Source organism: Populus nigra, chromosome 17, assembly GCF_951802175.1.
Source record: "Populus nigra chromosome 17, ddPopNigr1.1, whole genome shotgun sequence".
Classification (NCBI taxonomy): domain Eukaryota; kingdom Viridiplantae; phylum Streptophyta; class Magnoliopsida; order Malpighiales; family Salicaceae; genus Populus; species Populus nigra.
Window position 1 is genome coordinate 858845 of NC_084868.1, and position 144179 is coordinate 1003023.

General features: G+C 32.4%; 8 protein-coding genes and 1 pseudogene across 8 annotated transcripts; 2 read left to right on the forward strand and 7 right to left on the reverse strand.

Annotated features, from left to right (window-relative positions):
* The first annotated feature begins 15402 nt into the window (after nt 1–15402).
* LOC133676711 (uncharacterized) lies at nt 15403–20110 on the forward strand. Its single transcript, XM_062098435.1, has 4 exons — nt 15403–15617; nt 15798–17442; nt 18133–19205; nt 19979–20110. The coding sequence occupies exons 2-4, from the start codon at nt 15949–15951 to the stop codon at nt 20088–20090; spliced, it is 2679 nt and encodes an 892-aa protein (XP_061954419.1). The 5' UTR covers nt 15403–15617; nt 15798–15948; the 3' UTR covers nt 20091–20110.
* A 1651-nt stretch (nt 20111–21761) lies between these two features.
* LOC133676712 (CBL-interacting protein kinase 2-like) lies at nt 21762–24753 on the reverse strand. Its single transcript, XM_062098436.1, has 2 exons — nt 24571–24753; nt 21762–23839 (listed from the first exon to the last, which is right to left on the reverse strand). The coding sequence occupies exon 2, from the start codon at nt 23392–23394 to the stop codon at nt 21982–21984; it is 1413 nt and encodes a 470-aa protein (XP_061954420.1). The 5' UTR covers nt 23395–23839; nt 24571–24753; the 3' UTR covers nt 21762–21981.
* A 9572-nt stretch (nt 24754–34325) lies between these two features.
* Nucleotides 34326–39181, reverse strand: LOC133677532 (uncharacterized). Its single transcript, XM_062099611.1, has 6 exons — nt 39022–39181; nt 37980–38106; nt 36948–37144; nt 36010–36207; nt 35310–35369; nt 34326–34686 (listed from the first exon to the last, which is right to left on the reverse strand). Exons 2-6 carry the CDS (start codon nt 38098–38100, stop codon nt 34534–34536), a joined length of 729 nt encoding a protein of 242 aa, XP_061955595.1. The 5' UTR covers nt 38101–38106; nt 39022–39181; the 3' UTR covers nt 34326–34533.
* A 1704-nt stretch (nt 39182–40885) lies between these two features.
* LOC133677447 (WEB family protein At2g38370-like) lies at nt 40886–43888 on the reverse strand. Its single transcript, XM_062099508.1, has 2 exons — nt 43520–43888; nt 40886–42737 (listed from the first exon to the last, which is right to left on the reverse strand). Exons 1-2 carry the CDS (start codon nt 43697–43699, stop codon nt 41100–41102), a joined length of 1818 nt encoding a protein of 605 aa, XP_061955492.1. The 5' UTR covers nt 43700–43888; the 3' UTR covers nt 40886–41099.
* A 10254-nt stretch (nt 43889–54142) lies between these two features.
* Nucleotides 54143–55100, forward strand: LOC133676815 (uncharacterized). The gene has a single exon (XM_062098562.1). It carries the CDS (start codon nt 54253–54255, stop codon nt 54859–54861), a length of 609 nt encoding a protein of 202 aa, XP_061954546.1. The 5' UTR covers nt 54143–54252; the 3' UTR covers nt 54862–55100.
* A 1535-nt stretch (nt 55101–56635) lies between these two features.
* LOC133677497 (aspartate aminotransferase, mitochondrial-like) lies at nt 56636–59934 on the reverse strand (annotated as a pseudogene).
* Nucleotides 59935–62451: 2517 nt separating this feature from the next.
* On the reverse strand, nt 62452–63771 carry LOC133677664 (peroxidase 2-like). The gene is made up of 3 exons (XM_062099780.1): nt 63507–63771; nt 63200–63394; nt 62452–63083 (listed from the first exon to the last, which is right to left on the reverse strand). The coding sequence occupies exons 1-3, from the start codon at nt 63726–63728 to the stop codon at nt 62535–62537; spliced, it is 966 nt and encodes a 321-aa protein (XP_061955764.1). The 5' UTR covers nt 63729–63771; the 3' UTR covers nt 62452–62534.
* Nucleotides 63772–73765: 9994 nt separating this feature from the next.
* LOC133676474 (peroxidase RIP1-like) lies at nt 73766–75375 on the reverse strand. Its single transcript, XM_062098139.1, has 3 exons — nt 75108–75375; nt 74798–74992; nt 73766–74605 (listed from the first exon to the last, which is right to left on the reverse strand). The coding sequence occupies exons 1-3, from the start codon at nt 75324–75326 to the stop codon at nt 74057–74059; spliced, it is 963 nt and encodes a 320-aa protein (XP_061954123.1). The 5' UTR covers nt 75327–75375; the 3' UTR covers nt 73766–74056.
* Nucleotides 75376–80884: 5509 nt separating this feature from the next.
* LOC133676775 (cationic peroxidase 1-like) lies at nt 80885–82893 on the reverse strand. Its single transcript, XM_062098510.1, has 4 exons — nt 82602–82893; nt 81910–82086; nt 81644–81812; nt 80885–81530 (listed from the first exon to the last, which is right to left on the reverse strand). Exons 1-4 carry the CDS (start codon nt 82830–82832, stop codon nt 81154–81156), a joined length of 954 nt encoding a protein of 317 aa, XP_061954494.1. The 5' UTR covers nt 82833–82893; the 3' UTR covers nt 80885–81153.
* Between the last annotated feature and the right edge of the window lie 61286 nt (nt 82894–144179).

Here is a 144179-nt window from a genome sequence, read left to right on the forward strand (position 1 = left end):
TTCAAAGCTAAAGCATGGTTGTCTGCCATTATTTGGTTTGCAATTTTTTTATATGATAAACTCTCCTTTTTTTTTTCAAATAAAAAATGAGGGGCTTGGCAATTTGGAGGAACTATTGATGAAAAAGAGAAGTCGAAGCGACATGGAATTTTGTCTTTTTACTGTTTTTTTCCTTTGTCGATATGATAAAAATTGTCTATTTACTGTTTAGTTTCATGTAAGCATAATTCCTTCCTCCTTTCCATTTTGATTTGATGAATCTTTCAAAGCAATTATATACACAGCTTTAAAACTCAACTTGGGTCAAGGTTGAAGAGAGTATCAATTCTAAAAAAAATATATTTATTTAAATTTTTTTAAAAAAAATAAATTTAAAATAACTAAGTTTTGATTGGATCAAACCTAAATTTTTTATTGGTTTAACCGTGTTTTTTTTTTCAATCCGAATCAATTCAGACTCTAGATCAACTCGTCATGACAGTTCGAGTTTTAAAATAATAATTATTAGAAATAACCATTTTTCTTTTTATTTTATCTCTGGAAAAAAAATAAAAATAAAAAAGGTATGGTTTTCTTTCTAATTTGTATTGTTAAAAAAAATGCTTTTGGGGGAAGGAAGCAAGCAAAGGGAAGCACTCCCAAGGGCGAAGTCAAGAATTTTTCCTACCCTGCGCTATTAAATAAATATATAAATATTTTTTAAGATCAATTATTAACTCATGGACATTAATTTTTGAAGTTAATAGTAAAGTTTTAATTAAAATACACAACTCAAAATATTAAAAAATAAATTTAAAAGTACATAAAATTGAAGTGAAAGTAAAAATAAACTCACTATTAAAGTTACATCCTTCAATATTTTATAGAATATAATTCATCTATAATCGAATCTGAATCGATATTGTAACAACTCCTCAACCAGGATAAAATAACAATCTCATGTCAACTGGAAAACAAAGTAATTAATTTTTTTTCCTTTTTCAATTCCTCCTTCCTACACTTGATTCTTCATTAGGGCTCTGTTTGTTTGCAGGAAAGTTGTTTTCTTTTGGAAAGTGAATTTCGGGGAAAATGAATTCTTGAAAAGTGAATTCCGGAAAAGTATTTTTCGATGTTTGGTAGTGTTATGAAAAATGAACTGGAAAACACTTTCCAGTGTTTGATTATGTTATAGAAAATGAACTGGAAAATAATTTATTAATGAATTAATTTTTTTTTCAAATTTATCTAATATATAAAATATTTAATATAAATATTTAATCACTTACAATAAAAGAATGAAATCTAAAAAGTATAATGATGAAATTTTTTATATATTTTATATTCATCCATAGCTTATTTTATAAAATATAAGCTTGTGAAATATTTTTTAAGTTAAACCTATTAATATATATTTTTTCAATTTTAAAAGCTTAAAATAAGTTTTTTTTTTCATATGAAGAAAGCCAAATTAGTTTATAGTAAGAGTTATATATTTGGGTTTTTTTTTTGTATGAAGAATTCTTTAAAAGATAAATTGATACAAAAATATTTTGATGGGTTTTTTGGATAAATATTTTTTTTACAGGTAAAGGCAATTATCCCTTTAATATCCCTTTAATATATATCAAATAAGCATCAAGAAATAAATATAAATATCTAACATCAAACATCAAACATAGTCATGCATAAATATTAAGTTTCGATGTCATATACATACATATTAGTTCAAATTACGAACATAAATATGCTAGACAGAATTAAACAAGTATACATACTCGTCAAATAACAAACATAGTCTAAACCCAAATTTTAAACATAGTCAAACCATCTTAGCAAGCAGGCCTGTAGTAGTGTTGATTCACAAAATTCTGAATCCAAATTTTCCTCAAATTAGCATTTTTTGCCATAAATGCTTTTGCCAACATTTCATTTTGGACCAAATGATCAAATGCCTCCCCAAGAGTGATATCATCAAAGCCTTCAATTTTTATCACTTCCGTATACAGCGCATTAACATCAAGTTGATTTTTGCTGAGGCATAATTTCTGGTTGCCATGTCTTTTCCAACAACAATTGTCATTACCTCGTAAATATCAAGTTTTTTGTTGAGATACTTGTCATGATTGGGATGTGCATGTTCATAAAGTTTAGAATATGCATTTTTTTAGTTCATTATATAACATTTTAGAAACAAAAGTAAATATAAAAATTACAAAGAGTCTAATATTTATCATACCTTTACTTCTTCATCATATATATCTTTCGAAACTGTAATCATCTTTAAACAATCATCCCAGCCAAAGCCACTTTTATTTTTAAGTCTGGTTATTATTCCTCATTCTTTTTTTACAGTCTTGAGATGATTGTCCACATGCTTAGGCTCGCATTGCACGTTGAACTTTTGACTGATTTCTGTAGCCACCTTAACAAAAGATTCTGCTTTAAATGTGGAAGAAGGTTTGCTTCCTTTAAGTGCCTCCTCAGCTAATATCTCAAGTAACATGTGAGACATAAGCTTAGATCATGTGAAGTGTTTGTCCTTGCATTTTTCATTCTATTGGAACTCATTTCTACAAAAAAGAAATTACAAATTTATACAAAATAAAATCATATAATATATAGATTTAATAAATTTCATATAAAAACTACAATTAATATTTAAAAGAGAATACATAAAATACATAAGAACTTATAATAAAGTCAACATCTACTCCAAATACATAACAAAGATAATACAAACTCAAGCAAGACACAATACAAACAAACACATATAATTAACACTCAATTACTAGTTTCCTTGAGTGTTATAATCATTCCACATAGTTGATGCAATCATTTCACTTTTTGTTATCCACTCCCTATTCTCTTCCCTTTCCTCTCGTTGACTTAAGTTGATTGTTTGTCTAATTGGTTCACTTTCCGAACATTTGCAGAAACATGGGTACCATCAATTGCTCCCACACAATCCTATATAAACATGAAAAAATAATTTATAACTTTTTCTTCTGAATGTAATTAATTAATTCATAAAAATATTGGTATTGTTTTCATACCTTAAAATAAGGATAAAAGCTTTTATTATTCATTATCTCTGCTGGAACTGTATCCTCTAGATCTTTAATAAAGTGTTTGTATAACTTAAGAATTGCTTTTAAAAAAATTCTAAAATAATGATGGATAGTTTCAACAGACTTATAGTATATACCACTAATAACCCGAAATCTTTGGTTTTGGCCTATAATTTGTAAGAACACAATTACTTGCTCCCTAATAGACACATTTTGAGTTGATCGTAATAGGTCACGACTTGTGAGAACATCACACAATCTATATAAGATAGCAGGTTTCATACGAATTTGTTCAACGCAATGTCTATCACCTCGATTCAAAATGTTGTCAATATAGAATTCTCGTTGAGCAACTGCATTTATACGTGGTTCTCTTGGTATATAAATTCTATTTCTTTCTTGTTCAATAATAGCTACCCCTGTAGCTATCACAGTTACAGTTGCTCTCATGCATGCTGTATGAATTATCTTACTATCTATAACATGAAAGTGAAGTTTTCTGATAACAAAACCTAAAAATGTAGGGAAATAAATATTAAAAAAAGCATATAAAATACTTACACAATCAATACAATAAATTATACTCAAAGAAGCTGACAATATACAATTCATAAGTTCACAACGATCAATAAGATCAATCATTTTAATTCTTAAAAATAATGTGATTATCGAATAATTACATAAATATAAGTTTCGAAAATCACCTCACATGCAGCAACACAACACACGATCGAGTTCACGGCTAGGTTCAATTCTATTCAATTTTGATTTGTTAGTTGTAACTATGGAGATTGTTGAGTTTAGGCACTAATAGGTAGGCAAGGCTAGTCCATAATATTTGTATGATAAACAACCTAATCAACCCAATCATCAGTTACAAATTAAAGAGATTTTATTGTTAATCTCTATTTTTAGGGGAACAATACCTACTTAAAGTTGTATTACATTATATTTCATTATGTTACTAAACACATAATTTATAACTAAAATTACAAGTATAGTATAATTGGTTCTCATGATCTGTGTCGCGTTCTACTACAACCACATGAACAAACTACAGCAGCCTATACCTTTGCTTTATAAAAAAAACCCCATTGTTCCCCAGCTCTTGCATTGCAAATCTCTAACTCTCTCCCATAACTTAATTAAGACATCATCATTCGATTTCTCACAAATTCCACTCATTCCCCAGTTCATTTGGTTTCTCAAATTCCCCTTCATTCCCCTCTCATTTGGTTTCTCTCATTCCACTGTCATTCCCCTCATTCCCCTCATTCGGTTTCCCCTCATTTCCCCTCTCATTCCCAAGTTCATTCAATTTCCCCTCATTCCCCTCTCATTCCATTGTCATTTGGTTTCCCCTCATTCCCCTGTCATTCTCCTTATTCGGTTTCTCAAATTCCCCTGTCATTCCCCTCATTCCCCTGGGTTTCCCCTCATTCAGTTTCCTCTCTTGCATACCCAGTTCTCTCTTAGCTGTTCTCTCGTGGATGTTCTCTCTCGGCTCTCTTTCTCTTCCCATGTTCTCTCTCGGTTCTCTCTCGCCATTCCCCTGTTCTCTGAAAAAGCATGACAACATCACAGATTTAAGGGGCAAGGGGCAGGAGAGCTAGACCTTAAGGATCTGCTCCTCATTCCCAGTTCTCATCCCTCTCTCCCCCGGCAGTTTCCCCTCCTATTTGCGTCTCTCTCTTTGTTCTGGATCGGGTGACGGGGAAACAGGGTAGGGACTGGTTGGGGAGGCTGCCGAATGTGCAAGAAAAATTATGTTTTTTATGGCTTGCTTGTGATGAATTTGGTTGGGTTTTTCTGTGAGCTTGTTTGAATGTGACGAGGAGATGAAGAAGAAAACTGGGTATGAGAAAAAAATTGATAGGCAGCTTCCCCAACCATGATGGATTGTTTGCACAACAAATACAAATACAGAGAAATAGTTTTTTTAGAACAGACAACAAATTAAACAAGATCAAGGATTTTTTGCTATAATTCTTACATATTTAAAAAATACGAAGAAGATAAAAACATAAAGAGAAATAATAGAGAAATTTGAGGGAAAAAATACTTGAAATGCAAGTGTGATTCTCCAGATCTTCTTTGCTTTTCAACTGTTTTTGGAAAGAGACACAAAGAGGGGAAAGATGTGTTTTATCAATAAAGGAAAGTGTTTTTCTTTTGACAAGAAAAGGAAAACACTTTCCTACGGGTAAAGGCAGTCTTTTTTGTTGACCAGAATTAACTTTCCTTTGACTAACTTTCCGGATAGTTGCCAAACATGGGAAAATGAGGAAAATGAATTCCTGGAATTTGGTTTCCTTGAAACAAACAAGGCATAAATTAGTATTTTATAAGTTGGACTTTGTAAATTTACAAGGTTATTCTCTCACTTTTCTTATTTTTTTTATGTTTTCCCCTTACTGTTCTCTATTTCTCTCTTGCTTTTTCTTTTCTTTCTTTTCCTCTTCTGCTTCTGCTCAATCAGCAATACATAAAAGGAAGGAAGAGCTTATTTGTTTTATTTTTTAATGGCAAATAACCATTTTATTTTTAATGAGTCGTTTTGCTTTTATTTGACATTTTTTTTTTCGTTAGCACTACCAAGCTCCGTTCATCCTAAAATTTTAACCAAATTTTATTTAATATATTTTAAGATCCCTTGTAAAATTTCAGCTCAATCTGATGGTCAGATTAAAAATTAAGCCCAATAACGTAAAACTGGTCAAATTATGATTTTTCATCAAATTTTTGAATTTCTCCAAAAATTCTGAAATTTTAACCCAAGCTAAAGCATCATATTAGAAGACTCCACGTAAATTTTCAGAATATTTTAATAACTCAATTGAGAATTACTAAATTATTTTACATAAAACTAGTTAAAAAAATATTATTAAAATCTTGACCTAGATTATAGCCCACCTAAACCTTTAACGTGCATATGCTAATGAGCACTACATATATCATGCAACGGTTTAAATAATGGAAAATCTCATATTAGTATCCCGATTATCCAACAATTCTTAACATACTTTTTTCCAAAAGTTTTTTTTTAATCAATTAGGTTTCCGTCAAAATATTTATTAATGGATATCATAGAAATCGTTTATCAAACATTTTACACCAAATAGTAGTCACTTGATAGATTTCTAGGTTTCCGTCAAAATATTTATTAATGGATATCATAGAAATGGTTTGAGACATAAATTTTAGTCACTTAAATATTAAGGAAGTATCGGTTGTGCCAACCGATACTTTTGGTGATAAGTGGTCTTTCGACAAATTCTATGAGGTATCATTAATAATGAAGGATTTGGTTGGTAATATATTGGGAAATTAATTTAAAATTTTCAATAACGAATACTAACAAAAGGTCTTGATTGAGGGATTTTTAATTCTTTTTGGGAACACTATTGAGAAAAAAGTTGTTCTTTGGGGATACGTGAAGAATTTGTGGATAATTTATTGGGAAATTAATTTAGAAATTTTCCAATTTAATTTTTTACATTCTAATTAGATTAAAGGTTTAAGGATTGAACTTTTATACTTTTAGAGTAATATATTTGAAGTTTTTACTAATTAGATTAAAGGTTTAAGGTTTAAGAGTAATATACTTTTTACATTTGATCGTACACATTTATCTATAAATTCAATTATATTTTTAGTTATGTGTTATATATGTCTTTGATTCAGTTTATATCTTGGTCTTTTACAGATTAAATTGACTAATTTATCATTCATTTATATTAATATAATCTCAACCTATATAATCTTGGAGTCAGGGTTCCTTGAGATAAATCGCAGGAGTACTACCACGAAGTTTTCATTCCTTAATAATCGCAAAAGATTCTATAAACCAATCTTATAAATTGTTTTTTTAAAAAAAAATTATTTTAAATATTGAAGGCTGGAATCGGAAAAAAAATATTAATTTAAAAAATTAGACAAAAAAACCCTACAAAGAATAATAAATAAAAAGACTCAAGATAGCCAAGTCATTTTCAATATCAATAAAAGATCTCATAGAAAGCAAATTAAGAAAAAAATAGAACTCAATTTTTAATTTAATAAATATTGAAGAATAAAATAAAAAAAATAGCTTAGATAAAGAAAAATAAAAAAACCACTCAAACTCGAGCAAACCTCCTATATCTTGTCAGATCTTTAAAACACACAACTTGTGAAACTCTGAAGCCAAGTTTAATCAAGAAGTTGTATTACCAACCAATTTAAAAAACTTTCCTAAAAAAATAGAGACTAAATTTAAAAGATAAAAAAATTAAAAGGAGATGAAATTAATTTTTTTTTTAATTTTATAAATTATTCGTGATAAAAAAAATTATATAAAAAAAGAATCAAAATCAAATTTGAAGAATTAACAAATTAAAAGAATGTTCTAAAGATTTTAAGTTGCGAGGAAAAAATAGTTATTGGAGCCAAACCGGCGTGAATCTTGGAGCACACGCCACCCCATCGCGGAGGGGGTATGGTGAGGATTCCAACACCGCCAGTGAAGGTGGCTTTCGGTGGCCAAGCAACCCCCACGCACCACCTAAAAGGCGAGGGGATCGCTCACTTGTTAGTACATGCAATAAGTTTTTTTTTAATATTTAATATTTATTAAAATTTAAAAATGCCTTTGAACTAACCTGAATATATTGCAAAAGAACCATGGTATAAAGACCAAAAAACACATGGAAGAGAGTTTATTTGATTTTATCTTAAAGAACACTAAAGTATTTACATTATTTTGACTTAGGGTTAAATTAATAATTTTACTATAAAGAGCAAAACGCCTCTGGGTGAAAGATAATATTTTTTTTATTTTAGGGTTAAATTAATGGTTTTACCATGCAATAAAAAATGAAATGGTTAATATTATCATAATCCAATTTTTAACTATTTTTTTTTTGTATTTTTCAAAAAAAAATCTAAAATATTATGTATTTTTAGTAAATTTAGTTATTTTTGTTGTTTTCATCATTTTTATGTGCTTAAAAGTAATAATTATAAAACAATTAAGATAATTAATGGCAATGACAAAGATAAATTTAGAAGAAAATACATATTAAAAATAATATTTTGTAAGAAAAGATGTTGCAAAGATGACGTCGTTATTCTCTTAAATATAACTAGCTCCTTACTTGAATCTTTGAAACTAGTGTTAATTTTTAAGATTTCTAGTTGTCTTTAATTATTTGGCGGTGATTTAATTTCCCTTAATTTCAGGGAGTCTCGACCGACGTCATGGTGTGACAAATATAACCCTATAAATTTGAAAAGACAATTATTTTATAGTAAAAAGATCACATTACTTCCAATAACTAGTTCAAATATTTTATGATTCGGGATAATTTTATTATTACACTATTAAAATGAATATCATTCTAAGTTTTAGTGAACAATAAGAGTATGTTAGAGATTATGGTAGTTGTAGTAATTTTAAGTACTTTTCACTTAAAAATAGATCAAGACAATTTTTTTTATTTTAAAAAAAATATTTTTAACATCTCCATATTAAAATAATATAAAAATATAAAAAAAATTTATTTTAAATAAAAAAATTTGATTTACACTGCGTTTCCGAATTCACTGTAATAAAGACCACCTTCAGCTGCAATTCTGTGTCACACACGACACATTCGAAGACTACCCATAAGAGGCTGTCAAAAATGCCCTTGGGTTGTCTACCACCCCATCCAACAGGCTTACAGGAAATGTAAATTTCTGTCCTGAGAACAAATACCGTATATATACCAACATTGATATATACAGAATAAAGCAGCAACAATTCTTGCTTCCACAAAGTGACTGATGTCTAATTAAAATATATATATATATATATATATATATATATATATATATATATATATATATATATATATATATATATATATATATATATATAGACACACACACACACCAGCTTTTGTGTCTTAGCTTGGCAGGTGGAGACCCACGCTTATTTTCTTTTTTAGATAAAAGAGAGTGCATGGATTAGAAGCTGGAAGACTCTTTAATTTACAAGTTACAGTGTATTATTGAGATAATACTATGGTACTAATTTTGGTGCCTTATTAATTTACAAGTAAATTGCACGAACCCAAACATGTCATATCAGTAGTGGAATTGGTGGTCCTTAACTTTTCAAGTTGTAGGACCCTCTTAATGGGTTATAGAACCATGCAACACTCGAGAGGTTCATCTGAATGAGAAAAGATTGATCCATGATTTATTAATTTGAGATTTGATTTAGGTCGGGTTTGATTTTGAATTGATTAGAGAATTGATCCAGTTAAACTTTAATAACTCGATAAAAAATAATAATTTTTATTTAATTTATAACTCGAGTATTGAATCAAGTTATGATCAGGTCAAGTCTTATAACTTTGATGTTTTTAAATACATGTTAAAAGATTATTTCTAGGTATGATAATTGCAACACGAATGCCCAACTTAATATGGAAAAAAAGTTGGCACAAACATGGCATTAATTGGTGACTACACATGCTAGTTTCTTTAATCCAACCCATTAGGAATCATTTACATGCATGCAAGTTCTTTCAATTTGAATTAAAACTCCACAAGTTAAGGCTAATGTTATGGATATGTGCCCCTCCCACTTTCGTTTCGTAGATATGCAGTCAAGGATTCTATTTTATTTTATTTTTTTGAGAGAAAATTAAAGCTGTAATCAACAGCTTGAACCTCCACGTTTGGTAATGGGCTTCACGGTGGTCTCATCACCAAAAAGTTCAAAATTAAAGTCAATAAAAAATATATTTCATTTCTGGGTCGGCAGAAAGCAATTTTGACTTCGTGAATAAATCCAACATAGTAGGTTTAATCTGACTAATTAATTAGTTAAAGTAGTAATACTCCAAATTAATCTATATTCTTATCTTTGTTTGGTTTGCTAGCTATTGATCATTTATCCCTTTTGTGGCAGACAGAGAGTTGGGTTTTTTTTTTCAATGGGACAAAACACACTTGCATACAGCAGCATAAATTCACCCAGGCCATTATATATCCTTCCATGCGTTTGAAAATTGAGGTAACAATTATTCATAACTTTGTCATTTCTCTCTTGGGATTATTATTACCAGTTCCTTTGTCACATGCAATGATAATTCTACTTCATGACATTTCATAGATTACATGCATTCCCATTCTACCAATTAGACCATTGATCAGCAACAATTCTGATACTTCAAGCATTTATTATAATTTAAATGGAGAAAGAGGTGGTTGGATTAATATGCCTATTCTTCAAATATAAAAATAGTAATGGACATTCGTGGGTTAGGTTTTGTATTATTTTTACTCGAACACGAGTTTAAAATAATTATTTAAACTTAAATTAAACCCGATCGGATATGAAGTTTTGATATCCAATCTGATTGGGTTTTGGATATTCATAGTTTTAAATCAAATAATGTAATTTACAACTATTTATTTATTTTAGGTCAGAAGATAATATATATACCCCGTCAAAACTTGATTTTTTAGGTCCAAAAATTTTATACACCTTCAGGTCGGTTTGGACCCTGGGATGAATTTGCCATCCCAATTCAAATGTTAGGGTTTCAAGTTGAGGACCTTGGACTTGAAATGGCAAATAGAAAAAAATGGGCTTTAATAAGCCCATGAAAATTGATGATAAATATTGTATAACCATACCAAGTTGGGCTTTATAATATTCGAGAACGAGCACTGCTCATAATTTGATCTGTTTTTATTATTATTATTATTTTTCTCTATGGAGCAGGCATAGTTTGACCCTTTCTTTCTTAGATAATTTCTTAGTTTGACCTTGTTTCTCTCACTCTGTGGTCATTGATTGAAAATATATAATCCCACTAGCAAGTGCCACGCACACTCCAACATGCGGGTTGTCTTTGTACTCTTTGGACGGCACGTGAGATATTGCACGGTAGCCATAGCCAAATGGTGGTGCCTAGGGCGGCTTTCAAACAATTTTAGCTTCCCTTTCATCTCGATACGGTGCGTTTGTCAAACGATCTTACGGGTTGGCGCGTGTAACTTTTTTTTTTGTTTTTTTCTTCCTTAATTTCAACGTTGACCCTTTAAAACTTAAAAGCAGTCATTTAATTTATTTTTTTATATTTAATTTTTTTTGTTATTTTTTTTATTTGAGGTAATTTATAAAATTATATTTATTTTTTAATTTCATTCCTTTAATTTGTTTTATCTTTCAAATTTGATCCTCATTCATTTAATTAATATTCATTTTATTTGATATGATTTTTAAATGTTTATTTTTTTATGATTTCATCTTCCTTGAGTTTTTTTCATACTAATTTAATCCTTATTATTTTAATTGCTATGTTTTTTGTCTTAGCAATTTTTTCAAATTGATTTTTTTTTTCAATTTAATACTTCAACATTGAATTTATTGGAAATTGAACTTCTTAATTAAGCTCAGGTCTAGGATTTTATGGGTTGCAAGTTTGAAAGATTAATTAAAGTTTAAAAAATCCACTCAGGGTTGCTCTTTTTTAAAAAAATTATGTTTTTCGGTTTCATTCCTCAATATTTATTTAATGGGAGATGGGCTCCGTTATTTCTTTTTATTTTTTTTATATGATTTTTCACTAATTTTGATAATAATTCCGGTTATCCCAAGTTTTCTTATTTGTTGTTCTATGTTAAATTTAGCTTTTTTTATAGAAATTTTGTTTTTGAATTGAGCTAAATTGATTAATTAAATATAAATATAAGATGTTCATCTCATGATATTTTGTTTAATTTACTTTATGAATCGTTGCTTTGACAACAGGTACAACCTCTTTTAGTGTCATCATGGAGCCTTTAGCAATGATATTTTAAACTGTTTTGATAAGTTTCTTTTGATGGTGGAGTAGTGTCCATAGTGAAGCAACGGTAGGTCTCTAATAGATTTTTTATTTTATTTTAGGTATAATATTGACAACTTATTTTTATGGTTAGTTATTATTTTTTATATATATTATTAAATTAACAAGGTTTATTGAACCTGGAAGTCAATCATCTAAACATTATATTTTTCTTGCACTAACGTAATCTTAATATTTTTTTAATGTTTGAAAAAGATTTAAATCAATGCGTATCTTGTACAAACTAAAATACTGGTGGTTGATAGTGATAATAATAATTTAAAAAAAATAAAAAATATTGACTCAATTTTATATTTCCTCAACATTGATGAATTTAGATCTACTTTTCTTCACTGTCACCATGTTTTGACGAAAGAAAGAGCAAAGTAATAGAAAATTATTCATCTATCTATTTATATATACATAAGGGCGTGAGTGAACAAAAAAAAAACATAATGAAAAATTGGTTTATAGTTCAATGAACCCTAAACTATGTAATTAAGAATACATGAAAATAGATAATGTTTTTTAATATTCGAAGAATTAGACATATTCTAAATCCTAGATCTTAAAGATGTATTGTCCTCATACTTTATAAACATGAAAAACATACCTTACAGTTTTAAACTTCAAATTTCATAGATACAAGATTAATGATCCACTCTGATCCAATTCTGTTTTTTTAAAAAAAAAAAACTGGTAAAAACTATCGATTTTTAGCATGTTATTTTTGGGCCTTTATTCTTCAAATTAAGTCGATTTTTATACAATATAGGACAAAGCCAAAATAAATTCATAAAATAGAACAAATAAATACCCAACAAGATATATAAATATTTTTCATAAATCTTAAACTAAAACGAAACCAGATTGAGTATTTTTTGTTTATTCAGTTTGATTTTTTTAAATATTTTTTTTTTGTTTTCTCAATACAATTGGTTTTTTTATTTTTTTCTCACCCTGTTTTGACGAGTTAATCTAAAATCTGTATTGATTTAAATTGAAAAAAAATATAAAAAAATAAAATATTTATCTAATCCGACAAAAAACTCATGTTGACTTATTAATCCAATCAATTCAAAGCTGGCTGAAACAAAACCGATCCTCAATCCTATTGATTTTTTTAAAAACCAAAATACTCAATACAACATTATCTTAATCATTTTTTAAAAAAAAACAATCCAGTTTTACCCTTTCAACTTGTAACCCCAATTATTCCCTGAGTTATATTTTACAACAATGGTGATCTCTCTCTCTCTCTCTCTCTCTCTCTCTCTCTCTCTCTCTGTGTGTGTGTGTCTGTGTGAGAGAGAGAGAGAGAGAGATGAGAGAGAGAGAGAGAGAGAGAGAGAGAGAGAGAGAGAGAGAACTCCTATCTTATACTTGTATATTCACTAGTTGTTGTTGTAGGACTTTACTTCACCATGTCAAAGCTACAACTCTGATCTTGGCATCCATAACTTATCAAAAAAACTTCAACACGCTACCCATTTTATTTGTACACAAAATTGCTATATTAGGTAATAAAATTTAATTTGTTATTAAATTCGATTTACAAGTGAGATGAAGAGGTATCCAAGCCATCAAATCCAAATTAAATGTTTTTTTTAGCTTTAAAATATCTAAGATTATGTATGTGTATGTTCGTTAAACTGCACCATGTTTTTTTTTAATTTTTAAATTGGTTTTGTTTTTTAAATAAAATAAGCATTTTTAATGTTATTGCTTTCCATATTTTTGGAAGTATAAGGTAATATACTTTTAATATAATTTTATAAAAAATATATTCCACTCTCAAAAGTTAAGTATGCCATTTTAAAATCTTTTCCAAATATTTTTATAGTATTTACAATTGCTTCTCTTTGAAATAAAATAATAATAAAAGTTTGAAAAATAAAAGGATAAAGAAGCTGCTTTTATCGAACTAAAGTGCTGAACATCCATCATCATGATCAAGATTTGGAAGGAAAAAAAAAAAAATTATCTAGGTAGTGGTCAAGTGGTAAAAGTTTGGGACCAAGAGGTTTGCTCCCTCTATGATTTCAGGTTCAAGCCCTGTGATTGCTCATATGATGGCTACTAAAAACTTACATGATCATTAACTTCAGGGCCCGTGGAATTAGTCGAGGTGAGCGCAAACTGGCCCGGACACTCACGTTAAACTAAAAAAAAAATATGTGGAAAAAAATATTTAATTAGAGGATAAGACACTTAATTTCAATTAAAAAAATCACAAAATTAATAAATTGGAATCCTGACCTAATAAAGTAAAAATTTATACATCTAGATTTATTTTACAAGCCTAATCAACCTTGAATAATTAGTAATGAAAGTCATTAATCAGCTTCACACCACAATCTCTATAATGAAATCTTGGTATAATTAATATTTAAAATAAAAATATAATTATCTCCCATGGCCCCACTCAATCAAATCCTTAATTAACTGGCTTAATCCTTTTATTTACACTATTTAAAGGACCAAAGAGTATTTATCATAATTACACAAAATGAGGTGAATTATTCAATGCCTTTGAATTTGACCTAAGAGTATTGATTTTGATTGGTCTAAGTCTTTCTTGACCAATGATGAAATACATATTTTACGCACACATGATTCCTAGTCAAAATATAAGTTAGCAAACACTCAATCCTTAATCAACCATTGATCTTGATTAAGAGACGGTTCAATGTTATGGAAGAATAAACGAAATTATGTTTTAGCATTTGTTAAAGTAAGCTTCACTTCAGCCCTTACATTTAAATTCTTTTTTATCATCAATCCTACATCTTCTCAAAAGTTTCAATATGGTCCTTTTTTTTGTTAAGCACATAACAGAATGGATAATCCCTTATTTTTTCATTTTTTTCTCCATCCTCTCTGCATAACTCATAATTTTATATTATTCCACAAAATATTATCAAAATAAGAAGAAAACATTGAACATGTTTACCGGTTATTTTCACTATTATTAAACCTAACTTGGTTGGTTGACCTAACACCTGGTGCAGCTCAGGTTTTCAAAAAAATAAAAAGAAAGTTGATTTAATATAACTTGATCGATCTAACAGGTTAACTCGCAATCCAGTCAAAATTTAAGCTAACTTTTAATTATTATTTTTTTTAAAATATAATTTAAAAAATTATAATAATATTATTTTGATTAATTATAATAAACCTGGTCAGCTCGTGATTTTTGACCAGGATATGGGTAGGCATGAGTTTTATTATTATGGTTATTTTAGCTATATATGGCAATAGAGGATAAAATTGAAGTATGCAGAAAATTTTGAGATTTTAATGATAAACTTTTAAACTATAGAACCTTAAGTGGAACATATGAGAATCTATAGGGACTAAAATATAACTCTACCTAAAAAGATTGCTTATATCATTTGCTTTCCATAAATTCCCTTAAATTAATTTTCTTTTTTTTCTCTCTCTCTACAAAATCTCTCTTTATCTTATTTATAATAATAAAAAAAGAACTTATTTATTTTTTATATCGTTTCTTGTTCTTCCCTTTCTTTCCCATTCTCTTCCCTCTCAAGTTTTCTTCTCTGTTAAACAGAAAAACAAACACAAAAACCACAACGACGACCCGACTGCCAAAATCCGAACCCGCCGCCTAGCCCGATTACAAAATCCAGTTTTCATTCGCTGCCTCTCATTTCCATCAATCGCCATGCTCTCGCAATCTGTAAGTCTCCGAATCTCTCTCCCATTGCTTCCAGCTCCATACGTCGCCGTTTTATCAAACCCTGATCACCTAATCTAATCTTTGTTTCTTTCTTTAAATCTGTATTTATCAATCAATTAATCTTGGATGAGGTTTTTGTTCATTTTAAATTTATTTGGGATTTTATGAATTGTTTTTTAGGGTTCTTAAAGTATCAGAGAATCAGAGAAAATTAGGGTTAGGGTTTCGAAATTGAACCGTTGGTAGATTTTGAATTGGGGGTTTTGTTCTCTAGGGTTTGTTTGAATTTTTGGTTGGATCAATTTGCCAAGACGGGGAAAATAGGAGGATAATGTGTATACTGTGTGTGATTCAAAAGTGGTCGCGCCGGGTTGCAACGATGCTACCTTGGTTAGTTATTCCTTTGATAGGATTATGGGCACTGTCGCAGCTATTACCTCCGGCATTTCGATTTGAGATAACGTCTCCAAGATTGGCGTGTGTATCTGTGCTATTGGTTACTTTGTTTTGGTATGAGGTGCTGATGCCACAGCTGTCAGCGTGGAGGGTGCGTAGAAATGCATGGTTGAGGGAGAGGAAGAGGTCTGAAGCAATTGAGTTGCAGAAGCTTAGGAAGACAGCGACAAGGAAGTGTAGGAATTGTTTGACACCATATAAGGATCAGAATCCTGGTGGGGGGAAGTTTATGTGTTCGTATTGTGGGCATATTTCAAAAAGGCCTGTTTTGGATTTGCCAGGGATTGGGATTTCAAATCCAGGGATTATTAAGGATTTGGTGGGGAAAAGTGGGAAGATATTGAATGGAAAGACATGGAGTGATAATGGATGGACGTGTAGTCAGGAGTGGTTAGATAATGGTGGCTGGGCTTGTGGGTCTATTGCTGGGAAGTCTAGTTATTGGAGGAAGAATGGGAGTGGGATTTTTGGAGGAGATGAGAATTGTTTGGCTGAGAAGTCGTATTCCAGGGTTGTGATTTTTTCTTGCAAGCTGTTGACGTCTTTTTTCTTGAGCATTAGGTGGCTTTGGAGGAAGGTTTTTAGGATTAGTTCCTCTGAGGATGGTTCTTCTGATGCAGGGCATAGGGCAATGTTGGCTAAGAGGCGTGAGAATGGGGAAAATTATCATGAGAGTAGAGGAGATAAAGCACGCAGGAAAGCTGAAGAGAAGAGACAGGCTAGGTTAGAGAAGGAACTCTTAGAGGAGGAAGAGAAAAAGCAAAGGGAGGACGTTGCGAGATTGGTGGAGGAACGTAGGAGGCTGAGGGATGAGATTATGGAGGCTGAAAGAGATCAAAGTCAAACATCACCACTGTCCAGGGAGAAAAATAGTAGGAAGGAAGCAGAAAAGAAACGTCAGGAAAGAAGGAAAGAGAAAGACAAGGGGTCTAGTAAGAGCAACTCTGATGCTGAAGAGTTGGAAAAGAGAGCAGGTAAGGAAAGTGATCGAAGGCGGGATGTTGAAAAGAAGAGTGAATCTGAGCGCCGTGAACATCATAAATCTGGGATGGAAAGTGTGAGAGGTCAGAACATTGAATCAGGACATGGTATAAAGAATACACCTGGAAGCAATTTTAATCGGGGCAATGCTGGATCCAGGTATTTTGATCGAATGAAGGGTACATTTTTGTCTTCTTCTAGAGCTTTTAGTGGAGGTGGTTTCTTTGGAAAGGCTGCCTATACTCCTGCTACTGTTACTAAAGAAAATAAGCCCAACAGTTCTATAGATCCTGTTCATGCTTCTGCTTATAGGAGAGATATACATCCACCTGATCGTCTTTCTGGGAAAGCAAGTCTAAATGGAGATGACAAGAACATTTATCACCCTGTAAGTTGTCTTGTTGCATGTTTTCTCTTAATTTCTTATAGCATGTTGACAGGTTGGAAAAATTAAGGTATGCAGAATTTGTTGTTTTTAATTGTCTGATTTTCATTTTATCATCATGGCAGGCTTGCTCTTGTTGTCTATTCATTAAAAATTTTGATTGTCTAGCCCTTAATTTTGCTACTCTGAATGAACATAATGGTTAGCCAGCTTGATTGACTGTCATTATAAATTTATGCACAAATTTGAGCTAGGTTTTAAAATGCTTGTTTTAACTCTGTTAAAAAATTTCTGTTAATGCTTAGTTTCCCATGCAGCTTGTAAACTTTGTTTGACGAGCATTCTAGGGTGCTGATGAAACTGTCTCCTATTAATTTCTTTTTTATTTATGTTTACAAGCAGGCAGGATCAGCAAGTTGTGCAGAAATCGTTGTTTCCTATCATCCTATATTGAGTTTATCATTGTTAGTTTAGTCGTTTGTGCTCATGTTTGATCTAGAAATTTTAAATGCCCGTGTTTGCTTTGCAATGAGATTTGTCTCCTTCACCTGTTATTTGCCCATGCTTCATGGAAACTTTGATTGAGAAGCATGCTATGGTCTGTAGTTGAGGTTGTTGGTTTATTTTGAATGTTTGTGGATCAGCTATGCATTTATAAGAAAAACATTGTTAAGATGTTGCTATTCACAACAGGTGCTCTCTGAAACACAACCAAGGACGGCTCCTAAGAAAACATGGCAGCAATTATTTACACTCTCATCACCTGCTCATCCATCCTCAAATTCAAATGTCATCTGTAGACCAATTTCAAAACAAGCAGAATGTCAAGCACAACAGTTTCCTGCACAATCATCACCAATACAATGTTTTGATAATCCAATCAATTTTGGGCTGCCGTCACCTTTTCCGGTCTCTGCATTTCCAAATGTATCCAGTAGCACTTCTTTAGGTTTCTCACCTCCTATTGAACCTAATTTTCCCCGTGCTATGGAAGGACCCTGTGATTTTATACCCGAAGAACCAGAGCTTTTTGAAGATCCATGTTATATTCCCGATCCAATATCATTGCTGGGGCCTGTTTCAGAGTCGCTTGATAATTTTCAGTTAGACCTCGGAAATGGTTTTGCACCAGACATGGGGCCGGGATTGGAAAGACTTTATGCTATGAAGAACATGTCTGCATCTCCTGAAGTGACCAAGCCTTCTCCAATCGAGTCCCCACTGTCACGACTACGAACTGCTGATGAAAAGAATAATGGTTCTAATTGGTTCCCAACTACTCCTATATCCCAAGATTTTAACACTCTACCTATGAATGATATGCATGTGAATGAGAAGGGAACATGGCACATGTGGAACAGCTCTCCTCTTGGTCAGGATGGTTTAGGTTTAGTAGGTGGCCCTGGAAGCTGGCTTTTACCCCTGGAACAGAACAGATCAACCAAGGAAGATATTATACCGCCTCCATCTCAGAAAACTATGGCATCACTCTTTACAAAAGATGACCAAATCCTACCTGGTACTTATTCTCCTCGGAAGACTTTTCTAGGCAATGGCCAGAGTGGGGTATTCAGTCCAGTCATTGGTTCAATTGAAAATGAACCATGGTTACAGAATACGTTTTTTCCACCATTATCAGGCAGCAATAGCCATTTCTCTCTGAAATCTCCGGAGGAAAGTACTCAGAATGAAATGATCTATCAGAGTCCTACTGGAGCTGCAACCAACAATGCTTTTGGGCTGTCGCCAGGGCATAGTTGTTCCAAGTGAGTGCATCATCATTTGAACTCTTTTTATGAGATCTCAAATCTGGAACTGGATTGTGTATATGAGTCTGAAATGACAAACCATTAGTCTGACTTTTGTCATGGTTGAAACATCCGGATATCAATCTAATAACAATTAAAAGTACAATAACTGAGATGAATAGAACATTGTGTTAGATTGATGCTTGGAAATAATTCCTTTATTTCGGACAATAAATGAATGATGTGACTCAATGCTTTGCCAGCTATTATTTGGATGCCCAAGTTTTTCTCAATTTAATCATAAATGCACAAGTGGTGGTTCTTTTACCTTTGCTGGCTTCACCATTCTCTGTTGTGTCTTTAATCTCGCCCAATTTCTGAGTAACACCACCATGCGGTATCAATCACAATTTGCATGTTTATATATGATGTCTGTAGCTGCCACCCTTTTCTTTTCTTGAGCTGAACTCTGATTCCTGCCCTTCAGTTTGTTGGTGGTGGCTTAGGACCAAGAAAAACTTTTATAATGCAAGTTTCTTGCTGCAACCTTCAGTCTCTTATATCATAGTATTTGTACTCAGCTAACTGATGAACCCCCTGAATTTTTTTTTTATATATAATGGATATAATGAATTAATCATCTAATTTTGATTGTCCTCTTCCTCTTCTTTCTCCCCTCTCCCACTCCCTTTGATTTCTCCAAATTCATACTAGTTTGTCCTGTTGCTTGTTTACATTGTAGAAACAGATAGTGCTAGTCTGATTTTTATTCATTTCTTTTCCACTGGCAGGAATGAATGGGGCGGGGAAGGTTCAGGAGAAGGTTTTGGGAATTCATCTGTCACAAGACCCAATTTTGGTGGTTTGTTCCCCACCTCAGATGTACAGTGGTCATTTGATTAAAAAGAAAGGAAAGATGAGGGAGGGGGGGAGGGGGGGGGGGGGGGGGGAAGAGTGACAGTATGAGGGACCTGAACAGATCTCTCCTGTTCTGAAGAGGCAAACTGCCCCTTTCGGAGTAAAGTTTAGAATACTGGACATGATTGTATCTTCCATCGGTTCCTTAAAGGGAGATTCATCTTTACATACTTTAGCATTCATAGAAATTTAGGATTACACTTAACATGCATTCACTTGTGCATGAGGTAACAGCTAGGTTCGCCACAATTCTAAATTTTTCAGGTTTCGCCTGGGGCAGAGGGGGGGGTGCCCCCTTTTTGAAGAAAATTTGTTTGGGAATGGAGCTATTCCTCCTCCTAGTTGTATATCTCTTGATCTTCATCGGAATGAATGCCAATGAGATGATACTAACGTATGTTGTTTTTGCTTATGAAAAGCTATTTGGCCTTATTTTCATGTTAGGTTCATTTTTCCATATTCCTGGGAGACTCCCCCTCCATACCAAATGAAAAGGTTATCTGATCAAGGAAATCAAATTGCCCTCTTGCCTTTCCCTCCACAAGGAATATCATGGAGCTTTAACATTCCTGTCGTTTCATGTTTGCCCCGAGTGTTGGGATAAGAGGCAAGCAAATGGTGCTGGAATTGGTGTTTTTAGTTGGTGTTTCATTATAAAATAATGAATATAAAAAGAATTTAAATATGTTTAGTTGGAGAATGATGGAAATAGAGAAAATTAAATTTGTTTCTCGGATAGTTTTAAAAATAAAAAAGCAATGAGACATGTTTTCTCGGTCTTAATTGTTTTTTTCGCTTTTATTTCGAGACAGCAATTAAATATTATCTGTGTAAACATTGTTTTTATTTAGATAAAGACCTTCTCTGGTGATAAGAGCCTTTACTCCTCTAATGGATCATACTCACTCCTAATTTGCTTAATTGAATGGGCATGGCTTGGTTTAATGGATCAAGTTACTCCTCACTTTTGATAGATATACCCATCGAGATGGAAACAAATATTCCCACTAGTGGCCATGCTTGCCAGCTTTTCGTGGTGATGAATTTAAACCCCAGTGCCTCTCATTTGCATGATCCACACCACCACCACCAAAAAACAGGAGATTTGACAGTATTAGACCTGGCAGATGGTCTCTACATGTGGAATTTGACTGCTTCCGATGTTGACATGTTATTTTCACAAATTTGAACTGATTCTTTTGCAATTGCATCAGCTAGTATGCTGGAGGACAGCTGCATTGGTTTTTTTTATTCATTAAATTCTCCTTTGATTTGCCTTTTGGAATGGTGGCCAATGTCCCTTGTGTTGTCCCTGTTAGTTGGCAGTCATTTTCATTTTTTATGCAACAACTATATTGATTACGCGTCAAGAGGATGCAAAAGGCAGTCTCCTCTTTTGTATGACAATAACTCTAATGGGAGCAGGTACTGTTAGTGGTGGTGGCCCTGTTGGAGGTGGGAGACGCGGGTGGGTGGAGTTGCTGGGTGGGCAAATCATCTTTATATCTTGAGCTATCTTATGGATATACTCATCTGCAATTACCAGTACTTCTCTAGTTTTAAAATAAACTTGGCCAAAATGAAGTTCTCTTGAGTTTTGATGATGCAAAAACAAACAGAACTGAGGAAATAAGCACCCAAGAAGAGTAAAAGGCATGATAAACAGGCAGAAAAATATGCATTAGAGCTCATTTGTTGGCTCTGATTCTAATTACATGATGAGAACCTGAAACAGTACCTTAACAGATTGTCAATGCGTACAATTCCACGAAACATTGAAAAATAGAAAATTAGAACATAGTGCTAACCCACAAAGATGATCATCCTCAGCAAAGAGACCCGGTAGAAAGTATATTCAACAGCACGATCATTATAGTCATGATGAAATCTGAGTTGAGACAACCTGCGTTGTGGATGCATGAGAAGGCTGTAGCTCCTGCTGTTCTTGTAGTTGTAGTTGTTCCCTTTGCTGTTCTCCTTGCCAGCTCCAAACAATGTCCTTGAGTGCAGGTCGAATGTCTTGTTTCACTACCTTCTGATACTCCACGGTATCTCCACTGGACTTTTTCATCTCCACCAAATGGAAAAAAGGAGTGATCTCAAAAATTTCTGCATCGATGCCCATGACTCCTTTCCGGCCTTCCTTTGAACCTTCTATTTTCAGCAAACCTCCATCGTTTTTCTTTATTTTCAGCCTCAAACGCTTGGCGATGTCTTCGAGCTTAGAGATGATGGTGGAGGCAGGCTTGTTTGATGTAAACCTCACTTCTTTCTTCTGCTCTTTCTCCTCAAATAAGCCAGACAGGTCAAAGCCCGCAGAAAAGGAGATAATATCGAAAGCATTTAAGTTGCAAGGCTTCGCCACTTCTTGCTTTGGTTCCACAGCAGCGCAGCTAATCTCATTTATGCCAAAAACAGCCTCAGAGTCCAAAGGAGCTGGTTCTTTCACTTCGGCTTCAAGAACACAGGGTCTGGATTGCAAATCCTTCCGTACCCAAGAATTTTCCATTATTTTGGCCATTGATATCCTTGTGTTTGGGCTCGGATCCAGTATCTTTGACAGAAGCTTGCGAACTTCGGGTGCAAACCAATTGGGGCATTTAAATTCTCCCTTCGCAATCTTCCTATACATCTCCATCAGATTTGGATCGCGGAATGGGAGATAGCCGGCCAGTAGAACATATAAGATTACTCCACATGACCAAATATCAGCTTTAGCTCCATCGTAGCCTTTTCTGTTAATCACTTCTGGAGCAACATATGCAGGGGTTCCACAGGTTGTATGTAGTAAACCATCTTGCCGCTTCGATTCAGCAAGTGCACTTAATCCAAAATCAGAAACCTTTAGATTCTCATTCTCATCCAACAGCAGGTTTTCTGGTTTCAGATCACGATGAGAGACTCCTCTACTGTGACAGTAATCAACTGCACTGATCAGCTGTTGAAAATATTTCCTGGCAACATCCTCTTTGAGCTTTCCCTTGGCAACCTTGTTGAACAACTCACCACCTTTAACGTATTCCATAACAAAGTAAATCTTAGTTTTGGTGGCCATGACCTCATAAAGTTCCACCACATTGGGATGCCTAATCAGTCTCATGACAGAAATTTCTCGCTTAATCTGGTCCATCATTCCAACCTTGAATACCTTCTCCTTGTCGATCATCTTGATTGCCACACTCATGCCAGTTTTGAGATCCCTTGCATGGTGGACCTTGGCAAAAGTTCCTTGCCCCAACAATCTCCCTATCTCATATTTTTGCATCAACACATTCCCTTTGTTCTCCATTTCAAGCTGCAAGCTTCAAACAAAATAAACAAAAATACACCTTCTACGGCAATAGATGCTATATGGTAATTATGAGACAGGAGCTTTCACAAACTGGAATAGCTCAACCATCTTCACAGACATCATGCTTTAAAATGATATGCTCTCTGGTATTTCTACACACTCTGTGCATTTGAGCACAGAATAGAGATGTTCCTTGAGTTAAATGTTCAGTCTCATCAAGGATATCCAAGGGTAGCCCAAATGAAGCTACAACCATGCCAACCTCAGCGAAAGAGCTTTCGAGTTTCAAGCACATCTTTCTGCATTCCCTGATTTATTGTGATACACAAGGGGATACAGGTCAAGAAGACTTCGGAAGTGAACCCTTTCGCAGGTGAACTACAAGCAAAGCAGAAATTCAGTTGAAGTCCTCAATCCACCACCAAATGTATGGGTGATTCACCTGAAATGAAGAGGGAAAAAAAATGTTAATTATAATCAATAAAAATTGACATAAATCATGCAAAACTATCCCATCAACCAGTAGAACTAAAAACAAGAAAAAATCGGTAACAAGCCATTTATCTCATGAAAAATCTAGCATTAGACAAAGACAGGAACAGAACTCTTGAATAATTATAGCTAGTTTTACCATTACAAAAGATAGAGAGAGAGAGAAGAAAATTAAAGAACCTAATAAATTAAATGATTTAATAATTCTTACGCAACTTAGCAAGCAATAATTAAATGGGACTAGAAAGAAAAATTATATTAATACTCCAATTCTGCACAAGAAGAAAAAAACATAAACTTGAGAAATAATATAAGCATAAAACATTTTCCAAGCAACTTTCACATCTGTACATAAAGAAATGAAGATGTAAATCTTCAAGAATTTTTCATTTTTTATGTTTTATGTTTTCCCCCCATAAGCTGAAGCGCTAAGCAGCCTCAAATCTTCCATCTTCAACTTCAGGGTCAGGAAAGAAAGAACAATAAACATCACAAGAAGAAAAGACCAATCCATAAAAATTTATAAACAAGGGATTGTAAAAAATTGAAAAAAAATATTATGTAACCTTGAAATTAACGGGAAAACAAAACCCAGGCAACTAAGAATCTGAAGGGAAAAAAAGAAGACAATGCAAACCCAATAAAGATATGAAGACAAAGAAAGAAGAAAAGAGAAGCTACCTTGTATAACACAAGACTGGAAGAAGAAATCTTCACAGACAAGAACAGAGGAAGCAGTTTCAGGCAGTTGTGTCTTTGATCAGAGAGAGAGAGAGAGAGAGAGAGGTTAAGGAAAGGAAATGAAGAGGAGGATCTTTTGGTAAGAAAAAGGCTGAAAACACTGAGGCCTTACGTTTTGCTTTCTTTTATAAATCCTCAAGGCCACTTGGCTTTCAATTTGTATAGTTTTATTTTTAAAAAATAATTATTAATTTTGATGATTTAATTTAATTCTTTAAATGTCATTTCAGCTTTCGGTGTCCCAAAATTTTTCTATTTTGGCTTTAATATTTAGCAATACAGAAAGGCTCCTTGTTTTTTTTTATCCAGGTAATTATGATAGGTGTTTAGTGAAAATCTTATAAAAACATGGTTTTAAGTTAGACATAATCATAAATCTCGGTTTAATATATGACTAAGTTTAAAGTTTATGCTACAGATTTTGGGATGAATTTAAAATAATAATATTTTAAAATTTTAAAAAAATTAAAAATATATTATTTTTATTTTTTTCTTAAAATATCAGACTAAATTTTATTTTAGTTGTAACCGGTTCAATTAATTCCTATCTGATTCAATATAAGACCCGACATAAATTACGATATGGATAAATTAATTATTAGATTAATCGATAAAGTCAGGTTGAATTTAAATACAATACACTAAATTTTTTTTTGAATAAAAGAAGATATATATAAATTCGAGATTCATAAAAAATAATAAAAATAGTTTTATTTAAATTAAAATAGTTTTTTAACTTCTCTCTCCTACGCCGTGAAATATAAGCTGGGATGCCATGAAGAACATAAAATTCATCTTTCTCCTTTTCTTCTTGTTTCTTAGCGTAGAACTTTGAAAATTGACAGACACAAGCATGTGTAACATATGTAGCCGTTATTTTTACCCACTTTTTTAAAATTGGAAATTTGACAAGTTCGTGTTTGATAAAATCAAAATTAAAAATTGCTTTAACGAACTTTAAGGATATCGATGAGTTGATTTTGGCCTAATCTTCAACAATTGCTTGACGTAATTGTCATTAAAAAAGTGTTAACCTATAGTATTGATCTTATCTTATAACTCCTAATTAAGACTGGTCAATTAAACTTGGTCACATGGAGAAAAACAAAGAAAAACAAGTTGGCTTTGATTTTTGATTTCTTAGAATTGAAATGAAGCCAAGCTTAATAGAGAATTCAATTCCAACAATGTCTTTTTTAAGTTAAATATGAATTGGGAAGTTTAATGGTTCCTACCTATAAAGCATCTTGAGAAAAAAAAAGTCAATATGTTTTTATTGAGTTTTGACCGAGTTTTTCTTAACTGACAGGATTACGGGTTAATCTAGATCATATTAGACCAATGTGTTTTTATTGAGTTTTGACCGAGTTTTTCTTAACTGACAGGATTACAGGTTAATCTAGGTCATATTGGACCAATTCCCCCTATTATTATTGAAATCTAAACCCAATCTACGACTCAAATCACCTAGTTATAGATTAACTTGACAGGTCAGATTGGATCATCTAAGTCACACGTCAACCTAATTTTTAACTTGGGTCATCTAATCATCGATTAACATAACAGGTCGATTGGTTTTTAAAATAATGAAAACTAGAAAGGATTACATTGAGACTAAATTTGTAGTTTCTCCATTATGTTGTCCTTGATGTGTTATTAATTGAGTTGATTAAATCATGTGATTATATTATGGTCAAATAAGAATGATTGATCCTGTATTTGATGAGGAACATATGGGTTAGGGATCATCTACTTGATATTTGACATGGAAAGAAAAATTAATTTTATTAATTGACATGGAAGCATCTTTGATTTAGCTTTTGAATTTTAGGTTACATAATGAAAGTAGCCCTTTCTTTTATTACGTAGTAATAACTAAATAAATTAGAATCATAGATACTCAAATCTGCTTTCTTATATTTAATACGTTAATTGCATTATGTAATTATAAAATATGATGATTATATAAAAATGTATATGAATATATGAATTTATATATGAATAAAATAAAATAATTAATAAATTTTATCACTTTCGGACTTGACAATTGATAGGAATCATATCAAAACTAATTCTAATTGAATTAAAAAAAAGGGATTTATGATGGTTTTTTATAATGTACTCTTTGCAAACCAAAGACAACAACACAATGTTTTTTAAAATCGAAACTATCAACTAATGTTTTTTTAATTATTTTATTTTATTTAAAGATAGATTTATATGTATTTACATGCATTTGAATTTAGTCAATATCATATATAATATAAAAAATATATTTAATTAAAAAATATAAATATCAAGTAGATAGTTACAATCTATATGGTCAGTAACAAATCAACCCTGAACATTCAATGTCTTGTTAATTGGATCCTACTTTATAATTATTATATTGTATAATATATCCATCAATTTAACCCATGAGTTTAATTGATGTGTTGAAGATACACAAGAGAACTATGGATTTTGCCACTGCATTTATATTAAAATAAAAAGCAGACTTACTGTAGCAGATTGTCTTAATCTAATTACATGCATTAATCTACCCAATATTTTTTTCTTCTTTCTACCGTTAGTAAGTGTGGTTCTCTAAGAGACAATTAAAGAATTAAAATTTAGCTTTTACTCTTACCTATAACTATAGAGGTATTAAATCCAATTTCTAGCAAAGCTCAAGTTATAAGTTAAGTGGTTTAATTTAATTTTAAAAAATCAAAACAATATTATTTTAATTTTATTTTAAAAAAATTAATAAATTTTTTATTGGGTTTTGATTAAGTTTAAACTAAATCGTTCAGATCACAAATTAATTTGGATCAATACCCCTTTAATTTTTTTAAAATTTTAAACTAGATTAAACCTTGAGTTGATCTACCAGACTGATTTAGATTTTATAGACAAGATTATAACTAATAGTTGCTCTTAGAAGATTAACACTTACTAATATCTTACTCTACATATTTTTTTACATTATCATTTACTAGGTTTTTGAAATTCTAGAATTGAAGGTCTTACCTATGAGAAATTTGTTAGCAAAACCCTATTAATGTCACTTTCTAAATTTTTTTTATTTTATTTATGGGGGCTAGAAGAATTAGTCAGCCATTTTTGGCCATGAGTTTCTTATTTTGGCATCGCATTGCTGATTGCTTTGAGCAACTCGAAGCTTCTTACTTGTTACCTGGTCATCATTTCTAGCCAATTGGAAAGTGCCACGTTTTGAAGATAGAAATAATGCACGCAGGTGTGACCTTCCTCAGGTGCGTCGTGACGACAGTCAATCTGTGGTAGGCGTCAACTGCTTTCATCGACCATACACGTGCCCCCATCATTTTCCATGATGGCTTGCCAGGCAACTCGATAATTGCTTCTTTTCATAAATGGGGAATTTTTGGGGAGGGACCATTGCGCCATCACTAGATTACAGATTAATAACGTATGAGGTTATTGTTGCTGAGGATTGTTTTAAGTTCAATAAAAAGAGAAAATAAAAATTCATGTTATAAGGTTATCATCAAAATATTCCGACGAGTTCGACTTGTCAAAAAAAATATTTTATAATGTTCGATAAATAATAATATATAGAAAATGGTGATTGGTGAAAGATTATAACATAAAGATAAAATAGTAGTGGTGATAGTTGTTACGATCCACACACTATTGATAACAAATCCTAAAAAATCAAAATATATTTCTGTATTATTAGAATAAAAACTCTAACCATATAAATATTAATTTACAAACGAGAAGTATAAGAAAAACGTTATAGAGCCAAATAATCTTTTATAAATCAATTTAGTTCATTAGATAATAAAAAAATGAGAATCTCTCGTAGACAAGCTGAATATATTTGGTAATAATAGTATAATCAAGTCTGAATATTTTCTCCTTACAAATAGTTTATACTCTTGAAAATAAAAATCTTAATGAATTTATCTTTGTGAGTTAAATTATCATACTTACAAAACTAACCCAAAATCTATACTAATAAACATGAAAATTCGGACTCAAAAAAGTTTTGAGCCATAACTGAAAACTAATTAACAATTAAGTCTAAATAAACCTTAAGCTATAACTTAAAATAATTAATCTATTAAGTTTAAATAAACTTTAGATTTTAGCTAATTAATCAAACTCAAAAGCATAAATTAAGAATAAAAAACTAAGTTGTCATAACTTAAAAAAACAAAAAATAATAATAATAATTAAAACTAAAGTATTTATAAAACCCCTGGCTGCCACACATATCCCAGAAAAAAAAAAAGGAAAAGTTGCTGCTACTTGTATTTCCCTTTTAACCTAGGAGAATTTATTGTGGACTTTAATTAATCGATCCCTTTGTTAGAAGGAAAAGTTGTTGTCCATTTATTTTCTATTGATTGATGCTAATATTAAATGTCATTAATTAATAATTAGTAGCCAAGGAAACTACTTTATTTTGCAGCCAAATATTTTTTTATAATGGAAGGAGAAACTGCCGTCACTCTCAAATTCATGTTGTAGATAAATTAAACTCTTCTTGCAATTGAATTAAATGAAATCGAACATCCTCTCAATGCTTTAATAGATTTCTAAAATCAGCCCTATTAAAAAATCTTTGTAACATGCCAAACATTTTTATGGTGTTTGTAGACTAATTCACATTAAAAATAACGATGATAATAATAATGATGATAATAATAGTTAGGAGCGGAGCAAGAAAAAAAATTAAAAAAAACCAAATTAAAAAAATTATTTTAAAAGTATTAAAATTTCAAGTTACTTTACTACTAAAATTATAAACATTGACAAAAAAAAAATTAAAAAAATATTTTCTTACAGGGATCGAGACCTCTGCTAGCCTCCGCATCCACCACTATAATAGTAAAGATAGTTGAAGTTAACATTGTGAGTGGATTATTGTCCATCAAATATTTTAAGAAATTAATATGAAAATATCTTCAAATAAATAAACTAAGTATAAAGGCAGATTATAAAATATTTATGTTGATTAATTTTTTTAAAAATATTTTATGAAAAGTAAATAAAAAGATTAAATCTTTTTAATTTTTTTTAAAATATTTTACGCAAAACTTTATAGAAGAAAATAAAAAAAATCAAGAAAATAAAACATTTAAACATCATGGTCACCAAAATAGAGAAAGGAAAGCAAAGGAAAAGAAAAGTCCAAGTAAGGTGGGAGATCCACTTCGTTTTTTTTTTTTTTTTTTTGCTAGAGAGAGATAGAGATTTTTAATATCGCAAGTTTTCATTTGGATTCTAGAATAAATTGATAATATTAGTAGAAGAAGTGGATGCTTAATATCTAAATTCATTGAACATATATACACTACTTAATTGGTATTTTAGTATGTGTTTGATGGCAAAGCATCTTTTAGCTGAGAAATCAAATTATATAATGTTTTCTTGTACATTTTAAAGTATTTTAGGCTCAAGGAGACAACTAAGATGTGCAATTATATAATGTTCCTTGTTGACACATTGTCACGCGGCATTCTCTATTTTGTTGCTCAATAATAATAATAATAATAATAATAATAGTTGAGAATATAGGAAGAGAAAACAATTTCTGAAGATCTATCCATGGAGGTCCCAACAAGTGAAGGGTTGCCTAGCTAAGATCATGCCAAAGTTCATCAACTTAATTATAAATTAGGGTTTCTCTCCTTCCCTAGTTGAGCTTTTGGAATAGTTTTTGTGTAGTACTATGATTAACATAATTGTTTTAGATTATTCTATGGAGCACTCATTCTACCTAATACAAATTTATTTTCTCACTTTCTTGCAAGGTTATTAAACTCGGATATTTTATAACCCGGTCCAACAAGTGAAGGGCTACGTAGCTAAAACCATGCCGAAGTTCATCAACTTAATTATAAATTAGGGTTTGTCCCTTTCCCTAGTTGAGCTTTTGGAATAGTTTTTGGAGAGTAATATGATTAGCACAATTATTTTATTTTTGTATACGGAGCCACTCATGTTACCTAGCACAACCTAATCTAATTTATTTTCTTGTTTTCTTGGATAGTTAATCTCATTCTATGCTTAAATTATAGGATGGATGAGTTAACAAAAGTTAATTGTATTAATTAAATCAATAATGTTTTGAATTTTTTAAAAAAAATAAATGAGATTTTAACTATTATAAAACAATTTGTATATTAGATAAATAAATAACGAGAATTTTATCTCACGTTAAAAAGGTGAGCAATTTTGTTGTACATACATCAATTCAATAAATTTGAATGTTGGAGAGAAGATTTGAAACCAACACGCGCGCGATGACACTTGAGCATTTAGCTTTATGTAAAATAAATAATTTTATATTTTTAAAATTAATTAATTATGCATGACACCTCCTGCCAAGATATTTAGTTAACTTGTTTGTAGAGTTATTTTTTGAATTTTATAGACATATTGATATGAAAAAGGTGTGTCTTTACCAATAATTTGAAAAAAATATTATTTTCCTTTCAAATATTAATTTGATATTGACAAAAATCAATTAGAAAAACAATATTTTTTTTATCTACAAACTCTCTGATTTTGTTTATTAGAAACAAAACAATTAAAAAACTTGTAGAAGTTGTTGTTTATAAATTTAAATCTTTATTATTGCTTTAATCATGTAATAAATATAATAATAATTAATACTTTAAAAATAATAATTTTAATGTTTATTTACTATACCCACTAACATAAAATTAACTTTATTACAGCCCAACCCGAGACGGGTGGAGCTTAATTACTTAAAGCTTGCTTTCTTGACCAGACATTATCATGCATTTATAACGTGGGGACAGAACATTCTCTTACGCGTCGCACTTTTATTAGAGTGGAAATAAAGAAAGGGTTTGGAGAGAGAGAGAGAGAGAGTTGTTTTGATGGGTATATGAAGAAATCCAAAGCTTTGAAATAAAGCCTGTGTGAAATAATAACGCGTCGCACTCTTATCCGTAGTTTGAGAGGATAATTGTGGAAACTATTATCCTATTGGTATTTCTTTCCTACAATTTGGTGGGTATATGAAGAAATCCAAAGCTTTATTTCAAGATTAATTTATTTTTATTAGAGGAAACTTCACCCCTCATAAAATATATTTTATAGATTTAGATAAATAAGTAAAATATCGGCTATTCCAAGCTTTATTTTAAGATTAATGATTTCCATTTCACCAAATCTTATCCATAGTTTGAGAGGATTTATTTTTTAAAAAAAGAATATATATTAATGGCTAATTATTAGGATAAAAAAATTACTGGTAAATTGGATCGTTAATCTCTCATCCACGCAGGCTTTATGGGAGGTAAGTGCAAGAATAAAATCTCTTTTCATTTCAATTTTTTTCTCCACTCTCTCTCAAAAAGAAAAAAAAGAGAAGAAAAAAAGAAAGAAAAAGAAGTTATTTGAGAAGCAAACTTATGCTCTCACTTGTACCTAAATTAAATATTGTGAATAGCATTTGAAAAGTACTTTGAGCGAAGACCGTTGATAACACGATGCCCTAAGAATGCCTTAAATTAAGAAAAAGTAGACGGTTTTTTTTCGCATGGCGGCAAAAGACAAAGGACTTGGAGTCAAGAAAGCCGATGCCCCACGAGATGACGCGCACGCTTCTTCTTCTCTGAGGTGCTTTCCTCGCAAGGCCGAAACGTGCAAAGCAAAGACTTGGGTTAGCGTTTTCTGTGAGAGCCCAGCTCAAGCCATTAGTGCATCCATCAATCACATGCATGATGACTGATATGCGCAATGAGCAAGAACTTGGACATAAATCATGAATTCAAAACATCCTTGTATAGATATAAAACCTGACTCGTAAGCACATTATCCAACCTAAAGTCCACGTCGTGGTTTTGATTGATTGAACTAGTTAAATTCAAAATAATACATGTTGGGTTTTGATTAAATTAACTGAGTCACGAGTTAATTTATTTGATTAATTAAATCTTGAGTTGATGGGTTATCAGATTGATATGCCATACCAAATTAGGTTCAATGACACTTTGTTTTTTGCTTCATTATTGCAGGAATTCTTCCATGCCTCATTTGGGATACGACTAATTTGCTTTAAAGCTACTTTTTAAGATTGTTTTGTGCACAAGTAGCATAAAGGTAAATCATTTTGATTTAATAGTAAAAGATATCTTTAGATTAACTTATGCATCAAAGATCAAGCTTTAATTGGAATGATCTTAGAAGACATCCTTCATATTAAGTTGACGTATATATATAAATAAGTTTATTTAAATGATAATCCCAAAGTTTTAACTTTAAACTCTAGGGGGGGTGGGGGGGGGGATTTCTTGACCACAACTTCAATTCGTTGTAATTTAGTGAAGCGATATGTGATGATGATGATGAAATAAGTCAATTCGTTGATCTACAATTCTACATAATGACCTTCTTAACAGTCGTGAACTTTTTTGTCACTAGCCGAATGACCTTTCGGGCCTGACAGCGTAGGCAGTTTTGCATTTATAGCACGTTATGGGCTTGAGCAATGACAGAATTCAACAAGAGAATAAATCGTGAATTGGGTTGGATTTTATGTGTTTTTTTATTTTTTATTATTATTATTATCATCTTGGGATGCATATGGCGAACCCCCTTCACTCTAAATGACTGCTTCCGCTAGAGAAATTTGATCAACTCTCGTATGGCCATAACGTGCCCAAGAGAAAAGCAGCAGCTTGCACAAAGACGCAACAAAACTTCAAGGAGAACGAGTCAATTTTTTCCACCACCTTAGTCCAAATTCATGTCTTTATTAACGCAAAACATGCCGCACAGGTTAAACGTGCTGGTAGTAGTTCTCGCTCGTTGGAAAATTCCAGGAAGGTGTAGGCTATACTAAAGACACGCCGTTGCATGTAGCTGCACACTTGCCTAAGATCAATGACCATATTAGAAACCGTTTAGTACGGTGATAATTTCTATTCTGTCTGATCATGGAAAAAAAACTGTTCTGTTAGTGAAATTACTTCATCTTTTATACTGTAACCTTTCAAATCTTGATTTTATAAAAACTAAAATATTTTTTTTATTTATAAAAACTTTTTTTATTTTATATGCAAAAATTTATCTTGTATCAAATTTAACTTTTTATATTTTTTTTAAACCTTCCTTTTAGAATAGCAACTAAAAACATTTCTCTTAAACCTATTTTTTTAAAACTTCAACCATAAAAAAATATCATAATACCAAACACACTTATCCTTGTGTTTATTCTTACGGTCAAAAGAGGCTTTTGAAATTACTATTTTTATGCTTCAAATTAGTTTTATATATATATATATATATATATATATATATATATATATATATTATACTGATATAGTAATGTCAAGAATAAATTAAAAATATTATTTTAATATATTTTTAAATAAAAACATTTTTAAAAAAAACCACTAACATAATCTCAAATAATACCTAAGCCATCCTTGCTGTACATGCTGCCATGGTTGTTAAATTATGATTACACTTCTTATTCCAGATTGGGGAATGAAAATCTCCAGAATTGGAATCAACAAATTTAACCGGAGGTGGAGAAGCGGTACCAAAAACTAAATTGAGTACGAGACAAGGAAAAAAAACAAAATTACTAAATGGAGTAAGCACAATGTCAACGATAAAGCTAGTGTGGGTTTTCTTTTTCGTCTATCAGCAAACCTGAACTTTAAAACTGCAAAGGCCCGAAGTTCCCAAACCAAACCAATTCGATTATCCAGAAGTTGTGCTGAGTAAATAAATGAGTTTCCATATCTATGATTTTTATATTACAGGATGAAATGATTTCAATCATAAATTGAAATTACAGTGCATTATAATTACAACAGAAGCATAATAATCATACACACACACCTGGAACATGAGCATTTTGTTTCCAGTTTATCTTTTGCGCTGTGATTATGAATCAGCCTTTAGCACCGCCGAAGCCTGCTCCATGCTGTCTTCAGGCTCTTTGCAGGCATGTAACACTGTGCATAGATCTGTTGTTTCAAGAAATTGCTCTGCATTGGCAAGGATCACGGGACCATACTCAAAAACCATCCTTTTGCACTGCCAATATTTCAAACAAGATGTTAGAGAAATAAATTAAATCGAATGTTGAATTTTCATGTAACTTAACCGAGAATTTTAACAGCCAGGCAAATTGCCACTAAAATCTAAATTTAGTGTATCATTAATTTGCCTAAAAGAGTTCACTCTGTTGTTTTCTTATATATGGTGATTCTAGAACGCAAAAAATTGAGCATGAGTATAGAATGAAATTTGATCAATCAACCAAGATTGCCACAATCAAGTACTTAAGAGCGGTGACAAATCAAATAGGTGGCCATCTGTTAATGGTCATATTAACAAGATAGAAAAGCTTAATTAAACTGTGGTGCAGGTGGAGTGATCTTCTGAAATATATAATTTAACTGAAGTGTAATACTTTAATGTACGAAACCGCTTGGAAGTGCAGTAGCTTCCACTTTTAGATGCTTTTCAAAAGTGCATTTTCCTCCAAAAAGCATCAAATTGATGCTTTATTTTAGTGTTTTTTTTATTATTTTAATACACCATTGTCAAAAATCAGAAAAAAATTATTTTGATGTATTTTCAAGAGAGAAATATTTTTGAAAAGTACCCTGCACCATAATACTAAATTAGCACAAAAATTCCAATATTGTTCTCACCTTATGAGCATATTTCTCCATGGAGTTACATGCCTTCAAAAGCAACTCAATTATTTCCAGCTGAAAGAAAAAAAAGCAAGAATAAGCAATAGGTTGACTAACTGGTAAAGAGCTGCAAAACATGCATCATGCATCACACCTGATAAATATTAAATCAATAGAGATAAATTAGTTTTAAATTTATGTTGTTCAACAACAGTATATGGATGTCTTTGAGTCCATAATGCCTAATGGCATCACAGCCATCCTCACAGAACTCTTGAGAATTTCAAAATATTGATTTAGAGATGATTTGCTCTATCTATGGCTAAGACTGGCGTAATATAGATCTGTCATTGTATAAATTAATCACAACTCTATATTGCAATGAGGTGACAATTTAACAATCTCACTAAACAGTTTCCAGAAAATATAAAGAGGAAGAGGAAGAAAGTTCCATTTCCAGTTTCTATTGTTCCTCTGGACTGGACAGGTGTATCATAGGGTATGATTTTAACAACTAATCAGCTATTTATTGCTAGTCGGTCAGACAAATGGATTGCCAGAATGGTGCCTTCTGGTCTTTGGTAGGTCACTGATCCAGAAATCAAATCTAACACAGGTGATGGATCAATAACTGCATCCACATAATGCAGCAGTAATGACAAAACATCCTTTATAATCATTATTCCTTATGATTAGCCAACAGTCAAATGCAAACCTGTGTGTCAGGATCTTTCAACTTGACTAGTACTTCTGAAACAGCACGTTGGCAAATGCTACAGCTATCATCATTGCGTTTTGCAGAGAAAATTTTCATTTCTTGACAGAGATTGAATTTGCGACAGAAATCTTCAGATTGCACTGAGGAAGCGTATGAGAAGAAAATAGAAGAGTAGTAGTCCACCAAAGTGATGCACTGTGTAAACAAAACATAAAGCATTAGAATTGGTTAAGTATCATGATTAAGTATTGAACAATTTTAAGATGCACAGAATGTTTACAAGCTTCTCCAAGGCCAGAGTTCCACCGCTAATCAACCATACTGGGTGGGTTTGGTCAATTTAGACACTATCATGCATAAAAAAAAAGAAAAGAAATAGAAATTTGCAGTGCATGCATTTACACTATAATTATTCACATTGCATAACACAAACACTCCCTGCAATCATTAACTATCCAATTAGCATTTGTAGCAGTTCGTTGACCATTTAAACAAACTATCCAGTAGTACAATAACACCTTCTGAACTTATGTCGACGATAAGGTTTTCCATTTTAGGAATCCACTTCATGTAACTACAATTGGTAATCGACTACCATGGACAGAGATAGCATGCTCATTTGTATTTATAGCAAATGGAAATAACAATAGCACTCAACCTATCCACTCAGGTCTGCCTGCTTTCAAACAAAAAGTCTCCCTGATAAATTTTGCAACAGATGTTAATGAATGCAGCTACTCGCTGCCGACCACTTCCCACCATAGTGGATGCTCAGAATTATATATTATCAGATGCATAATATAGATCAACATGCAAGAATTATTCAAATGGCAAACCAGAAACAAAATATTGCCATGCTGGAAAGAGGTGAAGGGCCAAAAAATTTTCTTCCAATTCAACAACCAATAATCACCAGCCAAAAAACTAAAGGTTACCTCTTGCTCGAAAGTAGTCAACCGTGAACAGCTTCTGTGAAGCTTTTCAAGAATTTCAGTCTGTGTTTTGTTTTCAGCCAGGTAATGAAGTGCTTGCGAAGCAAACTCCTCACACAATGTGCACACCTCATCTTTCCTGGTAACATTGTTTATTGTTTGAATTTCCTTTTCTTGCTCCTGGTTTTCCATTATTTCAACTGAACAAAGAAGCAAAGCATCATTATTTCGAACATTTTTCAGAATTAAACTTCATATCAACAATCCTAGAAAAAGCAAATTTCCTTTCCATTCAGAAAGGACAGCTGATTGGAAGCCACATATTTGAAGCATGTTTAAATGGGAGAGATCATACAAGGACATGCTTTGGAAAATATCAGATTTCAAAGATGAGACAATTTTGTTTCTAGATATGATTGAGAATAAGGTCCCAAAAAGTGATCACATTTAGATAAAGTAACAGATGATTTTGTGCTTATGTTTCACGAGGGACCTGTCAGCCTCCAGCCAAAAAATGGCTATAATTACTGCCAGCACCCATCACCCCAAGTGTTTTCCCCCCACTTTGGAGACAGTGAGACAGTAACATTGATCATGTCTTTCTGAGGCAGTGCAATATACAATCTAAAACTCGCAATATACAATCTAAACCCCACCCCACTAACCCAAACATGGACAAAAAGAGAAGGAAAAAAAAAGATGAAGAAAAACACAACATAAGCAGCGAAAATGCAAGTGGATCGGTGACAGGACATCACCAAATTAAATATGTTCCATTGGCGTGCTCCGCAGAGTGTTAACATGAAGCTGCTAAAGGGCTTAACCAATAAAATTGTTACATAATAAGTTCAGATATCACTGGGCTATAATATAACATCTGATTAAACAAAACATAACTTTAATCAATTTTCCTGGGCAAGCAATACAAGAAGCCGCGCGCACCAGCATAAATTTAAAACATGCAATTGCAACGGCTCTATAGGCCTGAAATTGCAGAGACTGATAATTAGTATACGAAAAGGGTTAATAGATAACCTGATATTTCATAGGTTTCTGCGGTTGTACTAAAAATCTCAGTGGCTGCCATTTGTCTAGCCGCAATGGAGCCAGCAGCACCCAGAGCAAGAAGAAACAACAACCCGATCCTCAAGTCCATAATACCCTGAACTTACATCAAGTTAAAACCAAACAAATTCTTCCCAGCCATTTACAAACAACTATGCAAACAAAATCGATGACAACAAAACAGAAGAACATAAGTACTTAAAATCTGGATTCATGACAATTGCTGAGAAGTGAGTTTTACATGGCAAGTAAATACATCCTATCCATATACATTTACTATTCCGAACTACATCTGTCTTACAATATCCGGTTGCTTTTGCGGTTACAAGTTCCCCAGGAAAATGACATTCCTTCTTCCACAATCCAACCATCCAATTAAAACTCATAACTATCTCTATTATCATAGCCCAACATCAAGCATTACATGAACACAGCTCCACATAATCTATTAACTTAACGAAAATCCTCACAACCCCAAGCATTCTCCTTTGCAACAACTTCGAGCATTTAAAGTCACCATCAGACATCTAAACACAACACTTTGACGGAGTCAACAACAACACGACATAGCAATGCCCTAATCAATAAAGTCATTTGCCCCTCACACTGATGCGATTAACAATTAGCTAAAAATCTGTTTCTTCTTTAGTACAATTAATTAATTTGCATCTTTTGCTGGCTAATTAACTGTAGATTAGATGCTTCAAAGCTAGGGTTAGGTTGGAAATTTAATAATAATTGGCTTGTTTTAACCTGACAATAACCGATAATCAGAACTCAAACAAGAAAATTAAAACTAAAAATAAGCACAATTAAGTCAAAAATGGATTAATTCCGATTTTTCATCAAATAAATAAATAAATATTAATTGAAGAAAAAGAAATCGAAAAATATCTAATAAAAATTAAAGAAATAGACGAAAATTAAACGCAAAAAGATTGTTTGGAAACAGAAATACGGACTACCAGGAACCAAACAAGATATATAATAGAAATAGAGAGAGTTTATTTACCTTAATAAGCAGATAGGAAACTGATTCCTCCTCTTGGGATTTGATTTGAGTGTCTGTCAGGTAAGCCAAAGAGGAGGAGGAGGAGGACAATTGTTGTTGGGTTTCTCAAGCCGCCCGCACGGTTATTTAAATTCAATGTTCACCAGGAAACGTGTTGCTATGGGAATGGAGGGTTAAATGTTAATGAAGATGACGTGGCTAAATGTGAGTGGATGGTGAAGTTTTGACTTTTGGTCTATGGTTGGGAAGGGTAGTTGATGCAAGGAAGCAACGTGGAAGAATATTCCAACCTGATGGATTGCTAGTGCTAATAGGGAGGAGGAAGATATTTTTATTACTTCTTTATTTTTTTTCAGATAAGCTTGACTAGCAAACAAAACGGGATAAATAAATTTTCAATCCATTTCTTTGTCAAGGAAATAATTGTGTATAAATACTAGTTTATTTGCAATGTGTGCACACTTAGTGTTTAAGGCATGATTATAATAGCGATTTGGGGTCAGGGTATTCATGATAGCGATAATAATTTTTTTAAAATAATTTTTATTTAAAAATATATTAAAATAATAATTTTTTATTTTTAAAATTTTAATTTTTATATTAGCACATTAAAGTATAAAAAAACACAAAAAAGTTAATTTGAAAAAAAGAATTAAAATTTTTTAGAACTCTAGTTGAAACACGGGACTAAACATCTCCTTAATCTAATCTAAAAATCTGGTTGTGAGATAGCTACAATTTGTTACTTTTTAAAATACAAGAAACACAATTTAAAACATAATTTTTATCTTATTTGATATTGTGATACTGATTATTTTTCAAAGTGTTTTTCGCTTGAAAATTTATTGAAATAATATTTTTATTTTTAAAAATTTATTTTTAATATCAGCACGTTAAAATAATTTAAAAACAAATTAAATAATAAGATGTATTGTAAAAACACATATTAAAAATTAACCAACCGAGTTGTGGCAGGGAAAAAGCATAACCTCCACCAACCACAATACGAGCTAGCTTTTAAACTGCATAACCTAATTCTTTTTAAGTTTTGAAAAAAAATAAAAAAGAATATTTTAATAAAAAATAAATTTAGTTTAAAATGAAACATTATCCGAGTTGAGTTTTATAATTACAGTTTACCGACTTAGCGAATTCTTAGCCTGGGTTGTTATTGAATGTTAATCTTCAAAATTAAATTGTCAGTAAGGTTCTGAATCTCAAGAGTTCATTTAAGACGACGAGTTGATCTATAAGAACATAGTTTTAATGTAAAAATAGTTGTGAGGATACTCTTTATCATTAAAAACCAAAAAATTCAAGTCCTCGTACTGATGCCAATAAGACGTGTTGAATCCTCCTGCAATTTACCTCATCCTACATTAAACTAGGGTTCAATTCTTTTGAAAGACCAACATCAATAACAGCAATAAAAACTTTGGCAATCATGGCGGATAGTAAATCCTAGAGACACGTTGGAGCACATGGAATGGTTAGTGATTTATAGGTCAATTTCATGTGCATTTGTTTTACTTTTGCACCGACAAAGTCTTGGCAGCATCTAGGCTTTGCTTTGCTGCTAATTAAACATGATGGAGAACTGTTCAATGTGTAGTAAGTAGTTCCATAGTGATTGCAGGTCTAAAAAATGACGTGCCTTTCGTCCCAATCCATTTGTTTTCCAGCATAAACTCTCTTAGCCTTAGGTGCTCCATTTTAATCTCGAAACAGAGAAGTCATTGCTCAGAAATCAGACAGCATTCCTTGATCAAGAATATCAGATGGGAGTATGAAGATAATATGAGAGGATTTTGATCACCAGACATAGCCATTTTGAGGGGATGACATCAAATAGCAGGCAGAAACATTAAAGCATTGCAACCGGCTGGCTGCTTTAAAGAAAAGATGCATATCATAACATCTTACAGGCAAACATATTAAGGACAAATACCTAACATAAACAACTGCATGAGAACACCAGGAACACTAAGAAACAGGAGAGTGGAAGAGGGAGTAAAAGCAATAAGAGCGAAGAAATTAGAAGTTAGTGCCGATGCAAACCAAAGAAACTGACCACTGGATCACCTCAAGTTTGGAGTTGGCTTCTTCTTTTTCTTACTCTGCTTTGTCAATAGAAGCGAGAACCGAGCAAATCCAAACTTCTTCCTCTTTCCAGAAAACTGCTTCTGACAGTTCTCCTTATCAACCTTCCAGCTTGGGAGTACATCAACATTTTGTTTACCAAGCATTTGACCCAACGACACCTTTCGCTTCACAGTACCCTTTTCTGCCATTGTCCCTGTCTCAAACTCTTCAGGCAGAAGTAGTTTCCTGCTAAGTATTTGCCCTATTGATAGGGTTGGCTTCAAAACAGGTGTCGAGCCATCGCTTACTAGGTTCAGCCCATTCACATCAAGCAAGCGAGAGTCCCTCCTATGGTGAGATGGGTGGGGGTTTTTAAACTTAGCAGAGTTGTGAATGGAACGCCTTTTCTGCCCATGCTCAGATCTCCACCTGCGCAGAGCCTCTTCAACCGCCAGCTTTCCCTTATTTGCAGCTTCAACTCTGTTTAGCGCTTCTTCCAAGGCCTTTTTGCTGGTTTTGATTTCTTCTGTAGCTTCCTCCACTTTCTTCAAGACTTCCATCTTTGAAACATTTGCTTCATCAACTTGAAGCATGGCATCTACTACCTTAGTCTTGGAAAGTTCCTCAGCTTCTCTAGCTTTGCAGGTTAGAGACGAGTACTCTTCAAATGTAAGAGTTACTCCTTCAGGTTTTTGTGTGGACTTCGCAGAATTCTCATGGCTTGACAAAGCCTTGATCTCTGCAAGAGCAACAGCTTCCACTGCTCTAGCTGCTTCCTTCATTTTTCTTGCAGCAATCAACCTGATCTCTGCTGTCTGTATCCTACCTTTTGTTTGTTCAATCTCAGATAATGTTCTCAAAACTTCAGATTTCGCTGCATCGCCCATTTTCTTGAACTGCTCTGCTTCAGAACTCAGTCGCTGGAGCTCCCTTGAAATATCCACAGGATTATCAGAACCACCATTCATGTCAGCATCTTTTGCCCGTTGAAGCTTTTCTTTCGTTTGGTTCAGCTCTTCCTCAAGAGATGATATCTTAGAGGAATTCGTGGTCAACCTCTCACGAGTCTTTTCAAGTGAAATTCTTTCCTTCTCTAATTTCTTGTTAAGTAACTCAACAGAAGTTCGAGTGTCTGCAAGATCATTAGTAGTCCTAGAAAGGTTCAACTTGGCCTGTTTGAGTTCCAATAAAATTAATCCAGGGGCTGAAGAGGGCAATGGGCTCAAACCTCCCATCAAATTCTGATGATTGGGATCCTCAAGGTTATCCTTCTTTTCTTCATCAAAATTAAAAGTCTCATTTCTAGCATCTGCACTTAACTCCAGGGCCGCCTTAACTTCAGCTGCTTGTTGATGTAGCTTTAACCGAAGCTCTCCCCCCTTGGGATTTTCAAGGTTATCCTTCTCTTCTTCATCAAAATTAGAAGTCTCGTTTCTAGTATCTGCACTTGACTCCAGGGTCGCATTAACTTCAGCTGCTTGTTTCTGTAGCTTTAACTTAAGCTCTTCGACAATCCCTTTTGTAGTTTCTAGTTCTTTTAAAATATCCAGTGTTTCCCTTTCTTTCACAAACAGGTCTTTCTCCAGCAGCACTGCTTGTTCTTCCACCTTTGCAATGTCAATATTTTCCATGTCCTGCCAATATTGAACAGGAAAAAAACAAGAAGCGTGAATCTCCTTAGAAGGAAATCAAGCACCACAGAAAAAAAAAAAAAAAGAGCATCCAAACACAAAGTAAGCACACCTAATGTCTCTTGTTTGGTGTTAGTTCACGCATACACAACTAGCAGTTCCAGGCTGAATAATGTATCATAGATATCCAAAATCTAAATGCGTGAATGTATTTCTCCATTGATAGATCCCCCATCATGCATCAATGTTGAACTTAATCCCCTTTACTGAACTTCTCAATAACAACCTACAGAACATGAACACTCCTCAGATTTTCTCACCCGCAACTACTAACTACCTCCCTTAAGTATGAGTTGATCCATGACCTGGCAGATTTCATGGTAACTGTAACAACAAAGTGTCTCTAATAAAACTAAAATATAAAAATGTACAGCCTTCGGACGAAAATTCAGAATCCAGCAGATCATTTTTTGTAGCTAAAATTGCCAGTACACAGTCTTCTAAACAACACAAAACATAATAGCAACATTTAAATTTGTCCCACAAATTTTGCAACTCCAACATAGTCATCCACATTTTTCAAATAACCTCATGATTTCCTAACAACTATGACACAAATAAATGCCTAAATAATCAAAATTCAAACTTTTAACACCCAAAACACACATTTCCTTTAAAAAAAAGTTACAAAAAAGAAGACTTTTAAAAGAAATGACGCACAAATTTAGCAAGAAAAACAAAACCCCAATTTCATAGAGAGAGAGAGAGAGAGAGAGAGAGGGAACCTCTGGTTTTTGTTGAGAGGGTTTCCAGTACCCGATTCCACCAAATCGACTCACTGCTTCTTTAACTGACTCAAACGGAGCTGATGTATCAATCTCCGCCTTCATACTCCCAGAACCCGACCATTTTTCTTGGCCCAGAATTCTCGAGCCCGAACCCGATTCGCTCATTTCGGTCTCCATTACTTCAATTTCGAAAACCCACAAAAAATCGCTCACTGTTTATTTTTCAGTTCTGAAATTCAGACAGAAGCTTAGGAGAAAATGATGGTGTTTGTAAAGGGACAGTAAATGTACAGAGTTTTAAGACAGTAGAGTGAGAGGGAGAGAGACAGAGAGAGGGAAAGGAACTAAAAAGATAGCTAAGGTATACGTTAGAGTTTCTTTGGTGTTGAATTTACTTAAGAGTTTCTTTGGTGTTGAATTTACTTAAAAGCCCTTGGGAATAGTAACAGTTTTAGAATGTTTATTTATAAGGTGATCGTATTTTTTAAGATGTATTAAAATAATATTTTTTATTTTTTAAAATATTTTTTTAATATTAATATATTAAAATAATTTAAAAAAATCAAATTTTAATGAAAAAAATTCAATTTTAATATCAAATATGTTTTAATGATTAGTTAACAACACAGTTAAAATCATGTTTTTTAATAATTTAAATTTTTAAATTTGAATTTTTTATATATTTTATTATTTTGATATATTAATGTCAAAAATAATTTTTAAAAAATATGTATAAAAATATTATTTTGATGAATTTTCAAATAAAAAATACTTTAAAAACGAGCTTTCCTTGCTCATTTTGATGGTCCTGAAAATTTCTATTTTAAGTTTTTTTTATTTTGAGTTCCTGTATTTTTAGAAAATTTCATGGTTCTAAAAGCTTCTGTTTAATTTTTTTATGTTGATTCTTTGTTTGAATTCCTACAGTTTTTTTGAAGCAATCCATCAAATACAGTTGCTTTAAAAATAATTTTCTTGATTTTTAAAAATTTAGACTGATTGGTGAATGAATTTATCTTTTATATTATTATAAAAAACTTGAATACAAAGAAGAGAAATTGTTAGAAATATTTTTTTATAATATAATAATCTAAATGTCTTCGATTTACTTAATATTATATATGAAGATGAAAGTTCATTTAAGTTAGTAAAAATAGATAAAAATGTGTTTATAATTTAAAAACTAAAAGGCAAGTATCTTATTCAAAAAATTGTATATGTTTTTCAAATGGGGATTGTTTGATATTTTCAAAAATATGTGAACTTTAAATAAATTAAAAGTTGAGAAATTAAATGTTTTTTTATAAAATATAATGTGATTGAAAGTGTTTTTCCAAAATCTTTTTAAATAAAAAAATTATTAAATATATTATTATTTTATGTTTTTCAAAAGTTTCGATCGTACCATCTCATAAATGTTGTGAAATACAAAGGCCTCAGGGGTTTTTCTGTATTTTACCTCGTTGTGCAGGGAAAGGGGGGAGGGATATTCGTCTGCTATTGGTTTTGTTTTAATTTTATGATGCGGCGGTTCTTGATTTTGAAAATAGTGGGCCCATTACAATATCAACGGATTTCTGTGGCTTTGAAACTTGAACTCTCATCATAATCAATGGCTTTAGAATCTGGAGACACTCGTGTACGTTGATTATAAAATTAATCAAGTGGTATGATTAATTAGCACCAAATCCCATGAATTAGCATTATATTCATTTAGCTCTACATCAAGTAATAAGCTGCTAAAATTTTGGTTTTAAAAAATATTTTTATTTATCACGATAAAGGGTATTTTTTAAAAACAAATTATGGATGTCGAGACTAATTTTTTTTCCTAAAAGGTTTTAAATATTAATCATAACTTAATACTTTTTTAAGTGTCGATATTAATGCTTTAAATCTAAAAAATTAACGAAGGAAACATAACTTTTTAAATGTCTAACAAATCACTTTGCATTATATTATTATTTTTATCTAATTACTCTTATGTTATTAATCCAACAAAAGATAATTAAACGATTATTAGCTAATATTTCTTATCCTAAAAAAATCATTGTTTATGTAAATAATTAAGAAAGTTTCATTTTTTTTCTTTAATTTTTTTAATTTTAATTTTAGATGTTTTTACTGGTCGTCCAAGTTATTTTCAGACTAAATAAATAGATTAAATCATATAAAAGCAACTTCAATATAATTTAATTTAAAATCAGACTATTTAAGGAGTCAGAAAATAAAATTTCAAGATTAATATACTAGTTTAAATTTAATAACAATACCAAATAATTTTTTAAAACTTGAATATCTTTTGTTATTTGAATTATTATTTTTTATTTGACCCGATATATAGAATAATGCTATAGAATGGTACTAAAGAATTTTTAAATCGAAGAAGAACCCTTGCGGCTAATTCTAGGTGTTTGTTGTTGCACAAATTTCTTCTCCATGTATTGGTAGAATTCAAATTTTGACCTCCCTTATTATTTAAATTAATGAATGGCACGTCCCACCATAGCACATTTAAGTTTAGCATCGTTATTCATTTCACTAAGCTAAGCTAAGCTCCCCCGGGGCTAGAGCCAATTTATCTTATTGATTGAATATCATGCCTAGAATATATATATATATATATATTTATATTTTACACGGGATTCAAAAATTAATATTTTTGACCACTAGATCAATTGGACACACATGTTTCATCTATTTCGAAAATTAATAAATAAGATTTGAATCTAGTAAGAATTTAGTTCATCATAAGCTAAATCACTAAAAAATTTACACATTATTAAAATCATCCGTGTCATTTTTATGATTAATTTATTTCATAATTATAATTGAGCTTGAAAAGATTGGTATTCTAAATATATTTTATTAAATTGACGATTTGGATAAATTTAATGATTTATAAATTTTATTATAATAAATTGTGCTATCGTTTTCTCTCAAGAGGATGTTCTTAGGCATTACACATCCGTGTATCACTTTTCAATTGACTTGTATGTATTAAGTAGGGATTATTATTTTCGGTTCGGTTTGATTTGGTTTTTATTAAAAAAAAGTAACCAGACTAAATTTTTTTTAAAAAAACTGAAATTGGTTCAAACCGGCCGGTTTCGGTTCGGTTCGGTTCGGTTTTTTAGGACAAAACAGTTCAAACCGGTTTGACTCTGTTTTTCCAGGTTTTTTCGGTTTGGGTTCGATTCGGTTTTTTTTGTTTTGGGCTTATAAAACCGAAACCGAATCGAACCGGTCGGTTTTTTCAAAATTTTAATCGATTTTTTTTCACGGTTCAGTTTTTCAATTATTTTTTCTAGTTTTCTCGATTTAATTAATTTTTTGATTTTTTTACTCACCCCTAGTATTAGTATTAAGCATGCCACAAAAGTTCATCTTGAGCTTAAACGAGATTTCTTGTAGACACTCAAAGTAACCCTTTGAAAACATAAATAAATACATGTATTAAAGTTTTTATATAAATTTGATATGTAAATTGTGAAGCAATAAAAGACAAGTCCTAAAAACAACAATTCAGGAACCACCACGTAAGAATTTTGTGTGATTTCTTTTCTGCATAACATCATTAATTATAAAACCACATTCACATGCAAATATAATATGTGTTTTGTATATTAAATGAGTTTTTGAAAAAAATTATTTTTTTATATTTTTAATTATTTTTTAATATGTTAATATAAAAAATAAATTTTTTAAAATAAAAAAATTAATTCAATATATTTTCAAATAAAAAATATTTTAAAAAACAATTATTATTACAATATTAAATAACTATTTAATTTAGACATTTCCTTGATTAACTCAAGCAGTACATAATTGCAGCTAGGAACTTGGTTTTCACAATTCCCTTTCTTTTTCAGATTTTTTTGTAAAATTATCACCGTAAAAAATAAACCGATGAATTTACAAAATTCAAAAAAAATTCAGTAAAAGAATATAGTTAGATCATGTCACGATTCAGAATCATAATTTTTACTAAATATCGTTATTTTTAAGCATGACAAGATAATTATCACATTTTATAATAGTGACATTTAGTAAATGTTACTTTTCTAAAACGCGACATGGTTTGATAGAACAATATAATTATTGCATTACCCTTACCATTCGAATTTTTTAGCCTTAGTTTCAGGGGCTTGGTTATAATTTCACAATGATTTGATTGTTATTATTGTTTAATCCTAAGGGAATTTTAGCTTCTGTGAAAAGAAAATAAAAAAAGTTATTGATGCGTGCCTCGCAAGCATTAGCCGCTCAACTGTATTATAGTGGCGCGTGTAATTGGTTCCAGTAGTTATAATCATAATTTCGCCGTATTATTTGATTCATTCTAGCATTCTTTTTCTCTTTGAGTGGCGTGTGTATGGTGGTTCGGCATGATTTTGACCCGAAACTGTTTTTCTTTTCTTTCTTTCTTTTTTTCTTTTCCTTCTCTTTCTTTCTCGTATCGTGTGCTGGTCATGCAAAAAATCATATCAGTCCTTTAATTTAATCATGATTTTATTATTTAAAATTAAATTATATAATATTTAATTTTTTAGATTGATCCATGATTTAATAAATTTATACTTTTTTTTACTTTTTTTTAAAAATTAGCTCGTGGAAACGCGGCAACATATATAATGACATCTATTAGTAATAAAGCTCAGCCTTGCTTTCCGTTTCACCAGCAAAACACTATGAGGTGACCGTTGAAACTTAGAAAAGTAAAAGAAGGGTCATCCTAGTAACGTAAAGTTATTCACTTTATTAGCCTAATGAACATTTAAAGGAATTGAGGGTCACCATAATGATGGCATTGGTGGTTGGTTAGATCATTTATATTTAATAAAATTCTTTTTTCATTCAAATTCAATGATCTAGTATCATCTCATTGTTATTAAATTATATTTGTCAAACTCAGGTCCTAATTAAATTGAGTTTTAATATTTATCTATCTACAATTAGTTGGCTTAATAGAATTTAATCCAAAATTTGATTGGATTAAAATAGAAAATTAAAAAAAATAAAATGATATTATTTTGATAAATTAATAACTTGATAAACTATAAGTTGAGTTGATTAAAAATCTAATTATCTAATTTTTTTATTAAATTATATTTCAAATTATGATTTGATCGATATAATATTTTATACTCACTTAATAGAATTACCAATTTTATTTCTTAAAATATCACAATGTTGATAGAACTAGAAAAGTACACCCGAGTGCGATAATGCTAATTGAATCAAACGCTAGGTGACTTTCTTGCAAAAGCAAGCAACCTCCAAGCCTACCGTTTGAGAGGTGTGTTTTTTCCCTTCATGGAAGAACAATAATTTTATTGATAGATAAAAAAAAAAAAAAAACATTACGACGATGCAGGCATGAAAGCCCTAGCGAACCCATTGTGTATGGAGCCCAAATAGTAGATGTAGGTTTAGAACACTATTCTCCAAGCCCACCCATATTATTCTTCTCTCTTCGGCCCAAAACTCACAAGAACTTAGGGTTTCGATTTTTTTTTCCCTTGAAAAACAATGAGAACAACAAGTACGGCAAATGGGCAATAACGAAATCATCTTCACCAAGTCCTCAGGCATGAAACCCAACAAGTGTCACAATTGAAGTCCACAGAATGCTGTTTGATGGAAAATGCCACCATTAATGGCTGTTGAAGAGGTCATTTCAAAAGACCTTTTATTATATTATTAATTTGACATCAGAGATCTTAAATATTAAAACAAGTAGAAAGAATAGAAAATTACTCTCCTCGTCCCATACAGGTATTCTTCACCTAAGAAAATTATAATCTATTTTTTAAGTAATAAAATAATTAAAATCTTCGTTCAACTCATATAAAATTAGAAATCTTATGATCTGTGTGATGGAAGAGTATCTCTTCACTAATTATAAAAATAAAATTTAGTTTTTTATCTTCTGCAACCGAGGGAGGAATATATATAGATATATTGATTCGTACATCAAGTATATGCATGTCCCACGACTAATCTAGCACCAGCAATATATTAATTTCAAATTAAGATCGACTTGAAGATTTCAAAGATGTAAATTAAAGTCTTAATACGATAAGGACTGTGGGATTGAAAGGCTTTGACAATCCTATCAACATACGTAAACAATTAATCGTGGTATTATGCTTGTTGAATGATGTTAATTAAGGCCTGAAAATGGGCTGCAAAGATGTGGCATCATGCATGACATCCTGCAGCTAATCACTCAACCCTAACAAAAAGCCACTTTTCATGCTTTCTGGCCGCTTGTCTCCAAGCAGAGAAAACCTAATGTCCTTGTCATAGACTTCGTGATATGTGAAGCACAACGTCTCAGTTCCTCTATTGACTTGGGTTACAAGCGTCTGTGGCTAAACGGATTAAGCTTTGGCCAACTGCTGTTCCTGGTTTGATGATGTAAAAGCAACATACAATAAGCGCAAAACAGTGGTTGTGTTTCCTGCAATTTTTTTTTAAGTGAAGTAGGTTCAAGTTTTAGTCACTCTAATTTATTCTGACTCTAATTTATTCTGTTAGTATTTATAAGTCGGAGAAGACTATGGATGTTATATAGCTCAAAATCCAAGAAAACTTCCAATAGAAAAAAGAGAAGAACAAAGAAGAGGAGTGCTTTCCTCATATTTTTATATATTTCATGATAAAAATACCACATATTTTAAGTTGCTAGCTAGTGAGGTCAAGAGATGATCATGGCTGCCAGGATTGGCCTAATTATTAACGTCATGATCTAGCTCAATCAAGCTTCCAAATCTAACACGCACTTTATCGAAGGGTCACCCTTGCTAGGCCCGCTGCAATAACAGCCTTCAATCTTCAAGGAATTTTGAAGGACCACTTTCATTTCCCACATTAATTAGTTGATGTATTTTGTGTGAGACAAATGATAGTGTTTGGGTGAACATAAAAGATGAAGATATAAATTCCATATATTTTTATGTATTTCATGATAAAAATTCACTACAATTTATTGATTGTTGTGTATACAAAATTTTTTTATATTTATCTCTTTCTCTTCAATCAAACACACGTTTATGTCTCTTTTATACATATATTTTTGTTGAGATACTAATCCAGCATAGTTTATATGTTTCCTTAAGTCAGTATGGTTGTTCATTGTCAAAAAACTGTTCATTGCCAACAAAATTATTGAAGAATATTTTTTCAATTATAACTTAAAGTTATAAGCTTAATTATAATGTTCGGATTTTTTTGGGAATTTGAGGGAATTGTGTTTAGTATGTTTTTTTTTAATAATAACTTGAAGTTATAAGCTTAATTATATCTGAAATGAGTAATTTTAAGTTTATAATTTTTTTTTGTTATGAATTTAGGTTCAATTGAAATTTTGAAAGAATTATATTTAATATGTGTTTTCAATAATAACTTGAATTTATAAGTTTAATTGTGTTTAAATTGAAAGATGAATGAGTAATTTTAGGGTTAGGAATTAACTTGTTATGAATTTAGGTTTAGTTGGGATTTTAGAAGAAATGTGTTTAGTATTTTTTTTTCAATAAGAACTTGAAGTTCTAAGCTTAATTGTGTTTGAATTTATTGATAAATGAATAATCTTAGGTTTACGAGTGAATTTGTTATGAATATAAATTTTGTTGGATTTAGAGGTAAATAGGTTTAATACTTATTCTTAGAAAAGTATTAACTTTGAATGCGAATTATGGATAATATTGAAGATAAAAGTGAAGTAATTTAATTATTTAGTTCGAATATAAAGTATTTGATATCACAACTAACTCTATTGAAATTAATTATATGTTCAAATGAAGTAATTTCATGGTTTTTTTTTTTTGATAAAGTGTATAACTAGGCTGCTGGCGAGGAGCTAATGTGAGATTGAAATCACTATCAGATGAATTCTCAAAATTTAATATACTCATGAATAATGTTATTTGATGTTGAATAGTGATTAATTACATGTTTATATAAATATTTTTTTTTCATAGCCCAAAAAATATATGATTGGTGGTAAAAATCCTAATATCTATAAAATATTTTTTTTTGTAAGGTTTAAAGATCATCAAATAATGAAATTAATAACTTTTAAATAGAAGATTATAATAAATGAAAGAAAAATCTTTAAATTCTAATAATAAAGGTGTTTGTTTTTATTTTGATATGATAAATGCTTTAAAAATTAAGGTATGGATGCTTGGAGAGTAAAAAAATATGAATCTTTTATCTAGATAGTTCATTGAGTATTTATAATCCCCGAACCTTTTGTTTTTATGAAATAAAAGGGTTTAAAAGTTATTTTCTCCAGATGATATTATTGAGGAATACAAATTTCTTACACATTATTAATACAAAAAAAATATTAATTACACATCATTAATAAAATGAAAAAATGATAAGTTATCGAGAGATTTTTTATACACCTATAAATATAAAGAAATGATTATTAAATACATGAATAATTCATGTTAAAAATTTTAAGAATGAATAAACGAACCCTTATAATCTTAACATGAGTCTATAATGATCCTTAGACTAATTGAACTTGACATGTAACCAAGATCAAGGAAGGAAGATTGATTTAGCAATTTATCAAATTTATATTTATTTGAGTTTAGCATGTAACTGAATCTAATTATATTAAATCTAATAACTCATTAGAATCATACTTACTTGAGCTCAATCCAAATATATTGGATTTATGAATCTGTTAATTAGACCTGAGTTACTATCCTATTATCGAACCTTTTTAGATAAAGTTTTAGGCTTTTCCACGAAGCTTCAAAAAAAACTTGATTCATCACTACCGTTAGGACCCAGAATAGAAATTAACTACTGCAAGGTTATTTTAAGAAAACACACACATAGATCGTTTATACGGAAGAATATTTATAGGAAGAAATATAATACTAGAGTTTGTATAATGGGATCAGCTTATAATTAATGAGTATATATGGCTGGCTATTACAGTAAATTGGAAGAAGTAATATAGTATTAGTGGATTGTTTTACATATTAAAAGTGATTGTGAAAATAAATAATTAAGTGTGTTCTATATTATTCTAATTTATTCAATGCGATAAAAATTAGTAATAAAACAAAATTTTGAGATATATTTTTTACGGAAATTAATATCTTCAACAAAATTTTTTAATTTTTTATTCACATTTTGACAATTTTTTTTTTCTTTGATAGAATATATCTTAATTAAGAAACTAAAACATTACATCGAAGAAAAAGTATTTTTGGTAGAATCTTTGACAGAATATGAATATATTTTTTTTATAAAGAGAAGAAAATTCTTTCAATATTTTTTTTTTATGGAATCTTCACTATAAATGAGAGATCATCTACATGAACATCACAAGCTCTATCGATGACATCACATTCGATGGAATTTATGCATGTCATCAACAAAATATTCTATCAATAACTTTCAATTTTCTACTGTGAAGGAATTAATCTTTACAATAACTTGAAGAAGAATGCCTCTTTGGGGAAAAAAAAACATAATTTCAATTAATATATAAACTAAACGTTAAAAAACTCTTAATAAAAAAAGAAAAAAATCATCCCACGGCCGCCGGCGTACTGAGTCCACGGCAGCTCTCCATGAATGGTTATGGCTCACATTCATGAAAGATGTCCCTTCAAGGGAGCGCGCAGGGGGCAGGCCAGAACGTATATTTTAATTTATGTACCGTACGTGAAAGCAAATATTATTTTTATTGTGAAAGTATTTACAGTCCACGCTACTGGATTGTAAATGACCCTATGGAGCATTTCAAGTAGTAGTTTGACCATCATACCATCATATTATAGTGCCATTGGATCACATGACTTGCTCCTCGAAGCCATAGCTTTTTAGATTCAACATGGCCAAACGGCACTCAAATTAACGTCTAATTTGTGTTCCTACCACTTCCACAAGTAGGGCATAGACTAACCTATAGTTTTTAAATGAATGTATCATCTAGGGTTTATATTATATAAAGATGGTAAAAATAATAATTGTAAATTGGATATTGATGGGCTGCTTAAAATTTGAATAAACGAGACTTAGTTTTAGTATATATATAAAAAACTTGTTCGAAAATATTTTTATCGATGAAATTTTTTAAAAAATAGCATTTAGATGTATTTTTGAGACATTGATCTAAATTATTATAAGTAAATATATTTTTGTAGTTATTTTGAGTTTGAACCCATCATTTAAAACAATTTTTTCATAAATATTTTATTAGTTAACATATGGGATAGATGAAACTTGATTTTGATGTATGAAAATTAATACGAGAAATTAATCTTTATGGTAAAAAAGCTCTATGTGTTTAAATTATGGTTAAAATGAAAAAACACCACATTTTTAACCTCGACATTACGACGTAGATAAAATAACCTTCATGCCTTGCGCAGTCGGGAGAATCTCTATGCTGAGAAGTGCATGAGCATACCGACCTTCAAATCTGCCACTGTTAAAACAAGCACCGGGAATTATGGTAAAAAAATGGGTAGCTATGATATCCAGGGGGCTTTGTTATGCCATTAAAGCTCTGGTGTGGGACACCACGCACCTTCACTAAAATATTTTAAGTAAAAAAAACCAACATGCATGCTATATATGGAGTGCATAGGTACTTGTAAATTCTTAGGTGCTCCCTCCCTCTCTTTCATTTCTGTACCCTTCTATCTTGTCTAGTCTCTGAAAACCAACAATATTCCCATCAATCCAAGATGCTTAGGAGCGCTACTCCAGACGTGGACCATCCACAAAAAGCCCTCCAAATGAAGCAAGATGACAAGTTTTTCTCCAGGCTTATGTCCAAAGAGAACTCCATGGCTAATCCTTCTTTTAGAGTGTACTATGGTGGAGTATCTGTTGCTGTCCCGTTTGTGTGGGAGTCTCAGCCTGGTACCCCCAAGTACACATTTTGTGAAAAAACACTCCCTCCTCTAACTCCACCTCCCTCTTACTATACAAATTCTAATAAAAAACCCACCAAGAATCACTCAAGATCCAATCTTTTACGCTTCCTGTTCCCAAGGAACAATCTCAGGAAAACCAATGTGTCCTCTTCAGCAACCAATCTGTCAACATCCCCATCTTCTGCATCATGGTCATCATTGACTTCATCGAGTAATCTTCGTTCTTTGAGCACTCCAAGAAAGTACCATGAGAGGAGCGGGTTTTCTAGCCGTGGATCATCATTTGATTCATGGGTTTTTGATGATTTTGAAGAATCACACAATATGGGATCATCACCTTCTTCAAAATTGTGCTTTGGCATCAGTGGGAGAAGTACTAGTACTGGTGGGCTTCGAGGATGCTATGGTGTGTGGTAATCAATGGTTAGTCAACAGTGTTTGATCTGGCCTAGCTAGGTACTGCCCAGAAATTCTCAACATGTTTATGCTATATGTTTTTAATCTTTGTTGGTCTTAATTTTTCTATGGTTGTGTGGCATGAACAACCAAAACTAATGAGATGTATCTTGAATGTTGTCAAAAACATAGCTAGTTTATTTTGCTATTGTGATGTATCTACTTAATTCAGCATCTCAATTATTAGAACTTCATCATCATCCTCTTCTTCTTCTAAATTTAGTGAAACTATAAGAAAATGAAGTTCTTGAAAGTCTGGCTGTTTTGAGAAAAGAAGAAGATGCGATGCTCTTGTCTGCACTGTTGTTGATCTAATTTCCATTTTGAGGGGCAAGAATTACCGGAGTCATTCTTTTATCATTGTCTTGTAGTTCTATCAAGTAACCAAAATACACTTACATGTTGTGCATGAAATTATTAGCTGCCTTACTTGGTCATCTAGCATCTCTAATTGCTTATTAATTTCTACGACAAAACATTGCCTTAGTGAGCATGGATCTCTACCCCACAAGAACAGAATTGGTTGGACACTAGCATTTTTTTGGAAGATACTTCTCACATAGTAAGGCGGGGAGCAATTCGTAATTGATTGCTGAAAAACATTTTTGTTAGAGGTTTCTGTCTGTCCCTTTCTCTGCATGTGTGATTATTTAATGCAAGGAGGAAAGATTGGTGCAGTTTCCTACCAAGATATTTAATTTCACCAGAGCATCTCTTGGCTCTGAGTTGTCTCTCTGTCTCGTATAGAAATCTTGTCATGTTCTGTAAGATGATGAAATTGAGCTCCTGCCTATCTCTAAATAAGATCAATAAATGAGTTGCTTCACCTACCACGCAATTATTCAATCAAATATCGTTGCATGTCTGCGTAATCCTTGTTCATCTTGTCTAGTTTATGAATTATTGATCAACTGCTTCAGACATGATCAGATCTTGCTCATGTAATCCAAGAAGATAAGCGTAAACAAAGCAAAATCAGATGGAATACAAAGTTTAGGGAAATTTCTTTCATAACCTTGACTCATGGACAGTTCTTTCCTAGAAAAGTTCAATTAGCCAATATTACGGGTCCAAAGCATATGTGCTGTTAAGAACCTAGAGACCAAAAAGAACAAGAAAGATGTACTTAAGGTTCTCCTTTTGTTCTTTCTCGTGACCAGCAAAGATGACCACGTGAGCCCGAAGAACCTCACATAAAGAAGATTCCGAAAAGGAAATCCAACAACTAACAAATACTTATTGCTCAAGCTTTGCTTGTTTCCAACCTGTCGGCAGTTCAGCATGCTAGCATCTTGAGCGTGTTTCACAGGTCCATATTTTCTATGGCATTTGGTCTAGATTTTCCATGCTTCAAACTTTCTGATGCTTTACCCAATTACAGTAGCTAGGCTCTTTTAGTTGCTTCAGAAGCAAACCATTATTCCTTTTCTGTTGTTTCTCAATGAATGTCGGCAATATCGACAAGAAGCGAGATTCTAATAAATTAAAAGCAACTTTCAGAGTCTTTGTATGATAATTCATTGATGAAAAACTAGCAAGAAATCATCACAAGTTCTAATAAAGTAGTTCTGTTAGAACTCAGAAGCTTATATCGGGGAGAGACCTGAACAATTACATGGATAGATACTGTGTAAAAAATGTAGACTGATATTCACAAGGTCATTAGAACAATTAGAAGACAGATTCAAAGACTGAAATTTTTACTCTTTGATGGTTATCATCACTTAACTAGTCTTTAATAACACAAAAATTGAGCATCAATCAGGGCGTAAGCAAAGAGAATCAATGCTTCCCAACCAAATTTGGTTACTTCATGAATTGCATTTGCTAAATAATTCACATGACCAGTGGTAACGCCAGCCATGCTGCACAGTACAAGGACAGTCATATCAGACAGCTCATGTTATTTCTATACCTCCTGCAATTGATACAAAGAAAATGAAAAAGCAGCTCACACTCATTCAATTAATTTGATTTATGTATTTTTCAAAGAAAAATTTACCTCATACGTCCATTTCAAGTCATGTATATGTGAAATTCCCTTACCAGCCGATTAACCTGTTCAGGGGTTAAGCAAGAGAAGCAAAACATCCCAACCTGCAATTGGTAACTTGTGAGCTGAATGTTTAAAGTTAAATGCTCAAGTTTAGGTGTTCTTTTTCTTTATTTCAAGTACTCTCCACTTGAAGGAATATGAATGGAGCTACAACGAAAAGCAACCAACCTGGTTAGTTACTTGTTCCCAGTTGAGTGAAGAACCCAATTGCTCAAGGCTTTCCCGCAAAGTAGTCCGCAGACTTTGAATGCGATTTGCCATGATCTTATTCTTCAGGTAAGATCAGAAGAAATATTTACATTGCCCTGCCAATCTGCTGCAGTTGACTTTCAATTGCAACTGCTTGCTTTGCATCATTGCAGAGGACGCTGAAAGAAGCAAAAGTAGCCTATATCGTGACTCAAACCTAAAGAGAAGCAAGGATGGTTAGAGGCAAGGACTGTAAGGTTATCTGAACATCAACCAGATTGAACTATCAGACTATCATTCAAGGCAGTGAAGATAACTCGGGGATGGCTTAGGACTTTGTCAATTACATTCTCTGGTTTTGTTTGCTATTATAGGCTTCTCACTATTCATAATCCATAATAATCTCAACTAGGTGCAAAAGCTAACGTCTCAATTAGCTACCTGCTCTAATAAATCATGAATAAAACCAACTATTCCAAGCCTTCAAAATGAAAAATATGCACACAACTACGAAATATAATCCAGAACATGTACATGCTTGAGACAACCAACTCGGTGTCCATATAATCCCAGGTTCTTCACGAAGGATTGAACACAACCTACCAGGTGCCCATCTTCAACAAAAATCCGGATTGATTGGGCATCCCTGCCAAAATCCCCACTTGCAAAACCTTGATAAGCCATGTCAAAGAAGGGGGAATGATTTTTTTACCTAAAAAATAAGCAAGAGAGACTCAAGTTGACAATCAGGATATGCAGAAATGTCGGAGACTCACAGCTCTGGCATAATTAGCTTAAAGTGATATGAAATTCCTCTCCACTGTTCCTCAGTAGAGAACCCCAGTTGGGTTGTGAGCGCAAGAGCGGAGTATGAAAAATGAACAATCTGGGGCATTCTAAAGACACAATAAACGGAAAAAACTAATGACATTTGATACTTTTCCTCTCTCCACATTTTGCAAAGATTAATATGCAGCATATTTAGTATTCTTCCCAGCAAGTATACATATTTAGAAAGGAAAGAGTTGTTAGGAATGGCAAATGTCAGAGGTAAATTGATGATTAAACAAGAAGTCACGCAGAGATAGCCTGCTTATTGTTCATTGTTTCATGTGCCTCCTTGTCACTGAATGATACAGAGTGTTTCAGAATCATGACACATCTTTTGAATTACCAAAAACAGAATTATTCTAGCGACACAAATTCTAGTAGACTGCTATACCTTGACATCATCCAAAAGAGCGGCAAAGTTTAAACCCTTTGAATCGGGATGGTAGCTATTAATAAGACTATAGAAAACACCATCAATAAGTATTGGAAATAGAAAGATATACCCCTCCAAGATTGATCTTTGGGGGACTAGTGTCAGCAATAAAAGCCTCAGTGACACAAGTTCTCTCTGGAACTAAGGCATCTCTCCATATTTTATGGTAGCTATGTGATGATGCCATTATTCCACGTCAGTTAGGAGATGAGGATCTTGGTTGTTTATATGGCACTAAGAACACCCTCTCTTATTGCGAGTCGCCTTTTAAGGGACAAAACCTGAGAAATTACTGAAGATACCAAACAAACTTGCTTGGACCAAGTGGGATCAGGCAAGTACATTGGAGATTCAGGACAGCAATGCTTCTGGAACTCAGCAAAGAGACTACAATCACCGGTTCCTGACAGAGCTTGAACTCCAGCAAATCTCCCTTCTTTTATAACATCCGAATTCTTTCCATTAACCGATTTGACACTCCCCGCAACTAGTTTTGAACTCAGTGCAGAAGATACCGACTCCCTGCCAGTACCTCTAAAAAGTTGAGACCATAAAAGATTCGGTAGCAGAGAGGAGTTTTGCAAAGAAGGATAAAATTTGCTTTCAACAAATGGTTTTGGCAATTGAATGAATTTATTTGTAATATACGGGAAGCATGACTAACCATTTCTCTGTAAACTTTGTCTAATATATTTGAGCAGTAAGAATAAATCAAATCCACATTTTGTCTCTTCTTTTTACAATTAAAAGGTTACTTGTACAAACAGATTGAAATACAAAATTAGATCAATTCGATGGCACCATAATTACTATAGATAATTCCCATTTCAGAACAGCCATGATCAAGGGCATTAAAATGTTGAAATTGTCATTTTGAAGTTAGATATGTAGTGACCTTAAAATGAACTGTTCATGCTAGAAACAAGAGCAACGTTACAAAGAAACAGCAAATTATGAACTTCCAAATTACAGAGAAGCTCTGGACAAAAAGAAAATAAAGTTAAAAGCCAAGCTTTCTTCTTGCTAATTAGAGCTGGGGTTTCTAAAAGATATCATTGTAAGCAAACACATCAAACATATAGGTAGTATTCTGATGAATACCAAGAAATTACACTAAATAAGTAAATTAAGCAAATGAAACTCACTAGAAGTCACAACCAGTAATCTTGGCCCCAGCCTCTCTAACACATTGAAGGATGACAGGTTTCCCTTCATCATCCCTACTAGCTCCCTAAAAATTGGAACAAGAAGATACTATTCACAACCCACCAAATTAAGACTATAGAAAACACCATCAATAAGTATTGGAAATAGAAAGATATACCACTCCAAGATTGATCTTTGTGGGACTAGTGTCAGCAATAAAAGCCTCAGTGACACTAGTAATGGGATCTTTGGAGCAGGGCTACATGATCCCACCATTGAATGCTCTGTTGCTTGTTGATGTTGAGATGCATCTTGATGTTATTGTCAAGAAAAACCTCCACATGATGATAAAGTGATCTTCAATCTCAGCTAACCCAAGAAACACAAAATGTCCTTGTATTCACCATGCATGGAGATGGAGTGGAGCTTAAGTGGGCTTTCATATTCCTCTTCCTTCGTTCGTCTCTCAGTTACCTTGTTGAGAAGATAAGCTGAAGTTGATCTGCTATAGATAAGAAGATGTTGATCCCCTGTTGAAGTCAATCTGCTCCAATTCCAGCTGGTATAGATGAACTAATTGAGTTGGACTCAATCACTTGTAACTCCTATTTTCTAGGCACACGTTTGTATATATATACTTGATGTAAACACTTATGTGAGCATGAGAAATTAATAAAACAGTTCTTCATTCTTCTTCATCATCTAGTTTTCATACCTAGCCAATGTTTTCCTGTGGACTGATGCTAGTTGGTTCTAAAGCTAGCACCAAGGCTTTCTACTAGTTTGCTCCTAATATTTCCCACAGGGCAACAGAAGGTGCTTGACTTCGATGCCTGTCTTTATATATTTTTTTGTTATATCACAAATCAGCATTCCAAGCTCCAACTATATGTCTGTCTTCACAATTTCTTTTCAGCCCTTTTCCTTCTGCTTCTTCCAAGAGAGAGTGCCACAGTGGTGCACAGAGAAGCTGAAAGGCTTTTAAAGCTTTCTCTTGGACCTTTTGAAGTCCCATAACCTTTAATTACTAATTAATCGGATTAATGTTTTCCCCCTCCACTGACAACCATGGGATTAGTCTATGGCCAGCTTCTCTCTAACCCCTCCATTTTTTCTTGGATGGTCTCTATGTACATTGATTTAGGAAGGAAAAAAACTTGTGCAGTGAATTAAAATCAAATCCATTATGATTCACACACTTTCACCTGCTTCTTCACAAAGAAAAGTCTACATGAAAAAAGTCAATTGGATATTATTAAAAAAGCACACAGTTCCCAAGTATTTTGGTAGATAAAAAGAGTTAATTAAAGTACAAAATTGAAATGTATTGATCATATTATTCACTATTACAGACGTTTAATTTCTCTCAAAGAAGATGTAAAACCATGACTTGTTTATTAAATAACAGCACACATTGCTCAAAAAATAATCAAACAAAAATAACAAAACAACTAAACTAACATGGAAGAAAAATTCACTATGGCTATAAATATATTTTTCTATTCAATGCTATAATGAATTTTTTGCTATTCTCAAAAAATTAAATGCCTGAGTTTTGAGAGTATTTTTATCTTTTCATATAACATATTAGTCATTAAAAAATTAACTAAGATGTATATATATTTTCTAATTTTTTTAAGCACATTAATAAAATGACATAATCACTCTTCAAATAAAATTTTTAAAAATAGGACACATGGGTTTTTATATCTTTTTATTTTCTTAAATATAATAAAATAACAAATTTACCCTTTAAATAAAAAAACTTAAATTGTACATTCAGGAATCTTTCGGTCTTTTCACTCTAGTTTTTCTGTTATTACCAAGTTCACCGAGACCAAGTTCGTGGAGGGGGAGGTGTTCACGCATTTCAGGTGGCTCATGTAGTGCTTCCTAGTGGAAAAAATGTTATTTTATCGTGTCGTTAAATATGTCGATGTGTCCTCTTCCTGTTGGTATGACATGTGTCGGTGGTAGTGAGATAATTTATCATCAATGAGTTTTTTTTTTCTCTCTTATCCCTCGAAAATTATAGATTGGTCATCTGATTTGTTGTTCATATTTGAATTTCAGTATTTTTTTTATTTTTGTTCTTGATCTTTTTATAAAAATTTTATTTGTTTTTAATTTCATCATTCAATCCTAATTTGTCATATGTTATTTTTTCTAATTTGGTCCTTATTCTTTTGATTTTTATTTTTTTTGGTCCTTTTGTAAAAATTTTATTGGTTTTTAATTTCATCATTTAATCTAAATTTATGGTATATTATTTATTTTTAATTTGATCTTTATTCTTTTGATTTTTTTATATTTTTATTAAAGTTATTTCTCTTTTCAATTTCACCATCTGTTAAAAACAATTATAGTTTTCATCTAATTTATTTTTTATTTTGATTTTTATCCTCATTCTTTTAATTGCTATTTTTTTAAAATTTTTAGTCTTTTCTTATTTTAGATACTTTTGTGTGATTGTATTTCTTTTTCTGATTTCATCCTTCAACGTTTGATTTGTTGAGGATTGGGTTTCCATGATTTTTTTATATATGATGCTTCTCATTTAAGGACATTTGTTACTAGTTTGAAAAGTTAACGGGGATGACATCTTTTTTTTTCTGATTTCATTATTCGACATTAGTTATTTTAGAAAAAAATGATTTTGTAGTTTTATTTGATTTATTACTAGGTTACATATCTATTACGCTAACTTGTGTTGATTTATACTTGTTTTTTTTAATTTCATCATTTTATATTTAATTGATTAAAAATTAATTATTATTATTTTTATTTATTTTTATCATTTGATATTAAAATAAAAATAGACTATGACTCGTATTGTTAAATTTTATTTATTTATTTAAAACGCACATGGGATATTTAAACATTGTTTTTTCAAAAAAAAAAAAAAAAAAAACAAACTCGCTGTGTAGCACGAGACGACGAATACTATTTTTCTATTTAGAAATCCAAAGTAGGAACATTTTAGTTCACCTTCCTACAATTCAAACGAACTTGTCCTTGCTTTCCAGTCAGTGGGTTTATATTCCCCATCTTCATCATAGACTTAGCGAAGTCAGCCCAAAAAGCCTTGGCATCTGAGCTATAAGCCTCTACCAAGCTATCAGTGGAGCCTCCATTGAAGAGTTCTTGATCAGAGTGAAGTAACCCTCTTTTCTTCAACAATTTGTTGAAGTATTTAACATCAAAGTTTGCTTGTGTTGGGTCTAAAGCGGCAAGGTTTGAGTTACCTCCAGTGCGTGGACAGGTTAATCTGCGTTTTCGAGCAAATTCAGGGTCAATGTTAGCTTCATTGTAGATTCTGTCTCTGAAGGTAAAACACTGTGCAGACCCTATAGTGTGGGCACCAGAGAGAGCTACAAGATCTCTCTCATCTAAACCATGCTTTTTGAAGTTTTTGATTAGGTCAGTAAGGTTCATAAGCGGTGTGGGGATGTCTTTGTCTGCTGTGGTTTTGCGAGCTGTGGTCGAGTCTCTCCTCCCTAGCTGCACTGCCCATGTCGGCCCTCCTAGCTGCACATATTTTTACACACGCACGTTACTATAGGATTACTTATACTTAAAAAAAAACACATGCAATTTATCAACATTGGACATGCAAGAGTAGAAATGATAAATAAACTACATACCACAACCACGGAATCACGAGCTGCAACAGCTAAAATGTCTGCACAAGAGACCACTGGACGTCCACAGACTTTGTCCGCCTCCAACTTGATTTGGTCAATAACTTCAAATCCTCTAGTTGAGTTTTTGTTAGGACCCGCTTTCTTTTCACTATCAAAAGCGGATGTTGAGTCCAAAAGAATTGACGCATCACAACCCTATATCATATACAGCAAAAGCCAAACCCATTACTATATATAAAACTTGTAATTAAGACCTAATAATTATGTGATAATTAAGAATAAGTTAGAACACCGGTTAGTGCAATACATGGACAAAACAATCATGGAAGTGGAGACGTAATAAAGAAGCACCCATGCGTCTTTCTTTGTTAACTGCCGCCTCCACAACTCGTTTGATAGCTGGTAAGGCTTGGGGACACACATGGTCGTAATAATTTGGAGACAGTTTTGAAGAAGAAGCTGTAGTAGGAACTGCAACCAACACAAGGAACAAGGTAGAAATTAGACTGAAGATGCCTAATGAAACCATGTTTTTTCTCCAATCCTGCGGTGAAATTAACTAGTGTTGTCTATGCCCATTGGCTGATTTGAAATGGATATTTATAGACAGGAGGAGGGAAATGGTACTGCCATGTTGTTTATTGTTCAGGTCATGCATGGCGGCCAAGTTTGAGACTTCCGAGAAGCTTAGAATTGTCAAAACTGCAAATGTCATGGCCATGACTATACAAGTGATAAATGTTGTGCTAAAAAAATTGTTTGATTTATTCATTGTTTTAGTGTTAACTAACCCCCCCACTATTTTTTCAACAAAAAAAAAAAACCTACTCCCCCTATTTATTTCTTGACGTAAATATTATTCCGATTGTGATGAAATTTTCAATGCATATTTTCTCACACCTTATTTCTTGCTAGACTTGAATATATACAAAAATTTATTAATCAAATTAAAAGCCAACCTGTTATATAAAATTTTAATATAAAATTTATATTATTTTAGTAAAAATTCTTTTAACTTACACTACATTATATTTAATTTTATTAATTAAAATAAAAATGATAGAATTCAAATTCGTAATTGTTTAGTAATTAAAACTTTAATACCTTATCAAAAAATATCGCAACCTAAATATTTAATTAAGCTATCAAAGCTTTTATACTATGCCAAATGATAATTCCAATAAAAAAACTTCAATTTATTATGTAAAGTTACGAGATATAATTTACATTATTATTATCTAATGCGAGCCTATATTATATAAATAAATATAGTTTAATGATTATGTATTTAGTAATTTCTTTTAATAACATAGATTCCAACGACTACATTCTATTAGATTAGTATATATATAATAAGAAAGTGATATCACCTTTATGTAACCCAAAATCAACCGAACTTTCCATGGAAAAAAATGATGGCGTTGTTAGCAAGTCTCTTTAGAAATGTATGGTGTGAGGGTTTATCATAACGAAAATTAAAGTATTAAAGTTGCGATATTAGACCTTCTCTTAAACCAATTAGGTCCAAGATAATGCATCATTTTTCAATAAAAAGGATAGCATTAGGTAAGAAACTCTTGTCATTATTGACTGATATACGCAATGTTTGACCGGCGGGCGAGGCAAAAAATCATTAATCATTTAACGATATTTTAAATGCTTCAACCTGTATGCTTGACTAACGAAGGTTGCCAAGCTATCTGCTAATAAAAATAGTTTATATATATATATATATATATATATATATATATATATATATATATATTGCTACGTACCCCTAAGGGAAATTTTTGAAAGTTACTTTATTGAAAAGGATATTCTGTTGATTTTACCTATACGACTCACCTAATCTATGCTCTAATTGATTTGATTTTCCAAGCTTTCTCTTGGCAAATGAATCATGTTCGCAAATCATCATACTGTGTTGATTGTGTGAAAATACGAGACTAACAAATTGAAAAATTGCATAATCCATATTTCCGTTAGGGGGAGTGTTTTTCAAGTGTCAATTTACAGTTATTTTATCAATTAAATTTTTAGATGAAATTTTAAGATATGATTTATAGTATTTTTTAATATATCCATTCAAATAAAAGTTCTTTCAACTTAAAACTTGTACATGTTTATATTACTTTATATTTATTTTTTATCAAATAAAATAAGTGATGAGATTTAAACTCATGACCATTTGATCAATAATATTTTAATATTATATTAAAAAATCATTATAACCCAATAACTTAAACTTTTAAATGAGAAGGTTCTTTGACATATTTTATGTTATTTTTTTATGTATTTATGAAATGAAAGTTAAAAATATAAATGCTAAAGAAAATAAATATTCATTTGGAGATCTAAAGTTTGAGTCTCGTACAATTGAATTTTTAATTCAATTTGATTGATCTATATGAAAATATCCTAAACTCCATTATAACATATAATTAATGAATTATAACTTATAATATAAACCAAAATAGTATTATAATGATTTAAAATGTTATAAATAATAATGAATTATAACTTATAATACAAATCAAAATAATATTTAAAAATATAATTATAAAAACATTAAATATATCTTTGTGGTCTATAAAGTGAAAAAAAAAATTGGTTTAAATTATAAGAAAAGGAAATACATAAAACCCAAAAACTTTCCCATCTCATTTTTTGTATACTTCCTCCCTTCCAAGAAGCTAACGTTTTACACTTTCTTGAAACTTTCTCAGTCTCGTAATACTAAAAAAGGCTTTTAATGCTTGATAGACACTTTGAGTTTGAACTGATTGTTCTATTTTTTTAAATTAAATTATTTTAATGTTTTAAAATTATAATATTAAAAATAATTTTTTTTAAAATATTATCTTGATGAATTTTTAAGTTAAAAATATTTTAAAATATTTATTATAATTTTAAACTGGCTATTTCTATCTTCTCAGTACTCAGTATATCTCTGCATATAATCTCAATAAATTAAAACTTAATAAACTAATAACATTAATTAAATAATATTTTTATTCAATTTCAAACTTAAAATTTAAATAATATATCAATTAAATAATATCTTAATTAATTTAACTGAAGCGAAAATCACCTAAATAATAATTTGTTTGTGTTAACAACGTTAACTTTTTCTAACCATTCCCAACACGTTTTCAACAAAAAAGAACATGAACGATGACGTGGAGTTGAATAGAATGATATGTAAAGAATTCTTATCTGCCTCTGCTTTTCTTCGAGTGGTGACAGAAAATCACATCCTTGAGACCTAATTTACAAAGTAACATTGCTTTGCACTCCACCTGTTTGATAATATAACTGTGAGAACTCTCCCTGCCCCAACATCTGCCCTCTCTTTCCCCTCACAATATCAGACTTTTCCATAACATAACATTCCAGTTCTTCTTCTTCTTCTTCTTTCTCCAGTAAAGACTTCTACTCTTAATCACCTGACCTTCTTAACCTTCAATAATCATAAGAACTAAGACATATCTCTCTCAAAATCCTATCCAATACCAACAAGTAACGACCACATAACCCACTCATGGCTCTCAAATTCTATTCTGAATGATGTCCAACATGGCTGACCTACAGAGAATTAAAGAAGGAATTTAAAGAACATTGCAAGGCTGAATCAAATCTGGCTTGACACCTATAAACTTAGAGCTAATATGGTGCGATCTTCGCCTAACGTTCCAAGCCTATCATTGCTGAAAGGTCATCGGGCAGAATTACCTATGATAAATCAAACCCTGGTGCACTTTAGGGATGAGCGGACTTATGCAATTATGGTTAGAACACCAGGTTGTGCAAAAATTCCAAAGGCACGAATAGTAATATAAAAAAAACATTAAAACTGAAGTAGCCCCTCATATTTTAACATTTTGTCGTTCTTAACAAAAATTGCACATTGGTTATTATTATTTGTTTAGGGGTATTTACTCACCATTTTAATAAATAATAAAAATACCTTTAAGAGTACAAAAAAAATAAAATAAAGAGTTTCAGGAAGGGTTATTTAGGTTTTTTTATTTTTTATTTACAGTAAAGTTACGCATGTACTCTTTATCATAACATAATTTTTGAATTTTTTTAAAAATAATAAATAAATGAATGATAAATAATTTGAGAATTGAGTCAAAACAACATAAATTGAAAATTTAAGAACTAATAAGATAAAATTCTAAATTTAGGAGTTAATTTGATAAAAAATTGAAAGAATTGATAAGTTTATGAAATTAATCAAACTTTGATTTAAAATCAATGCAATCAAGGGTTTAATTGAATAAATATCAAAGTTTGGGGCTGATTTGGGTTGTAATTGCAAGCAATTAAAGCCCAAGGACCACAGTGAATAAAAGGTGATACCATAGGGGTTAATTGATTTTTACAGGGGTAATTTTGAAAGAATTAAAAGTTAAAGAGCCAATTAAGGACTGAATTGATTAAATTGGAAACAAAGGACTGTTTTGTTAATGGCGCCGAAATACAGGGGTTCAATTGAAATTGATCCCGGGGCAAAATTAAAAAAGAAAATAGATTTTCCATGAATAAGGGCCCAATTGCTAAATTGAAGAACTTCAGGGGGGCAAACTGAAAATAGCCATTTCAGTTGTAAAATGGCGCCGTTTCAAAGAAAACTATTCATCTTCTTCGTCTGCCCTGACCAGGAAGAAAAAAAAAAAATTATCTGGAGGTGACCGCATGGCATAAAGGCCACGAACGGGGGGAGAGCGAAAGGAACACAGACGCGAAGGAGGGGAAGGAACAAACACAGGGGAGAAAACCAGAGGACAAGGACTAACAACACAGAGGGACCAGGACGAGCTGACAGAGAAAATCAAAAGAAAAGAAAGAATCAAGGGGGAGAACAGAACGAGCAAACACAGGAAGGAGGGACCGGGACGAACTGACAGAGAAAAGCCATGAAAAAAAAAGGGAGAACACAGAGGAACTAACAGAGAAAACACAGGGGGAGGGACAAAAAAAAAAAAAAAAAAAACTGAGAACGAGAAACGAATTAAAAACTAACACGAAGAAAAACACAAAGAAGGAAGAACAGAGAGAATAACATAAAGCAAAAAAAAAAAAAAAAGGGGAAGAGAGAACAAAGGAGAAGTGAACGAAAAACAGAAGCAGGGGACATTGGACAGTCATCGCACCGTTGCCATCGTCTTCATCCCTTCGTCTCCAGACCAGGTAAGTTCTTCATTTTCCCGCTTTGCATCTTCGATTCATTTCACATTGTGCGAAGGTATTTATAATTACCATCGCACTGGAGTGCATGCGTGTTGCCCAACCGGATAACTGGCTTGTGCCAGTGAGTAGGTTGGGCTGGATGGATCTAGCTCAGCCCGTATATTTAAGTTACATCTAGCCTGAAAATAAAAACAAAAACCAGTTGTGGCTAGGTTGTAGAACTTGATCTATAAAATTATTTGGTAAAATGTGAGTTTAATTTAACAATAAAATCTAAAATTATGCTTGTTTTTATCATGTTGCGTTTTTGAAATGTCTAAACTTCTATGTAGTCTTTATTTTGTTTATCATCACTATTCTATCATTGTTATTATCACTACCATCATTTTTACCTCAATTATAATCCTTATTTTTATCACTACTACTATTACAAACTGTACTACCATGTCATAACCATAATATATTATCACAATCATATTATCCTTGTGTGTGTGTGTAAAATATTTTACCAAAACAAATAACTTTTTAGATGTTGACAGTGAAATTGCCTTTTATGTTATCATTCAAGCTTTAAAAAATAAAAATAAAAATCTTTTTTAAAAAAGCATATACTAATTTAGATATAGATATAGATTATTTTTTAAAAATTAAACTAAAAACATTAATGTTAAATATATGAAAGTGATTCGAAGATACTGTAATTTCAAAACCTAGTGAATTGTGATGTAATGAGTAGCTTTGACATATATCAAGAGAATATTATTTTTGATATCTTGATAATAAATAATAAATTGTGTAATTTATTTTTTAAAGATGAATTAATTCATTATCATAATTTTTAGATTTATTAATTGAATTTTTTGTCGGTATTTATACTCTCAATCTGTCAGCACTATTTTTAACTATGAGCTCACATAAAGAAATACTCTATCAATAAAACTTTCGTCGGTAATTTCTGATTTGTCGGTGATTACCAAAGGATTTTTTAATGACAAAAGGGCGCCAAAAAAATTATACCTGCTTCATTTCGTTGGTATTTTCCTCAGGGAACTGAACATATAATTGGCATAAAGACTGCATGCAATTTTGTCCGTGATTTCATAGTGATAGTGACATTTGTAGTAATTTTTTTAACTCTCTAGAATATACCGATGGACTTATTTTGTCTATAAGACCGTCAATAATTATATATATATATATAATCTATAAAAAAATAGAAAATAATTAAAATAAAATAAATTAATATAAATCAACACTCAATAATAATATTCAGGAACTAGGTTGCTTGAAAAAAGAAGAAAAAAATCAACTCAAACAAATTTGTAACAAAAAATAACACAAAAAAATAAAAAAACAACAAAAAAATAAATCAATTAAAAGTTTTTTCCACCTAACCTAAAAAACTTGTTCAAGAACCCATAATCCAGCGACAGATAAATTCATTTAATTAAAATTGCACAAAAAATTAAATAATAATAATTAAAATCAATCTCATATATTTAATTGAAATTGAACAAAAAAATTGGAAAAAAAAATTGAACTAAAATTCAAAAAAATTATTCTAATATGAAAAAAATTCCTACAATAACATTCCTACAATTATTAAGAACAAAAAAAATTAAGAAAACAAATATAATGAAAAAAATACAAAAGAAAGAGAAGAAAAAACATCTTACCTTAATTTCATTACGAGTAAAGCTGAGAAGAGAAAAAAAATAAATTCATAAAATATATTAATTAAATGAAGAGAGGAGAAGACATATTTGCACGACGAGGAGAAGAGAAGAGAAAGAGTTAAGGAGAGAAGAGAAAGGAAGAGAGGGACAATGGTGTTTTTTACAAAAAAAGGAAGAGAAAAAAAGAAAAAGAAAAAGAAGAAAAAGAAGAAGCGTTTCTATTATGAAATTAGTGATTTTAGTCTTTTAATTGAGCTTTTTTACCGGTGATTTTATTGATAGATAATTCAATATTAATATTTTAAAACATCAGTTGATGATTTCGCTTGTAATATTTAATTTAATAATTTTTTTTCATAAACCTTCTAAATATCATTGACAACTTTTCAGTCCATTACTGATTCCACTTGTAATATTTAATTTAATTTAATTTTTTAATTTAATCAAAATTTTCAAAACCCCCTAAAATATTGTTGGTGACTTTTCAGTCCGTTGATGATTCTATCTTTAAAGAACAATAATTAACAGTGCAATTAAAAAGTGAATGGTTCCAAAACTCTCAGGAAAATACTGATGGACTTAATCCATCGGTAATCCTGTATGTAATTGACAAGATGAACAATGCAATTGAGAAGTAAAAAATCTTAAAGCTATCTGTAATATACCTATGGATTAATACCGTCGGTGATACAAGTTGTATAAATGACACATTATCGTACATTTTGGTTTTATTTAATTCCTTCCTTTCCTATTGTAATCCCCTCGGTATATTTAAAGCTATTTGTAATATACCTATGGATTAATACCGTCGGTGATACTATATGTATAAATGACACATTATCATACTTTTTGGTTTTATTTAATTCCTTTCTTTCCCATTGTAATCCCCTCAGTATATACCAACATAATATTTTTGTCGATATTTATCGATGGATATAGCGAAGAAATAATCTATTGGTAAAATTCATTGCAATCTACGAACAGATATATTCCGTCGGTATTTTCATTTGTATTAACCAATTTTCTAGTAGTGATCTAGCCTGTCAAATAAGTCAACATCCAACTTCTTAAATTAAGATTAAATACAAGAATAATGGATTCAAGTCCTTTCTTTCTTCACTTTGTGCGAATGAATTATAAGAAAAGCTAAATGATGTGGGAAAAGTACTCTAGCTTTCCTCACAAAACATTGTGGATTGTTACAATGTTTCTCCATATTAGTTTTTTTTACATGTGCTTTTTTTTTCATTTTGATTTTGATTTTTTTGTTATGATTTTTTTCAAAATTATTTTTGTCGATTTCATATGTTAATATTGAGATGGTTGAGAATTTATCTTTGTAATTTTTTTTATTTTATCTTTCTATGAGGTTAGCGTAGTTTGTGAGTTTTTCGAAGTAACCCAAGTTGCCTCTGTTATGGATTTGGTGGGTTTTTTAAATTGAACTTGATTTTTTTTATAGTTTTTTTTTCTCATATTGTTAAAAAAATAGTTTTAAAGAAAAATCATGTTATTAAACTTTATAAAGTAACAAAAATTAAAGGATGTAGGGGAAATCATTGTTCATCAACACCCATTGCACTACAAATTACAATAGTAATCCACAATGTTTTGTTTTTTTTTTGTTTTTGAATTTTTGTTATGATTTTTTTTTCAAATCTATTTTTGTCGATTTCATCTTTTAAAATTGAGATTGTTAAGAATTTAGATTTGTAATTTGCTTCTTTTTATTTTTCCTTTATATAAGGTTAGCATGATTTATGGGTTTCCCAATGTAACCTAGGTTGCCCTGATTTACGAGTTTGATGGGTTATCTTTTTTTTATTTTATTTTTTTAATTGAATTTAACTTTTATTATAGTCTAATTTTTTCTTATATAGTTAAAAAAATAGTTTTAGAGAAAAATCATGTTATTAAACTTTATAAAGTAACAAAAATTAAAGGGTGTGAGGAAACCATTGGTTCACCCACACACATTGCACTGTGAATGACAATAGTAACCTATAATGTTTTGCTTTCTTTATTTTTTCTTTATGTTTTTGAATTTTTGTCATGATTTTTTTTCAAATTTGTTTTTGTTAATTTCATCTTTTAATATTGGGATAGTTGAGAATTTAGCTTCATAATTTATTTTCTTTTATTTTACCTTTTTAAAGGTTAGTATGATTTGCGGGTTGGACATGATAACCTGAGTTGCCCTAATTTACGAGTTTGCTGGGGTGTTTTTTTTAATTGAACTTGACCTTTTTATCGAATTTTTTCTTCTTATATAGTTAAAAAAATAGTTTTTAAAAAAACATTTATGTAATTAAACTTTATATAATGTTTTTTCTTTTTATTTAACCTTTTTGTAAGGTTAACATGGTTTGCAGGTTTACCAGGATAACTCGAGTTGCCCTGGTTTACGAATTTGGTGGAGTATCTTTTTTTTTTTTAATTGAACTTGACTTTTTTATCATCTATTTTTTTTCTTATATAGTTAAAAAAATAGTTTCAAAAAAAAAAGTTATGTTATTAAACTTTATAAAGTCCATGAACCTATTCACAAGTTTGGCTGGTTGACTTGGTTCACGGGTGTGACAAGTTTAACTCTTTTCAATTAGTTTTTTTTTATCATTCGTAGATACTAGATTAATTGAGAATTCAGTTTCATAATTGGTTTCGTTTTGCCTTTTATGAGGTTATCGTAATATAAAAAAACATCTCGGTATTGGGTTGGTGTTTGATTTTGCAATCATCTATTTTTGTTATTATGTAGTTAAATAAAAAACAGATTAAAAAAATTATAATCCTAGTGAAATCCATAACTCAATTCACAAGTTTGACGTACTACTTGGCTTACCCAATTCACAAGTTTGACGTACTACCTAGCTTCCCTGATTCACAAGTTTACCCACCAATATGATATGTTTTTTTTTTGTTTTTGGTCTTTTAATTGTTTTTAATTTATTCTTTTTTGATTTCATCATTTAATATTGGATTAGTTGGGAAATGGACTGCATGATTGATTTTTGGTTGCTTTTTAGGGATAATTGTCTTAAATAAATAACTATTTTTAGGTTGGTGCTCAATTTTGTGAGTATATATTTTTATCATATAATTAAATAAAAAAATATAAAAAATTTATTAAACCCAATAAAGTCCATGACGGGGGGAGGTCGATCCAATCTGTTATCGTCTCAATATTTTTTTTAAAAAAATTATCATCTTAAAGTTTTTTTAAAAGCTAAATTATGTTTTTATTGATCATTAAGGTTGTATTTGAACCTGTAAAATCGATCGATTTAAATCGAGTTAGCTCTCACACGGTTTAATTAAAAACTTGAGTTAAAAAAAGAATTAAGTTCTAAAATTAATCTACTTTGTTAGATTTAATAATACTATTAAAAAATTCTCCGTGTTCTTCATATTTTTTTTTGAAAAATTGATATTGAGCCGCGGCTGAGCACGAGCCAATATACTTATATTATAATAGAATTGAACTCAACTTTTTTCTCTCTAATAGTTCAATAAATATGTTATTTAAGATAATTAAGAAGTTTCAAAACAGATTTAATTAATTACTATAATGGGTAGAAATAGCCAGCCTGTGAATGCAGGCTTAACACAACCTATTCAAGATACAAACAAGTGAGCCGAACTTGTTTTATTTTAATTCAACAAAATAAAATAAAATAAAAACCAACATATAATGGAAAATGCAAATTGAAATTCTGGTTCCAATAAAAAAAAATAATTTCATTGGAAATTAATACAACAAAATAACCTTACATTTTTAATACAATTGAAATCAATATACTACGCAAACAATTCAATCTTCCTTGCAAGTCTAAATTCACTCACAAAGAAGAGAGATGACACAATTACAATGAATAAATTAAAACACAGAATTTACTGTAGCATTATAATTAAAGAAGACGATTCCCTGCATATTGATCAAAAGATAAAGTAAATAAAAAATTATTTTTGCAGTCCAAACAACAATTTAGTTCACCTTCCTACAATTCAAACGAACTTGGCCTTGCTTTCCAGTCAAAATGTTTATATTCCCCATCTTAACCATAGACTTAGCAAAATCAGCCCAAAAAGCCTTAGCATTTGAACTATAAGCCTTCACCAATCCATCTGTGGAGCCACCGTTGAAGAGGGCTTGATCAGAGCGAAGCAACCCTCTTTTCTTCACCAAACTGTTGAAGTATGCAACATCAAAGTGTGCAGGTGTTGGGTCTAGAGGAGCAAGGTTCGAGTCACCTCCAACGAGTGGACATGTTGATTTGCGCTGTTTAACAAATTTAAGGTCGATATTTATTTCATTGTGGATTCTGTTTCTGAACGTAAAACACTGTGCTGACCCTAAAGTGTGGCCTCCGGAGAGAGCTACAAGGTCTCTCTCATTTAAACCCTGCCTTTTGAAGTTGTTGATTAGGGCAGGAAGATCCATGAATGGTGATGGGAGGTCATTGTCGGCTTTGTCTCTGCTAGCTGTGGTTGAGTCCTTCCTTCCTAGTTGGACGGCCCATGTTGGCCCTCCTAGCTGCACATATTTTAATATGAGCAAATATGTAGATTGCAATGTTAATTAAATTTTATAGCCGGCTTGCATGCATGATAATTTATTAATAAATTCTAAATTCAAATATTTTCATTCTCATTTTCAAATATTTGAAAAAAAAAATACTGAACCACCAACTATATATACAAAACAACTCTTTAATCGATCACATACCGCAACGACGGAGTCCCGGGCTGCAACAGCTACGATATCTGCACATGAGACCACTGGACGTCCACAGATTTTGTCCACCTCCGACTTAACTTGGTCAATAACTTCAAATCCTCTAAGAGAATTGTTATTAGGCAACGCATTCTTTTCACTGTCAATGGTGGACGTTGAATCCAAAAGAATTGATGCATCACAACCCTATATCACATATATACAACCAAGACCATTAGTATAAGAACAATATGCATGTAAACCTTAATTATGTGATACTATTAAATAATTAGGAGAAATTAGAATGTGATTAGTGTAATACATTGACAAAACAATCATGGAAGTGTAGACGCAACAAAGAAGCACCCATGCGTCTTTCTTTGTAAACTGCAGCCTCCACAACTCGTTTGATAGCTGGTAAAGCTTTGGGACACACATGGTTATAGTAATGTGGAGATAGTACTTTTGAAGAAGAAGCAGAAGTAGCAAGAACCAAAAGCACAAGGAAGGCAGAAAGACAGAAGATGGTACGAGAAACCATGTTTAGTTAGCACTAGATATGTAGTGATCACTCTGGTTAAAGCTCTTGTTTTGCTTTGATGATTTACTGTGTTTTCCTTGCCTTTCGGCTTATATTTATAGGGCATGGGGGAGCTAGAGTTGAAGTTCCTCGACATTGTAGGACTTGGCCAAACCTAAGACTTTTGAGGAATTTACAAGTGTCACACAAATGTGAAGGCCATTATTAGGGAGAAAAGTTCATTAATGTGCTCTAAAAAATCTGTTTGATTTAGTCATATCACAAGCTAGCTATCTAATTCATGTTTATATATGCATGTAGACCATGTCGTGGGAATTTTTTATTTTCTATTATACACACACTGTCTCTTTCTCAAGTAACTTATTTTTCTAGCTAATCTCCCAAAATAAAATATCTAGCTATTTCGAGACCGAGTCGGGGAGGTGAACAACCAAATCTCTTAATTTGTGCATCCATGGGCCATTAATGATCAGAGCTAGAGTATTGTTTTATATATTTGATTTTATATTTTAAAAATATTTAAAAAAGATTAATTTTTTTGTTTCAAATTAATTTTTTTTATTGTTTTCAGATCATCTTAATGTGTTGATATCTAAATTATTTTTTAAAATATAAATAAATAATATTATTTTAATATATTTCTAATTAAAAAATACTTTAAAAATAATCAATACCACTCTTCCAAATATTATTTACTGACCAAGCAAGGAGTAGAATCAAACTACATAATATATAATTAAGGAAAAGGAACCTAGGAGAAAGTCTAACTATTTTTCTTAAAAACAATTGGAGATTTCAATGAATTAATAACTTTTATTTTTAATTTTTTTTATTTGCACATGCTAATTGACATGATCATAGCTCCCGCGTTAACATAAAAAAAAAAAAACTTAGCATTAGGCATGCTAACCTTTAGACTATTGTCTTTGGATTATATATGCGACTGCATGGTTCACATAAAAATAATAATAATGTCAAGTGTCAACCATATTATAAAGCAACAAATAGAAAAAAACACATGTAATATGATACAAAATCCCCGCGGTTAATTTATTCCACAAGCTAGGGTGCTCAAGCATGCTAGCTACTAATTAATTAAAATATCTTCGAAGCAATTTCTTTTTCCACAAGTATACTTGGTCAAATGAATCTCGTACGTGTTGATTTTATCAACGATTCACCTGATCACTATAATTAATTATGAAAAAGCTAGTTAGATCCTTGTCGAGAACAAGAAAAGGTCGATTCAACGTTTCTAAGCTCTCTTGCTCTGTGGTTTGCCACGTGGCATGTAATTGTTCATCTTTCTAGAATCATTTTATAATCAGTTCCGAGCTTAAAAATATGATCATGTTTTGGATAAATTTTGGGTATTTCTAAATGTATTTCTGTTATTTTTTAAAATATTTTTTATTTAAAAATATATTAAAATAATATTTTTTATATTTTAAAAATTAATTTTAGTATCATTATATCAAAATAATCTAAAAGCACCAAAAAAATATTTATTCAAAGCCTTTTTATTTCTATTAATGGGTTAATTACAAGGGTAGTCCCGTTCTTAATGGAGCCTTTCTATTTCTATTTATAATATATAGAAGTTACACTGGGTAGACCACATATGTCCCTTCACCATGTTTGGCTCAATATTTAGTCTAGAAATGGAAGAAAATGCATGAAAAAAAAATGATGAAAATACTAAATTAATTAAAAATAAATTTCCCATTTATTATAATTGGTTCTAAATTCATTTAAGTTGCAAATTAAAAGAAAATGTGTGCTAACCATATGAATGCTAAAGATGGGTTGGATGGATGGTTTAAGTTAGTAAGAAAAATTAGATAATAGAAAGGATCTAATTCATCAAATTAGAAGTAAAGGACCTAAGTAATCAAATTTCTTAAGCCAGCGATGATGGGTTTGAAGAAGCCGACAAATAATTACAGCTGTAATCAACCCAGAAACAAATCACTAATCAGTAAACAAACCCTTTCATTCATCGTAAATTAACACAGCACTAAGGCCCCTTTGAATAACTGTCTCAAAGGGCTTTCTTTAGCTCTTAATAATTACAAGAATATTTGATTAGGTCTATATTATTAAAAAAGAAAAAAAAAACTAAAGGAGAAGAGATTTTTAGTGTATATCTTCTCATATATACTATTTAAAAAAAAACATTCTTTGATTTTTTAAATTTATATTTTTTTATTTTAATTTAATCTTTTAATATTAGATTTATTAAGAATAGAGCTATATAATTTTTTTAATTTACTTTTTATAAGGTTATCCTAAATTTATGACTCGGACTACAGATTCACTCAGTTGCTTTGATTTTTCTTCGTTTTTAATTGATTATTTCTTTTTAATTTTATTATTCAATATTGAGTAAATAAAGAACTAGACTTTTTGATTTATTTTAGTTTCTTTTCTACGAGGCTATTGTCATCTCATGATTCAGGTCACGGGTTTGAAAAATTAATTCTGATTGACCCGATTTGTTTTTTATGTTTTTTTTAATTGATTTTTTATCAATACTGTGTTAATTGGAAATTGAGTTTCATGATTCTTTTTTATTTGTTTTTTATTGAGTTATATTGATTTCATGACTTAAATCATGATCTTTATCTTTTTAATATATTTATAAAATTTAATTTTTTTTCTCAATAATTCATGAATTTTTGTGTCATGGGACCATAAGATATTAATGAAAAGCTTATTTAAAATTTCTTCTTGGAATTTGTCAGAGAGATATCTTCAAGTTTCAAATTCCATTATTTCGACGAATTTCGAGCTGTTTTCAATCATATTGCAATTGAACTTTAAACCATATTGCATTTGAATCCATTATACTTATCTTCATAATCAATAATAGTGATAAGATATCAGCTCTGGAAAATCTGAACTGCATAAAGTATTACACAGCAGTCAAACTTACTCAAAATTGAATTGTTGAACGCATATTTTAAACAACAATCAATCTATGAACGCTACTTTCATTGAAACAAAAGCTTCGGCGTATAGTCAACTGGGAACGCATCCACCCTGAAGGTTTATTTATTTAACTGGGGGTAGAGGAGAATAACTAAAAAATCAACAATTGTTTGTCGTAGATGTAATATTTTTATATATTAATGTTTTGGGGGGGTTGGCTGCTATACGGCGATGGAGGTGTCAGTCACTATCCCCATGCATATAATTTCCAAAAGCACTTCCACGAGAAAAATATTTGATTGAAAGTTAAGCAAGGTTAGGTAACCTTGATGTAACAACATTTATAACGTGGACTAATCTGGGAAAGCAAACCATGTACAGCCAATAATCTTTGATTATGTCTATATTACATTTTTCAATTACAAAAAAAAGCGAAGAGGGCTCAATATTTCACTATATATATATATATTGGAGTGAATTCTCACAATAAAATTACTATTTTTTAAAAAACAAAAACTCATTTAACTTTGTTTTAGAGATAGAAAGGTCTTTTCCATGCAATTCATTAGTAATTACAGGAATAAACGAGGTCAATTAGTTTTTTATATTCTTATTACATGATATAATTACTAAATTACTAAAAACTCATTTGATTTAATTTTTTTTTGATTCAGATGTTGAAAAATTATCATGTTTAATTTCTTTGAATGAAATATTTTTTAAGAATTTATCTATCTGCTAACTCAGATAGATTTATATTAATTTTTTTTACTAAAAACACCATGCAATCCATTACTCATCCACACTCGTAACATTGTGAATTGTGACGATAATGTTTTTTATTTGCTAAGAGTTTTAAGTCTTTTTTTCCCTTTTATTTTAATTAGATTTCATCAAAATTAATTAACTAAAAATATATTAAGGATATTATTTTATTAAATGTCTTACAATCTTTACTTGGTTTTTAAATAAAACTACAATATTGTTTTTATAGTGTTCCCGAGTGTTTTTATACAATCTTTCATGGTTTTTTTAATATTTTTTATTGACTTTCTTGCACTTGCACATGTCTATTTTTATGATAATATAATTAGATAAAATTAAATTGACTCCAAGAAGCTCCTCGTGGGAACACATAAATAATTTATTAGTCTTAATTTAATATATTTACATCAAAATCATTAAAACATTATTTTTTTATTATTAAAACTTACTTTGGTGATTGTGATGAGTTTTTGTTTATAAATAATTTTGGTGCAAAAAAAGAATAAAAAAATAAAGTGAATTAAAAATATAAAGAGGTTTTAATTAAAAAAATAATTTTTTTATTGTTATTTCAAATCATCCAAATGTTTTTAATATTTAATGTAGCTACTTTTGGTTTCTATCAAATAAAGCGTATAGGAAAAACAATTGTTGAGAAAAAAAAAATTAGTAAAGGAAAAACTATGCCAGTAAATTATTTTATTTCAACCAAATATAATTTATTGCTTTCTAAAAGAAACCATTTTGACATGTAATTAAATAAAAAAAATTGAATAGCTTCTCCCAGTACAAGATTTGATATATTAATCTATATTCATCCCTTAGCTTTTAAATTTAGTCTTTAGTTAACATTAACAATATTTTTTAATATTTATTTTTATATTATTTAATTAAATACATATATAAACTTTTCAATTCACTAAAAATTTTCTATCAAGTTAAAAAAAATATGCTTTACAGCTTTGATGCCACCCGCAGTGTGGCACTAGGATATACTAATCTTGTTTAACTTGCCTGTTTTACAGCTTTTGATTGGTTCTTTGTGATTGCATCAAGTAATTTTATTTTTTTTATATAACTCGATATCTGGATTAATTTATGTAAATCATAATTAATTTTTAAATTCATTAAATATCCTGTAAATCTTAATAAACAAGTAAAACATTACAGGGATGACATGTATTCACACTAATATTTAAATCTAGGATGCAGAGATAAAAAATTCCCTTGCCAGGCTTGGCCACGAACCTGGGTGTTGCATCAAGTAATTTGAGGTTGCTAGGATGCTTACGAATGAAGTTTACAATCAAATTCCAGGCTTGCATGTCCTGTCAAATGATTGAGCTGTCAACTACAGTCCTCATACTTTAATAAAACTAATTATCCAATCTCGAAGTTTCAAAGAACTATATACAATATAACCTCAGTAAATTAATAACTTGATTAAATAATATTTTTAGTCAATTGTGATTATTAGTATTAATTTATAGAGGTTTAACTATATAATTATTTTTATTAAACCAAACTTAATATGGTTGGTTGATCAGTCAACTCACCCCTTGGATCAAACTAGGTGTAAAGAAAAAACTGAATTAAAAGTTAAATCAGCTTGAGCCAATTGATCGAGTGAATCAACTCGTAACCTTGTAAAAACCCAGAAAAAACATGTTAATTTTTAAATTATTATTTTTTAAAATAATATTATTTTTATCTTTTTAATTTTTTTAAACTTATTTGAGTTAACTTACCCGATGATCCTGAGTCATAATTATCCTTTATGGGCTGGCTCATAACTAGCCTGTAAAAAGCCCCATCGAATTCGAAGCCCTTGGGTTTCTATAATCATTCCACTTGCTGTGTGCTTTTGAAAAACAAAACTCCAATTGCATAGATTTCATAAGTCACATCTCACATCGCTTTACAAAAACAGAGTCTTACAGACTACTTGGAAACTTTTTCCCAAGTATTGTACGCTAGAAGATGGAAATAGGATCGCACAAACTTTTTCCGCGATCTTACAAGAGAGCAAAATAACATGCAGACATGTATATATATGCCCTCCTTTATTTTTAGGATCTACTCACACACATAAACAAGAGCTGCAAGCCATTTGGACCATTGGGCAGAGTATTCAATTGGCCTTCCTGCAATTGGTCCTGATCTGGCCATTTGTGCCAGTAAGTGGGCTAAGGTTTCCCATCTTTATCATTGCATTTGCAAAGTCTGTCCTGAAAGCAGCCTGATTAGAGCTATAAGCCCTAACTTGAGCATCTGTAGAGCCCCCACTAAAGAGTTGCTGGTCAGAGTGTAAAAGACCCTTCTGGTTCAGTAAGTTCCTGTAGTAAGCACTGTCGAAAGATGTTGGGCTCGTGACATCCAAAGGAACAAAATTGTTAGTATTCTGACATTGAGCTTGTGTTGATGTTTTGAACGTGGAATCTATGTTGGTTTCGTTGTTGATTCTGGTTAGGAATGTGGTACATCTTGCTTGCCCTATTGTGTGAGATCCTGCAACACAAGAAATCAAGAAAACAAAACAATGGTCAATTGCTTTTCTATGCCTAGCTAATTATTGGCTTTAACTGCCATGAAGTTCAAAAAAGACAAAAAATTAAGCATACCAGAAAGAGCCACCATTTCTTTAGCTGTGAAACCTTTGTTAGAGAAGGCAGAGATGAGGCCACTGACACTCAAGGCTGGGGAAGGGACGTTGTTATTAACATCGCTAACACTTCCTGCTGTGGCTGAATCTCTCCTGCCCAATTGAACTTGCCAACTAGGACCACCCAACTGAAACAAAACGATCCAAAATATTTTAGAAAATGTAATTATATATATATAGACACACACACACACAGGAAGCCATGAAAAATGGTATTTTTCTTACAGCAACAACAGAGTCCCGAGCAGCAACAGATAAGATGTCAGAACAGGACACAACACCAGGGCAGGAACTCTCTAATTGAGTTTTAATATTGTCAATAACTTCGAAACCTCTCAGAGAATTAGCATTTGCTGGTGCTGTCTTTTCTCCACCGTCCAAAAGCACTGATGCATCACACCCCTGCTTCACAATATTGTTCCACCAATTAAAAGCAAATTCAACAGTATGACATAGTCAGGAAAAAACTCTGCATGCCAAGTAAACATGACATGATGAATCCATGCAAAAATACAAAGGGACAAGACAAGACCAGCTAGCTTTAGCTGGAAGGTCAACAATACCGGGCTGAATTATTTCTTTTACTTTTGAAGGGAGGAATTGGAAATAAAAGTGAAGGTGCTTTTATTTTTTATTTTTTATTTTTTATTTTTTATTTTTAATCTTACTAACTAATTATGTGCATCATATAAAAATCACGAGATTTTTTTTTGTTATAATTGATCTTGGATTAAGTTCGTAAAAAAAGAAGAAGATTAATTTCTAGCAGCTAACTGGCTAGCATGTAGTTGTGTTATGTGCCATACATGAATATGCAAAATAGCAAGTGTAAGATTTCTTAAAAAAAGTTTAATAAAGTATAGAAAAATAAGATTAATAGGGAAGTGATGATTAAAAAAAAAAGGCAGACAACTTGCATTAACAAAGCAATCATGGAAATGAAGACGGAGCAAGGATGCCCCCATGCGAGCCTCATTTGACACTGCTGAGTTAACAGCTGATTTAATGACAGAAAGGACACTGGGGCATGATGTTCCATAGAAGTTTGAAGCTAATTGAGCAGAAGCAACACCAACAAGAAGCAGAAATGCCCCTAGATGGAATTTGAAGGTAGTGATGGTTGACGAGGAAGAGTTAAAAGAAGCCATCTTTACTAGAGAAACAAGAAATTCAAATAAGGTTGAGGCTTGTGCTCGGTGCTGTGTTAAGCGTCTGAAGGATGTATATATAGTAAATTGCAGTGCACGAGTCAACCTTGCTTCAATTATATTTTGCACTGGGCACAAATAATTTGAGTCAATGTTGAAAAAGAAAGGATATAAAATATATAGTAAAAATATTATCTAAGGAAGGCCGTTGGTTTTATATAATTATATTACATAGTAATATGGAAAAGTAAACAATATTATTAAACAAGCATTCTCCGTAACATCTCAGGATTTCATCCAAAAATTTAAATTCTTGAATTAATATAGTATTAGAGTTTTAATTAATAACCAAATAGTAATATAGTAGCGTTAAGAGGGATACGTTCGATTTCCCATTAACAGATTATTAATTTATAAACTCATCATGGCCTTTTCACTAATTTGTAAAGTCTTATTGTCACACGAGGAAGGAGCATTGGTGCCATATGCATAGGGTGCTGATCTCTGTAGATATTCCTTTTCCTTTTAGGCTGAAGTTGGTGACTTAGTGCTGGTCATTTTCAATGCATTATAAGCTACTGTTATTCTGTAATATTCGTTGAACATTATCTCCCAGCACTTCTATCTTTTTAGCAAAACGCGTATGGGGCGAAGAACCCAGTCTTGAACAACGAAAAGTTGAGTTTTTGTAATTCTAATTTCATGATAAAAAATAATAATTCCATTCTACATATAAATTGAAATTCATCTATTACACACACACACACACACACACACACACAAATATTCTAATAATAATGAAAAAAATTCCATTTATTCCCACCAAAGAATTGGATTTTCATTGATAATTTTCAAAGAATTATCTGAATTAAAAACGATTCTATAATAAAAAAAATTATTGAAATTTTTTGGAAATTTGTTTTACTTTTAAAACAATTACCATGAATGATCCGCGTTATTACAAAAGACTCTGTTTTCTTTCTTAAATCAGCAATGGAGTTTTTGTTCGATTATTCATGATTTTTTGTGTTATGGGGTTCATAAGATATTAATGAAAAGCTTAGTTAAAGTTTTATAATATGCTTCTTCTTGGAATTTGTCAGAGATATCTACAAATGTCATATTCCATTATTTTGACATATTCCGAGCTATTTTCAATCAAAGGAAACTATTCTAGTGCATTGATGCATGCTTGTCTTGTATATTTAATGTTTCGCATGGGGTTGATTTTTGCATATTTTGAAATTTCTGTTGTCCTAATAATTTGTTTTTATTTCAAACTAAAGCTTCTTTGATACTTAAATACTGGTGAGAGATTATTCAAAAATATTGGCTTCATAAAATTATAAATATTTCTCGTAGTTTTGCTCTATTTATTAATTTTCAGGAAAAGAAGAAATTAATATGCAACGAAATATTATCCCACTCCCAATTAATTCCCACAATAAATGATTTTTTCAATGAGACCCCCTCAAATAATTAGACATTCATGAGTTTTTTAAATTCCAAACAAATTTACCGTTATAATTAATTGGATGGTGGAATTAATTTGGGTAAAGCCTATTTTTATGAGGGTCTCAATTGGGAAAATCTTTTACCAGAGAGACTTAATTGAGGATAATATAATATCATTGATTGAACTCTGTTGATTGAAGGATTTCACTGTTAAAATATTATAGCATTGGACTCATGTTATTATGAATTACACTGCTCATTTTTAATCATATTTTTCTTTTTTAATTGTTAAACTACTGATTTTTTTAATTTATCCCCCGAAGTTAGATTATCATGGTTTTTTTGTTTGCATTTCTTTCGATTTGCATAACCTTGTATGTGTTGAGTTTTGTAAGATATAAGATGATAAATTAGAATTTTTAATTTTACAAATTAAAATTTTATTAGGGTTAGAAATAGAAATTAAAAGAACAAAAATCAAATTCTACAAAGAACAAAAAATGTCCCATTTAGATTTTGGAGTGAAAAACTTCAGTTTAACCCTCAAATTTTCAAATATTTTATCATTTTATTCCTATTATTTTAACAATTCACATTTTATTACCGAACTTTATTTTCATCACATTACAGTTTTTATGTATTGAAAAAGAATAGAGAAATTTGCTAAAAACTTTTGAGAAAAGAAAAAAATGCTAGGTTGGCCACATTGTAGCCGTAAAAGAAATCCAAGCTTTTTTTTTCTAATTGGTTCGTCTTCTTTGAAGAAGTTCAATGAACATGGGGGGGGGGGGGGGGTGGATAACGAAAACTCTTCTGCCATGAAAGACAACCTACCCTCAATTTCTTATAGGCCTGCTCTAGAAAAAAGAAAAACAATAGAGTTTGGTTCTTTTTTATCCATTTATATTAATTGTTTTAAACTGTTTGGTTCAACTTTATTTGTCAATAATAATTTACATGTTTTTTTTAGTTTTATAATACTTCAAAGAGATTAGTATAATTTATCTCAAAAATATTATCTTTTATATTTTATATAAATTAATTTTATTTGTATGATGTATTTATAAAAATAAAAGTCATTTGATGTTAGCGGTGAAAATTAATCTCTATAATAAAATAAATGAAAACATATAAAATAAAAACAATAATTGGTTTTAAAAAGTTTGCATGTGTTTTTATCTTTTGCTTTTATTTAGAAAAATAACTTTTCATACTTTAATTTATAATTAGAGATAACAATTGTTTTTTGGTTTATCAGTTTTTTTATTTTATATTATTATTAATTTATTTTATGAAGCATATGAAACAACTTTTTGTTTCTCAATCAAAAAGATATAATATATGAAAACATGTTTATAACATAATTGTTCCTTTTTCTTGTGTTTAAAACTAACTTGAAATTCTTGTGTTTAAAACATGTTTATACCGAATGCAGCGCGAGAATAAAACTATTAATTAACTATTAATTAACCAACTAATAACAGACTATCCATCCGGTGTAAGCATATTGCATTTGAGTTGATAATGCATATTTATGCTTATTGCTTGACCTCCAATATCTTCAAGTTTTGAGGTTCGTCAGAGCATAAAATTTCTTCTTGGAATTTGTCAGAGAGATATCTTCAAGTTTCAAATTCCATTATTTTGACGAATTTCGAGCTGTTTTCAATCATATTGCATTTGAACTTTAAACCATAAGATATTAATGAAAAGCTTATTTAAAATTTCTTCTTGGAATTTGTCAGAGAGATATCTTCAAGTTTCGAATTCAATTATTTTGACGAATTTCGAGCTGTTTTCAATCATATTGCAATTGAACTTTAAACCATATTGCATTTGAATCCATTATATTTATCTTCATAATCAATAATAGTGATAAGATATCAGCTCTGGAAAATCGGATTCTGAACTGCATAAAATATTACACAGCAGTCAAACTTACTCAAAATTGAATTGTTGAACAACAATCAATCTATGAACGCTACTTTCATTGAAAAAAAAGCTTCGGCGTATAGTCAACTGGGGACGCATCCATCCCTCAAGGTAGGTTTATTTAACTGGGGGTAGAGGACAATAACGAAAAAATCAACAATTGTTTGTTAGATGTAATGTTTTTATATATTAATTTGTTGGGGGTGGCTGCTATACGGCGACCTGGAGGTGTCAGTCACCATCGCCATGCATATAATTTCCAAAAGCACTTCCATTAAAAAAGTATTTGATTGAAAGTTAAGCAAGGTTAGGTCATTTTGATGCTCCAACATTTCTAACGAAACGCATTATTTGCCTGTGGACTGGTCTGGGAAAGTAGACATCTAGTGTATATGACTAAGCGAACCAAGTACAGACATCATTTAAGAAATATATACCAGCTAGCATGATTTAATGTTTTATTCATGGCTATCATTTCGGAGAAGGAAAAAGTCTGAAGATCGTTCCAAAAGTCATTTTTGGATAACAAGATGTCTCAAGGATTAGAAGTTTTACTAGCAATTTTACCTGTGTGCTACCGCTAGCTGTAATTTTTATTTTTTAGAAAAACTTTAGGCATGTAGGTTATTTTAAAAAAAATTCAAAGTATAAATAAAAAAATTATGAAAGCAACTAATTAAATAAATTGATAATTATTTATATAAATAAACAAAAAAATTAATTAAAAATAGCTAAAAACAATTAAGAGATGGATATAAGTCAAGATATTTGATCCTGTAAAATGAAATATTTACCCGTTTGTGTCTACTGAATTTACTTATTAAAATAAATAAAAAAATAAAAAAAAATGAATGCGGAACTGAAAACATTATGTAAGACCAAACATATAAGAAATATTATTTAAGAATAAATAATTTTTTATATAAATTAAAGCTCACATGTATAAAATAAAATGAATTATTCAAAAATTAAATGCAAAAAAATTATTTTAAAAAAAAATTTATTCAAAAAATGTCTACAAAACCCATGACCTAGATCAAGAGATCAGGATAAGCTGATAAAAAAGAAATTTACAATAACCACAAAACCAATATTTTTTTTAAAATAATGTGAATGTTAAAATCATAAAGAAATTGAGAAAAAAAGGTCTCTAACTGCATGAACTTGTCAAACTTGTTACCTATGTCAATAGAACAGAAGCATCACAAATGAAAAAGCTATTTCCCATCAAATCAAAAGCTAGAGGATTAAATAGAAGAAAAAGAACCACACAAAAATTATGATTAAAAGAATGAAGGAGAAAATTGAAATAAAAAATAAATTAGAGGGCATCAAAAAAATTTGTATTGGAGGGTTAATTTAAAAACACTTAAAATTTAACAAAAGGGAAAATAAATTAAAAAATTATGGGCCAAATGGAAAACAATAAAAAAAACATAATTTTTGTTTAACGGATGAAATTAAAAACCAACAAAACTTTAACAAAAGGACCAAGAGAAAAAAATCTAAAATCAAAAGAATAAGAACTGAATAGCAAAAAATATATGAAAAATTATAATTCAAGAACTAAATTAAAAACAACTAAAACTTTTATAATAGGACCAAGGACGACAATAAACAATAAAAAAATAAAGGGACAAAGGTACATTTTCTCTTAAAAAGAGAAAAGAAGGAAGAAAAGAAAAGAAACGAATGCCAGCAAGAAATCAACCATAATACACTGACATGCGTCACCTTATAAGAAAGCAAACACAACGGGGCATCCAATTACACGATAAAAGGGTAGGTTTGGCCACCGGATGGGTCTGCATGCGCCACCCAAACACTATAGATGACACCTACTTGTTGACATGTGAATGTGATGCACCAACACTTTTTTTGAACAAAATAATTGCATCCCAACATAGAAATACCATAATGCCTTTCATGAACCTGAGAATCACAAAAAAAAAAACCCACAATGAAAGTACATAAATTCCCCTAGATGCATGTCTTGATTTTTGTCTTTTCTAAGGGTATAATAATATTTCTACTATATTTCAAAGTGCAAAAAAACAAAAAAGCACTTGGTCAACAACTCAATTTTTTTTACTTTACGTATAAATAAGTATTTGAACTATTTCAATGTTTTTGAAAAAACTAAAACACTCTTAGGCAACAACTCAAGAAATTGTTAAATCTAGGAACAAAATTGTATTTTAACTGGATAAAAAATGAAAAGTACTAACATACCCCTAAAAAACCTTTAAATGACTAATGAAATCATAAAGACCAAAACACCCTCAATACCATTACACTTTTTTTTCAACTTAAGGGCAAAAGGATAATTTTACTGTAGCAATCCACAATAAACTGTGTCTATTGCTATCGAGAAAAACTCAAATTGTTTAGATTTTTTTGTTAATGAGTTATATATATATATATATATATATATATATATATATATATATATATATATAGAGAGAGAGAGAGAGAGAGAGAGAGAGAGAGAGAGAGAGACGCACATAGAGTAATTTGGTGGTTTGTTTTTTCTATATCATGTCACAATTGCTCTTAGATAATGACATCATCAAAAAACTTCAATAGAAATTGGACTTTTCATGATTATGATCTTGTTTTGGGCTATAATTAGTTTGTAGGTTTTTATTACTGGCCAAGGATAATCTTGAAAAACAAGTCCCTTATGGACAAGGGAACACTCTGGTGCTTAAGTCATTAAATATAGGAGGAAAAAATATTGAAAAGAAGAGAAAATAAAATGAGTTTCTATGGAGTGTGGAAAACTTCTTGTGCAAGAATAATTATCTCGAGTCTATGACTATCAACACCTATCTAACTGGTATTTATCTTGTACATTGGCATACCTCGTGGAAGGTGGAGTAAAAATGGCACATCATTGGTGAAAAGTTGGCATACACAATTGGTTATGATGTCATAATTATTGGTCATTAAGGGTTATGCTTGCAATGTCATTGGTAGAAAAGTTGGTGTTGGCAACAACCATTAGCTTAGAATAATAGTACTTTCTATGCATAGAAAAAAACAGTGCAAAATGCATAGAAAAATATGGTGGTGCTAACATTGTGACCATTTATTAGAAGTGTTCCTACATAAAAATATATGCATGTAGAGAATTTATCAGTATTGGAAAAAAAGCATTGAGGTGTGTGCCAATGCAGAGAGAGAGAGAGTTTGCTATTTAGACCGATCTACATGGCTAGACTCCTAGCACTTTCAAGCACGAGACAAGCGAGTGGGCCACACCATTATTTTTTAGCAGCGTATACGACCTTTGCCGGTCATATCTTATGGTCTTCCAAGGTGTAGTTGGATTCATCTTATCAAGATTTTTTTTTTATAGTACTAATGGTTTCATCATTAAAGCTTTGGTGTGAGTTCAACATCCCTTTTTTTCTTTCATTTCCTTTCCTTTTTCTCTTTAGCTTTGGTTTTTTGCTGACTCATTCTTTTTTCATCGATTGGATTACTTGGCCTTTTGTTTCTCACTTTTGGATCTATACAAATTTTGAGTTAGTTTGACTTGGTATACATAAACATAAAATACATGTATGAGAGATGAATTATTTTGTATGGGATGCATAGCTGCAGAATGGAAAAAAGGCATGCATGCTGGAAATGCAAGGCCTTGTCATTTAGGCCTAGCCTAAATAGCTAGCATGTTTTTGAAAATATTCATGCACCATCATTTACCTTCTAATTTTTTTATTTGTAAAGCCTTGTATGGATGGAGAAGAGAAAGTTAAAAAAGAAAAAAAGGAATACATGTTGGAAATGCAAGGCCTTGCCATTTAGGCCTGGTCTAAATGGCTAGCTTTAAAGAAAAACATTATGCACCATACATGGGAAAATGTTATATACTCTCCCTAATATAAGTCTTTGAATTTGTTGGGTATTTTCAAAGATTTATATACTTAATAATATTTTCACTAAAAATACATGATTATAGAGAAATGAAAATTTTGTTTAGAGATGTGGAGATTTTCATGGAGACTTTTGTTAGAGTTATAGAGATTTTCATTACAAATATGGAGATTTTCATGAAGACTTTAGTTAGAGTCATTGAGATTTTTCATTGGAGATCATGGATAAAAACTATTACTTTTATTAAAAGGGTTTAAAAATATTTTTCCATGCAAATGAAGATACAATTCCTAAAGATCATTTTGTTTTAAATAACTCATCAAATATCTAGATTTCCTTCCTTTTTTGCTCTGGTTTTGTTTCTCTTCTCACAAACTGCAGGAGGTAGTCTCTAACAATCAATTTGGCCTTTTTTAAGGTGTGTCATTAATTCCTCAGTGTCATGCTCATGGTCATAGAAAAAAAAGGACAAAAATTATCAGGGTTTCTCATATTCACATTGCTTTTTATAGGAAGAGTATATTGCACAAATTCTTCTCATTCGATAATAGCTAACTCCTTAGTGCAGTGGTGGTCAGAAGCTTAAGGAATATTAGGCGATCACGAATATGTCTCTTAATGCTTTTCTTATATGTCCTAGTATAAGAATGATGGTGTTGGGGAGGTTCTACTCTCTGTCTGAAAATAAAGATGCCATTGTCTAGTTAGACTTGGTTCTTATTATCTAATATATTTTTTCATTACATGTTTAATTATACCAGGGAGAGTATACAACCTTTTCTCATAAAAAATAGTTATAGATTTCATTAATTAGGGCTTTTATGGCTAGTTAGGCTTGGTTCTTTTTTAATATAATTTTCCATTACCTGTTTAATATTAAGAAGAGTTATATCAGGGAAAGTATACAACCTTTTCCCATGAAAAATAGTTATAAATTTCATTAATTAGGGATTTTATGGAAAATGATACTTGTAATGAAGTGCAAAATAAATTTAACATTTAAATAATGAAAGTTGATGATAAGCTTTAGACTATATTACCATACACGAGCAAATCCACAAAGCGTTGTTGGAAAAACTTTTCACATATCATTGATGACTTATGTGATAAGCTCTAGAAAGTTTCTCACATTTTATATATGTATTCTAGGGTTTATAAGTCTATCATAATTATCTAAGCTAGCCTTTACATAGACTTAATATTTAGAGAGGCGAGTATGCAATATTTAATGACAAAGCGAAGATTCTCCAACTTGATAAGGACTATGTTTGTTCTCAAGAACTCGTAGAGTTATTGATCTAGTCTCATGCTCGGTCTTTTATTAAGAGAAGTGCGTGAGTTAGATTCAGATAAATATCTTAAAGATAGCTAGATTCTCGTACAAAACATCGAATATAACTCTTTTTTAGTGTAAGAGTGTGAGTGTCTTCGCACTTATTTGAATCTATGTCATTATACCATATCTCTTTAGGGAATTAAATTTGTCTATTTATACTTAGTGGTGCATGCATGATAGCTTGTTATAGAGTAGAAGGAAGTATGAAGATGTAGTTGCATAGTTGTAACAACATCATTGAGCAATTGCACCTAATTGGAAAGTTATTGCAGACTTGAGAGAGTTGGTGTAGCTATTATACGGAGATAAGTTATTCTTCTATATCTAGAGTTTCATCAGTCATGAAAAAAGTTTTGATGAAGAGTGAAAGGGAATGAACTAGTTTTTTTTTAGATTTCTATAGACGACGCTACTGATGAGGTCGTGTAAAAGTCTCATATAGAAATTAGATTTTTCATTGTTGCATCTTTAGGTTGAGTTATGATTGGTATGCAGGTTTTTATCTTTTGGTAAGGATGTTCTTGAAAAACAAATTCCTTATAGGTACAAGAGACAATCTGATGCTTAAGTTAGTAAATGTAGAAGAATAAAATAGCATTGAAAACATAAAACAAAATAAGGTTATAGGGAGTGTGAAAAACTTCCTCTGTTAAACTATCTATTTAAAGTCTATCTTCGTTTGGATCTATCTTGGTCTCTCTTTTTTTCTGGAGGTATTAATAAATTTTATATATTGGTATACCTCATTGAAGATAGAGTAAAGATGTTGTGCAATTGATGGAGAAGTTGGCACTCTCTATTAGTTATAGCGCCATGATCTTTGGTCATTAGGGATGCTATTTGTGATACCATTAGTAGAAAAGTTGGTGTTGGAATAACCATTAGCTAGAAAAATATGGTGCTGGCACTGTGACCATGCATTGTCTATCAGAATGGTGCTAGCCTTGGATAAAAACATGTACTTGCATAAAATTTATCAATATCAAAAACTAAAAAAGCATGTGTGCTAGCGCAAAAAAAAAAAAGGGAGAGAAAGAAGAAAGAGGGTGAGAACATCACAAAATTTTATCAATATCATTTAACACATGTGGCAAGCAAGGGGGTCGTCACACTGCCGGGAGATTTATACGGCCTATGCTGGCCATGGTGGTGGTTTTTCAAGATATAATTGCATTTACTTTTTCAAGATTTGTTTTTATAACATTGAGGGTATCGTAATCAGAAATTCCGGTCCCGACATCTTTCTTTTTCTCCCTTTCCTACTTTGGTTTTTTTTGCCGACTCATTCTATTGAATTGCTTGGCCTTTTATTTCTCAACGTTGGATCTATATTTAACTCGGGTTAGATTGACTTTGTACATTCAAGATGCATGCATAGGAGGTGAATTATTTTGCATGAGATGCATAGCTGGAGAAGAGAAAAAAAGGCAAGCATGCTGAGACACTTTTTTAAAAAAAAAAATCCTGCACCATCATTAGGTTGATTAAAATCCAACGTGTTAACCATCTAGGTGGTGGCCTAGTGGTAAGAGCTTGGGACTAAGGGGTTTGCTCCCTCTTAGGTCTCAGGTTCAAACCCTATGGCTGCTCATATGATGGCCACTGGAGGCTTACATGGTCGTTAACTTCAGGACCCGTGGGATTAGTCGAGGTGCGCGCAAGCTGGCCCGGACACCCACGATAATCAAAAAAAAAAAAAAAAAAAAAAAAAAAAAAAAAAAAAAAATCCAACGTGTTTCTTAAGAAGAGACCCCGACGCCAATGATTAATAAAATTAGGCATAAGAAGATAGCCCATAGAATTTAAAACTAATACCTTTGTGTGGTTTAATGGATTTGCTGTACTCTATTAGCATATTCTTCAAGCAACATCAATCATAATATCAACTAGAAAGAGATGATATTTCTAGTTCAAATTTTATAATTTATATTTTTTAATTCATATGTAAGTGTATAATCACTAGAGATCTTGAATTGACGAATTCTTCCTTGTAGTTTTGCTATTAGAAGTGGTCACCCGTCCATGGATCTCATCCAAGAATATATCAATGATATAAAATTATTATATTATTATAAAAAAGAAAAAAAGAATGCATCCATGATATCGAGACCAGAGAATGCCAAGAGTTGTTTACTTTCTCCAGGTTTGTTTATGTCCGGCCGGTTTCTTAATTGTAAATCTGTTTGAATTTCAGCGTGTTTATTTGACATTTCTATGTAAAAATATTAACTACAATTATAAGCTGTAAAGATGATGAACATGGCCACGAATGGCGACTTGCGACGGGGAAAGATTTCCAAGACAACAAATCAATTGGATTCCTACCCCACACGCTTTGCTTAAAAATAACCTCTCCTAAAGTTCATTGGCTAGCTAGACCCAATATCTTCTCTATTCATTCAAAATTGTGCTTTTTTGTCAATCAAAGATTTTCTTTGCTGGAGGGATACAACTTTCATGCATGGATGGGAAAGGAATCAAATGTGGGAAAAGAGAACTTTATAGATAATTAATTAAGTTGCGATGTGATATCTAATTATTCAAATTAATGGACGTCTTATTTTTCTTAAAGAAAAAGTTTCCCTTTTCACACCTGACGTATTACTTTATTCCCGATTTCAGCCCAAATCAATTAGTTTTATCCATTTCATTCCCAACATTAACATATTTCATGCCAAATTAAGTCTTCTTAGATTCTCTCTTTCTTAAAATCATTGATATCTTGAGATTTTAAAATGTCAGCATCGTTTTATTCCATAAAAAAATGAAAGGTATCAAGAGGCATATGGATGGATAGACTCAATTAATGTGGAATATACGATATTTTTGGGACTCATAGAGAGAAAATTTAGTTTATAGACCCGATTGAGAATCGATAGAATATAAGGTGAAAACATAAGTCTTCATGGCAATAGCTGCTATAGATTATTCTAAAATTCGAAACAAGATTTTACGCACAATCAAAATCTTGTTTCGAATTTTAGAATAATTAATAGATTTTATGCGCTCCTTTTCTTTTTATTATTATCATTATTATTTTCATGAAATGCATGGTTAATGGTTATCCAAACGCTTTATAATCTAATTAATTTCTTGGAAGATTTGCTTCCCCGTACTCTGTTAATTAATTAATGTAGACGGTGTATCATACTTTTACTTCACGTTAGGAAGCAGCCTAAGGTGATAGTTATATATAAAAGTTGCTAGTATTAATTTAGTTTTAAAGGATATGTCAATGAATCATCTGTTCAATGATTAAGAAGTTAGTTTAGATGGTATATTGAGATCTAGCTTAACTGATCAAATTTTAAATTTGTTTTCTAGAGATTAATAATTCGATTCTCAAAAATCTCAAGTCCACTGGAGACTTACATGGTGGTTAACTTTAGAACCCACGGGATTAGTCGAGGTGCGCGCAAGCTGGTCCGGATACCAACGTTATTAATAATAAAAAAAAAAACTTAGTCTAGAAGTTAGATCATTCAATTCAAATTGTCCTATTCAAAACATATACATCAAAAAAATACAATAGAGTAAGTAGCTAGGGTTCCTTATTATCTTTACTATTTTAAAATTAAAGGGCAGCAAAAAATAGTCAACTGAATAATATATAGAACTAAAATTAGAACAAGCTACTTCATATAAGTTTGATGCATTTGTGTATCCTTTTTTTCCTTAATTAATTCAAAGTTTTGAATATACTCTTCCAAGAAAGAAAAGAATATTAATGAATATACTCTTATTATATGATTATCCAATTCTAGAAAGACTCGGCTAAAAAGAAGTAAGCATGCCAGCTTATAATTATTTGGCAGCACATACAAAATTCTAAGAGCTTTAGAAACATCCTTTTGTTTTTAGTGAAATTGCACCTTTTTCCATCTTTTTGACTACAGACGTGTGAATAAATTTGATACCATGAAGATGCACTAAGAAATTTGGTTATTCCTTGCTTGCGTGCTGAATGTTTTCTCTCTTTTGTGTTTCATTCAACACGGATTAGGTACACCACTCAGTGGCTATATACATCTGATGGGACCAGTTTGAAGAGTGCTTGATCATGGTGTAAATTAGAGCCCCAGCGTCGCCTTCGATTGACTCGAGCTTCTAGCGAAGTTTAGATTAAGGATACATGGCTCTGTGGGATCGCCATCTTTGGGTAGAGGGCTATATCTCTAGGCGAAAACGTGTGGCATATATGGATATATAGTCCAAGAGGATGATGCATTGGTTAAGAAGTTATAAAAACAAGTAAAAATCAAATCGGATTCATGAGTTCCTTATTAATTACATGTATACTTGCGTCTGTCCAAAGTTTATCTAGCCTACTTTTAAAAAGCATGAATCCATATTCTTAATTATCATAAAAAAAAGGCATAATTGGAAAAATATCAATGTCAACAAAAATTAAATAAAAATAAGCAGGTTTGAGTTGAATACAAAAACCTTAGAAGGTTTAATATAATTATCAGATTTGGTTCGAGGATTAATTTGAAAAAGGATTTGAATTAAATAAATTCAACTCGAGTTAATTATTTTATTAAAACAACGCTGTTTTGTTTTTTATTTAAAAAAAAAGTTAAAGTTAAGTTTGATTAAGTTAATTAAGTCATAGATTAATTCAATTTGACCAATTAAATTTTACCCCAATATCTTTTCTAGTTTATCTTGAAACCTAACCTTGATAGACTCTAAATCAAATAATTTTTAAATTTATTTGTGGGTTGAATTTATTGATACTGGATTCAAACACTAAATTCTTAGAACATTTAGAACTTTTGAGGAGACATAACACAGGAAGTGGAAAAGATGGTCTTATGTTCCTAAAAGTTGGAAGGAAAAAGGCTGTGTAGAGCCGAGAGCTAAAATTAACGATCAAATGTAAGGGAATTAATTATTAAGTAATAAACTAAAATAGCTAGAGGTTTTGCTATAGCTCTTTTATTATAAGGAATTAATTAAGTAATAAATTAAAATAGCTTGAGGTTTTTCTATAGCTTTTTTTATTGCAGCTCAACACCCATCTGCACTTTAGATCCATAGTGTTTTAGCATGGTAAAATACAGTGAGATCCCTATAATTTTTATTTTATTTTTTAAAATTTGATTCCTACCGCTATAAGCTTCTATGTTTTAACCTGTAATTTTATTTTCCTCATGATTTAGTCCTCAAATGCCGAGAAAGAAAAGAGAAAAACATTAAAAAAAAAGAAAGGAAAGAAAAAGCTTTCAAACGACCATAATAAAACTAATCTTGTTGTTGATATGTTCTTCTTGGAAAGGGAAGCTTGATGAAGATGGTTTTTTTCTTTAACAATGCTAAAAAAAAGTAGATTAGCATTTGAAAAAGTTAATTTTGATTCAAATTGATTTGGGTTTTAGACTCATTAATTGATGTTTTGGGATTGGAAATAAGGTTATTAATGTTATTAAGATGTATTTAAAGTTAAAAAATCTTGAGAATTAAGTTTTAAAGATAAAAAAACTCGAATCCTAATTTTATAGTTATCGAAAGCGACCAAAACTGGTTGCAGTGAATAATACGTTATTAGCCAATATGGAAAACTTGTCGTCCATTTTACTAAATATAAAATTAGGTTGGAATAGGGGTTGCTTGTTATTTTAATAAATATAAAATATTATTTAAAAATAAAGAGTGATTGATGTATACAGTGTATCTTAATAGCCAAACACGGATTTCTACAGCGACATTTTAATCAGCCCTAGCCAAACCTCTCCATTCCTGAGCGGCGTATATGGCAAATAGACTTCTGGTTTGGAATTGGTGGCCTTTATTTTTCTTTCTTATTGATTTTCGTGTTTGACCTTCTAAATTTTCAAATCAGCCCTTTAATTTGTTTTTCTTTTAGATTTGGTCCATGTTCTTTTTATTACTATTTGTTTTATTTGGAATTATTTATAAAATTGATTTTTTTTTCAATTTCAACCTTATTTGATTTTTTCATTTGTTAGATTTAGTCATCATTCTTTTTATTGTTGTCGCACCCGACATCACAGCGGTCTTAAAAATTCAATGGAAAAGGAACATAACAGATTTCTGGTGAGTCACCACCAAGTATTATGGTTACTAGGAACCCTAACTAGTCAACACAGATTTTATGGTACGAAATTGGTTACGTGAAAGGAAAGATATTATCACTCCTTAAACATCCTGCTTGAGGTAGGCTGCATTGCTGACTTTGTCTTAAATTACTAAAATTTTGTTGGTTTATGTTATTATGGTTTACTTGTAATATTCATGATTCTGACATCAGTGAATATTCATTACGGATACTTCTAACTCTAGCGTTAGTAAATATTACATAGTAAAAAACATGTGGTATTCCTGATTCTCGCGTCAGTGAATAAATTAATAAATTGATTGTAAAATCAATGCATGCATATTTTTATTTTTTATTTAAAAAAAAAGTATCATACGCTAAATTTATATTTTAGGTATTCAGTGAAATACCTAAAATAAAAAAATATGAGGGACCTATAAATAAATTTAAAAAAATTACAATTTTTTTAGAATTTTCTAATATTAAAAAGGACTCTTTTAATGAAATATTAAAATAAAATAAAAACTAAAATAAATAGGATTGGGTCAGCATGTCTTGAAATACAGGCTCAATTTTTTTTTTATTAAGCCGAATTTGACCCCACTTAAATAGCTAGGCTGGACCTAATCAGCCCACATTGGTCACTGGCCTAAGCCAGTGATCCAGCTGAGTATCAGGCACGCACGCCTGCTACAGAAGTGAATTATAATTCACAGCTACAGTAGCAAGTGAATTATAAATCACAACTACAGTAGTGTGAATTATAATGCAAAGGAGAGAAGAAGAGACTTACCTAGTTCAGATGCTATCGGAGGCGAAGATGATGATTGGCCAATGTTACTCCTCTCTGTTTCTGCTTTTCGTCTACTCCCCTGGTTCTTGCTTTTCTTTTGCTTTTTTTTTTCTCCTGTAATGCTTTTCTGGTGCAGTGGCTGCTCAAGATGATTCTTCTCTGTCTTACACCTGCCTTTCTCTATGGCCTTTCTCTGGCTTTTCATAGAACCAGAGAATGCCATGCGCTCGCCTCCAAATAATGAGGCTACCGACCGTTGTTATTGCAGGAGTAATGGCGATTGAGGGGCGTCCTCTTTTTTTCCTGGTCTGATGAGATGAAGAAGATGAATGGTTTTCTTTGAAACGACGCCGTTTTGGGATGGGAATTGTTATTTTCAGTTTGGTCACTAAAGTTTTGAGACGTTGTAATCAAACCCCTTACTCAGTCAATTCCAGACCCTATATTTACGTGTATTTTCCATTTTGATCCTTAGTTTTGAATTTCTTCAATCGAGTCCCTAAATGCCCATCAAACTTTGATATTTATGTAATTCAACCCCTGATTTGACCAAATCAACTTTTAAAAATTATAATTTGACCCCTGAAATTCAATTTCTTCGAATTAAAATCTAAAATTGCTTAAAAAATAATTTTTCTTGTAATCAAACCCTCCATAAATTCAATTAAACCTTAAATAAAATTTAATTGAGTACATAAACATCTGATTTTGAATTTTTATTTCTCAAATTGAATTTTCTTTGTCAACATGGTTCTCATCAATAAAAAAATATACTATCAAATTTTAATCTTTGTATTTTAAACCTCCTCAATCAATTTTTGGTCATTTTCTGAGCACTTTGGTATCCTTTTCTCACTGCTATTATTTTTTTTATTTTCTTCAGAATATTTTTGTTTTGTTTTTTGTTTTGTATTTTCTCCTCTTTGTTTTGGTGCGTGGGAACCCAAAAATAGGTAACAACAATTGTTATTCATTTTATTTTTAATTATTTTCTTAATTGAATTTTTATTTCAATTTCATCCATTGAAATTTGATTTTATTTTATTTTTCTGTCAAATTTGTTCTAGTATTCTTTTAATTGCTATTTGTTTTGTTTTAGATTATTTTTTATGGAAACTTTCTTTTTCAATTTTTTCCTTGACATTTTGTTGATTGAAAATTGGCTTTGTAACTTTTTTTTGTTTGCCTTTTATAGTTTAATTCCAACATCAGGACTCGAGTCACAAGTTTGAAATGTTTACCTAGGTTGACTTAGGTATTTTTTATGTCTTTTTCTCATAATTGATTTTTTTTAATTATAACTTTCAATAATGGGTTTGTTGAGGATTAAAATTCGTTAATTTTCTTTTCAAAAAAGTTGTCTTGATCTTGTATGCTGGGTCACGAGTTTGATAGGCTAACCTACGTTGACTCAGGCTAAATTTTTTTATCTTCTTTTGTTGTCTGTGTTTTTATCATAATATTAAATTAACTAACCTTATTAGATCCAGTCAAGTCAATGATTTGACTCTCAAATTTCTTAGTTCTTTAAAAACACTAACATCACTCAAGCATCTTTTTTTGCATTGGAAAAGTTTAGTCCACTTACAATATAACACGAGCCACCAATATAGTAACATAAAGTAATTGAGAAGGGAAATTCAATAGTCCTCTCCTTACATGTCACTGTTTATTAGGACATTGATATTTTTTATTTTATTTTTTAATTTAATTCTTTAACATTGAATTTATTAGAGAGCTTCGTAATTTATGTTGATTTATTTTTTATGAGGTTATCATAGTATCATGATCCATGTCGCGGATTTGACGTGTTAACTAGGATATTTTTTTTTGTCTTTTTATTTAATTGAATTGTTTTCAAGTTCCATCCTATAAAGTTTGGTTAATTGAGAATTAAATTTCATAATTGTTTTTTAATTTTATTTCTTTGAGATTATCTTGATCTTATGACCTAGAATGCGTGTTTGGTGGGTTAATTCAATTGATTCGAGTTATTTTTTTGTTCTTTTTTTAATTAATGTTTTTTTATATTGAGTTTATTAGGAATTAGGCTTCATAATTTCTTTTAGTTTTATTTCTATAAGCTTATCCTAGTTTTATGACCCATGTCACGAGTTTGGCGGATTAATCCGAGTTGATTTGAATCATTTTTATGTCCTTTTTTAATTATTATTTTTCAACTTCATCTTTTAATATTGAATTGATTAGGAATTGGGGTTCATGATTGGTATCCAAGTCTCATGACTAGAGTTACTGGTTTGACAAGTTAATTTGAGTTGACGTGATTCATTTTTTTTTAATTATTGTTTTTCAATTTTATCATTTAATATTAGTTTGACTGGGATTTGAAATTCATGATTATTTTTTATTTGCCTCTATTGGAATTATCATGGTCTCATGGTCAAGGTCACGGATTTAAAAAATTAACACGGGTTGAGCAAAATCAATCCAATATACTACAATTTTAATATTATAATAAGGATATCTTCTTTAATTTTATTTATTTTATAATCCAACTATATTTTAACCAGTCATCTAAATTATCTTTGACCTCGTCAAATAAATGATATAATATATATAAAAAAATTAATACAACCTTTAGCATGGTAGTATCCAGTAATCCAGTTAAGTGCTAAAAGGTTAAGTGAATGGACTACTCGTATCCTCGTTAAAAAAGAGACTCATGTTTTTGATGAGGCATGTTTGGACATGTTCTTTTTGAGGTATCAGGACCGGTCCTTTTTTGAGGGTCTATTTCTTGTTGGGCTTTTCAAGGCCTTTTTTTTATAATGGATATCAATGCTTGACGTAGAATGGGCCTCTTTGTTCTTATTTCTCAATTTCATTTCATACAGATTCTGAGCACTCATTGGGTCTTTTAGCCCATTATCTTCTTTCTTCGCTTCTTAACTAAAGGGCTTCGAGAAACCCTAAAATATTGATTTTTTTAAAATAATAAATATAAAAAACTTTGAAAGAATTAGATTGACGTCAGACTAAATATATTTTTATAAAAGCAATGGACTCCATCACCAAACACACTGAGCCCTCCAAATGGACTAAATGGATGGACACGATACCGTCCTCCGCAAAAGGACAATGAGAATTCTTAGTATAAACTGGGCAATTAACACACACAATTTAAAAGTTCGTGAACTGATACAGGAATTGGTGAGATAATATAATTTTATCATGTTATATTTTAGAAACATGATTTTTATTAAATTTCACCATTCCTAAACACAACAAAGATATTTATTTATCTGTTTTAGAATAATAACATTTAATATTATGCTTTTGAAGTACAGCATCGTCGAAATATTTTATTTGTAGCTAAATTAGTTAACCGGTTCGTAATATTTAGGAAAATTAGTTTTCAAAATAATAAGAAAAATCTTAAAATTGTCAAAATTAAAGGGACTCAGAGATATTTAATATATCTAAAGATTTGATGATCCAAAAAAAACGCAGTAGTTATTACAGGTAAAATAACCTCTGAAAACTACTATGAATATTTAAGCGCGATCTAATGGTCAGATAAAAAGTTATTGTTCCTTTGAGCTGTTATTATGGTTTGGTGCGACCAAACCTACTCTTAAATCTAGACTTGTCCCACCAGTTTATAAATATATCTGTTAGGCAATTCACGTAATCTATTTGAAATAGTTTTTCATTTAGTTATGACAAACTTACTGTCTAAAATCACTTATTATTATATAAATAATAATATATATGAAAGAAAAACTTTATAAAATCAGGGTTTAATTTTGAGTTTACAAGTCGTAAAAGATATTTAAAATAAAATATATTTAAACAATAATCCGACTTCTTTCAGATTTTGAAGCTCAAAAACTCTCCCAAAAAGGTGGAAAGGGAGTTGTTCGCAAGTCCTTGTGGCATTTTTCAACAAAAAAACATGAGTGATGCAAGGCGTGAATGGAGCATCTCCAATCAAGAGTTTTACGCAATGATAAGTCCTTTCTGACATCTCATCAGATACAGTAAAGGTTGGGAAACTAAAAGGAAAAAAAAGAAAGAGGCAATGTCGTATAAAAAAACTACCCATTCAGTCTCCAACAATCATTCCAATTTACTATATAAAAAAAATTATTCCAACGTATTTACATATATGCACGTAGTTCTCCAATACTGTCAAAGATCGAGTATTCAAGTTGCAGTCCCATGTTAGGCAAAATATATTATTCATCTTCGCAAAACAATAAACAAAATATTTTTAAATTATTATCAAATAAGAACATTAATTTGGTTCATCTTCCTCTATCCGGGAAAAATATTTAACCAAGAGGTAGTTGTATATATATGGTTGCCTTTGAGTGAATTTACTGAATAAAGCATATCAAGGAGATGATTCTTAGTTGATGGGTTTTTATAGGATTTCTAAATTCAAAGTCTCAGGTAAACTTTATGATTCATAAATGAGATTCAGGGAAAGGGGTAACCTTAGAACCTCTCAAAAAAACAGAAATAAATAAATAATACTTAAGAAACATGTTCGTTTTCTCTATGTTTCTCGCGAAAATATTTCTTTTTTATGTCAGAAGATGAAAAGAAAACGCATATCCATACTATAATTATTCAATTTGACTTCGGCATGCAAGCATTGTCAAGGGATCTTCATCCAATTTTCATGGGAATTGCAGCTAAATTAGTTTAGTTTATCTGATCATTGGAATATTGAAAAACCACATGTAACTCTGCCGACTTCTCAACGTGTGTCGATGGAAATGGCAAAAACCTCCAAAAGTCACCTTCTCTTTTTTTATTTTATTTTTTTGTCATAAAATTAATCACAAAGTAGGTACCACATCGTTTCACCTACAGTTTGATGTAATTATGTACTAGCTTCAAATTCATAGTCTTGCGATGTGGCATCATGTCTTGACGAGGTGCGTGTCCCCTTCTTTCCTTGTATATGTCACAGAGAGAAGAAAAAAAAAAGTCTTTCCCTTCCTCTCTGATCTCCTAATGTGTGGGGGATTAAGCATTTTGTTCAAAGTAGTACTAATTAATCAGCTTAGCTGTCTAGTGGCTAGCTGAAGAACCTACACCTGATACTTGATAATGTAGGGATTTTACGATTTGCAGCTAGCATGCATTTTGGATGCTAGGGAGTTTGATGGGCTACATCTACATGTGAGGAAATTGGACAGAGACTTGTTCGATTCAATAATTGATAGTTCGGTTTGCACCTCAAAACTTAAGCTTTCTTGTAGCTAGTGTATTCTAAACTATGATTTTGAAATAGTTAATATAGAACTATTTTCAAGGTTTTTTTTTTTACTTTTTAATTTTTTTAATTAATATGATTTGTGTGCTTAATACTGCAGTTTTAATATGATTATAAGTTTTAGATGTGTTACGGAATTAATATAAAATTACTAATAATATCTCAGTTTAAGTACTTGATTGGAATTTGTTTTTTTTTTTAATTTTATTTATACCATAATGAAGTTGAATATAAATTGATGTAATTTGCATGGATTTAAAAAATCTAGATTAGACTATTTGGCCATATTATTTAAATAGTGGGTAAGATTAAATATTAATTTGAGGAAAATTATAATGTTAATATTTTGTTAAGAGTATAACAATCTTATCAATAATTATTACAAACTAAAAAACTAGAGTTGTAATTCGCTAGTGAATAGCTGGGTGAAATTCAATTCAACACTGTTTTGGATATGAACAAGAGATAAAAATGTCTAATTTCCCACAAGCAGAAGAGAATAAACATTCCCTTGTGCTCGTCTTCTGCACCCAACCGGCTTCTTCTTTCAATTTCAATGTCCAGCAGATCAAAAAGTTGCTGAAATTTGTGGAAGTGGTGCCTACTTTCAATTAGATTGGCTCATCATTCTTTCCAAGGTATAATGACCAACAACTATTTTAAAATAGCAGATTCATGTTCTACTCCTCCCACCACTGAGAATCATTTTCTTGGATCTAAAGATGACCTGAGATGGGACTTTCCAAAGCCGCCATCATCATACAATGCCTCTTTCTTTTGAAGCATGCCTTATACTTGAAAGAGATTGTTTCCTCTTCAAAACTTCTTTGTATAATATTGCCTTCAGTGGCTTTTAATTGCAAATCTAATTATATATATGTCACATTTTAATATGAGATGGTAAATCTATTTTAGATATGATGTTTTTTTAGATATGATACTTTTTTATGATTTACAATGTTTTTCTTTTATTATTATTATTATAAGGGTTGACAGGTCAACCCTCCTAACATGTAACTCGATAATTATATTAGGATGACCACTCAATCAAATTTAAAAATTATAATTTGAACTATAAGACTTTTATTAAATTAGTTTATTTATGTAAAAAAAAACATCTTAGCACAAATTTTGAAGTTTTTAGATGAAGTTTAATGAATTTATATTACTTTTTGAAATTTTGTCACCTTGCTTTATTGAATTTGAATTTGATCGAAAAATAACTTATGACAAATGATTTATTCTCAACTTTATTTATATCCGTTCTCACTGGATGTTGAACAACACATATACCCTCCAAATTAAAATGATTTTTAAACACCTGACCACATTTTAAGGACTACCATCTATATTTTGGCCCGTGAACCATGATGTCACAAATCCCATGTCACAACAGAGAGGAGGCATGTTTGTTTGCCTGGACCTGGCCCCTAGATGTATCACTTGAACTATCATTTGTCAATTTGTCATACCCTTAAAAGATACCCCACGATACCAGCTAGCCTTGACAGTTCATAGAAAAAAATTGTCTGTTGTAAGTGAAAATTACCATGGTTTTTTTTTTCCTTATGAAATGAGAGGTTGGAATCCGAAATCTTTACAAAACATGGCATCATCCAAAATCGACTAGGCAAAACCTCCATGCTAGCTATCTCTGGTTGTTCAAAAGGAAAAGAAAATGCCAAGAGCCTTCCAAATCGACTAGGCAAAACCTGCTTGCAAGCCAGCTCAAGATACGTGAGATGCATGCAAGAGGTAATATTAGCTCAGCAAGTTTCAATCACTTGTAATTATTTCTTTCTCTTCTGTTCAGCTTTTATTCTGCTGACTTTGACGTTTGATTGATTCTTCTCTATCATCTTATTTTACTGATTAAACTTCATCATTGTGTTTCTAAACACTAATATGAAAACAAGAGATTTAAGGTTATTTATTTCTTATCTGTAATGATTACTATTCCTAGAAACGTTTTTGCTTTATAGGGTTTGCTCGAGTGTTCATTATAGTTTGTAAACTTCAATGTAGACAAATATACATAGCTGTCAAGAGATCGTGAGACTTGTTTCTGTGGTGTGTCTTGGATATATATGTATATTGAATACTACAAGTGCCAGCAATCAATAAAATTAAGAGACTGTTTATGGGAACCCTAGTCACTTTAATTAAGAATATGGAAAACCACCGTTTTTGTTTACCCTGATCAGAGTTTTGTCTGTGCCCATGGAAAATCTGAAACCGACCCCTCTCGTCAAGTGATCAATATTTCTTCTTTGTTTTTTTACAATTTAAATTAATTATCATTACATGTATACATTCATGTGATCCTACATAATATTCGTAAGTACTGGAATACAAGTCTTGGACAAATGTCATATATAAAATTAGAAATCTACCGTAATTAAAAACTGCTAAAGCATAAAAAAATTAACCAAAATTCGTAAATCTTTTGAAAGTCACATTTAGCCATATGGGTTTTGATAATTACAACTCATTTCTTGATTGTTGGCATTTCTACCCGTGATAAAGGGTTGCTGCTACTGCTGATAAAATGTGAGCCTACGCATGAGCAAAGGAGCACGAGCTTGATCATCAACAGTTGCTTGGCCTTTATTCAGGCACCGTTTGGGAACGCGGCTGCGGCCGCGTTCCCAAAAAATTTGAAATTTTTTTTTTTTGCTAAAATTTAATATGGTTTGTACGTTTTGGATCGTTTTGATGTGCTGATGTCAAAAATGATTTTTAAAAAATAAAAAAATATCGTTGACATGCATTTTGGCACGAAAAGTTATTTGAAAAGCACCCACAACCACACTGTCAAACACACTCTCATTCGTGGAAGATTCAACCAATCATCTCTTTTAATAACACCTATTCTTTACAATAAATCTTTTAGAATAAAACATAGGCTAATAATATAATTAAAGTAGAAAAGATGTAGAAACCTAACAACACAATGGAAAAATAAAAGACTTACGACAAGCATCGATTCATCATGAGGGGAAAAAAAAAAACCTCTTGTTTCCTTGCTTTTCATCATGAATCTCAAGTTTCAACAATTCTATATAATAAAAAAGGTCATATCAATATCCACTTCATCTATAGTTTTGCTTACTTTTAATAAAGAACAACATTAAATTCAAACCCAAGAGAAAAACATAATTAAAAAAAGAACATAACATAGCAAACATTCCATGTGTCGCACCTTGGCGCACGTCACGGATAACTAAATGTGCTAAACATATCAAGGAAAATTGAGAGTCACCACCCAATTAATTTAAGAAACTAGGGATTTTAAAATATGCACTGATTCCAGAGACTGAGATAAAGGGTTAATTATGCTTAAAAAAAAATAACCTTACCCTTATAGCATCCTTTCTTACGAAAGACCACCTTTACTATGTGTTTATTTTCTCAAATTTATTTTTTTGATTGACCTTAATTATTCTAATTGTTTTTATCATTATACTTTTATTATTTTGAGAAAAAATTTGACGTCGGTCTTTAGACACGTCAGAAAATGACATTACTCCCTAAAAATAGAAGACTTGCCAAAGATGTTGACGTTAAGTCTTAAAAAAGAATTTTCATCAAAATTACTAAAAATGAAGCATAACCCGTATTTGATTCGAAAAATTGGACACTAGTACATTTAAAAACGATACCTATAAAAATATGATATTTATCTATAAAATAAAAGATTCCATCGAGAGTGTTATAAGAGTGGGTATTTAACCCCCATGGATGATAAGAATTGAGCTTTGAACCCATAAGAGTAGTGAAAATGGGCTTTGGCCTTTATGTTCAAAAAATCATGTAAGTTCCACTTGCCACCACAACAAACACTGCATGGAATCATACATTGTTGTTCATGAAAGATCGATGCCTAATGGATTTGAAATGCCATTACCTTCTATTTCTTATTTGGTTGGCGGTGTTGTTTCATATTACTTGTAAACAAAAAAAAATCCCAAACACACAAAATCAGTCTATTTCTTTATTTTTTTCAAAAATCTACTTCTATGATCAAACAGATCGAAAGGCGAGAAGGACGATTGGTCGGTGGTTGGTAGTGGGGCATCGATGCTTCTCTATCCTTCTAGTCACTGGTGATGAGCTAGAGGTGGAGGGTGACATTGTTGTGACTTGAACTGAGAAGGCATTGCAACTAGTGTTAGGTGAGGCAATGGTTGAGATTTCAGTTAGAGAATATGGTGGTTGTGTGTGGTTATTGGTTGGAAGAAATGATGGAGATAGGCTATAAAGGGTGGCTCATCGCAAAAAGAGGTTTGATAGTGTGAGTGAGCAGTAGTGGGTGTTGGTGAATTAAAAGATGAAAGACAATGTGTTAGTAAAATGGGGCTTTGTAGAAATGTTTGGTTTTTTTGTTGGTCCATGTGTTGGTTTTATGGTTTTTTTTCTATGTTACAAGTTCTTGAAAGACTAGTTAAGGAAGGTAGTGTTTATGGGTATGTTTTAATGGGTATTGTGTTGGTGGTTGTCACCATGAAAAAGGGTTAAGAGTTGAGTTATATAGAAAATAAGGGGTTAGTGGTGGTGATGAGAGGCTGAATGATGGTGGTAGTTGAGGAGTATTTAGCCAGGGGCTGCCACTATTAATGTTCTAGAGGAGGTGGCGCTGCTGCTGGCTGGGAGGAAGAAGGGGTTGTGTTGATTTAGCCTTTTGTTGGTGGATGGTGTATGGCTGTCACGGATGGGATCTGAGATGATGGTGGTCTTAGTTAGGAATTTTTCATGTATAGTCTATAGGTTTTTGGAATGAGAAAGTGAAGGGATTGTGTGGTGGCTCTTTGGTCAGTCCAAGGGAGAGCGAAGGGTTTTGTGATGGTGAATGTGTTTTGAGAGGCTCTCTCGATACTAGTTGGTTCTTGAGTGCTTGAGAGTTTTTTCTTTTTGTGTTGTTCTGTTCTTTTTCTATTTTTGGTTCTCCCCTTTAAAATGGAGAGGGAGCTTTAGTTTTTGAATGGTTTTGACACATGATTTCTTAAGGATTTGATTGAAGATTTGAACTGAAACTCTAGAATTGAGGATTTGAAATTAAAAGATTGGAATCTAGACTTAAATGTTGGATCTTTGGTTTAATTGTTTAAGAATTTAACTATAAATAAGATATTGCAATCTTTGGTTTAAATGTTTGGAATTAAGTTGACTAAATTGAACTAAATCAATTCAATTAGACTTAACTATATTGAAATCAGTGAATTAAATGGATTGAATTGAATTGGACATGATAGGACGAACATTTCCTCATTCTTATTACAATCCTTAGATTCTGAATTTTTCCAATTTTATTCAATTTGCCCTAAATCACCTTTTTATTTTCATTTATATCTCTAATCGAATCAATTTAGACCTTTAGATTTAACAACATGTTGCAAATTCATCACTGGTTTATAAAATTATGCAATTTTGATAAATTTAACTCATAATTTTAATTTTCCCATTTAAAAAAGTCCACAATTCACCTTTTAATTTGGTCAAATGTTTTAGATTCATCATTGATTCTTCAATTTTTCTAATCTTAACCAAATTAAAGACAAATTAAGTTTTCTCTCTTTAATTGAATCCTCAATTGTGACCTAAAAATTTCAAAACTTCTTTTTTGCTTGTGACACTCAATTATCAGTCAAACTTCAACTGCAACTATATTTTTATTTTGTATTTTGTATTTTTTATGATTTTCAAGATTTGTTTTACACACAAAAATTAAATAAAAATAAAGAAAATAAAAAATGATCAAAATTAACTAAAATCACCGAAAAGATATATTTTTGGATTTTTTAAATTTTTGAACATATAGAAAAATAAAGATAAAAAATTGAGTTACAACAATTTCTCTCTCTTTACAATAGATGCTTATAGTATAAAATCTTTTAGAAGGCCATGTATAGTAAGTTTTGGAAAGAAACACAATGTTTGAAATCAAACACGGTGTTTGAATTTAAAGGGATATGACACCTTTAAATTTAACAAAGTGCAGAAAATATAGTCTTAAAGACCGTATTTAAATAATTAAACTGACAAAGCAATGTTGCACCATCTACCTCATCTTCACATTTGAGGCTTTCAAAGTCGACCCATTTACACCTTAAGATTGGTGTTAGACCTAATCTAATCCAATGAAGGAGCTTATTCTTGAAGGCATGACAATTTTAATGTTGTGTTTAACTGTGATTTTTCCTTAGCAATAAAAGTGGATTGAAATGGAAAACATCCATGGAGTAAGCCCTTCCCAAATCGCAAGACATTAATTTTTTTAGTCTTGAAGTAAAAAAAATATCATGTTGGGAAAATATTCTCCTATCAGCATAATGCCAGCATTGTGAAAGGTCAAATGACATACATGAGTTCTTTTCTTGTTAAAACCTTTATGTTTATTGAATGTCTTTTATTCCTTTTTTTTTTGTTATAATCCTTTAGGACCCATACTTTCATGAAATCATTTTTCTCATCAATGTAGATTACAATAAGTTTTTTTTTTTATATATATTTGGCAAGCCCAATATCTTTGTTATCATTTTCCTTAAAAACTGGTGGAGGCATTGGTAACAAGCTATAGCTTTTCATCTTCACATCAATACAAATATGTTTCTTTTCCATATAAACCAATGAAGTGAACCATTCACGGATACCTTTATTGTCTGATGAAGTGACTTTTTTGTGATAACTTTACTTCCTCAAACTCCTTCCATCTCCAAGTGTTTGAGTCAAATAACTCACAAATATAATTCTTTATCATACCAGTGAAATTTAGGCTTTGAGAATCTCACAATCTTATAGTGCAAAGGCTTTGATCTTTCTATTATCATGCCAATTTTTACGGTATAATATCATGTCTTTGGATTCGAGGTCCTTTGCCATTGTCTAGTAGTAAGGTTGTATACATAATATTCTGGTCCATTGTATGTATGACAGAGTAAAACACCTTTATTTATCGATGTCACAGTCTCTACACAGTCAGGTATGAGATTAAAGGACATTTCAGGATGGGTTATCGAGGTATCAATTGATACAGAGAAAGCATGATATTCATTTATTATCATGGTTTTTTTAATAATAAAAAATCAGAGACAATGTTGGTTATTTGGTTGTGTAGCTTTATGAAAGTGAAGTCACAGGTGAGCTTATTGCATTCCTTGGAAACAAAACTACACCTTCTAATAGTCTTTGTTGAGCAACATGTTAAAACTTCATAGATGATATCTAGGCATAGATCACGAGCCAAGTCCATAATAAAACAGAGGTTTTCATCGGTTTAAAGAACATCACAACAATGTTTCTAGATTGAAATTTCACCCCCTTGAATAAACTCATCAAACTTTTCAGCAACTCTTTGCACTCTTCCTCTTTCTTCTAATTCTTGAAGTTCAAAGGGAAATTAGATGTGGGGGACCTATATTTCTCCTTCAGGTTAATAAAGTGTGCAAATTAATGGGAATACATAATTGATTGTGTATGTAATTTGTAAAAAAAAGAAGTGATAAAGGACTAGATCAACTTTTCTTGAAAAGTTTTCACTAAGGACTCCAAACCTATAGGAACTTCAGTTGATTTGAGAAAATTTATTGGCTCATCATATTGGCCTTGTTTCAAACTAGTCCTTGTATCCTTAATAGTAATGTATCCTCCATTTCACACTTTCTATAAGGATCGATAGAGATCTGACAAAACCATAGTATAAGGTGAAAATGTATGACATGTTGTTATTAGTGTCTTATGAAGGGTCCATCTTAAAAGATAGGATCTAGATCATAAATTTTACACTCATCATCAAATCTCCCTATTTAATCTTAAATAGGTTGAGCTACGGTCTAAATCTTTCATTGTCTTTTTGTGAAGTGTATGAACATTCATAATAAATATGCATATGTATGCAATTATTAAATGACATGAATAACAATGAATATAGTAAGAACAAATAAATGGGAAAATATACATAAAAATAAAATCCATAGGAAAATATCATGGCAAACAACAAATTATTAAAGAATACATAAGTAATAGGCTCAACCCAAAGTCTCTAGCGGAGTCGTCATTTCATTACTCATCGGTGGATGTCACGGGTGACTAAATGTATATATCAAGGAAACTTAGGAGTCACCACCCAGTAATTAAAGAAAACTAGGGATCTTAAAATATACATTAGTTCTAGAGATTCAGGTAAGGGGTTAATTGTGCTTAAGGGAAAAACTTAGGATGTCACCCTTTCAGCATCCTTTCTTACAAAAAATTATCCTTACTATGTGTTTTTTTCCCTCAAAATTGTTTGTTTGATTATCCTTGATTATTCTAATTTTTTTTAGCCTTTTATTTTTATTAATTTGTGAAAAATAACTTCAGTTTTTAGACACTTTAGAAAATGACATTAGTCCCTAAAAATAGAAACTCTTGATGTTAAGTCTTAAAAAAGAATTTTCATTGAAACTGCTAAAAATAAAGCATAACCCGTATTTGATTTTAAAATTTGAATATCGATCCTTTTAAGAAAGAGAAGTACAAAAAATATGACATTTATTTCTGAAAGGGAGATTTCATTGAGTGTTATAAGAATGAGTTTTTGACCCCTATTAATGATAAGAATGAGACTTTGAACCCACAAGAGTAGCAAAAATGGGATTTGTCCTTTTTGTTCATAAAAACATGTAAGTCCATAATTTTTTCTTTTCAAAAATACATGGACTTTTTATTTTTATTGGAATGTAGGCCCAAAGGGCCAATTTATTCTGGCCAAGCTTTTAGTGGGTTAGATAAACCTGTTATCAAGCTTAAAATACATGCAAAAAATAGCACATTTTTTAATAATATTAAATCATGCAAAATGATTTTTTTCGTTTTGGTTTTTTTTTTATGTTAAACATGGTATTAAAAAATGCAAAATTATGCACAAGTTTTTTCTATGCTACCTTTTTTAAAAAGCTAGGCTATGATGCAAATTAAAACAATGTTTATTTTCCTAATGTTCTGTTTTTATTTGTTCTAACACATAAAAAGAAAATAAAATCATACATAACACACATACATTTTCTTTCACTAATTAACACACACACCCTAAAATTACTTGTATATATACTATCACAATCCAATAACAATCACAAACAATACATTAAATCACCTAAAATCCAAAATGAACCGTCCGGAATGTTGAAATTGATTAAAACTAGTGAAGCCCAAACAAGGAAGCTGCTAAAATTGTTGGAACAGTGGTGGCGCGCAGGCTCCACAAGCTGCTGCCATTCATCAAAAATTGATGCCTAGTGGCTTTGAAATGTCATTACCTCCTATTTCTTGTTTGGCGGGCGGTGTTCTTCCCTATTGTCATCACCCAAATTTGGGTGATTCCCCAAAATTTGTTTTTTTTCCAAAAAAAAATAAAAAATCAAAAAATCAAAATAAAATAAAATAAAATAAAGGCTGCAAAAATAGGCGAAAATCAAGCTGCAATTTTCGGAAGAACTTCAAGGCCCAAGTGCATGCTGTTATGCCCCAAAATGCAAATTCAAAGGTCAAATTAAATGAGTATTGGACGAATTTGCATAAAAATTAAGTCTAATGGCATAATTAAATTTTTAATGGGCCAATTTGATTTAATCATGGGCCAAATTGAATTTTAATTATGTTCAAGAATTAATTTAGGTCCAATTGAAGGAGTTAATTAAGTGCAAGGACTTAATTATACTTTAAGCGGGTCAAAATTAATTGGAGGGCTTAATTGGTGAAAATTAAGTTTGGGAGCTTAATTTAGACTTAATTGAAAAATCAGAATTTTAAGAGACCCAATTTAATTTTTACCAAATGAATTGATTGAAATTAAGGGGCCAAACACAAAACGTGAGGGACCAATTTTGAAGCCCGAAAAATAATCTGCCTATAAATAGCAACCTTTAACTCAAAACCTAGGGGGGGCAATTTTGACAATATCAGAAAAAAATACAAAAAACCCTAAACCAAAAAAACCCTAAAACCATCACTCTCTTCTCCATTTTTGGCAGCAGCCGCCGCCCCCCACCCGGTGGTTTTCAATTATCTTCTTCCCAAACCAAGCCGCCGCTCAAGGGAAACCAAACAGACCGGCGCCCCCTTTTCCTTTGTTTTTTTTGCAGAATTTTTCCCTCTCTCGCCGGCCAAGAGCCTCCAAACCGCAGCCCTTGAATCTGCCTCTTTCTTATTCGTGTGCCCCCACTCCAGCTTTCCCACAAGCCTTCCTTCTCCTTGGTGTCAGCCGGTTCTCTCCAGTAGCAGCGTCTCCCACACCGGCCAACGACAGTCCTTCACTCAGCGGTGGCAGCGGCAGCAGCAACCCACAGCCGGGTCTCTCTCAACCGACCCCCTCGCTTCCCTCCGGGTCAACGGACAGACCGGCCTCCATCGAAGCCAAGGCAGCCTTAGCTCTTCTTCATCCTCTGCAACCGACAACAAGCGGCGCCATCGACGCCTCCGTCTGAACCTCACAGGCCAGCAAACCCACCATCAACCGGCCAACTTCAGCTTCCCCTCTCTCTCGGGCCAAAAATCAGAGAGCAGAAGCCTCCCTCTCCCTCACAGCAACCAGCAGCCGATCCTCAACTCCCACTCGCGGCGGCTCCTCCCACCGAGACACAACCATCCCATCTCCATCGTAGCTTTAACGGTGATGAACGACAGCTGTGAAGAAAGAACAAACCGGGAAGATAAGGGAACAGAGATCTATTAACAGATCTAAAATCAACTGCCTGTGTTGTGTTTCTTTGTTGTTTTGCAGGTTTCGGCGTCGCCGGCGTTGCGGAGGAGAAGAAGCCAGTTCCGGCCGGCTGTTTTCCTCACGGCGCGTGAACCCACGCGCCGCCAGTGACGGTGGCGCGTTGGAACACGCGCCACCAGTATTCCTGCGCACGGATTCCTGCTGCTTCAGCGATTCCCTTGCAATTTCTGGAGTTTTGGGGACTGATTTGTAAATTTCGGATTATTTAATGTAATCTTTATTTATTTTTAAATTTTACAACTTGTATTGTGGATGTAAAAAAAAAGAAAAAGAAAAAAAAAGAAAAAAGAAAACAAAAGAAAAAAATAATAAAAAAATGTGTGTTTGTGCTTGTTTCTTTATTATGTTATAAAAAATAAAAAAGCAAGAAAGAAAACAAAAAAAACAAAAAATTGCATGTTTGTATTTATTTCAGTGATCCTTTTATAATGAGACGGCAAAAGAAAAAAGAGGGATTTAATATTTTGATTGGATCACGGTGTAGAAGTACAAACTTGTACGGAAGTTGTATTTCTAAAATCCGATGAAAAGACAAAATTTTTAAAACTTCTTTAACACATCAAAGCCATGAAGCAGCTTACCTCAGGTAGGGTGCGTTAAGGGTGCTAATACCTTCTCTAACCACAATCAGTCCCTTACCCGCGAATCTCTGACAAGACCAGTCAACTTGGGTTTCCTAGTAACCCTCAATTAAATACTAGGTGGCGACTCCCAACAAAATCAATTCCAATAACAGAGAGCGAGAAAACCGCCATCGCCAGGACGGGCCGATGCCGCGTGCGGGGTGTTTTCCGACGTGCGACAGAATGGCGACTCCACTGGGGAGGTACTGTTTCTAACAACATCGAACTAAGCTTTATGTATTTGATGTGTTTAAATTTTGCCATTTATGTCCTTTTTGTTTTATACATGCATTTTTTAGAATTGCTTCATGCATCACTCTGTATTTATTTTTGAAAGCACACACAAACCCCTAAGTTAGGAGGGGAGTAGCGGTCTGCCTCATGACTTTCAGTCGGGGTTCAGATTTGTGAAACATCCAACTATGAACTGAGTGTTTACTTGGTAATGGCGGTCACAATGTGTCCCAACCATTCCTTGTAAACCCCTATACCGCCTTCACATGAGGTGGTCACTGGGCGGTTCATAGACCCTTTTGAGACCAGGTAGAAAACATACCCATGTTCACATAATCAATAGAACTTGTCCTTAGGTTGTATGTGCTATCATTTATCTGCATTGGGGCAAACCCTTCTTGAAACATCTTGAATTCAAGACTTGTGGGTGACAGAATGATCGTCACTCCGAAAATTTTCATTGTAGAGTGTGAGCAAGAATCAATATTCTTGTTTCATCATACAAAAGTGACGATCATATGTCACCCCTCGAAGGGCAAGTTCATCATATAGATTGCATGTTCATACATTTTCTCATGCATGCACCAGAATAAAAAGTGGGTCCCCTACAAGTCTACAACACCTAATTTTGAGCGAAAAAAAACATTAGAGATACAGAACGTGCTCGCCTCAACACCCATTTTCAAAAAGAGTTTGAGTCTCTGAACAAAAGCTTGACTCGCCTCTAGCTTACTCAAGCAAACACTTAAAAATACCTCTGGTGAAGGTCCTTCCAATCGGTCTGCTATTTTTGTTCAGCCTCCAACAAGACTCAACCCAAAGAAACTGGGGGGGCAAACATGGTCAAAAGCCTCAACACAATCCGAAGGGGAATTGCACCACTGTTGCAGAATGGAGCCAGTTCTTGTTCAAACTACCCCTGCTTGATCATGCCTGCAAAAAATAAAAAAATAAAAAAAAAATTCTTGATTTTTTTTCTCCTTTTCAACCTATCCCAGTTTTTGTCGGTAATTTGGCTCAAAATTCCACAAGATTTTCCTTGTCCAATGAGCCTTTCCTGTTAATAAAATCATGTGTTTTCTATGTTCATACAAATAACATACTGAACACACCTTTGTACTTATAAAACCAATACACCAAGAATTCTTTGGTGTTTTTCCTTTTTTCTCAAAACCTTAGCATGACCCCATGTTTTCACAAGGATTTTTGGGAAATCAAAGTTTAGTACAAAAGACAGAAATCATGCTGGTGTTTGTCCAAAACAAACGAATTCTGGAAATTCAGGTGATTCCTTAGAGAGGTAACCATACACCTAGAAAACCAAAAAACAAAAACACCATGAAGTGACTCTAAAGTTGAGTTTTATTTGCATGAATAATGAGAAATCACTCTGCATACTCGCATGAACGCAAGGCTTACCGATCCTAAATGCATGCATTTGAGATGAAGAAAGGCCATCTTTGATAATCGTTTCACAAGGCTGAAAAATATCCTTTGCAGTCCCCTTTTGAGCCTAATAGATTTTTCTTGAAAAATAACCTTGGCTAGGATCACACCCCTACACTGGGGGGCAAGTGCCAAAAAAATCCTTAATGATTGAAAGTGCCAAAATAACTCTTGGGGGCATGAAAAACCTCAACGATTGAAAGTGCTCGAACAATACTGGGGGGCATAAAAGAAAAATCTCAATCAATCGAAGGTGCCCGTACAAAGCTGGGGGGCATGAAAAAATCCAAATGATCCAAAAATTTTGAGCAAAAAAAAAAGCAAATGCAATGATGCTCAAAATCAAATGAAAAGAGAAAGAGCTCAAGTGCAACACTGGGGGGCACCGTGGACCATTTTACAAATCAAATTCCAAGGTCCAGAAATGTATGAAAAAAAGAGTTTGGGATATAAGCACAAATGATCCTTAGTCTTAAAGTCCCTTAAACACATTTTGAGCCTACAAATATCCTTTTCTTCATAGCCAAGAGCCAAAGCCTACGTTACGTGCCTAATCAAGCCCTTTCTGATCAAAGGCAAGCAATCTGGATCGGTAGGCAGCGCTTTCTCATGCAAGCAAAATCATTATTCATGCAAACAAAATGAATGCTTTAAAGACGGTTCTCAATAACCCTAAAATTGAAATTTCAACCTTTTGTGACCAACCAAATGTCACCCTGTGTTCTTCATATTTTCGTCGAAAGACGGTTCTCAATAACCCTTAAATTGAAATTTCAACCTTTTGTGACCAACCAAATGTCACTTCATATTTTTCATCAAAATAAAAACAAAAGTTTTCATCACTTCTGAAAACCTCTCCATAGGAATCACTTGAATTTCTTCAGAATGAGTTTGCTTTGAACAAACATCAAAATGATTTCTGTGTCTGGAATAGTTTTGAAATTCTAAAAATTCTACATGAAAACAACTCTTTGTCAAAAATCAAATCTTCCTTCACCTAGCCTCATCCTCAAACCTGATTTGAATACTTGGGGGCATGATCAAGCTGGAGGGCAATCAAAAACATCTGGTAGAGTCAGCTCCATGATTCCCCTTTCCCTTTCTAGGAAAAATGTCGGGCAAAATTGGCAACTCTTGAGATAAAAGGGCGGATGACAAAGAAGTATAATGACATCGAGTCTTTTCTAGGGGTCAAGATCACAAGATATGAGTCGAGTAAGCAAGAGCGAGAGCAGCCATCAAAGCTTACTATCAGAGACTTAAACGTTTGAGAAGATCAGAACTCCATAAAGAAAGGAGAACTCCATGAAGAAAAGAGAACTCCATGAAGAAAAAGGAACTCCATGAAGAAAGGGGACCTACATTTCTCAGGTAAGTATACATGCACATTGATCATGATGCATTACCTTCACCTTGACAGATTAGTGTCTCACAATTACCTTTTTCAAATGGGCTTTCGAGCCCTACTTCCTTTTTCGAATGGGCTTTTGAGCCCTCACCTCTTAGGTAGTGTGGTCTTTAACCCTACCTCCTTTTTTCAAGTGGGCCTTCGTGCCCTCACATCTTAGGTAGCGTGTCCTCTAACCCTACCTCCTCTTTTAAGTGGGCTTTTGAGCCCTCACCTCTTAGTTAGTGTGGTCTTTAACCCTACCTCCTCTTTTGAATGGGCTTTCGAGCCCTCACACCTTAGGTAGCGTGTTTTCTAACCATACCCTCTTTTTAGTGCGCCTTAGAGCCCTTACCTCTTAGGTAGTGTGTTTTCTAACATTGCCTCCATTTTCGAGTGGGCTTTCGAGCCCTCACCTCTTAGGTAGTGTGTTTCCAACCCTACTTCCATTTTTGAGTGGGCTTTCGAGCCCTTACCTCTTAGGTAGTGTGTTTCCAACCCTACTTCCATTTTCGAGTGGGCTTTCGAGCCCTTACCTCTTAGGTAGTGTGTTTTCCAACCATGCCTCCTTTTTAATGTGCCTTCGAGCCACCACACCTTAGGTAGCGTGTTTTCTAACCATACCTCCTTTTTAGCGCCTTAGAGCCAACAACCACCTTAGGTAGTGTGTTTTCCAACCATACCTCCTTTTTAGTGCGCCTTAGAGCCATCAACCACTTTAGGTAGTGTGTTTTCCAACCATACCTCCTTTTAATGTGCCTTCGAGCCATCACACCTTAGGTAGTGTGTTTTTCAACCCTGCCTCTTTTTTAGTGCGCCTTAGAGCCATCAACCATCTTAGGTAGTGTGTTTTCCAACCCTGCCTCCTTTTAGTGGGCTTTTGAGCCCTCACATCTTAGGTAGTGTGTTTTCCAACCATGCCTCCTTTTAGTGTGCCTTCGAGCCACCAACCATCTTAGGTAGTGGGTTTTCTAACCATACCTCCTTTTTAATGTGCCTTCGAGCCATCACACCTTAGGTAGCGTGTCTTCCAACCATACCTTCTTTTGAGTGCGCCTTAGAGCCTTCAAACACCTTAGGTAGCGTGTTTTCCAAACCTGCCTCCTTTTTAGTGCCTCTTCGAGCCACCAACTATCTTAGGTAGCGTGTTTTCCTAACCATACCTCCTTTTTAATGTGCTTTCGAGCCATCCACCACCTTAGGTAGTGTGTTTTCCAACCATACCTCCTTTTAATGTGCCTTCGAGCCATCACACCTTAGGTAGTGTGTTTTTCAACCCTGCCTCTTTTTAAGTGCGCCTTAGAGCCATCAACCACTTTAGGTAGTGTGTTTTCCAACCATACCTCCTTTTAATGTGCCTTCGAGCCATCACACCTTAGGTAGCGTGTTTTCCAACCCTGCCTCCTTTTTTAATGTGCTTTCGAGCCCTCAAATCTTAGGTAGTGTGTTTTCCAACCATGCCTCCTTTTAGCGCTCATTCGAGCCATTAACCATCTTAGGTAGTGTGTTTTCCAACCCTGCCTCCTTTTAGCGCTCCTTCGAGCCATCCACCACTTTGGGTAGTGTGTTTTCCAACCATGCCTCCTTTTAGCGCTCCTTAGAGCCATCAACCATCTTAGGTAGTGTGTTTTCCAACCCTGCCTCCTTTTTTAGTGCGCCTTAGAGCCACCAACCACTTTAGGTAGTGTGTTTTCGAACCATGCCTCTTTATTAGTGCGCCTTAGAGCCATCAACCACCTTAGGTAGTGTGTTTTCCAACCCCGCCTCTTTCTTTAGTGCGCCTTAGAGCCACCAACCACTTTAGGTAGTGTGTTTTCTAACCATACCTCTTTTTTAATGTGCCTTTGAGCCACCAACCATCTTAGGTAGCGTGTTTTCCAACCCTGCCTCCTTTTAATGTGCCTCCGAGCCATCACACCTTAGGTAGCGAGTTTTCTAACCATACCTCTTTTTTAATGAGACTTAGGGTCATCCACCACCTTAGGTAGTGTGTTTTCCAACTCTACCTCCCTTTGAGTGCGCCTTAGAGCCATCAATCATCTTAGGTAGTGCGTTGTCCAACCTTGCCTCTTTTTAAGAGCTCCCTCGAGTCCCAACCACCTTAGGTAGTGTGTTTTTCTAACCTTACCTCATTTCGAGTGCGCTTTCTAACCTTCAAGAGGATTCATCATTCCTCAACAAGATGAGACAATCCTATCTCATCCTTTTTTTCTTCTTTACAACGCTTATTATCTAAAGTCTCTTACGAGACTTTCTACCATAAGCATTGTAAAGAGGGGGGCAATTGTCATCACCCAAATTTGGGTGATTCCCCAAAATTTGTTTTTTTTCCAAAAAAAAATCAAAAATCAAAAAATCAAAAAAAAATAAAATAAAATAAAGGCTGCAAAAATAGGCGAAAATCAAGCTGCAATTTTCGGAAGAACTTCAAGGCCCAAGTGCATGCTGTTATGCCCCAAAATGCAAATTCAAAGGTCAAATTAAATGAGTATTGGACGAATTTGCATAAAAATTAAGTCTAATGGCATAATTAAATTTTTAATGGGCCAATTTGATTTAATCATGGGCCAAATTGAATTTTAATTATGTTCAAGAATTAATTTAGGTCCAATTGAAGGAGTTAATTAAGTGCAAGGACTTAATTATACTTTAAGCGGGTCAAAATTAATTGGAGGGCTTAATTGGTGAAAATTAAGTTTGGGAGCTTAATTTAGACTTAATTGAAAAATCAGAATTTTAAGAGACCCAATTTAATTTTTACCAAATGAATTGATTGAAATTAAGGGGCCAAACACAAAACGTGAGGGACCAATTTTGAAGCCCGAAAAATAATCTGCCTATAAATAGCAACCTTTAACTCAAAACCTAGGGGGGGCAATTTTGACAATATCAGAAAAAAATACAAAAAACCCTAAACCAAAAAAACCCTAAAACCATCACTCTCTTCTCCATTTTTGGCAGCAGCCGCCGCCCCCCACCCGGTGGTTTTCAATTATCTTCTTCCCAAACCAAGCCGCCGCTCAAGGGAAACCAAACAGACCGGCGCCCCCTTTTCCTTTGTTTTTTTTGCAGAATTTTTCCCTCTCTCGCCGGCCAAGAGCCTCCAAACCGCAGCCCTTGAATCTGCCTCTTTCTTATTCGTGTGCCCCCACTCCAGCTTTCCCACAAGCCTTCCTTCTCCTTGGTGTCAGCCGGTTCTCTCCAGTAGCAGCGTCTCCCACACCGGCCAACGACAGTCCTTCACTCAGCGGTGGCAGCGGCAGCAGCAACCCACAGCCGGGTCTCTCTCAACCGACCCCCTCGCTTCCCTCCGGGTCAACGGACAGACCGGCCTCCATCGAAGCCAAGGCAGCCTTAGCTCTTCTTCATCCTCTGCAACCGACAACAAGCGGCGCCATCGACGCCTCCGTCTGAACCTCACAGGCCAGCAAACCCACCATCAACCGGCCAACTTCAGCTTCCCCTCTCTCTCGGGCCAAAAATCAGAGAGCAGAAGCCTCCCTCTCCCTCACAGCAACCAGCAGCCGATCCTCAACTCCCACTCGCGGCGGCTCCTCCCACCGAGACACAACCATCCCATCTCCATCGTAGCTTTAACGGTGATGAACGACAGCTGTGAAGAAAGAACAAACCGGGAAGATAAGGGAACAGAGATCTATTAACAGATCTAAAATCAACTGCCTGTGTTGTGTTTCTTTGTTGTTTTGCAGGTTTCGGCGTCGCCGGCGTTGCGGAGGAGAAGAAGCCAGTTCCGGCCGGCTGTTTTCCTCACGGCGCGTGAACCCACGCGCCGCCAGTGACGGTGGCGCGTTGGAACACGCGCCACCAGTATTCCTGCGCACGGATTCCTGCTGCTTCAGCGATTCCCTTGCAATTTCTGGAGTTTTGGGGACTGATTTGTAAATTTCGGATTATTTAATGTAATCTTTATTTATTTTTAAATTTTACAACTTGTATTGTGGATGTAAAAAAAAAGAAAAAGAAAAAAAAAGAAAAAAGAAAACAAAAGAAAAAAATAATAAAAAAATGTGTGTTTGTGCTTGTTTCTTTATTATGTTATAAAAAATAAAAAAGCAAGAAAGAAAACAAAAAAAACAAAAAATTGCATGTTTGTATTTATTTCAGTGATCCTTTTATAATGAGACGGCAAAAGAAAAAAGAGGGATTTAATATTTTGATTGGATCACGGTGTAGAAGTACAAACTTGTACGGAAGTTGTATTTCTAAAATCCGATGAAAAGACAAAATTTTTAAAACTTCTTTAACACATCAAAGCCATGAAGCAGCTTACCTCAGGTAGGGTGCGTTAAGGGTGCTAATACCTTCTCTAACCACAATCAGTCCCTTACCCGCGAATCTCTGACAAGACCAGTCAACTTGGGTTTCCTAGTAACCCTCAATTAAATACTAGGTGGCGACTCCCAACAAAATCAATTCCAATAACAGAGAGCGAGAAAACCGCCATCGCCAGGACGGGCCGATGCCGCGTGCGGGGTGTTTTCCGACGTGCGACAGAATGGCGACTCCACTGGGGAGGTACTGTTTCTAACAACATCGAACTAAGCTTTATGTATTTGATGTGTTTAAATTTTGCCATTTATGTCCTTTTTGTTTTATACATGCATTTTTTAGAATTGCTTCATGCATCACTCTGTATTTATTTTTGAAAGCACACACAAACCCCTAAGTTAGGAGGGGAGTAGCGGTCTGCCTCATGACTTTCAGTCGGGGTTCAGATTTGTGAAACATCCAACTATGAACTGAGTGTTTACTTGGTAATGGCGGTCACAATGTGTCCCAACCATTCCTTGTAAACCCCTATACCGCCTTCACATGAGGTGGTCACTGGGCGGTTCATAGACCCTTTTGAGACCAGGTAGAAAACATACCCATGTTCACATAATCAATAGAACTTGTCCTTAGGTTGTATGTGCTATCATTTATCTGCATTGGGGCAAACCCTTCTTGAAACATCTTGAATTCAAGACTTGTGGGTGACAGAATGATCGTCACTCCGAAAATTTTCATTGTAGAGTGTGAGCAAGAATCAATATTCTTGTTTCATCATACAAAAGTGACGATCATATGTCACCCCTCGAAGGGCAAGTTCATCATATAGATTGCATGTTCATACATTTTCTCATGCATGCACCAGAATAAAAAGTGGGTCCCCTACAAGTCTACAACACCTAATTTTGAGCGAAAAAAAACATTAGAGATACAGAACGTGCTCGCCTCAACACCCATTTTCAAAAAGAGTTTGAGTCTCTGAACAAAAGCTTGACTCGCCTCTAGCTTACTCAAGCAAACACTTAAAAATACCTCTGGTGAAGGTCCTTCCAATCGGTCTGCTATTTTTGTTCAGCCTCCAACAAGACTCAACCCAAAGAAACTGGGGGGGCAAACATGGTCAAAAGCCTCAACACAATCCGAAGGGGAATTGCACCACTGTTGCAGAATGGAGCCAGTTCTTGTTCAAACTACCCCTGCTTGATCATGCCTGCAAAAAATAAAAAAATAAAAAAAAAATTCTTGATTTTTTTTTCTCCTTTTCAACCTATCCCAGTTTTTGTCGGTAATTTGGCTCAAAATTCCACAAGATTTTCCTTGTCCAATGAGCCTTTCCTGTTAATAAAATCATGTGTTTTCTATGTTCATACAAATAACATACTGAACACACCTTTGTACTTATAAAACCAATACACCAAGAATTCTTTGGTGTTTTTCCTTTTTTCTCAAAACCTTAGCATGACCCCATGTTTTCACAAGGATTTTTGGGAAATCAAAGTTTAGTACAAAAGACAGAAATCATGCTGGTGTTTGTCCAAAACAAACGAATTCTGGAAATTCAGGTGATTCCTTAGAGAGGTAACCATACACCTAGAAAACCAAAAAACAAAAACACCATGAAGTGACTCTAAAGTTGAGTTTTATTTGCATGAATAATGAGAAATCACTCTGCATACTCGCATGAACGCAAGGCTTACCGATCCTAAATGCATGCATTTGAGATGAAGAAAGGCCATCTTTGATAATCGTTTCACAAGGCTGAAAAATATCCTTTGCAGTCCCCTTTTGAGCCTAATAGATTTTTCTTGAAAAATAACCTTGGCTAGGATCACACCCCTACACTGGGGGGCAAGTGCCAAAAAAATCCTTAATGATTGAAAGTGCCAAAATAACTCTTGGGGGCATGAAAAACCTCAACGATTGAAAGTGCTCGAACAATACTGGGGGGCATAAAAGAAAAATCTCAATCAATCGAAGGTGCCCGTACAAAGCTGGGGGGCATGAAAAAATCCAAATGATCCAAAAATTTTGAGCAAAAAAAAAAGCAAATGCAATGATGCTCAAAATCAAATGAAAAGAGAAAGAGCTCAAGTGCAACACTGGGGGGCACCGTGGACCATTTTACAAATCAAATTCCAAGGTCCAGAAATGTATGAAAAAAAGAGTTTAGGATATAAGCACAAATGATCCTTAGTCTTAAAGTCCCTTAAACACATTTTGAGCCTACAAATATCCTTTTCTTCATAGCCAAAGCCTACGTTACGTGCCTAATCAAGCCCTTTCTGATCAAAGGCAAGCAATCTGGATCGGTAGGCAGCGCTTTCTCATGCAAGCAAAATCATTATTCATGCAAACAAAATGAATGCTTTAAAGACGGTTCTCAATAACCCTAAAATTGAAATTTCAACCTTTTGTGACCAACCAAATGTCACCCTGTGTTCTTCATATTTTCGTCGAAAGACGGTTCTCAATAACCCTTAAATTGAAATTTCAACCTTTTGTGACCAACCAAATGTCACTTCATATTTTTCATCAAAATAAAAACAAAAGTTTTCATCACTTCTGAAAACCTCTCCATAGGAATCACTTGAATTTCTTCAGAATGAGTTTGCTTTGAACAAACATCAAAATGATTTCTGTGTCTGGAATAGTTTTGAAATTCTAAAAATTCTACATGAAAACAACTCTTTGTCAAAAATCAAATCTTCCTTCACCTAGCCTCATCCTCAAACCTGATTTGAATACTTGGGGGCATGATCAAGCTGGAGGGCAATCAAAAACATCTGGTAGAGTCAGCTCCATGATTCCCCTTTCCCTTTCTAGGAAAAATGTCGGGCAAAATTGGCAACTCTTGAGATAAAAGGGCGGATGACAAAGAAGTATAATGACATCGAGTCTTTTCTAGGGGTCAAGATCACAAGATATGAGTCGAGTAAGCAAGAGCGAGAGCAGCCATCAAAGCTTACTATCAGAGACTTAAACGTTTGAGAAGATCAGAACTCCATAAAGAAAGGAGAACTCCATGAAGAAAAGAGAACTCCATGAAGAAAAAGGAACTCCATGAAGAAAGGGGACCTACATTTCTCAGGTAAGTATACATGCACATTGATCATGATGCATTACCTTCACCTTGACAGATTAGTGTCTCACAATTACCTTTTTCAAATGGGCTTTCGAGCCCTACTTCCTTTTTCGAATGGGCTTTTGAGCCCTCACCTCTTAGGTAGTGTGGTCTTTAACCCTACCTCCTTTTTTCAAGTGGGCCTTCGTGCCCTCACATCTTAGGTAGCGTGTCCTCTAACCCTACCTCCTCTTTTAAGTGGGCTTTTGAGCCCTCACCTCTTAGTTAGTGTGGTCTTTAACCCTACCTCCTCTTTTGAATGGGCTTTCGAGCCCTCACACCTTAGGTAGCGTGTTTTCTAACCATACCCTCTTTTTAGTGCGCCTTAGAGCCCTTACCTCTTAGGTAGTGTGTTTTCTAACATTGCCTCCATTTTCGAGTGGGCTTTCGAGCCCTCACCTCTTAGGTAGTGTGTTTCCAACCCTACTTCCATTTTTGAGTGGGCTTTCGAGCCCTTACCTCTTAGGTAGTGTGTTTCCAACCCTACTTCCATTTTCGAGTGGGCTTTCGAGCCCTTACCTCTTAGGTAGTGTGTTTTCCAACCATGCCTCCTTTTTAATGTGCCTTCGAGCCACCACACCTTAGGTAGCGTGTTTTCTAACCATACCTCCTTTTTAGCGCCTTAGAGCCAACAACCACCTTAGGTAGTGTGTTTTCCAACCATACCTCCTTTTTAGTGCGCCTTAGAGCCATCAACCACTTTAGGTAGTGTGTTTTCCAACCATACCTCCTTTTAATGTGCCTTCGAGCCATCACACCTTAGGTAGTGTGTTTTTCAACCCTGCCTCTTTTTTAGTGCGCCTTAGAGCCATCAACCATCTTAGGTAGTGTGTTTTCCAACCCTGCCTCCTTTTAGTGGGCTTTTGAGCCCTCACATCTTAGGTAGTGTGTTTTCCAACCATGCCTCCTTTTAGTGTGCCTTCGAGCCACCAACCATCTTAGGTAGTGGGTTTTCTAACCATACCTCCTTTTTAATGTGCCTTCGAGCCATCACACCTTAGGTAGCGTGTCTTCCAACCATACCTTCTTTTGAGTGCGCCTTAGAGCCTTCAAACACCTTAGGTAGCGTGTTTTCCAAACCTGCCTCCTTTTTAGTGCCTCTTCGAGCCACCAACTATCTTAGGTAGCGTGTTTTCCTAACCATACCTCCTTTTTAATGTGCTTTCGAGCCATCCACCACCTTAGGTAGTGTGTTTTCCAACCATACCTCCTTTTAATGTGCCTTCGAGCCATCACACCTTAGGTAGTGTGTTTTTCAACCCTGCCTCTTTTTAAGTGCGCCTTAGAGCCATCAACCACTTTAGGTAGTGTGTTTTCCAACCATACCTCCTTTTAATGTGCCTTCGAGCCATCACACCTTAGGTAGCGTGTTTTCCAACCCTGCCTCCTTTTTTAATGTGCTTTCGAGCCCTCAAATCTTAGGTAGTGTGTTTTCCAACCATGCCTCCTTTTAGCGCTCATTCGAGCCATTAACCATCTTAGGTAGTGTGTTTTCCAACCCTGCCTCCTTTTAGCGCTCCTTCGAGCCATCCACCACTTTGGGTAGTGTGTTTTCCAACCATGCCTCCTTTTAGCGCTCCTTAGAGCCATCAACCATCTTAGGTAGTGTGTTTTCCAACCCTGCCTCCTTTTTTAGTGCGCCTTAGAGCCACCAACCACTTTAGGTAGTGTGTTTTCGAACCATGCCTCTTTATTAGTGCGCCTTAGAGCCATCAACCACCTTAGGTAGTGTGTTTTCCAACCCCGCCTCTTTCTTTAGTGCGCCTTAGAGCCACCAACCACTTTAGGTAGTGTGTTTTCTAACCATACCTCTTTTTTAATGTGCCTTTGAGCCACCAACCATCTTAGGTAGCGTGTTTTCCAACCCTGCCTCCTTTTAATGTGCCTCCGAGCCATCACACCTTAGGTAGCGAGTTTTCTAACCATACCTCTTTTTTAATGAGACTTAGGGTCATCCACCACCTTAGGTAGTGTGTTTTCCAACTCTACCTCCCTTTGAGTGCGCCTTAGAGCCATCAATCATCTTAGGTAGTGCGTTGTCCAACCTTGCCTCTTTTTAAGAGCTCCCTCGAGTCCCAACCACCTTAGGTAGTGTGTTTTTCTAACCTTACCTCATTTCGAGTGCGCTTTCTAACCTTCAAGAGGATTCATCATTCCTCAACAAGATGAGACAATCCTATCTCATCCTTTTTTTCTTCTTTACAACGCTTATTATCTAAAGTCTCTTACGAGACTTTCTACCATAAGCATTGTAAAGAGGGGGGCAATTGTCATCACCCAAATTTGGGTGATTCCCCAAAATTTGTTTTTTTTCCAAAAAAAAATCAAAAATCAAAAAATCAAAAAAAAATAAAATAAAATAAAGGCTGCAAAAATAGGCGAAAATCAAGCTGCAATTTTCGGAAGAACTTCAAGGCCCAAGTGCATGCTGTTATGCCCCAAAATGCAAATTCAAAGGTCAAATTAAATGAGTATTGGACGAATTTGCATAAAAATTAAGTCTAATGGCATAATTAAATTTTTAATGGGCCAATTTGATTTAATCATGGGCCAAATTGAATTTTAATTATGTTCAAGAATTAATTTAGGTCCAATTGAAGGAGTTAATTAAGTGCAAGGACTTAATTATACTTTAAGCGGGTCAAAATTAATTGGAGGGCTTAATTGGTGAAAATTAAGTTTGGGAGCTTAATTTAGACTTAATTGAAAAATCAGAATTTTAAGAGACCCAATTTAATTTTTACCAAATGAATTGATTGAAATTAAGGGGCCAAACACAAAACGTGAGGGACCAATTTTGAAGCCCGAAAAATAATCTGCCTATAAATAGCAACCTTTAACTCAAAACCTAGGGGGGGCAATTTTGACAATATCAGAAAAAAATACAAAAAACCCTAAACCAAAAAAACCCTAAAACCATCACTCTCTTCTCCATTTTTGGCAGCAGCCGCCGCCCCCCACCCGGTGGTTTTCAATTATCTTCTTCCCAAACCAAGCCGCCGCTCAAGGGAAACCAAACAGACCGGCGCCCCCTTTTCCTTTGTTTTTTTTGCAGAATTTTTCCCTCTCTCGCCGGCCAAGAGCCTCCAAACCGCAGCCCTTGAATCTGCCTCTTTCTTATTCGTGTGCCCCCACTCCAGCTTTCCCACAAGCCTTCCTTCTCCTTGGTGTCAGCCGGTTCTCTCCAGTAGCAGCGTCTCCCACACCGGCCAACGACAGTCCTTCCCTCAGCGGTGGCAGCGGCAGCAGCAACCCACAGCCGGGTCTCTCTCAACCGACCCCCTCGCTTCCCTCCGGGTCAACGGACAGACCGGCCTCCATCGAAGCCAAGGCAGCCTTAGCTCTTCTTCATCCTCTGCAACCGACAACAAGCGGCGCCATCGACGCCTCCGTCTGAACCTCACAGGCCAGCAAACCCACCATCAACCGGCCAACTTCAGCTTCCCCTCTCTCTCGGGCCAAAAATCAGAGAGCAGAAGCCTCCCTCTCCCTCACAGCAACCAGCAGCCGATCCTCAACTCCCACTCGCGGCGGCTCCTCCCACCGAGACACAACCATCCCATCTCCATCGTAGCTTTAACGGTGATGAACGACAGCTGTGAAGAAAGAACAAACCGGGAAGATAAGGGAACAGAGATCTATTAACAGATCTAAAACAAATTTAAAATCAACTGCCTGTGTTGTGTTTCTTTGTTGTTTTGCAGGTTTCAGCGTCGCCGGCGTTGCGGAGGAGAAGAAGCCAGTTCCGGCCGGCTGTTTTCCTCACAGCGCGTGAACCCACGCGCCGCCAGTGACGGTGGCGCGTTGGAACACGCGCCACCAGTATTCCTGCGCACGGATTCCTGCTGTTTCAGCGATTCCCTTGCAATTTCTGGAGTTTTGGGGACTGATTTGTAAATTTCAGATTATTTAATGTAATCTTTATTTATTTTTAAATTTTACAACTTGTATTGTGGATGTAAAAAAATAGAAAAAGAAAAAAAAAGAAAAAAGAAAACAAAAGAAAAAAATAATAAAAAAATGTGTGTTTGTGCTTGTTTCTTTATTATGTTATAAAAAATAAAAAAGCAAGAAAGAAAACAAAAAAACAAAAAATTGCATGTTTGTATTTATTTCAGTGATCCTTTTATAATGAGACGGCAAAAGAAAAAAGAGGGATTTAATATTTTGATTGGATCACGGTGTAGAAGTACAAACTTGTACGGAAGTTGTATTTCTAAAATCCGATGAAAAGACAAAATTTTTAAAACTTCTTTAACACATCAAAGCCATGAAGCAGCTTACCTCAGGTAGGGTGCGTTAGGGGTGCTAATACCTTCTCTAACCACAATCAGTCCCTTACCCGCGAATCTCTGACAAGACCAGTCAACTTGGGTTTCCTAGTAACCCTCAATTAAATACTAGGTGGCGACTCCCAACAAAATCAATTCCAATAACAGAGAGCGAGAAAACCGCCATCGCCAGGACGGGCCGACGCCGCGCACGGGGTGTTTTCCGACGTGCGACACCTATTATCTATAAATAAAAAAATCTCAAACACATATAATCAATTTATTTCCTTCTTTTTTGTCACGAGTCTACCTCTTTATTCAATCAGTTTGAAAGGCGAGAGGGACAATAGGTCGGTGGCTGGCGATAGGGAACTAATGCTTCTCTGTCACTTATACTCACCGGTGATAAGTCTTTTTCTAATATTTTATTTTTTTATTTATAATTTTTTGTTTTTTTTTTAATTTTTTATGTTGTTTATTATTTTCAAGATTTGTTTGTACATGAAAAAATTAAATATAAATAAAGCAAATAATAAAATGATTAAAATTCACTAAAATTACTAAAAAGATATTTTTTTATTTTCTTAATTTTTGAAACATGTACAAAAATGAGGGTCAAAATTAAGTTACAACACCATGTATGGCAGAAATCCAAAAAAAAAAGAATAATAGTTCCAAAAATCTTAAAATTGTAAGAAAATAAAGAAAACTCATGTATCCTAACAATTCACCACTTGGTAAATTGGCTTATAACCTTAATCAAATCTAGTCTTTTATGCATATTCTCTAGATAAAAAAAAAAGAATTATAGCAAATAGAGCATCTTTATTTCGATAAAAAAATAGAATCAAATCTAAAAAATAAAAGGAATTTATAACATCCAAAGAACTAAAAATTGCAGATAAATCCAAGTAATCAAAAGTCATTAATACAAAAATTACCTATAAGGTTGCGACTTTTGTTTATTTTTTTTTATGTTCTTGTATCTTTCCTAGAAGTATCAACAACAACACCAACATCTTCATTGTCATAACCCAATTCTGAATTATTCCTCAAAAATCAAATTTTTTTTCAAATTAAAAATAAAAAAATAATAATAAAGGTTGACAATGTGGAGAAAGCAAACCGGGGAATCAAGCTGCAATTTTGAAGGAAATTCAAGCCTTAATTGTACCCCATTATGCCTAAAAATAGAGAGAAAATGCAAATTCAAGGTCAAATTAAATGATTATTGGACGAATTTGCATAAAAATTAAGTGCAATGACATAATTAAATTTTTAATAAGCCAATTTGATTTAATCATCGGCAAAATTTAATTTTAATTATGTTTAAGAATTAATTTGGGTCAAATTGAAGGATTTAATTAAGTGCAAGGACTTACTTATACTTTAAATGGGTCAAATTAATTTTATTTGGGGCTTAATTGGTGAAAATTTAAGTTTGGAAGCCTAATTTAGGCTTAATTGAGAAGATCGAAATTTTAATAAACCAAATTTAATTTTTAACAAGTTAATTGATTGAAATTAGGGGTCAAATTGCAATAAAATTGAAGTTTTTGGGTCAATTAGAGGTTAAATTGAAGAAATTCACAGTCAAGAACCAATCTCTAAAATGCACCAAACTATAAGGGTTTAATTGACAAAAACCGAGGGTAAAATTGAAGAAATTAAAAGTTTAATGGTCAATTAGGGGTGCAGTTAAATCAAATTTAAAGAGGGATGACTGAAATGAACTTTTGCCAAAAAAAGAACTTTGGTAGTATTCATCTTCTTCTTTAATTTTCTCTGAAATGACAACTCAAGGAGGCTATTTTGCAGGTGCATTTAATGCATCTAACGTCTATAAAAATTGACAAATCTTGCACGAAAATGATCCTCTGCAATTTCTCTACAACTCCATGTGAACCGTTTAGGCTGAATGATAGCACAACGGCCCCGACGCCAGCCTAAATAGGCCAACTCGGGCAGCTTTTTCTTGCAGATTTGACAACTCAGGATGCCTACTTTGAACCACCAGTTGAGATCCTTCCCAACTGAATCAAGGGTTGAAAGTTTTCTCCAGTGTAGAAACGATTGCCCTCTTCTATCACCTATAAATAGAAGTGGATTTCATGCCCTCATGGAAGAGAAAATCGAGTCCGAAGTTGATAAAAAATCAGCCACCCCCTGTTTTTCTGTTTTTTTGCAACGAGTTCTCTCTCTTCCCTTTCTCTCCATCGTGGCCTTTAGCCGCCGCCGCCACCATCACCGGTATGGAAACCATCATTTTCACCATAATTCACCGCATAAACACCTTCTTTCAGTAACAACAGTCGCAACTTTCTCTCTTCTCCTTCCTGTCATCTCTGCAGATTCTTTTTCTTCCTCTTCCAGCTGCAGCCGCTCCAACCAACTCAGGCAGCCAACTCCACCACCGTTTCCACCGCTGGATTTGGGTTTTCCTCCCCCGCTAGCCAGCCATCACCGTCACGAAAAGTGGTTTGCTACCCTTCATTTCCTTCTTCTTCTTCTTCTTCTTCTTCTTCTTCTTCTTCTTCTTCTTCTTCTTCTCTATTCACTATATGAACAGTAGGCGTGAATTATATTTCACGCCCTACTGTTCATGTAGGACATGAATTATATATATATATATATATATATATATATATATATCAAAAAAATAAAAATAAATTAAAAACCCTTTCAAAAAAATTATGATTTTCTCAAATATTTTTCTACCAATTTTGCATAATATCGGGTTGTATATTTACGCTGTAAAATATATATCGGGTATTAAAATACCCGATTTTCTTCAAAATATTTCAAAAAAAATTATTTTCATGAATACTGCCAAATCCTAAAATTTTTCCAAGCATATCTTCATAAAAATAAAAATAAAAATAAAAATTACATCTTTTTCACGTTTTAAAATACAAAATGGATATCATAACCAATTTATGATTATCCATTAGGATTTGGCCAAAATATCAAAAACCTTTTTCCAACCTTTTTTATAAGGTCTAGATGTAGACTTTAATATTTGTGGGATGTAAAATTACATGATAAAGTACACTCTTAGGTATTAAAGATACAAGGTGTAAATAAATGTGATGTTAAAATCCAGACTTTAGAACAGTTAGGATTTAACCCAATAAGGTTGAGACTTTCTCATGAAGAGAGATCTGCGTTGAACCTTAGAAAAGACCAACAAATAGAAACCCGATTTAGAAAAAAAAAAAGCAAGCAAATAACATTGCAGCTTACCTTAGATAGGGTGCATTGGGGGTGATGCATCTTTTTCTTGCACAATCAATCCCTTACCCAGACTCTCGCAGATCATAGGTTCCCAGTGACCGTAATATTAGGTATCGACTTCTAACCATTAATCATAATTTTATGATTAAATCCAGAAACCCTTCCCAACACACAACACCTCACACAGGAAGCACGACAAGAGCCTCCACCATCACCAGACGACGTCGTGGCGCTCTCGACCCCCGCGACATTCATCATCATTATTTTGAGAGATAAAGCCTCTCTCTTTCTCTGTTTATTCTCCAACCCGATCTCTTTCGCTTCCTTTACCATTTAAGTTGAATTAAGGTTTTTGCCTAGGTTTTGAGAATTGAGAAATTAGGGTTTTCTTCTCCTGGTGTAGGGTGGGATTAGGGTAAATAGAGATGAATTATATAGTGGCGATGGTTGATTGAATTGGTTTTGTTGGGTTTCAAAATGAGAGCTAGCAAAAAAAAAAGGAGGAAAAGAAGGAGACTTGGCATATAAAAACAAAATAAAAGAGAAGGTTGTATCTTCTCATGCTTAGATTTCTTACTTTTTATGTAGTTTGTGGAAATTTATATACTAAGATTTCAAAAAAGGGATCCTGGAATGGCTTCGGTTGGAAATGGTCCTTATCTTGAAAAAAAAGACTTTAGGATTAAAAAAAGGTAAATGAAAAGGAATTATTGCAATTGTTATCATGGATTTTTTTATGCCAAAATGTTGTTGATAAAAGAGTTTGGAGACCAAACTCGAAGTGTTTTTTTATCGGTTAAGAGTTTCACTTCTTTTCTTGAGTTAATTTTTTGACATGAGAAAAATCCTTTTTATAATATATATGGTACTTTTGTGCTCCCCTGAAGATAGAGTTTCATATATGGCTTTTTATCTTAAATAAATTTCCTATGAAAGACTTTTTATATTGAAAAGGTATGTTACTAGGTAATGATTTAAATTGTTCAATTTCTAAAAGAGAGATTGAAACTGCAACTCATATTTTACTTTATAGTTATATGGTTTGAAAGTTGTTGTCTCGGGTGGTAGATTGTTTGGTACAATAGTTGATCCTGCCTCAATCTCTAGATGAATTCTTCTTATTATGGAATGGAATGGTATGGTATGGCAATCTATGAAAGAAAATGTGGTGTTTGTTCTTCTTTTATATAATTTGGTATTTTTAGAATGCTTGTTATATTTGGTTTTTAAAGAGAAAGAAATTGATTGGGATGGTGTGTGATATTCTTTTTTTTTATCAGGTTGTTATTTGGGTGAAATGTAATGATGAGAGTTTCTGTTATGCTAGGTTAGATTTACTTTGTTCATCAGATGGTCTTCATATGTGGATTAATAGGATAAATATGAGAAATTTTTTTTCTTGGCTACCTTCTCCTTAGGTATGCTGAAGTTGACGCATCTTCAAATGGCAAATCAGGGCCTTCAAGAATTGGTGGTGTTCTTAGACATCATGAAGGAAAATTCCTTTGTATTTTTTCTTGTTTCGCGGGTAATATGGAATCTAATGAAGTTGAGATCTTGTAAACTTGAAAAGCTTTGCATTTGAATATTGATTGGTGTTATGCTTCTACAAATCAATGGGTTATGAAATTAGATTATTAAAATGTTGTTACTTGGATTAAAGGGAAAAAAAATATTATGGCCTTGGCACTTGCAAGCTGAATTCAATGATATTTTCAGTGCATGCAATAGGTTTTTTTCTATGTGTTTTGAACATGTTCATAAGAAGAATCATGTTGTGGAGTACTTGGTCAAGTAAGGAATTTCTGGAGAAGATGACTTAGTTGTCTGGATATAGTTTCTGATTCATTTGGGTTTTTTTTTTATTCTTCTTTATGTTAGGTCATGTTTATAATGGCTATAATAGTTGTTTAATGAATCTTTTGTATGTAATAAAAAGAATCTTAGAAATAGTTTTATATTAATTTTTTAACAACTTTACTCAAATGAAAGCTTTTAATTTTAAAAATCACATAAGCTCAATATCAATGTATCTAATTTTATTAGTTTAATTAAAAAAAATAAAAATGATAAGATTCAAGTTGCTAACTATTTAATCAATAAAAACATAATAGTATATCAAATAATCACCATAATCTAAAGTTTCATTCAAATTATTGGATGAATTATGAAAATTTGTTTTTTTATTAACTCTTTAACAATTTTCAATATATATATATATATATATATATATATATATATATATATATATATATATATATATATATATATATATTAATCCCTTCTTGCTAGTTTATATATGGTTCTCAAAAGAGTATTTAAACAGAAACAATCAACTATCTATCGGGCATCAAATGAAAATCCATGTGAAAAAGCTTCAAATCCTGAATGAATTAATCTTAGTCCATGATCACCAAAAAACGAAGCAAATAACAAGAACACCACTATTTTGAGCGGGAATTTAATTCTAAATAAAATATATATAATTTGAGGATCAAACCTAGTTCACTAAAATATTTACAAAAACAAAACATTTATTATATAATATGAGATGAAAATAGAAAAATAGACTGGCGCCATACCTTTAACAACAACACTTGATTAATCTTTATTCCAACACTCTGGAACTTGTCAGCCACCAACAACATAATTAAATTAATCGAACATATTACTGCTATATATTGTTCCTGGTTAATTTGCTAAATGCAAGCTTGCGATGCAATGATTAGAAAGTAATTAAATTAATGTGTTTTTAATAAAATAATTAGTTAATCTCTTAATTTGATTTAAAAATACTACTAATATTGCATCATTGTGATCTTATTTATATTTATAAATTAATTTTTTTTATTAAGTGTCCGTTAATAAAATATTGAAATTTCATCAATTTAGATATTTTTCTTCCCTAAACACCTGTTAATTTCACCTTATGTTAATTGGAAGAAATCTAAAAAGCTAAAGGGTTTTAGAAAAAAAAAACACAATAATAGATGATTAAGGGACTAATTGAGTTAGGGTTTTCAAAAACCAGAGCAACTACTTAATAATTAATCAAGTGAAGTGCGCAAGAGATGATTCCTTTTGCGATATTGTGATTGTTCTCTTTCACATGCTTATAGAATATAATATTTGTTTTTAATTTGAAGTTGACTATATGTTCCAGAGAATTCATGCACTTTGCATCCTGCTATAATTACATGCTAAAGACCTTGATTTGACTGACTTCCCTTGTTGTGTTACATGCAGTATAGCAATTGCCCTTTTTTTCCCCTTTTTTCTTTTTGAATAATTGCAGTGTGTTTGGACATCAAGAACAAGAATCAATGCCTGTTTTGTCGAGGGGGAGGATGGGAAGTCAAGTTTCTTTTTAAAAAAAAAAAATTAAAACAATCAAAAAAATATTTAAAGAATAATAAAGTTGACGCAGTCCCATGTGACATCAAAAAAATATTTATTTTTTAAAATATTTTATAAATAGTGTTATTTGTCCTTTTTTTTTATAACTGTGCTAATTTTTTTTAAAATAAAACAAAACAAAACGAAACAAAACCTTGGAAATCAACCTTATGATGCCGGCTATGATTTTAAGGTGCAGCTTTGTTTGGTACAACATTTCCCTTCTGATTTTTTAATCGAATTACTGTGAAATAGGAGTATTAAAAGAATTTATAAGAGGGTATGATTAAAATGTCCAATCACACAATACCTATGTTGATTCAAACAGAGTTAATTTTGGAAAAGTGTCTCGTGACAAAACCTATTATTTTCTTGACAAATTAACTTTTCCTGCAAATCCATTAATTGGTAGCTAGCTAGGCAAATCATATCCAAGCCTTGAGAAGATAAGTCTGCAGTCTAACTCAAACAGGAACTTCATGGAATTGTCAGAAAGTTTTTGCCTATGATGACGCCTATATCCATATCCACCATGCGTGTGCATGTTTATATATATATATATATATATATATATATAGAAAGAGTTAATTAATTAGTAGCTAATTCTAATTAAACTTAATAATTATCAGAATGTGCAGTGCATGGATATTAGTTAATTCCACAGGTTGTGTTGATTTTGTCATGCAGTATAATTTTCTAACACAATAATTTGCTCATGAGATCAGATCGATAAGACCCGAGTCACCCTTAAATGAGTGATCAGATTCATCACTTTAGAAATCCACTACCGGTGCTGTCCAAATGTCAAATTATTGAAAAACCTGTTGCCCCGACCAGGCTAATGGAGGTATTTGTTGAAATTTTGGAGGAAAAGGACGAATTACTGAGGGTCTAATCAAAGTTTACAACAACAATCTTGTTAGTACTTGATTCCATCATTACATATTTGGTCAAGGGAGAAGAGCAAGTATTGCTGATTATTCTTGAACCCAACAGCTCTTAATTTGACAAGATGTCACCTACTTATCTAAAAACTGGACCATCTTGCTTGTTTGCAAGAACTGGAAGGTACCCAATTTCTTGCATAGGAAGTCTTTGCTGTGGAATTCCACTATGTTGATGGAATCAATTTGACAAAACGATAAGAAGATAATCTCTCCGAGGCCCTAATCATTCATTGAAATGAAACTATGCACACCTTAATTTCTAATTTGTATTGCGGGAAAAATAAGCAAATTATAATGAAGAAGACTTTATATCGAACGTAGATTATAAGATTAGCATGTATATATTGGTGAATGTGATCATATTCATATGAAGAAAAATCTTGAGATTGCAAACATGGCCAACAAGAAGATGGAAAACCTTATCTCTATCAATCCACCCACTTGCTAGACTAACAAAACATGAGGGAGAGTGGAAAGGAAAACAAGTGGAGATTGAAGAACAAAAACAGCAAGATAATAAGATTATATATTGATTCAAAACTAATGGAAATGAAGCAAAATAGAGTTTAGAAGACTCAGGGCTCCTAGCTAGAGACCTAAAAGGCTATGAAGTGCAAAATTGGAACTAGGGCAAGAGACAAGGGTGGAGCAGGTTGTGCATGTATTTGGTTCATTGTTTTGTTGTGATGATTAATTTCCACTCATGTGAATCGGTGGGTACATGGTGGTTTGTATCTATTTAATAGGGACAACATTAGCGCTTTGGGATTGACATATATATAAATCTTTCAATGCGAGTTCATTGTTTGTGAGGATATGTACACGAACGTACGTAAAATCATGTATGTACTAGTTTGATTCCCCGTTCTGTGTTGTGCGGTGGATTTTTTTTTCAACATAATATTATTAGCGGTTTTTTACTCTTAAAAAAAAATAAATTACAAATTGAAAAAATTATATGCTCCTTCAATAAAATAAACAAAAATTATACATATCTATGAATGATAATAAATCTATTCATTACAACTATAGATAGAGTTGGGAATCTAAGATAAAGATATTATTTTTTAGAAAAAAAAGAGAGATTGAATATCTATTTCAATTTGAAATTGAATCTCTAAAATTTTAATTGATTTAAATCAATAAAATTAAATTTTATTTTATCAAATCGAGTGTTAACCCAACATCAAAACATATTTTTAACATCAAAGAGCCTCATATAAAGCCAACCGAAATAAAACATCAAACTCAATCCCAAGTCAACTTAATATAAAAGAATTAAATTGGAAATAAAAAAAACAAGTGACAAATAAAAATTAAAGAAAAAGAGAATAAGAAAAAGAAAACACTATGGTAACTATTACTAATAAGTTGTCCTATGTGGTTCTACATTGTGAAGTTTTTGAAAAGCTAATTTGGAAACCTAATTCTAATGAGGAGTATTTTGTCAAATCTATGTGTGAAATGTTATCTATTTCAACACAGTCTAATGTATGTAATTCCTTTAGTGGGATATAGAAAGGACTAGTTCCATCTAAGATAGAGATTTTTTGTTTGATGACAATTCTTGGTAAGATCAATACTAGAAGAGTTATGGTTTGAAGGGGAGTTCTTAATGCTAGGGGATGTTAACTATGTTTTTTGCTTGGTTTTAGAAGAATTTATGGATCATGTTCTCATTCCTTGTCTTACTATTTGGCATATTTGGGCTAGGTTTATTAATTGGTAAGGTATATCTTGGTGTTTTTCAGGGAATTTGTCTAAAATGTTTCAACAATAAAAATATCTTGTTCATGGGAGATTTCATAGATAGGTATGGTTCATGCTTTTTTTTGCAACTTCATGGTCTATTTGGCTGATGTGCAATGAATTAATCTTCAATAAAATGTTGTCTGATTATGATACTTCTTTTCTCTTAATATTGACTAGACCGTGTGTATGAATCAAAGCTATTTTCTCAGGGTTTTTCTTATTGTGTAATTGATCTATTAATCTCCACTAAAGGTTTAGTTTGTTGGACTAATATCAAATGTTTAAGGGTTCTCACCTCATGGAATCCTCCTGATTTGTATACTCTAAAATGGCATGTTGATGGGTTCTCGAATATTATACACGCAATAGAAACTAGGAAACAAAATTACTCGGGAGTTCATAGAATCTCGTTAGACAGATCTAGAGTTGTTTAAGGATTTATTACCTAAAGATCTGATCTTTTTTTGTTTTGAATAATTACTTTCCCCTTGAATAATATCCATATATTAATTCAGGATAATTTTAGAAATTAATTAAATCAAGTCCTTACTTGATTTTTCTAGGTCTAGAAATATAATCCTTGTATTAATTATATTCTAATTCTTAATTTCTAAAATATATTTTAATCAAGTCATGCTTAATTAAATCATCCTAGTTTAATTTCTGACTAATAGTTTTTAATGTGTGTAACCCATTAGTTTCCTAATATGTTGGCCTATATATAAATTATAATTATAATTATAATTATAATTAAATAGAATTAAATAAATTAAACAATTTAATTTATTATCAATTAAACAATTGGTTAATTTATATTTGAAGATCAGGTGTATTGTCTAGCAACGTGTCACGATCCTTCAAATATTAGAAAAGTCATAGTGGTTTGACATAACCTTTTCAGTGACCGGTTTCTGTGTAATTAATTTTTTATCATCAATAATGTTTTTATTTAACATTAAAGCATAGAGTATATCTGTCATGTTAAATCATATTTGTTCTCTACATTGTCGCACGTGGGCACGCGGTGTTGGGGGTCGTGGGAGTCACCACCTAGTTATTTAGTTCAGGGTTGCTAGGAAACCCGAGTATATTAGTTTTATTAGAGATTCTAAGGGTAAGGGACTGATTGTGGCTAGGAAAGATATTAGTACCCCTAGTGCACTCTACTTGAGTTCAGCTGCATTGTCTATGCTCTGAATATAGTTTAAAGGTTTTTAATATGTTCCTAACTAGTGGTCTATGTATGGCTTGGGATGAAGATTTATTCATGTGAATAAATATGGCCTTTTGAATTTATTATGGGCTCGTATACCCAAATGAATTCTTATGGAAATAATTTATGTAAGTGCCCAAACAGGGTTCACCTATCCTAAAAGGCAGAAGGGCTTTTCACAACTCATGTGTTATGATAAAAATACTCTTAATTAAAATTGGTAAATATTCAGAATAATTCTGAGAATTTCCTAGTCAACTCTTGATATTTAGATATCAGCATAGTTGCAAGTCCAGTATTTATACCAGAATATTGACCATTAATTCTCATAAATTAAAAAATTATCGGTTATTGAAATATTGACCAAATTCTCATGGATTCAATCAACTCAAGGGCGGAGACATGAGGAGCTAGCAGAAGCCCCGACCCCTACAAGGAAATTTTTTTTCCAGCCCCTCCCTTAATAATCTATATGATTTTAGCTAAAATAATAAAACAACTGAAATCTTGCCCCCCCCCCTTAATTTTATTAATTTTATTTTTTGGCTCCGCCCCTGAATAAACTGATTGTTAAATTCAAAATGCATACTAAAAAAAATAAAACATTCCATGTATTTTATTTTTTAAAATAAGATATGATTTTTGTATTTTTGAGAAACTTGGTTGTATGCAATTGAGACATTTAATTATTATTTTTTTGTCTTTTTAGTTTTAAGCACTCAAAAACATGGTTTTAAGCATTCAAAAAACATGTAAGAAAATACAAACACACACACCCATTCTTTTTTACTATATTTTACTCACACACCCTACAATTACATTTATACGAATCATTGAAATTCAAAATAATTCAAACACACACATTAAACATTTATAATTTACAAAATAAACCTCCTAAAATTCATAAATTAATATGTAGAAATTGCTGAAAAATTCTAGAAGTGCAGGAATAGTGGCAGCGAGTGGTCTTCACGCCTCATTGCCACTGGTGGCGCATAAAGCCAAGCGCCGCCTACAATAAAAAGAAATAGGGGATCGGTAACATCTCCTTCTTCTTTTTCTTCTTATATTAGCGGTGAGGGGTACTGCTACCTGCAAAACCCAAAAAAATCATATAAACAATTTTGTTGATTTTATCTCCCTCTCTTTCTATTGCATTTTCTTCATCTTGGTTTGTTTCCAAAGATTCAAGTGGCTCTTTTTGATGGCTCAGGGAGGAATTAATGACTAGATCACATGGTGGAACCACTGATGATGGTGACTAACCGACGGTTAAGGCATTGCTGGTTCATAGGTTTTGGGTGCTTACAACAGTGCAAAGGAGTCTAAGGTGAAGGGGGTTGTCTTGTGTTGGCTTTGTTAGGGAGAGCTCACCATTGAATTTAAAAAATAAGGGTTGTTTTGGCTAGATATGGTTTATGTAGTGGCCAGGTTATGAAAGGTGGTTTACAGTTGATGAAAGGTTGGCTGCCGTGGGTAATGGGTTAATTTATGAGTGTTTTTGTCAATTTCTGGTCTGATTTGGAGTGGTTTTGGCTGGAAGTTTAAGGTTGTAGTTGGTTTACATATGGAAGTTGTGGTTATTGAAGGGTTATGTCTTGGTTCTTTGAATGGGAAGCTTGTGATAAGAAATTTTGATGGAAAAGGTTGGCAATGGTTTATAGATGGAGATTTTTATATTCACGAATTTATGATGATAAAGAAGGGAATTGGTTTGGGAAGGTTGTTGGAGGTTCGATGGCTATTGTGATTGGTTTTGGAGAGATGTGATTTAGCTTAGTAGATGAAAAATTGTGTAAGTGTATTAAGGTGTTGATTTGATATGGGTGTTTTGTGAGACTGAAAGGGGGGTGGAATTACAATTCTAGTAGTGGATTTCTAAGTTAGTATGGGTTGAATGATTTGCTATGATATTAACAATGGTGGATGATCTAGGGCTGGATGTTAAAGAGCTGACTGGTCTAAATTGAGTGATGGTTATGCCTGTGGTGAGTGGTTAGGCTGATGTAACCGGTGCCTAGCTGAAACTTGAAGAGAATCTCAATTTCAATAAAGGAGAGTGTTTGGAAGGTTTGGGAGAGAAGAGTAAATTATTTTTTTCTCTATTCTTTGTTTTTTTTTAACCAATTCTTCCCCCTCTTTATGTATGTGTGACCACCTATTTATAGGTGAAAATTCTCTTTGTCTTGAAAGCAAAATGATCCAAGATCAACCATTAGATTTCAAGAATAAATCTCAACCATTCATATGATAACTTGGAGACAAAGCAAAGAAAAGTGGACCCTTGGTTTAAGAGAATGATTGTAAACCATTTGATTTAAAAAAATAGGTTGCTTGGTGAAAGGGTTTTCAATTTTTAAATTTGTCATCTCCCTTCCACAATTATAATTAGATTACTAAAAATTAAATGTATTTTTTCATTTTATTTTTATTTTTTTTCTTTTTGTATTTTAAATTCTTTGGAAAAGACATTGAAAACGATACAAATACGTCAAGAACATATTTTTTGGGTTTTTGTTGTTTGTTTTGCTATTTTTGGTTTTTAAAAAAAAAATTCAAAAATAAGGTCAAAAATTGGGTAGCAACATACATAATAGTCATTGATAATTTGAATAAGATTTGAAACTCTTTTTAAATCTCATTCTACCCTAGCCCAGAATTTCTCAGTCAATACTATTTGAGAACAAATGACATATTTTTCCTAATTTATCTAGGGTGATGAAACCCTCTCTTGATCACTCAAGTACCTTTATATAGTTCATACTATACTCAATGTCTGCCCCTTCATTACCTCGATTAAGATAACATGTAACCGGATCAAAGCATAACATTCTCTTTATAAGATAACTTAGTGATCTTAAGTCTAATAATCACTTACACAACCGTCACGTAGGTCTTTCCATAGATATAGGTGATCTCTCTATATGAAATTCTCATACAGGTCAATTCAATGTACATATCTTATGACAAGCACCCACATATTAGTTCTAGGTATCCTTTATACCTTAGCTTATGAGAACAACTATTTTCTTTTATAAAAGAAAGAACATAATATGTATCAATATCTACAACTCTAATGAATATCTAGTATTTAAGAGAGCATCAATCATGAACATTTTAGGAACAATTTCTTGATGCAATAGGAATCTCATAATTATAACAAATTTATAATTTTCTTTACAAAGCATTTTTATCTCATGGATTTTACCTTTCCTCTAGATCATTAATCTAAATTATATGAATATTAAAGATAAATTAAGCCTTTATTAATTATAAATATGTATTTATTTGAATATAATAATACAATGTATAACCAACCGATTAGCTACAGGGCATATTAAACTAACAGAAGGATCTTCTAATGGTAAACCTGGACCCACTGCAATCAGAGGTGTACTACATGATCATAATGGCATAGTGATGAGATTTTTTTCAGTCTCTGTAGGAATTAAAGAGTCAAATGAGGTTGAATTACTCACTATAATCAAAGCCCTGAAATTATCCTCTTCAAAGAATGAATTTTTTTAAAGGAATTTCATTATTGAGTCTGATTATGCCCCTGTTGTTAACTGGATGAACAAACATCATATTAGGCCTTGAAAATATCATGACTTATTCATTTGGGCCTTTTGTTATGCTAATCTTTAGGTTCTGTATCTTATTGTCATGTTTTAAAGGAAGCAAATCATATGGTTGACAATCTAGCCAAACAAAGGGTTAATAGAGTGAGTGAGTTTCTTGCTTGGATCTAATGTTGTGCTTCTTTTACTCTACTCTTTCTAGATATATAATTTTGGTTCCTATAATATTAAGAGAATATATGAAGATTGAACAGGGAATTGTAGCTTTGGTGTATTAACTTATAGGAGGGTGATCTCTAGGGGTGATCATTTTCAATTCAGTTCGGTTTTTATCAAAAAAAGTAACCAAACCGAAATTTTTTTTGAAAAAAAACCAAAACCAGGTCAAA

What these genes read in the sequence shown, in the direction of transcription:
- LOC133677447 (XM_062099508.1), bottom strand. Translation starts at nt 43,699, where the DNA reads ATGGAGACCGAAATGAGCGAATCGGGTTCGGGCTCGAGAATTCTGGGC. An exon ending in CCTCTCAACAAAAACCAGAG is followed by an intron (nt 42,738 to 43,519) that starts GTTCCCTCTCTC and finishes CAATATTGGCAG; the next exon opens with GACATGGAAAATATTGACAT.
- LOC133677664 (XM_062099780.1), bottom strand. Translation starts at nt 63,728, where the DNA reads ATGGTTTCATTAGGCATCTTCAGTCTAATTTCTACCTTGTTCCTTGTG. An exon ending in TCCATGATTGTTTTGTCCAT is followed by an intron (nt 63,395 to 63,506) that starts GTATTGCACTAA and finishes TATATGATATAG; the next exon opens with GGTTGTGATGCGTCAATTCT. An exon ending in CTCGTGATTCCGTGGTTGTG is followed by an intron (nt 63,084 to 63,199) that starts GTATGTAGTTTA and finishes AAATATGTGCAG; the next exon opens with CTAGGAGGGCCGACATGGGC.
- LOC133676775 (XM_062098510.1), bottom strand. Translation starts at nt 82,832, where the DNA reads ATGGCTTCTTTTAACTCTTCCTCGTCAACCATCACTACCTTCAAATTC. An exon ending in CTCGGGACTCTGTTGTTGCT is followed by an intron (nt 81,813 to 81,909) that starts GTAAGAAAAATA and finishes GTTTTGTTTCAG; the next exon opens with TTGGGTGGTCCTAGTTGGCA. An exon ending in AGAAATGGTGGCTCTTTCTG is followed by an intron (nt 81,531 to 81,643) that starts GTATGCTTAATT and finishes CTTGTGTTGCAG; the next exon opens with GATCTCACACAATAGGGCAA.
- LOC133676815 (XM_062098562.1), top strand. Translation starts at nt 54,253, where the DNA reads ATGCTTAGGAGCGCTACTCCAGACGTGGACCATCCACAAAAAGCCCTC.
- LOC133676474 (XM_062098139.1), bottom strand. Translation starts at nt 75,326, where the DNA reads ATGGTTTCTCGTACCATCTTCTGTCTTTCTGCCTTCCTTGTGCTTTTG. An exon ending in TCCATGATTGTTTTGTCAAT is followed by an intron (nt 74,993 to 75,107) that starts GTATTACACTAA and finishes TATGTGATATAG; the next exon opens with GGTTGTGATGCATCAATTCT. An exon ending in CCCGGGACTCCGTCGTTGCG is followed by an intron (nt 74,606 to 74,797) that starts GTATGTGATCGA and finishes AAATATGTGCAG; the next exon opens with CTAGGAGGGCCAACATGGGC.
- LOC133676712 (XM_062098436.1), bottom strand. Translation starts at nt 23,394, where the DNA reads ATGGAGAACAAAGGGAATGTGTTGATGCAAAAATATGAGATAGGGAGA.
- LOC133676711 (XM_062098435.1), top strand. Translation starts at nt 15,949, where the DNA reads ATGTGTATACTGTGTGTGATTCAAAAGTGGTCGCGCCGGGTTGCAACG. An exon ending in ACAAGAACATTTATCACCCT is followed by an intron (nt 17,443 to 18,132) that starts GTAAGTTGTCTT and finishes TATTCACAACAG; the next exon opens with GTGCTCTCTGAAACACAACC. An exon ending in CCAGGGCATAGTTGTTCCAA is followed by an intron (nt 19,206 to 19,978) that starts GTGAGTGCATCA and finishes TTCCACTGGCAG; the next exon opens with GAATGAATGGGGCGGGGAAG.
- LOC133677532 (XM_062099611.1), bottom strand. Translation starts at nt 38,100, where the DNA reads ATGGACTTGAGGATCGGGTTGTTGTTTCTTCTTGCTCTGGGTGCTGCT. An exon ending in AGAAACCTATGAAATATCAG is followed by an intron (nt 37,145 to 37,979) that starts GTTATCTATTAA and finishes TTCTTTGTTCAG; the next exon opens with TTGAAATAATGGAAAACCAG. An exon ending in TGGAGAAATATGCTCATAAG is followed by an intron (nt 34,687 to 35,309) that starts GTGAGAACAATA and finishes AAATATTGGCAG; the next exon opens with TGCAAAAGGATGGTTTTTGA.